We start from the raw sequence: 144,179 nt of genomic DNA on the forward strand, positions 1-144,179 counted from the left end.
TAGTGCTTTTTTAGATATGAGGAGATGCAAGAATTGGAAATCCTATATCTTTTTCATTTGTTTGCAATAGAGAACTTCAGGAGTTTTTGATCCCCGTTCTCCATCTAGGACACAACACATTTTAAACTGGCACATGATATTCTAAGGCATAGTTAAATAATTAGTACTTAATGACTCAGTAATATTGCTCAAGACATGATCACAGAAAAATCTTTAATAATTCCATTTGATAGTGGAAAACATATGTCAAATCAAAATAATATAGGCAGTGAGGAACATACAAAAATTGAGGGTATTCCAAGAACATTTTGTTCTATTACAATCCTACACATTAATTTGTAAAGAAAAGTTATCTTTACATTATTCAGGCATTGCATTAAGAAACATGATATAGCTCTCTGTTTACCTAAATATTTTATCTCTCTCAGTAAAGTTTTATAAACATCTCCTTACAGGTCTTACCCATTTTCTTGTTAGAGTTATTTTTAAATAATATATAAGGATTTTTTGTTAACTATTGGGTATAAACAATGCTTCCCATTATATCTTCTAATGATCATCTCTGGTTGATAGCAATTGATTTTTGCACATTGATTTACATCTGACCATTACTACCTCCATACAATTTTAACTGTCTCATAAATGGAAACAACATTCACAAAAGTTGTGTCAAAGGTCATTAACACTAGTACATGTCTCCATTTTTATCAACTAGTTATTTCAGAATGTTACTAATTTCTAAATAGTTTACTTAAATTTTAGTATTGCCTTTGAGTTTTAGAGCATGTAGACTCCTCAGATTCAACATGAAGAAGAGAACAAAGATTATTTTTGATCCTTCAGAATAAATTTTGTATATGTCCCCTGAGATCTTAAACATCTTTTTTGTTGTCCTATCTATTCTGTCTTTTGTTGCAATGTATATTTCCTTATCAATATAAAATTTCAGGGCTATTGGGGCAAATAATTTTAAATTCTAAAAAATGCACTGCCATCTATATAGCTTTGATTGTCAATACCAAAATCAAGGTGGCCCTTTTTGATTCTATCCCCTGAGAGTTCTCCTCACCCCTTTCCTCAGTTCTTAGTAATGTTACTCTAATTTGATTATGAATATTATTTTAAAGAATTTATTGTATTTATAACAATTATTTAGACTTGACAAAATGCATAAGTGGCAGTAATATATATTACAAACCCTTTATATTGTGTCTATGTTAAGACTTTAGTTCTGTTTCCTCTCTTGAAATCCAGAAGGCATTGTGCTATATAATTTTCTGAGTGTTGGCATAGTTGAGAGTTTTCCTTGCACAAGAAATGTGAATGTAGAGCATACAGCCATTTACCTGCAATAAATAAGAGACTCTAGCAATAAACTGTTGATAAAAATATTCAAGTATTTGCCAATGTTCATTCAGGATTGTACAGTAGGTAGTGCATTTTAAATAATTAGGTTTAATTGAGCTAAGTATAAATATCTAATAATAGACAAAAGCACTGGAAATGTCTCTCTCAAACACTAAATGCTGTGTAAAGTCTATAAAGTTCTAGAAACATCCTTGACTAGAGATTTTTATGAGGAACAAATGAAACATTTAACTGACTCCAGTCTTTCCCTTATGTTCTTTTGAGTAAAACACCTGTGGTTTCATCTGCTAAATCTTTGCTCAGGGTGATAGGTGAACACAGACTTTCTTCTTTTTGTACTTAAACATCTTCAGAAACATAAAGGACATCTGTACCCTAAGTTAGGTCACATACAAGTGAAGAGTCTCCTGCCATGTAGCCCCACCCACCACCCAGGTACATAATGCCATACTTTGATTTCTGTCTGACTTTGTTCCTTTGGCTTTGGTATATGGTTCTGCCTCTGTGATTTAGGCCACCCTGGAACTTGTCACTGGTAAAGACTCTTTATAACTGTGATTCCCACTTCTCTCAACAATTACATCCTGCAAGAGGTCAGAATGAATATTCCAGGGGCCTTACACATGCTGCCTTAAGTCATGTGAATCCCAGATGTTACACTTTGCCAGAGTCAGCACTTCTTTGGGGAATATTCAGGGCTGTTATTTTTCACTTTCTTAGTAATGAGGCAAAGTAGGGAGGAAATATCTTTCATTTCACCTCTAGTTCTGCTTTGCTTACTTTACAGTTGCAACAAGAGAAAGCATCTTAGAAAATGTCTCTTTGATAACATGACTAGTCTCTAGGTAAAACACTCCTTATATCACTCAAAAACACAATTTGTAGAAAGGTGGAGCTTCTGTGGGAGAACTGAAGTGGGGAAGCACTTTCTTTCTCAAGGGATATGTTCTTTTGTATTTTCTCACCAGTTTCTCTTCTCCATGTTACTTGAGATGAATCTGGTGTGGGTTCCCATTTGGAAGGAGCCCTCCTCTGATGAGGGTGAAATCAAGAGGAAGGAGTTACGATATAATCTACCTAAGTGAGTTACACTCTAAGGACTGGATGAGAATTGCCAGATTAACACAAATTATAAGTAAAATTTGAATTTGAAATCAGCTATAAATACTATTTAATGATGCATGTGTCCCAAATATTGCATGATATATATTTATATTTAAAACCATTCATTTTTAATCTGAAATTAAAATTTTTTTCTGTATTTTTCTATATTTTTGTTTTCTAAAGTTTCCAACATTAGACTTGACTAAAGGGCAAGAGTGACATGTTCCTCATGGGAGATTATAATGGTAGGAAATGCTATTGAGACTTAGAACCAATTTCCAATCCTGGGGTAGAGACTGTATACTTGTATTTAAGGGTGTATACTTTTTTCTTTTTTAAAAGTTTTATTGAAGTATAGTTGATTTACAATGTTCTGATTTCTGCTGTACAAAAAAAAAATGGATTCAGTTATACATACACACATACTCATTCTCTTTCAGATTCTTTTCCCACATGGATCATCACAGAATATTGTGTAGAGTTCCCTGTGCTATACAGCCGTTCCCCATCGGTCAGTCATACTGTATACCACAGTGTGAATATGTCAATCCCAAACCCCAGTCCAGCCCTGGTCCCCTCACCTATCCCCTTTGGTAACCATACAATTGTTTTCAAAGTCTATGAGTCTGTTTCTGTTCTGCAAAAATTTAATTTTTATTTATTTATTTTTTTAGCTGTCACATGTAAGTGATATATGAAATTTGTCTATTTCTGACTTACTTTATTTAGTATGATAATTTCTAGGTCCACCCATGTTGCTACAAATGGCATAATTTCATTCTTTTTTGTGGCTCGGTAATATCCCATTGTATATATGTACCACATCTTCTTTATCCATTCATCTGCTGATCTATGCCTATTAAATCCCTATGAGCTCTGGAGAGGTGGGAAGAGGAGGAGTGGTTTACAATTAGGTTAAAGTTTGGGAGATTAGAACCCAGATGAAATCTCAGTCCTAAAGATGATACTGCTTGTGCTGAATTCACTTTAACAAATCAATCTTGTCCAATAGGCAGGATTAAGAATAAAAGTATCTATTGTCACACAATTCCCCAGAAGGTTCAGAGTATAATTTGTAATGTGTGCTAACATAATTTTGGCAGAATTTTAGAAGTGTTTTTGGTGTTAAATAGAATATACTAGAAGAAACAAGGAACAGGTTTTTCTTTCCAGGACACAAAGTTGTAGCATTCTATCTTCTCTTTTTGAATATCTTCAATCTCATGCCATTTTTATTTTTTTATGGCCACACAGGTAGCACATGGAATTTCCTGATCTAGGGATTGAATTCAATCCACACCTGTGATCTCTGCTGCACCTGCTGCAATGTCAAATCATTTAACCTGCTGTGCCAGGCTAGGGATCAAACACACACCTCTATGTAACCCGAGTTGCTGCAATTGGATTCTTAACCCACTGTGCCCCAGTGGGAATTCCCATCTCATTCTCTCTAACTAGACAATCTCTTATCTCTTGGGTCTAAGATCACCCACCACCGTAGTTATCCTTCTATTTATCACCTCCTTCTTCTACTTATGTGTCTCTCTCTCACTAGACTGAGAATTCTTTGAGGACAAAGATCATTTCTTTATATATCTCCATATCCTAAGAAACTGGAAACCAGTGAAGCTCAAGAAATTTTCGTTGAGTGAACTAAGAAGTGAAATCTGCAGTAACACCACTCGAAGTAAGGAGAGTCCAGAAAGAATTCCAAAATGCACAGTGTCAAATCTTTAAATCAATATCAGAAAATCATTAAACTATAATAAGATTTTTGAAGAATTAGGTCACAATAAAATTCAAATACTTGAGCCTCATGCTAGAAAAAGGGATGTATTTAAACTGAGGAATGTGCTTCAGCTTCAGTGTGGACATTTCACTGACTGCCATCTTGTTCACTCCTTTGGAACATAATACATTGAACACAGGTAGATACTTATCAAATAAGCTTCCTCTACTTCTTAATAAAAAAAAAAACACAATTAAACTATGCCCCACTGCATGATTTAAGTCTCATTTAAATTTGAATGATTATTTATAGCAAGTGGCAATTTAAAGTACCAATACATTTTAGAAAATCAAACTGTTTAAAAATCTTTAAAAGATTTATATAACTTAACACAAAAATTTCACTTTTAAAATTAACTCAAGGAGGAGTTCCTGTTGTGGCTCAGTGGTCTAAGAGCCTGATTAATATCCATGAGGATACAGGTTCAATCCCTGACCTTGCTCAGGGGGTAAGGATCCAGCTTTGCTGCAAGCTTTGGCATAGGTCACAGATGCAGCTCGGATTTGGCATCATTGTGGCTGTGGCATAGGCTGGCAGCTGAAGCTCTGATATGACCCCTGGAAATTTCCATGTGCCACAGGCTTGTCCCTAAAAATAAATAAAATAAAATAAAATAAACTCAAGTATGAAAACTATTTTATCTACAAAGAGATATATCAATTCATTTTATATTGCAGAAAAACACAGAAAACAATCTAGCTTACCTGCAAGCTGAAAGTGGATAAATATGTTATAAACACCTATGTTCAATTGGAAACTACTTACCTATTTAAAATATTATTTAAGGAGTTCCCGTTGTGGCGCAGTGGTTAACGAATCCGACTAAGAACCATGAGGTTGCGGGTTCGTTCAGTCCCTGCCCTTGCTCAGTGGGTTAACGATCCAGCGTTGCCAAGAGCTGTGGTGTAGGTTGCAGATGTGGCTCGGATCCTGCGTTGCTGTGGCTCTGGCGTAGGCCAGTGGCTACAGCTCCGATTCGACCCCTAGCCTGGGAACCTCCATATGCCGCAGGAGCGGCACAAGAAATGGCAAAAAGACAAAAAAATAAAATTAAATTAAAAAATATATATATTATTTAAAACAACCTGTTACACATGGAGCTATTTATAATATCACATAATTAAAACAAACATATCCAAAATGTAATGTATACAAAAGACTACCAAAAAAATTAGAGGGAGTTGAATGAAACTGTAACGTTTTAAAAAATGGTTATTCAGTAGTTTCCATCATGACTCAGCAGAAACATATCTGACTAGGAATCATGAGGTTGCAGATTCGATTCCTGGCCTTGCTCAGTGGGTTAAGGATCTGGCATTGCCATGAGCTGTGGTGTAGTTTGCAGAGGTGGCTTGGATCCTACGTTGCTGTGGCTGTGGCTAGGCCGGCAGATGTAGCTCAGATTTGACCCCTAACCTGGGAACCTCCATATCCTACAGGTGTGGCCCTAAAAAGCAAAAACAAAAACAACAGCCCCTACCCTGGGAACTTCCATATGTGGCCCTTAAATAAATAAATAAATAAATAAATAAATAAAAATGGTTATTCAATGGTCTTTATGTGCCAGTCATTTTTTAAATATTTTAAATATGTTAACTCAGTTAAGCCCTTTAACAACCCCATAAGAGAAGTAACACTATTACTGCCACTTTACAAATGAGGATGTATGTCACAAGGATGTTAAGTATCTTGCTTAAGTCATACAGCTAATCAGCTGAAGAAGTAAAACTCAAACCCAAGAAGTCTAGAGCCAGAAACAACTCTCATAGGCACAGGTATAATTATGTATCCAGGTTGGCATTTATCACTTTTCTCATTTTCTCTATGTTGTGTCATATTTCAAGGGAAACAATTATATAGAGAAATGTATTATCCATTGCTGAATAACAGTATCTAATTTTAAATGAATGAAATTCAATAAATCAGAGCTTTGAGACTTTAAGATGAACAAAGCTATTTCTTCTGAACTTGAACTTCCTTGTTCTCCCTTATGAAGCAGTCATTGGTATCCAGATATCTAAAGGCTGAGAAGTGAGGTCCAAAACTGATGTTGAATTCTTCTCTATGGCAGACAGCATTCCGGGATATCATTTAATTGCAGTACCAAGAGGGTAACTGAAAAAGGTGAGATCACACCCAAGCCTTTAGTCTCCAGGCAGAGGTGGAGATTGGCCAAGTGAAAAGGAAGCAGGTGTCTTAGTTGGATGGCAAGAGACACAATTAGTAGTTCCCTAGATTTGCACAGGAGCCTCCTGAGGCTCATGTAACCACTTCCCAGCAGGTGTGAAGCCTGATACCTGAGATAGCAAGCTGAGCTTAGGGACCTCAGGATAGCAGCTCAAACCTGGAAATGGGGTTGCTACCCCAGGGAGGAGAGGGGTATGTGGCTATGCTCCCGAAGCTCCCTGAAGAGCACTGCTCCATTTCCCTTGGCCACAGTCTTTGCAAGGTGTGCTGTAAACATGCCCCAAAAATGCATCTGTTCTACTGTCATTTCCATTCTAGAATGGTACTTCTCTGGCCGTGTTTTCCAGCAATACTAAGTTCAAAATCCTTACACTAAAACACAGTCTAGAAACACTTTATTTTAGAATCTGGGTGTTGAAAAGATTGAAATCATAAATATGAGCATTCCCCTATGTAATAATTTTCCTCTATTTTTGTTTAATGTACTTTGTCATCATCCAATCAAATTTATAACAGATGGCTAAGGTATATCACATTCTCTTTTACAAGATGAGAGGTCTTCACAATCTAATCCTAGACAAAAAATGAAATTAAAGTTTCCGATCAGGTGAGATGTCAAAACACCTAGGTTTATGGTCTCATTCATATGCTTCAGGAGCACTCCTAAATCCACCCCCTTTAACGTTAAGTGTTATTGAGTATTGTCAAGGAGAAAGGATATCTGAGCTAGGATGTTAGAAGCACAACAGTAAAAGTCAGTGTATAAGTTCAACACCTAGGCTAAGTGTTATCACAGTATCAACTTGCCAGAAGGAAATATCCTTCTTGGAAATGACTGCCATATCACGTCCCCTGATCATCATGTTCCCTTCACTTGATATTTTCTTAACAAAAATAATGTGTATACCTTGCCAAACACTTTTAATCTTATTTTCTCTTGGTAGCAGCTTGAAACTATGAAATACAGCTATGTTTTATTTGACTGAATAAATGACTTATCAAGTACTATAGGACCGGTATTGAGATATCTCTCAAAGACCACTATAATTTTTTATTAGAGTACAGTTGTTTTATAGTGCTATGTCAATTTCTGCTGTAGAGCATAGTGAATCAGTAGTACATATATATGCACTCTTTTTCTCATACCATCTTCCATAATATTCTACCCCAAGAGACTGGACATAATTCCCAGGGCTGTACAGTAATATCATAGTTTGCATCTACCAACCCCAAACTCCCTATCCATCCCACTTCCTCCTCCCTCCCCCCTGGCAACTGCAAGTCTGTTCTCTATGTCTGTGAGTCTGTTTCTGTTTTATAGAGAAGATAATTTCTTCTATATTTTAAATTCCACATATAAGTAATATCAAATGGTATTTGTCATTCTTTTTCTGAGTTCACCTAGTATGAGAATATCTACCTGCATCCATGTTGCTGCAAATGACATTATTTTGTTTGTTTTATGGCTAATCCATATTCCATTGTATATATGTACCACATCTTCATCCATTCATCTCTTTTTTCTTTTTTAAGTGGTACCTATGTTTATTTTTTATTGTTATTTCCCCAATATAATTTATTTTCTACTGTACAGCATGGTAACCCAGTTACACATACACATATACATTCTTTTTTCTCCCATTATCATGCTCCATCATAAGTGACTAGACATAGTCCTCAGTACTACACAGTAAGATCTCATTGCTAATCTATTCCAAAAGCAATAGTTTGCATCCATCAACCCCAAGCTCCCAATCCATCCCACTCCCTCCTGCACTGTCAGTGGAAATGTAAGCTGGTACAACCACTATGGAGAACAGTATGGAGATACCTTAGAAAACCATACATAAAACTACCATATGACCCAGCAACACCACTCCTGGGCATATATTCAGACAAAACTTTCCTTAAAAAAGGAACATGCACCTGCATGCTCATTGCAGCATTATTCACAATAGCCAAGACATGGAAACCACCCAAATGTCCATTGACAGACTATTGGCTTAGGAAGATGTGGTATATACACACAATGAAATACTACTCAGCCATAAAAAAGAACAAAATTATGCCATTTGCAGCAACATGGATGGAACTGGAGACTCTCATACTGAGTGAAGTAAGTCAGAAAGAGAAAGACAAATACCATATGATATCGCTTATATCTGGAATCTAATATATGGCACAAATGAACCTTTCCACAGAAAAGAAAATCATGGACTTGGAGAATAGACTTGTGGTTGCCTAGGGGGAGGGGAAGGGAGTTGGATGGATTGGAAGCTTGGGGTTAATGGGCCCATTCATCTCTTGATGGACATTTAGGTTGTTTCCATGTCTTGGCTGTTGTGAATAGTGATGCAATGAACATAGAGGTGCATGTATCTTCTTAAATGATAATTTTGTCTGGATATATTTCAAAAATTATGTTTCCTCACTCCCACCCATTAAATGGGAATACTATAATACATGGATATTATAAAGTTTCCAAGAACTTTATGTTTCATATACTGAAATAGATTTTATGGATGTTGTGTTTTATATGCCTAAACAGATTTTAGGGCTTTAAACCTTCTTTTTCAAGTGACTTATTGCTATAGAAATTAGACCTAAGCTGACATCATTTGCTCACTGTCACAACATATACAAACACAAATTCAGGTTGAGTGTCCTAAATGACATTAGTACTAAATCTTTATAACTGCTGCAACATAATCCCACTGTCTAATGAATGAACTATATGTGAACAGTGGGTATACTTGGCTACATTTTCAATGTGTGGCAATTATCGATGTGACAAAGTTAAGCTCTTTGAGAAAGTTTTAGTCTTCATCTGAGTTTATTCTATTTCACAAGTTGACTGCAGTATCCAGGAAAGGAAATACTGCTACAGATACATACAGCATTAATGCTATGCCTTTCTTAATGAAGCTTCTTAATTAATGTTTAATGTAACATGCATACATGGTCTGCACTGGGAAAGGACATCACAATTCTTGAATTCTAACCCCACAGCTGCTAATAGTCATAAACCATTTAACTTTCCTGGAATCAGTTTCCCAGTCTCTAAGCCATTTTATAGTTTTCAAATCCCATGAGCCCTTACATTGCTTCTAAAGCAAATTCTTGGTTTCAATTTTTATAAATAATTTTTAACCTCCATTTCTACCCAACCAATGCAGGATGTAGAGCACTACACACATCTCTTTCACCGAGATTATTCATGTAGATGTCAATGCACAAAAAAAATGCAAGAAATTAAAGGAGACTGTGATTAGTACCATGGGAAAGATATATAAAAAAATGCTCTGTAATTTCAAGGAAAGAGCAGCAGATTGCATCCTACAGTCAACAAATATTAATAAAGATCTACCTGCAGTTCTTATTGTGGCCCAGCTGGTTAAGGACACAATGTTGTCTCTATGAGGATGCAGGTTTGATCCCTGGCCTCATTCAGTGGGTTAAGGATCTGGCATTGCTGCAAGCTGAATCATAGGTTGCAGGTGTGGCTCAGATCCAGTGTGGCTGTGGCTGCAGCATGGGTCTGAGCTGCAGTTCCGATTCAAACTCTAGCCCAGGAACTTCCATATGCCTCAGGTGTGGCCATAGAAAATAATAATAATAATCTACTTGATGACAATGTGTTTAAACCTTGGATTTCACAGATTAAAAAATAGGCCTACGTTTAGTTTTGTTAGGCCCAAAGCCAGAATAAAAATAGAGGCCTCAATACCACATGTCTGCATATTTAGAAATTGGAATAACAGAGTATTAAATAATGTGTATTTCCTCATTCTACCTTGAGGAGCATACTTTCTCAATTGACCTGGAAGACCAGAATCATATTTAGAATTCTCAGACTTCCTTGCCCCTGACTTTCAGCCTCTACTGCTCCTCCACCTTCTCCCTTTATTTTTCCACCTCTGACCCCATTCCCCTTGGGTCACCATGTGTGCTGTAAGAACACTGCAGCCTGTGTATCCAGCTCCTTCAGTGCAAGCCAAAACTTTCCCATCAAAAAGCTGAAGAAGGTTTTAACAGATACCATTAAAATCATTCCAGGTAGGAAAAATAATTGTTAAAAGCTTCAGCAGAAGGAAGCTCCCAGGCTTGGCTGCAGTATGCTGAATTGTTCAGCTTTGCTAGAATTTCAACAAAAGAAAAATATTAATGTTAAACTTATAAAAAATGAGCCTAGATCATAATGTCAAAGGCTAAAAAGTTGGAACTTTATTTGGTAGGCAAAGAAGAGAGATTTGAAGGTTACTGAGCAGGGGTGACATAATCAAAGCTGTACTTTAGGAAGATTAATTTGGCAGCCAAATGCAGAATGAGTAGATGAGAAACAAGACGGGAGGTGGGGAGAAGAGTTATAGCAGTAGTTTAGGTAAGCAGTAATAAGACTGTTAACTAGGGCTGGGGTAATGTACAGGAAGAGAGGGCAGTGGGAGGCAGTAGGGAGAAGGAATTGACAGCCCCTGATGAATCATTGGTAATGGGGAAAGAAGAGAGATAAATCAAAGAGCTCTCAGAGGTCTTGAGCTTTGGTGACTAAGAATGAATATTAGAAATCATCAGCTAGAAATCAGGAGGAGGGGCTAAAGTGTAAGGTGAAAATGATGAGTGGCATTGGTGTATGTTGTGTTAGCGACTTTAGCAAATCTCCTCCCAGGTGAAAATGCCATTGTGAACTTGGAAATGAAGCACTGGAGTTTGAAGACTTATCAGGAAATCACACAAAGAGGTAAAACGTGTATCCGACTTGTTTTAAAGGCAGACTTTAATGCAATCTATTGTCCACAGGTCTTGAAAATTTTCTCTGGTTCGTAAATTAGTTCCTTGGTTTGTCCAGTTGATAAAAATATGTGTCTTCTAAAAACATGGTTATTTATAGAGTTTGGGCCAGTTCATTTACTTCAGCAAGATCTATTTTATAATCTATAGCAGAGTGGTCTGCTTTGTTAGGATTTGTTGATAACAGTTCCAGTCTCTTCCCAGAATAAATCATTTCCCAGCATCACAGTGTTTAGTTCTGTGAATGTTGACTTCGTCCAGATTTAGACTTTTTTGCATTTATTTAACTTCATGATTACAAACGGTGAGTCTGTCTCCAGGGTGACATATTCCTCAAATCCCCTATGATGTGCCAGATGCTCTTTTTGGATCTCAGGTGACAGACCTATTGTTTGGTTATAAAAAGCATTTGTCTTTTGTTCTCACACATATTAGACACTATTATATATAAAACACCGACATGCACGCACACACACTCACACAGCTCATGATCTCAAGCAACAATAAAGATGAGTTAACAGAGCTGATGCTTTCCTTCCTTCTGCCAATAGTATTCTCTGCTTCATTCTCTTCACTTGTCCCTGATGCATCTCGGCATTGCAGTCTTTGGTGAAAATCTTAAAATACCTGCCACTAGTACCAGGATTGGGAAAGAAGCATTCCTACGGCAAGAAAATGTCAGTCTTTGGACAAACAGAAGCAGGAACCAGTGTCGAACATCTTTTCTGGGAGAAACATATCCGGTTATTACAGTTGACTCCCTATGCTTACCTCTAGTTTAGATAAAATGTAGACACGAAAGGCTTCCCCTCTAGCAGTGCTACCACTTTCAGACTTGATAACTAGTTCTACATCTAAATAAATATCTAAATATTTTCTGAGTCTCCTTTTTAACACATACCTTCAACTCAGACAGTATGGAGGAATGTACAGCTAATATAGTGAGCATTCCTCAAAATATTATAGGGTGAATATAGACTTTATAAAGGAAAAAATATTAATTTAAAATTCTGTGATGGCTTTCAAATAACAAAAATGTAAAGCCGCTAGAGGAAACCATATGACACTAATAAAAGAGCATTTTGCAAAACAAAGCATACAAGAGGGATAAATATAACCAAAAACATAATAATATCAAAAACAGGCTAACTAATAGCTTTTAGGCCAGCTAACTGCCTCTGGTCTCCCATAACCAATCAAGGTCTAGAAAGGATCCACAGTGGACACAGGGCCTTTTCATTGTTACTGGAAGAAATGTTCTGTGGTTTCCAACAATCTGACAGCTCATCAGAACATTGGCCTACTTCTGTACCTACTTCTGTACCTTAAAATTCTGCCTTGTTTACTTCTTTACCTTTTCAGTCAGTTACCAGCCAGTCTTTGTTCTCCTTACCCATTTTCAATTATTACCTCTCTAACTTCCCTAAATTTTCAAGATTCCCTTGGCCTTGAGTCTTAAACATTCATACATGTAACCATAAGAATGATTTTTTTTTAAGAGGCAAGCAATTGTCAAAGGAACAAGCATGGGTGTTACCAAAGGATATGTAACTTTCTTTGAAAAGTAAATGAGCCTTAGAACAAAATATCTAGATAGCTAGGAAGAAAAAAAAATCAGCAAGAAGTCACCTTAAACAATGTATGAGACTCCATTTGTTTTAAGTCTGGATTATGAAAGGAACTAATAAGTCCTACTGTTGATTCTGGAGAGCAGGGAACACAAACATATTCGAAATTTAAAAAATGTTTAACATTTCTCTTCTCTACTCACCATATGTTACATATAATATATTGTATATTCATCTTATATCACTGTGTGTGTGTGTATATATATATATACATATATATAGTATATAGTATATATCACATTCATTTTCTCAAGTTTTTTCACTAACTTAAAGTAAGTATTAGTGTTTGTTTCCTAATTTTCTGAACAGAGGCAAAACAATTAAAACCATATCAGCAGGTATTTAATTGAAATTTATGAAATTAAAAGTTTCCTTAGACTGTTAAATATTTTTTAAAATACCATAAGGACTCATCACTACCCTTAAAGAATTTAGTCTTCTAATATTCTACTACTAGGTTTGGAAACATCCCTTAAAATATTAGGGAGGAAAAATGGATTAAAATGTTGAATTCAGACAAGCTGCTAGAACCATAAGTGAGAGGGGCCAAGGTTTTTCACGAGAACTTATTAAGCAAAAAAAGAAAAGTAGAGCTAGGCAATAGACACTGTTTACTGAAAGAAAGAAAACAAGTTGGTGAGAAAAGCTTTGGTCACATGTCTGACCCACAGGGAAGGGGTGGACACAACCATGAAATTAAGCTATTTGAATGGTTGACACATAAACCAGAAAAGTATGTTGGGACAACAGTGAAGATGATTAAGTGGACAAGTTAAGAAATTATCCTACAGAGAAATGGACAGAGGTCAGCAAATTCAATGTGGAAAAATCACATGTAGACTAAGTGGGACAACTCAGGACCTCCAGGAAATCCTGTGTGTGGTGGAAATAAGTCATCAACTTCTTGAAAGGATGATTCTGCAGGGAGATTCTCATAAATGCCTTAAAAACCTTGAAAAGAAAGTAATAAACAGAAATATCCTCAAGCATTATAAATTAAAAATAAATTAAAAGTATCACAGGTTTAGCTTCATTGAGCATAGATATACCAGAGGCTTCAGGCATAGCACAGCAAGGTTTCTTATTAATTTAAATGGGATAAAATGAGAAATAAAATTCACATCAGAAGTCTCATGAAATAAAAATGTATATTCTGAGCAAAATCAATACAAGTTTACAGTCAGAGCTCAGAGCCTCCTTTACCTGGTCTCAACAGGGTGCCATCTTAATGCTATCTGCTCAGCATCCTATTGTGCTCGAGTTTTGAAAGTCTGATCTTTAACTATGAATTTCCTCCTCCTGATTGCGTTAAGGCAGCATGTAATGCTTTTTGAAGTCATTTTTGCTGAGTGAATATTTTAAAGCTAGGTCTGTGTTATATAGAATGTACAGGAGATTTTTACCAGTTTATAGAAATGCTTTAGCAACCACATCCCATCTATAAGCACTATTAATATCAATAGAAAGACAGTGAGCCTGAAGACCCAAATGTATCTGCAAAAATTGCTGGAGCAGAATAGACAATAAAGAGGTAAGTGAAATGTATGAAAAAGCAGCATGGAGCCAACAAGGTTGAAAAAATATTAGAATGCTTTGCTTTTGAAATTATGTGTCAGTGACCTGTAGGATACATCAATTTTAAAAGCCAATATCAAAGTATGTAGGTTAAAACCAGTATTTTGGAGAAAAAAAACGTGTATTACTTGATATACATTTTAATTATTTATTTTTTATTTTTTTATGTATTCGTGTTTTTTATTCATAATATAGTGAAAAGATGAAATACACAATTGGTGGGATATGTCATAGAGAAATATTAAGGTTTAAGAATATTTTTACCAAGATACTATGAGTTCACATCATAGTTGTTAATAGGTTAAATAAATATTATAAATTTATTCACAATAGCCAAGAAATTGAAACAAATGTCCAGCAACAGATGAATGAATAAAGAAGATGTGGTATATACACACAATGGACTACTACTCAAATAAAAAAAAAAAAAAAGAAATAATGCCATTTGCAGTAATGTGTATCGACCTAGAGATCACCATACTGAGTAACTTAGAAAGATGATGACAAATGATATCACTTATATGTGGAATCTGAAATATGACACAAATGAACTTATTTTTGAAGCAGAAACAGATTCACAGACATAGAGAACAGACTCGTGGTTGCCAAGGATATGGGAGGTGTGGGAGAAATGGATTGGGTGTTTGGGATTAGCAGATGCAAACTCTTATAATGGATAACCTAATAGTTATTAGAATAGATAAACAACAAGGTCTTACTGTATAACTTGGGGAACTATATCTAATATCCTGTGATAAACAATAATTGAAAAATATTAGGAGTTCCTGTCATGGCTCAGTGGTTAACGAATCCGACTAGGAACCGTGAGGTTGCGGGTTCAATCCCTGGCCTTGTTCAGTGGGTTAAGGATCTGGCATTGCCGTGAGCTGTGGTGTAGGTTGCAGATGCAGCTTGGATCTGGCATTGCTGTGGCTCTGGCATAGGCCAGTGGCTACAGCTCCTATTAGACCCCCAGCCTGGGAATCTCCATATGCCACAGGAGCGGCCCTACAAAAGGCAAAAAAGACAAAAAAAAAATTAAAAAGAATATATATATATGTATATATATATATATACACACATATATGTGTGTGTGTGTGTAACTGAACCATTTTGCTGTACAGAAGAAATTAACACTACGCTATAAATCAACTATAATTCAATAAAATCAATTTTAAAAATTATAGATGTAAAAAGATTAACAATGTATAAACAGATGGAGTAAAAAGATAAAGTAGCTTTAAGAACACTATAAATTTGCTGAGGGAAAAACCATGTATAATAGTTTATTTAATTTTCATCAGTGATGACTGATCTTGCCATAAAATCAGTATAAAAATATTAAAGAAAAAGATCAATACATAACAAAGTTTTAAATAAAGGAATGAAAATAAGATGTAAATGATAAACTCTATGAAAAAATACAATTTAGATTATAAAGCATTAATTTTCTTAAAAGGTCTTAAAATACAGAAAACACAGAAAAGAGAAACAAAGATAAAATATTTTAAAACTCAATTTCCAAAAGAAAGAAAAAATTAACCTACTAAAATATGAAAAATTTCTTTATACTTTTTTGTAACTAAAATTGCAGATCGAAAATCAAAGCTAAACTTTTGATTTGAAATTAGCAAAGATTTAAATATATAATAATACCCAGGTATATGAAAGAATAGAGATTGTGAAATTTATATACTTTTAGTAGAAGCATAAATTGGTGCACACATTTCACAATTTTGTCAGTCTCTATTGATTTTTAAGTATTTACAGCCTTTAGTCTTATAATTCGATTTATAGCATTTCAACCAGAATGTGATTTAGGAGAGGAAACAATTTCACCTAATCTACATATATAGCATTTAGAATGGTATTTTTTAAGTTTAATTTTTCAATTTTGTATTTTCTGATGGCAAAATAATTATTGAATTTCCTTTTTATCTCCTTGGCTATATAAAGTAAAAGATAAACCAAGGATAAACTTCAGGAGGTCTCACCATGGCACAGTGGGTTTAAAATCTGACTATAGCAGCTCAGGTTGCTGTGAAGGTTTGATCCCCAGCCAAGTGCAGTGGGTTGAAGTATCCAGCATTGCTGCAGCTGCAGTGTAGGTCACAGCTGTGGCTCGAATTCAACTTCCATATGCCATTAAGTGTAGCCATTAAAAAACAAAAGGGAGAATTTCTGCATTGTTGGCAGCCTTAAGGCTTCTGATATCCTTGGGCCAGCTGAAAATATGAGCCAAAAAAACCTTACTTACATTAATGTAGCTACAAATAAAACTTCATTATGAACCAGAATACCTGGTAGAGTGAAACATGGCTCTACTTTGACCATGAGGTGATCTTCTAGCAAGTCCTGATCAAAGAATTTATTTCAATTAAGTATATGTAAAATTAAAAAAAAAAAAGCCCAAAATCTGGCTAAAGTGTTTAATAAGAGGGCTATGCCTTTATAAGACCAGTCTGTAAAGATTGGGAGACATCACTGCTTTGCCTAATGTGCAGATACCAACATACAGAGCCAAAAAAAAAATGAAGAATCAGGGAGATATTCCAAACAAAGGACTAAGATAAATCTCTAGAATCTGAATCTAATGAAAAGGAATTGTATAATTTACCTGACAGAAAATTTGAAATAACTTTCATAAAGATGCTCACTCAAGTCAAGAGAATAATTCATGAACAAAGTGAGAATTTTGATAGAGATAGGAAATATAAAAAAGACCAAGCTGAAATCATGATAGCGAAGAATGCAATAATTGAATTGAAAAATTCATTAGACAGAACTTGATGGAACATTGTGAATCAAATATATTTTAATAATAAAATATAAAATAAAAAAATAAAAATTCATTAGAAAAGTTCAACAGCAGACTAAACCAGGAAGAAGAGAGAATAGGTAAACTTAAGAACAAGTACTGTAAAAAAGTCAAAGGAGTAAAAATTTTAAGAGAAGGAAAAAGAGAAAAGAAAGTTTAAGGAAATTAGACATCATTAAACACAAATGGATGCGTTATGGGAACCTCAGAAGGAGAAAAATGTCCAAATCTGAGTAAGAAAATGGACATCTAGTTCCAAGAAGCCTAACGGACTTAAAATATCATAAATTATTACTAATTTTTTTGTCTTTTTGTCTTTTTCTAGGGATGCACCCACAGCACATGGAGGTTCCCATGCTAGGGGTTTAATTGGAGCTGTAGCTGCTGGCCCATACCAGAGCCACTTCAACGTGGGATCCGAGCCATGTCTACAACCTAAAATACCATAAATTAAAACAAACAAACAAACAAAAAACAAGGCAGCTTGTACTCATGGTCAAAATCAAAGTGAAAGAGAAAATGCTGAAACTTGTCACATACAAGAGAAGCCCCCACTAGGCAACTAGAAGATATTTCAGTATAATCCTTTCAGCCCAGAAAAGAGTGGGATGATAATGTGCACAGTTCTAAAAGAAAAAAAAGTCAATGAATAATACTATCTTTGCAAAACTGCTCTTTAAAAAATGAGCCTTTCCCAGGAAAACAAAACCTGAGGGAATTCATCAACACTAGACCAATCTTAGACCAATCTTAAAAGAAATCCTAAAGGAAGTTCTGCATGTTGAAATAAAAGGGGACTAAAAAGTAGCATAATAGCATAAGAAAGTAAAACATTCAAAAGTACAGTTAAACATATGGAAAAACAGGTAATACTGCATCGTTACTATAATAGTGGTAGTTAAATCACTTTTTTTTTTTTTTAATGACTGTACCTGTGGCATATGGAAGTTCCCAGGCTTGGGGTCAAATCAGAGGTGCAGCTTCAGCAGTAGGCCTATGCCACGGCAATGGCAACACCATATCTGAGCCACATCTGTGACCTACTCTGCATCTTGCAGCAATACCAGATCATTAACCCACAGAGCCAGGCCAGGTATCAAACCCTCATCCTCACAGATACTACATAGGCTTCTTACCTCATCAAGCCACAGTGGGAACACCTATTAAATCACTTTTAATTCTAGTATAAAAGTTAAACAACTAAGCTATTAAAAATAACTAACAAAAATATATGTTAAAAGCTACAGAATACAAATAGCTATAAATTGTAACAACGAGAAAGTAAATCAGGGTGAAGAGAAGTTAAAGTGTAGGGTTTTGTATGCAATTGAAATTAAGTTGTTATCAGTTTAAAATAGATCTTTAACTGTAAGATACTTATGTTAAGTTCAAAGGTAATCACATACACACAAAAAATACTTATAGAAGTTACACAAAAGAAAAATGGAAAAGAATCCATAGGTATCAATTTTTTAAAGGAAATCAACAAAACACAAAAGAATGCAGTGAAACATGAAAATATAAACCAAGGAACTACAAAACTAATAGAAAGCAAAAAAAAAAAAAGGGGGGGGTGAGTTAATATGACTATCAATAACTAAATCTAACTATATTTAACTCCTCAAAGCATGTAGAGTAGCTTAATGGATTAAAAAAATAACAGCCAACTATATGCTGTCTTCAAGAAACTTTCTTTAGTCTTAAGGACTCAATATTCTGAAAGCAAAGAGATGGAAAAACATATCACATGCAAATAATAACCAAAAGGGAAAAGGAATAGTTTTACTTACTTCAGAAAAAAAAAAATAGACTTTAAGAAACACTATCTCAAGAGACAAAGAATGGCATTATATAATGATGAAAGGGTAAATCTACCAGAAAGATATAACAATTATAAATACATATGCACCCAACATCAAAGCAGCCAACTCTGCAAGGAAAGTGTGGACAGAACTGAAGGAGAAATAGATAGCAATACAATAAGAGTAGAAAACTTTAATACCTCACTTTCACTTTCAATAGCAGATGGACTATCCAAACCATAGATCAATAAGAGAACACAATCTTAAAACAACACAAAAGACCAACTAAACCTAATAGACTTGTATAGAATATACCACACAACAACGGCATAACACACATTCTTCTTAAGGGGATATGAAATTTTCTCCAAGAGAGATCACAAGTTAGGCCACACACACACACACACACACACACACACACACACACACACACACACACAAATCCTCAACAAAATTAAAAAGATTGAAATCATATCAATATCTTTATTGAACACAATGGAGAGAAGCTAGAAATCAATATCAGAAGGAAAATTGGATTCACAAATATATAGAAATTAACATACTTTTGAACAATTTTGCATCAAATAAGTCAAAATAAATTATAAAATACCTCAAAATAAATAAAAATAAAAACACACAATACCAAAATTTATGGAACATAGTAAAAGCACTACTAAGAAGGGAGTTTATTACAATAAGTGCTTGTTTAGAAAATAAGGAAGATCTCAAACAACTAGACTTTACATCTCAAGGAGTTAGTAAACACAAACAAAATAAGTCCAAAGTTAGAATAGGGAAGTAATTAACAAAGATTAAACAGAAAAAAGCAAAACAGAAAATTTTAAATAAAAATAGAAAATTCAGGAGATCTTACTGTGGCTCAGTTGGTTAAGAACCCAACTTGTATCCATGAAGATGCAGGTTTGATTCCTGGCCTCACTCACTGGGTTAAGGATCCAGCACTGCCACAAGCTGCTGACTAGGTTGCAGATGTCAATGTGGCTGGAACCCAACATTACTGTGACTGTGGTGTAGGCCAGCAGCTATAGCTCCAATTCAACCTCTAACCTGGGAACTTCCAAATGCCACAGGTGTGGCCATAAAAGAAAAAGTGATAATAAAAAATTCAATAAAACTGAGTCATTTTTTGAAATATAAACAAAATTGCCAAACTTTACCTAAAGTTGTTAAGGAAAAAAAGATTCAAATAAAATCATAAATAGAAGAAGTGACATTACAATGGATGCTGTATAAATAAAGATCGTAAGAGACTAATATAAACAATTATTTGCCAACAAACTGTAAAATCTAAAAGAAATGGACAAATCCTAAGAAGCATAAAACTAATGCTAAACCATGAAGAAAAAGAAGTCTAAACAGACCTACAGCTACTATGGGGATGAGTGAGGAATCAACCCTCTCACACTTACCACCAAAAAGGATAAGTACAGAAGCAAATGGCTTCACTAGTGGATTATACCAAACATTTAAAGAAATTAAAGCCAATCTTTCTCAGAGTTCCTGTTGTGGCTCAACATCAATGAACCTAACCAGTATCCATGAAGATAAGGATTCAATTTCTGGTCTCGCTCAGTGAGTGAAGGATCTAGCATTGCTGTGAGCCATGATGTAGGTCACAGGCATGACTCAGATCCTGTACTGCTGTGGCTGTGGTGTAGGCCAGCACGTGCAGCTCCAATTTGACCCCCTAATCTGGGAATTCACATATTCCACAAGTGTGTCCCTAAAAAGAATTTTTAAAAAGCCAGTCATTCTCAAAATCTCCAAAAAAATTACATGGGGGGGACATCTTCAAATTCATTTTATGCAGTCAGTGTTACTCTAATTTCAAAATTAGACAGAACAAAAAAAAAAAATAAAAGAAAGAAAGAAAGAAAGAAAGAAAACTATCAGCTAATTTCTTTGATGAATGTAGATGCAAAAAACTTCAACAAAATACTAGCAACCAAATGCAACAGTTAAAAAGATCATATATCATGACCAAGTGGGATTTATCCCTGATGATTCAACATATGAAAGGAAATTAATGTGATATTCAATATTAACAGAATAAAGAATTAAAATCACTTTATCTCAATAGAAGTAGAAAAAGTATTTGACAAAAATCAACACCTAATCATAAAAGAGATATAGAAGAAATGCATCTCAACATAATAAAGTCTGTGTATGAAAATTCAACAATTAGCATTGGTTGAGTGGAGAAAAACTGAATGCTTGATCTAGATCAAGGCAAAGATACCCACCCTTACCACTTGTCTTCAACACATTACTGGAAGTCGCATCAGAGAAATTAGGCAAGGGAAGGAAATAAAATGCATTCAAGCTGGATAGGATAAAGTAAAACTGCCCCTTTGGCAGATGTCATGATCATATATATAGAAAACGCTAAAGAACCCATTAAAAAACTGTTAGAATAAATAAAAAGTTTAGAATAGATGCAAGATACAAAATTAACATACAAAAATTGTATTTTTTTCTATTAGCAATGAACTAACTTAAAATGAAATTTAAAAAACAAACTCATTTACAACAGTATCAGAAAGAATTAAATCCTTAGGAATAAATTTAAGGAAAAGAAAGACTTGTGTTCTGAAAAACATAAAACATTGTTGAAATAAGTTTAAAAAGACACAAACAAATAAAAAGATATTCCATAGGCCTGGACTGAAATGGAATTAATTAATTATATTATTAATTAAAATATTAATGAATATATTAATTAATTAATGATATTGTTAACATTTTTATAATTCTGGGGGTACCTATATATTCAGTGAAATCCCTATCAAATATTTATGGAATTTTTTTATGAGAATAGAAAAAAACATATCATATGCAACCACAAAAGACCACAAACTGACAAATCCATCCTAAAAAAAGACGAACAAAAGTTCAAGGCATCCACTCTTAGGGATTTCAAACTATGTAATACAAAGCTATAGTAATCAAAACAATCTGATGCTGGCATAAAAACACACATGCAGACCAATGGATCAAAATAGAGAGCTAAGAAATAAACTCAGACATATGGTCAACTGCTCTTCAACACAGGTGTCAAGAAAGCACAAATGAGACACCTTAATCTCTTCAAGAACTGGATATCCATATGCAAAAGAATGAATTTGTACCTTTATCCTACACCAAACACAAAAATCAGCTCAAAATAGATTAAAGACTTAAATAAAAGACCTGGACGTATAAAATGCCGAAAAAACATTGAAGAAAAAACTTCATGAAATTGGTTTAACAATAATTTCTTGGACATGACACCAAAATGGAGAAATCTTAATGACATTTTGCTAAGTGAAATAAGCCTGTCACAGGAAAATAAATACTGCATGATTCCACTTGTATGTGATATCTAATAGAGCCAAAATCATACAATCAAAGAATGGAATAATGGTTGCTAGGGGCTGGAAAGAGGGTGAAATAGGGAGTTACTAATCAAGGAGCATAAAGTATCACTTAAGCAAGAACTATAATGCATTGTACCTATAGTCAGCAATAATATATAGAATACAAGATTTTATTAATATTGGAATGATCGCATATTGAGTTTTCCTAAACCACAGTAAAATAAAATTTTAGAAATAAATAAAGAAAAAATGGTCCCAGATGCCGGTATGGCTCTTTCAGCATCAACACTAGAGAGGGGCTTACAACACCCTATATATTGTTATATTAAATTTTCTATTGCTATATAAAATATTACTACAAACTCTGTGACTTAAAACAGTATCTGTTAATTATCTCACAATTCAAAGTTCAGGTAAACTCAGCTGGGTTCTCTGCGTAGGGCTAAAATCAACATGTTGATTGGGCTAGACTCTTACCTGAAATCTCAGTGGGAGAATTCACCTTCAGAATCATCCAGATGCAGATTGTTGGCAGAACTTTTCTCACAGCTGTCATTCTCAGGTCCTTTTCCTTTCTGACTGCCAACCAAAGTCCACCCTCATGTCCTAGGGGCTGCCTGAATTCCTTGATTAATGACCCTCTTCATCTTCAAGCTAATAACGTAATATCAAATCCCACACATGCTTTGAATCTCTGACTTCCCCCTTTGTTACCAGACAGAGAAGATTTTCTGCTTTTAAGGGCTCCCGTGATTAGATTAGGCCTTTCTGGATAATCTCCCTTTTAAAGGTCAAGGGAGCCATTGTGATAGCTTGAATTATGTTCCCCCAAAATGATACATTGAAGTCCTAGTCCCTAGTACCTCACGATGTGACCTTATTTGAAGATAAGGACTTTAAAAGGTACTCAAGTTTAAAATGAGGTTGAGGGGGCCCTAATGTAATGTAAAATGGGGGAACTTAGACACAGAGACAGATACTCACAGAGGGAAGATAATGCGAAGAGGTGCAAGAACTCCACATGAAGAGAGAAGCCGAAACTGTACTGAGGGAGTTACAAACCAAGGAATACCAATGCTTGCCAATCACCATCACCAGGAGCTAGGAGGAGGCAGGGAAGGATCCTGGCCAGAGTTTCAGAAAGAGTATCTTCCTGCTGACATCTGTTTGTTAATTTCTTTGTTTTGTTTTAGGGGTTGCACTCCAGTATGTGGAAGTTCAAAGGCTAAGAGCTACAGCTGCCGGTCTACACTACAGCCACAGCAATTCCAGATCCAAGCCACATCAGCAACCTACACCATAGCTCTCCACAACGTGGGATCATTAACCCACTGAGTAAGGCCAGGGATCAAACCCCTGTGATCTAGCTTCCAGAACTGTGATGCAATAAATTTCTGTTGTTCAAACAAAATAAAAACAGAACCAAAAACAAAACAAAACAATAACAACCAAAAATCCGAAGTTGGGATCACAGTAGACTTGGGAAAAGAGAGGTAATAAGATCAAAATAAAGACTCAAAAGACAGTGATAGCTAGGAATAACAAGGAGCAAATGGAATTCTAAAACTTTCTTAAATAGTTTTTAAAAATATTACTTTAAAAATTTTAGAAATAAAAGGTGACCTGAATATATAGATTGCAACATGACCTCATGTCTCAGAAAAAGCCGATCTGGGATCATCAATACTGGCAAAATTTCTGAGCTTGAAAAAAGATAGAGGAAAATTTATTAACATTTAGCTTCAAAAAGAGCGAAAACATGAATAGTTATATGACCATTTGAGAAAGTAGAAGAGTCATTGCTTTACAAAGAAACCGGCTCAGGTATGGTTACAAATGGATTTTATTGAATTTAAAATAAACAGCTAAAACCTATGTCTATTAATACATCCTAAATAGAAAAAAAAAGAAAAATTTCAAGCTCATTATAAGAAACAAAATCCGGGGAGTTCCCTCTGTGGCTCAGTGGTTAACAAACTCGACTAGGATCCACAAAGAAGCAAGTTCGATCCCTGGCCTCACTCAGTGGGTTAAGGATCTGGTGTTGCCATTAGCAGTGGTGTAGGTCAAAGACATGGCTCATATCCTGCATCGCTGTGGCTGTGATTAGGCCAGCATCTGCAGCTCCAATTTAACAATTTCACTCCTAACCTGGGAACTTCCATATTCCACAAGTGTGGCCCTAAAAAGAGAGAAACAAAAATCCAATTCTAAAAGCTGTTAAATATATCACCCAAAAAGAAAACACCTGACTTATCGCACAATTATAAATTAAAATATCAATAAATTCAATGCAAGTTTAAAGAATAATACACCACAATCAACATAGCAACCCAGAATTATGGAAAGTTATACTAGAAAATCTACTAAGAAAATTTTTGACCCCTTAGCTACTCAATGGAGAAAAGTAAACAGAGAAAAAAAGGCACACAAATTTCTGGTTTTAGAATGAAAGGAAAGTAAGCAGGATCAAATAAAGTTTATCTATAGAAATTTATAAGGAAAACATTGTAACCTGAAAGAAATAAAAAGAAATCATATTAAAATTGGGATTATCAATGCCACCAACCACTATTTTAAAAGCAGTTTTAGAAAGTACAATAAAATTTGAAAAATAAAATATTGATATGCTTATTAAAAGGAAAGGAACCTAACATTCACTGTTTACAATCACCTCAGAAAAATTAAAAAGCCAACAAACTCATAAAAGCATAAATAGCTTCACAAATAATTCAAGAACTCAAGAAAAATTGGAACAGAAGATATCTTCAAAAATTTAAGAGAAAAAATATTTTCTGAATTAAAGGAAAAATGTAATATGCACATCAAAGGAATAGCATTTCTTGGAAATGTAAATAGTTAACAGTCAGCTTTGGGACAGCTTGGCAGTGTTATTGGATTTAATATATTAAATAAGGAAGTCACCTATAGGACAAAAAAATAAAAATGAAACAATAATCAAGTAGACAAGGATATAGAAGAATTTATAACGTAAAAGGTAACATTACATATGTGTGTGTGACTATTATATAATTCTGTATTCTAAAAGCAGAGTAATGTATGATCATTTCAGAAAGTATAAAAAAATAATCTTTTAAAAAATGACTTTCAAATTTTGAAAAAGAGCTATATCCTCTAGTTTTCAAAATATGAACATCCGAAAAAATTAAGCATATCCCTTTATTTCAAAAAACAGACCTACAAATGCTCCAAGTTGTATTCTCCATAGCTTCAGGAAGCTCAGTAAAACTATTTTTTTTTTTTTGGACGACAGGTATATTTCTGGTGGTCTTTGGTTGTTGGATTTTAACACCTGCCTCAGAGAAGTTGTTAAAAAGATTTATGTATCCTTAATATGGAATATTCTGCAATTTTAATAACATGGACAGATCTCCAAGACATATTTTTATATGAAAAGGCAAGTTGCAGAGCTATCTGGAAAGTATGTTCCAATTCATATTTTAAAAATAATTACATATGTAAAAGAATTCATGCAAGTAAATGCATTGGAAATATATTCAAATTTGAATATCAAATTATCCAGGGGGGAGAGAAGAGTAGGAACATTTAAATAAAACTAAGATATTTTATTCCATATACTTCCAAAGTTTTTAGGTCTTTCAATAACAGTGTTTTCATTTTATTCTGTGTTTAAAAATCAAAATACATTTTTGAAAGGATTATTTGACAATCCTAAGACATCTCCAGCACCAACTACTTTAGTAATTAACAATTAGCTCGTTAATGCAACTTTTCTTGGTTCATTTTTTTTTCAAAAGCAGAGTAGGCAATAGTTTGTAGGTTCAGAAGGAAGGGGGAGACACCAAAAGTATTTACCCCATCTACTAACGGATGACTATAAGAATATCTGCCTTCAGTCTAAACTTACGATTCTATTAGGATGTATAATGCACTAAGGTATATAGCACTTTAAGTAATTGTTAATTATATATATATTGTTTATTTGTTTGTTTGTTTTCTTTTTTGGCCACCCAGTGGCCTATGAAGTTCCTGGGCCAGGGATCATCATGGCAACCTAGCTGTACCTACAGCAACACCCTTAACACGTAGTGCCAGCCCAAGGATTGGACTTGCATCCCAGCATTACAACAATACCAATCCTGTTGTGACACAACTGTAACTCTTAATTATATTTAAAGCTGTCTCTCTTTTTGGTCTTTTTAGGGCCACACCCATGGCACATGGAAGTTCCCAAGCTAAGGGTTGAACTGGAGCACTAGCTTCCAACCTATGCCACAGCCACAGCAATGTGGGATACAAGCCTTGTCTGCAACTTATATCACAGCTCAGGGCAATGCCTTAACCCATTGAGGAAGGCCAGGGATCAAACCTGTGTCCTCAAGGATACAAGTAGGGTTCCTTACCGCTGCGGCACAATGGAAACTTCCAAGAATGGTTTTTATTTCCTTTCTCAGGAAAAGGAAGACACTGGGAAAAATTGACCTAGATAATGAGAAGATCTAAAGAAAAGGAGAAATGGAGGGAGCAATGCAAATCCCCAAATACTGGAAGATTAGTTCAGGTACTTGACACAAATACCTAGCAGGAGAATTGTAAAGTAACACAAGGGGCAGGTCTTCATTAAAATATCAAAAGAAGGAATGTGAAAACAGTTAAAGGAGAGAAGAAGTGTTGAACTCACTATTTTTAATATTGTAAAATATAAGAATAAGAATCTGGAAGTCAAGAAAGGAAGACATAAGGAAGAATGGTGATACAATACTGATGTAATAGATTTCAATAGGACCCTAATGTCCACAGCCACTTAATATATTCTTAATTTCTGATGAATATTTTCCAAACAATTTAGACTCTAAATCTGACAAACAACTAAAGAGTGGAGATTTAAAATATTCCAGGAACTACTGACTCAAGTACTTAGTATCTATAACAAAGTAATGTTATGAAAGTATGAGGTTAAATATAAATCAAACACAAACTATGTGCAAGTTTTCTTTTAATATATCCAGAGAAAGCCTGTCCAGCCAAACCATCTAAACCAAAAATCATGAGTCATAATGCAATGTTAAAGGTCTTATAAATGGTTCTAAGTATTGCCCTACTGACATGTTTTCATTTTCCTAGGGAAGTAGGATATTCTTTTTTTAAAGGAGCAGATTTTATCAACTGATGGCAGGTAAGGTGGGGGTGGGTGGTGGCTTGCATTTAATAAAGATAGAGAATTCTCAGTAATCTAACACACCCTTGCTTCTTAAAATAATATATTTGGGGAAATATTAACATATTCTGCTAGGCAAGGAAGGTGAACAGGAAATTTAAGAACCAAATAAGTAACTTAACGAGATAACCTTTAAGGTCCCTTTCAACTCAGACTGTCTATGATTCCAAACCAAACCAGGCTGCAGTCAAAATGCAGACACTGAATTAAAATCATCTGCTACTATCAAACAATCCTTACAAGCTGAATTTTAGGTGTGTATTCCCCTTTATTCAATTTAATCAAGAATGAGATTGTGTTTTGAACAGAAAATTAATAAAACCTATTGAAAAACAAATGATTTTATTCAGGAGAGATAATTCACCAGTGGGAAATAAAAGAGCTCTTTAATATGGCATCATTCCTGAATTTGCAGCCATCCAGAGGAGTACCTCCATCTCATATCACTCATTTGCTTTTACTTGCTAATTTATATCATGATCAACTTTCCCAGCAAATAATTATTATTTGAAATTCAATGGCTTCTGGTGACAAGTCACTGGCTTTACAAAAGAAATTAATACTTTTACTTGTGTCTATTATCTCTGGCTTTATTTTTATAACTTTTTATTTTAATACCATTCAAACTGACGGAAATTATATTGTATCCAATGTACAAGTCCACTATAGCTTTCACTCAGATTCAACCTCTCTACAGTTTACCCCAATTCTTGCTTTATCATGCTTTCTACATAGAGACATAAACACACATGCACACACACACTTTTCTCTCCCTACATCATTTAAGAGTTCATTAGAAGTATCTATACCTTTTATCCCCAAATATGTCAGCAAGTGTTTTGCAAAAGAAAGACACTCTCTTACATAACCATAGTATAATTATCAAAATTGGGAAATGCTGTTTTACCTAAAGTTGGTATTCAAATTTGTCAATGACCCAATTCAAATCAGGCACTGTGTTTAGCTGACATATCCTCTTGGATATTTATTTTGCTTTTTAGGGCCACATGTGTGGCATATGGAACTTCCTAGGCTAGGGGTCAAATTGGAGCGGCAGCTGCCAGCCTACACCATAGGCACAGCAATGTGGGATCCGAGCCGCATCTGCAACCTAAACCACAGCTCAGGGCAACACCGGATCCCTAGCCTACTGAGTAAGGCCAGGGATCCAACCAACATCCTCAAACCACAACTCAGGGCAACACCGGATCCCTAGCCTACTGAGTAAGGCCAGGGATCCAACCAACATCCTCATGGATACCAATCCTTTCCGACGCACCACAACAGGAACTCCCCTTTGGTCTCTAAATTAGAACAAGTCTTCAACTTTTGTCTTTGTTGACTTCGGTTTTTCAAAGAAAATAGGCCATCGATTCTACAGAATGTCTCTCAATTTGTTTTTGTCTGATGTCTTCTCAAGTTTATGTTCAGACCATACATTCCTAAAAGAAATAACACAGTACACCATATTAGGAGTCACATAATGTTATTTTTTTTCCAACATTAGTGCTATTAACTTTGATTGTCTGATTGAGGTAGTGTCCATAAGACTTTTCTACTGTAATATTACTATTTTTCCTTTTGTAATCAATAACTAATTTGAATGTGAGCTATGCCTTGATACAATGGAAATATTCTGTTTCTTCTCAAATTTTCACCCACCTATAATAACATTCATTGATTTTTTTAAATGATTTTTATTTTTCCATTATAGCTGGTTTACAGTGTTCTGTCAATTTCCTGCTGTACAACAAGGTGACCCAGTCACACATAAATGTATACATTCTTTTTTCTCACATTATCATGCTCCATCATAAGTGACTATATTGTAGGATATCATTGCTTATCCATTCCAAAGGCAATAGTTTGCATCTATCAGCCCCAATTCCCAGTCCCTCCCACTCCCTCCCCCTCCCCCTTGGTAACCACAAGTCTGTTCTCCATGTCCATGAAAAATCATTGATTTGTTTCAATTCTGTCATTTTTGTAACTATTAGTTGTCTTCTTATGGTAAAGAATATATTTCCCTTTACACCTATTCATTCACTTATTCACTTATTTACTATTTCAATGTGAGCTCATACACTCATATGTTCATCATGACTGTAATTACTGATTCTATAATTTATTAACATATTTTTCCATTAATAATTTAATTCATTATCATTAATAATAGCCTATTGATACATTGGTATCATTAGTGATTTTCATGCTGGATTTCCTATATTTGGTTAGTGAGAGCATTTGGAATTGACCCCAGTGCTCCTTTGTAATGTCAGTCTTTCTTTCTTGTGCAAGAAAATGGACCAGGATTAGTTTGAATTTTCTCCATTCTAGCCCTGGAACAGTTTATTCATCAAGAAGCTTTGAAACTTTTATTAGTAAAGGACATTTAGAAACTGAAATCTGGGCATTAGATGAGCTTAGCTAGTGGTATATAATTACTTCTAGGATATTCCAGCAGACAGTGAGGATATATATGCTAAGTCATACATATATACCTATGTCTGTAATTTTCCTCCATGTATATCTATATACAGATATAAATAGAGGCATATATAATATATGCATGTATCGATTATAGTAAGCTTATAGTAATAAATCCAAATCCAATCCAAAACCAAAGGTTCCATTCTTGTCTTCACTTTCTCACTTTTGTAACTCCCCTCTCACTGAGAAATTTGACTTCCGTCATTTTCAAAATAATTGCTTATTTTCCCAAGCCTAGGAAACATTCCATGTAAATGTCCTATCCTCATAAGGTATAGAACATGTTCATTACCCCCAAAGTTCCTTAGTATTCTTCCCATATAATCCTTCCCTCCCACTAGTCAACATAAATTGGTTTTTGTCTGCTATGGAAATTCATATAAATGGAATCATGCATTATGTACTTCTTTGGGTCTAGCATTTTTTGCTCATCATAATATCTATGAGATTCCTACATGTTACTGTATTTAATCAGTACTTTAATTTTATTCCTGGATAGTATTTCTCTCTATGTAAGTATACTACAATTTCTTTTACCCATTATCCTCTTGATAAACATTTTAGATATTTCAGATTTTTACTGTGGTGATACGGTTTCTATGAACACTCTTGAACAGTCTTTTTCTAGTCATTTATTGTCATTTCTATTAGATAAATACAGTCATTTCTGCTATTATATGACATAAAAATCACCATGCTATGAAAAATGCACAGTGAAAAAAGAATGGGCTTATTGGGAAAATGAGATTAAGGACCCAACACTGAACATGAGTGTCAGTAAAACATAACAACAACAAAACCTCATGAAACAGTTATACTGTTTTATATACAGTTAATGATTGGGTATAACAAAAATATAGTAAGTATGGCTCTTTACCAAGAAAAAGATAAAAGAGGCTGGTAGAAGAGTGCATTCAAAAGGTTTCAGCTTCATGGAGTTCCTGTCATGGTTCACTGGTTAATGAATCCGACTAAGAACCATGAGGTTGCAGGTTCGATCCCTGCCCTTGCTCAGTGGGTTAAGGATCGGGCATTGCCGTGAGCTGTGGTGTAGATCGCAGAGGCAGCTCGGATCTTGTGTTGCTGTGGCTCTGGTGTAGGCTGGCAGCTACAGCTCCGATTAGACCCCTAGCCTGGGAACTCCATGGGCCGCGGGAGGCGGGAGTGGCCCTAGAAAAGGCAAAAAGACAATAAAAAAAAAAAAAAGTTTCAGCTTCAGAGTTATTTTGAGGATTATCTGAAATAAAAGAACTATAATACCAGATGTGGATGGGTATGCTCATAACACAAGGATAAAATGTGAAGTAACTGGTAGATGGTTGAGACACATGCATAGTTCATTTCAGCCAAACTTAGTTTTCTTCACTCAGTGTTCCTTGTGGATAAAATTATAAATAAACAAGTAAAATATGTGTATTATCCTCAAATTATCCCCTAATATATCAGTTTTCTTGTGTCAAATTAACAATTTTAAAAGGAGCATTACAGCAGAACTGCACTTGCTGAGTCCTAAGGTATGTATATATTTCACTTTATAAGAAAATTGCCAATTTTTTCCCCACATATTTTGGACTGTTTTAGACTCCCCCTAAAACATTATCTCATTGATTTTTGCTCTTATTTTATTCTTTGTATTACATTTAAGTTAATTTGCTCTACTCATTCTAGGTCTTAAGTTGGAAATTTTAAACTTAATTGAATGTCATCAATTTCCTTTTAAGTACTGCTTTAGTAACTCCTTACATACTGTGATATATTGCATTTTCTTTACCATTCAGTTTGAAATACTTTGTAATTTTCCTTTTAACGTTTTGATTCATGTGTTATTTATGTGTGCTATAAAACAGTTCTAAATATCTTATAATTGATTTATGTTTTGTATTTGGTCACATATCATATGTGTAAGATTTCAAAATTTTGAAAGACATTGAGACTCTTTTTAGAGTCCCAAATGCGATCTATCTTGATAAAAGTTCCATTTATAGTGAATAAGTGTATTATAAATATTTGTGTTGTTAGGCATTGTAAACATAATTAAAGTCAGAGTGGTTGAAGGTTTACTAACATCTATACCATTACTAAATTTTTATCTGTTTTTTCTGACAATTACTCTCTGTTTGTCCTATTGGATAATGTTGTTTTTTTTTTTCCAAGTGGTTTTATTCTGAAAGTACACGTTTGTTTATTTATTTATTTTTTTTGTCTTTTTGTCTTTTTGCCATTTCTTGGGCTGCTCCCTGGGCATATGGAGGTTCCCAGGCTAGGGGTCTAATCAGAGCAGTAGCTGCCAGCCTACGCCAGAGCCATAACAACGCAGGATCCGAGCCGCGTCTGTGACCTACACCAGAGCTCACGGCAAGGCCCACTGAGCAAGGCCAGGGATCGAACCCGCAAGCTCATGGTTCCTAGTCGGATTCATTAACCACTGCGCCACGACGGGAACTCCGGATAATGTATTTTGATCCATCTTCAAGTTCACTAATCCTCTCTTCTGCTGTCTCCAAATTACAAGCAAGGTTATCCTATGAATTTTTCATTATCAGGTCGATACTTCTAAGTTATAGGTTTTCCATTTGGTTCTCCTTTATAAGTTTCATTTCTCTGCTGAAATTCCTCGTAGATTTTATCATTATGAATATATTTTCTTCTAAGTCCTTGAACATATCTCTGATAGCTGTTTTAAAATTCTTTTCTGCTAATTTCATAATTTTGGTAATTTATGATCAATTTCTATTCATTGCTTTTTTTTTCTTGACTTTAAATGGAATTTCCTCATTTCTTTCCATGTCTAGTGGACATTGCAATAATATAAAACTGCTGTCTTTTTTCTACCAGTTGGTTAAATTGAATGTACTCAAACTTCAAACTCTCTCCTCTTCAGTGGAGCAGCTGAAATCTGCCCATTTCTTTCAGCTTTCCAGTTACTTTTTGCAAGAAAGTTGAAAGTCGTTCCTTGAGGATTTCAGTGGATTAGGTAGAAGTTATAGATGTATTTTGGAGCTTTCCTTTCTATTAGTCTCTCACTACCAGCATTTCCATTTTACTTTTCAGCTGCATGGAAACTCCAAACTTCTTTTAAAGGCCCTTAAGAGCCAAGTTTTGCTTTTATTTCTAACTTCCATCAGATGAAAGTTTATGTAATTTCATATTTTACCTATATAATTTCTTTAAGCTTAAATTCCCCTCCGATTTCTACCTGTTTCAGTCATTCTTAGTGCCTTAAAATACTTGTTCTTAATTTGTTCAAATTTATAATTGTTGTCTGCAACAGCCTTCGTCAGATACAAGTTAGTCTACTGTTATTGGTAACAAACCTTATCAGTGATTAAGTTTTAACTTATTTAATTTAGGCAGTAAATATATACTATGCTCCCCCTAGGTTTCAGATATCTTTCCATACACTAAGAATACAAAGAATGTAAAACTATAACCTAGATCTTTGCAGGTGGGAATTCATAGTATAGAACAATTATTCTGAAACAGTCTGATAAGATAAATTAAGGGAGTAATATTACAGCACCAAAAAAGGAGAACTTACAAATATATCTCTATCTCTTATCTTTCTTCAAGTTCAGTAACATATTCCCAGTTGAGATAATTATAATTCATGAAATCTATGTGTTTTATTTATGTGATAATGACTAGAGAGTCTCCTAGCATTGACTTGATCAGAATAGTCCCAAAAATGTTTACTGTGAGGAGTTGTTATGATTGAATGTTTGTTGGTTGGTTGGTTGATTGAATAACTAGTGTGTTAGTGGTCTAGGTGGAAATCATCAAGTAACTTATTTTAGAACACACCACTATTTATAAAAGCCAAAAAAAATGTAGAAACTACATAAACAACTAACAAATTTAGACCCGATAAAAATTCTTAAAAGAGAATTTAGGAGACTCTATCCACAACCTAGAGATTGGAAACATCTTTCCAAACCAAGAAATAAAATATAGATATTATAAAAATGTTTTTATGCAAATATATTAACCTCTCAGACATACAACAATTTAGAAAAATTGCAATGCAAATGACAGATAAAAGACTAACTAACTGGAATGCAAAAGAGAAATTTTGTGAAATGGTTGCAAAGAGCTTAACTTAAAACATGCAAATAAAAACGATATGAGTAGATAATTCACAGAAGAGCAAATTTAAAGTTGCTGAAAAACGTATGAAAACATGATCAGTGTTTATAAATGTCAGGGAAATATGAACTAAGTGAAAAAGATAGATGGTGAAAGTAATCAGAATGCAAAAGGTACTCTCATACATTGTTGCAGCAAATTGGGGAAGTAGTTGTACAGCATCTGCTAAAATTCATTCCAACAATCCAATTCCTGGCATTTGGCTCATTTAACTAAAAGCATCAGTAGGTAAGGATAGATACACAAAGGGGTTCATTACAGTATGGATTTATAAAAAGAAAGATAATTTCGAGGTTCTCTTTTACTTATAAACTCGGAACATCCCTTAATGCCATCAGAATCAGTGGTTTAGTCGTGACAGTCTAGATTCAAAATCTTACTCAGTTGATGTGCTACATAAAGTAAACCCAATACACAAAGCCAATGACATTAGATAACTCATCGCATAGACTGAAGACATGTAGGGGAGGAAGAGAAAGGCATTAATATTCTACAACTTGGAGAGGGCTGTGAGGAGCTCTATGTGAGTGAAATTCAGTACTCTATTTAGTCACAACCTGAACTGTCCTACACTGGTGTCCTCTGTATCTGTTTTGTCCTTAGTATATCTTAAACTCCTCTTAGACTGATACTGAGTTCCTCCCTAAACTCAGGACTTATCACAATGCTTGCTGCTATGTGTGATACTAGTAAACGTGGGGTATTTGTTGAGCAAAGGAACTTTATGTTATTGTCTGAGATGCTCAGCTTAAAATATATTTGATGCTCTTTAAAACTATCTGAGTAACAATTGTAATCAAATTTGGGTTGAGCTCCTCAAATGTACTTAGCTATCTGAATACAGACAACTTCCTACAATTTTACATTATAAACAGGAAAGCATGTCACAAATCTTTGTGAAACTATAAAAGGATACTACCTAATGGAGTTCTGTAATAACAGTATTTTTTTATTTAAAAATTTTTAAATCTTTCAAATTGTCTAATTTTTTGTGGTTTCCTTATTATTAGGTCAATGAAGTATAGCAATATTTAAAACATGCAGTGCCTTAAAAAAGCTTCAAAAAAAAAAGCATTAAATAAAAAGACTTTAGCCAAACATACTGACAAGATTATAGTAGCTCTCATAATCTAACTTGCATTTACTCTGTAATTACCTAGGAAAAGGTGCAGAAGTATAACTCACTGATGTCGCAGAACAGCAAACAAAAAGATAGGTGATAAAACCGTGAAGTAGGAGGTAAAATTAGTCACTGGTGCTCTTGCTCTTTTTGATGCCACCAACTATCCAAAGCAAAGGCTTCAAAAGCCATTCACAGCTTCATTCTTTGTATGCCATTTCCAGTAATACCTTTCCCTCACCTGCTCTGTGAAACAATTGTTCTCTTCCTAATGGGATACAAAATGCATGTGAATTCGTTGCAAATCTTAGACAGCCTTAGCACACACAAAAGTTTGAGATTTGAGTAGCATCGCTGCAACATTCTGCAGTGCAAGACAAAAATTTGGGAGAAAAGAGAAAACTTAAACTTAATTAACTGGTGATCTTATACCTTAGAATAATTAAGTTCCAATTAAACCATTGCCCATAAAGTTTCTTATTCTTTCATGATGATATTATCACATATTAAATTCCAGTTAATTACTAATTCTGGAAAATATAGAGGGCTCAATGAATATTATTGTGCTGGCTGTCATGTTTAAATGACACTGTGTTAAAAAAAATGTAATGAAAAAACCCAATTCAATATAGTTTTCAATATTTCAAACATTCTGAAATGTCACACAAGACAATAATTTTGACTCAGGATCTGTTGCTTCGTTTGTAAATGAGGGAATACTATCCACCCCTTAGGATTATTATAAATAGCGAATAAAATTGTGCATTTAAAATATCGAACTCAGCATTTAAACCACAGTTAACAATCATCAGGTTTTGATTTCCTTTATATAATTTGGGTGGTCTATTTGAATATCATATTGAATATAGTAATAAAAAAGAAAATGATAAAAATAGTGTTACAAATATAAATCTGCACAAGTCTGGCATAAAAATACTTATAAAAATAACTTCCTTATTTGAAGTACCTCATGTAGGTATTCACACAAGATTCACACAAATCGATATTGCTCCCCACGCGTGATCCATTTTCTGCTCAGACCCCAAGTAGTAGACACCTTTCCAAATAAATGTGAGGAATAAGTCCACATTCTTATTTCACAAGCATAGAAAGGGCAGGGGCAGAAAATAAAAGCAACTGGCTAGAAAACCAGGCATTTAACTTATAGCATTATTTTTTTAATTAAATATCCATTCCCAGCTCTCTCCTTCTCCATCAGAATATCTAATAATGGGAGGGAAAGGAAGGAAAGATGTAAGGAACTTACAGCTTTTTGTTTTGTTTGTTAAGAATCTCTAGGGTTTCAACAAAAGAATCTAGATTTGTTTGATAACATGAACTAATAAACTATACTTTGGGGAAATTTTATGGTATTCTTAAGCTCTATTATTTTTCTTTATATGGACTTATAAAAAGTATAATGAAAGCTGTGAATGCGCCTGCCTCTTAAGAGGAAAAGAATTTCATATAGATCCAGTGACCCTCTAAAGCTAAGAATTATGGGATAAAGTGGATGGTGGAGGAAAAGAAGAGGTTATTGCATTAAAACTTAGGGGTGGAAGATGAAATATGAGGCAAAATTGGACTTAAGTGGGCACTTCTGCCTCTTTTAAAGAAAAAAAAAAAAAAAAAAAAGGCGCCACCATAGCCATGTACATGAAGGAAAGCATCAGGATAGAGAGTCCATCAAATTGATGCTGAAACAGGATAACTCCAAACATCGAGCAAAAATTTGTAAAATCCGTATTTGGAATGTGCAAGTATGGTAAATAAATATTACCAAAGTTCTTTGAGTCTTAAGCATTCAAATTACTCCAAGTGGCTGGTCCTAACAGACAAGACCAAGGACACAGAAGTTAATGCTAACATGGAAAAAAAATCCAAGAAACATTTTAATGTGGAACTGGAAACAAAACAAAACAACACAGGCTTTTAGTCTGCATAAGAAAGAAAGAAAAATTAATTATAAACATCTCCTCAATATGAAAGAGGAAGATCTTAAAAAGTTTCTAGCAAATGAGGACTAGTAAACAAACAAAAAATACAATAGCTATGAACGTATATTTATATTCTTTTTTGTGTGCGGCTTTTTGTCTTTTTGTCTTTCTAGGGCCACACCCACAGCGTATGGAGGTTCCCAGGCTAGGGGTCCAATCGGAGCTGGAGCCACAGGCCTACACCACAGCCACAGCAACACAGGATCCGAGATGTGTCTAGAGCCTATACCACAGCTCATGGCAATGCCAGATCCTTAATCCACTGAGGGGGGCCAGGGATCAAACCCATGTCCTCATGGATGCTAGTCGGGTTTGTTAACTGCTGAGCCACTATGGGAACTCCTTTTGTGTGTGTGTATGTATTCTTTATTAAGTATTTTTAATTTCCTCATGACTCAGTAGGTTAAGGATCCAGCATTGTCACTGCTATGGCTCTGGTCACTGCTATGGTATGGGTTCAGTCCCTGGCCCAGGAACTTTCACATGCTGCAGGTGCTGCCAAAAAAAGTAAAATGTTTTTTCATAAAATAAAAAGTACACATATAGTATTATCCTCTTGGCCCTAAATTCCCCATAATGTTGTAAATTCCTTGATTCTTGATCCCCACCACCAGTAGTAGAAGTAGAGGCTAAGGAAAGAATTGACTATTGGAGTTCCCATTGTTGCTCAGCAGTACTGAACCTGACTAGTATCCATGAAGATGCAGAATCGATCCCTGGACTTGCTCAGTGCCTTAAGGATCCAGTGTTGGAGAGAGCTGTGGTGTGTGCCAGCAGTTGCAGCTCTGAAATTCTACCCCTAGCCTGGGAACTTCTATATGCTGCAGATGCAGTCCTAAAAAGCAAAAAAAGAAAAAGAAAAGAAAGAACTGCTGACTATTAATAATTAACTGTTTGGTCTTGTGAATATCTCCTGGGTATATACCACAAGATTCTGGAGCTTAAAATGGGGAAAGTCACTTACACATTTGTTGCACCCTAGTTAAGCAGAAAAGGAATGAAAGGCCATGGAGGGTGGGGTTTACAAGCTCTCAAGTGGCCAAGAGTCATCCAGAACCAATGTGAATGCCACACTGCAGAACTGCAGGCAGGTAGGTATATTTCCAATGCTCTTTGGCAGAGGGATCTTGTCTTGCTCCACAGTCACTGAATCCAGAACATGCTCCCTTAGAACCATCACCCCTGCTACAGGTGAAACCCAACACCTCTTCAACCTTAGCTTTTTTTTTTTTTTCTTTTTTTTTTATTTTATTTTTTTTATTTTCCCACTGTACAGCAAGGGGGTCAGGTTATCCTTACATGTATACATTACAATTACAGTTTTTCCCCCACCCTTTCTTCTGTTACAACATGAGTATCTAGACATAGTTCTCAATGCTATTCAGCAGGATCTCCTTGTAAATCTATTCTAAGTTGTGTCTGATAAGCCCAAGCTCCCGATCCCTCCCACTCCCTCCCCGCCCCATCAGGCAGCCACAAGTCTCTTCTCCAAGTCCATGATTTTCTTTTCTGAGGAGATGTTCATTTGTGCTGGATATTAGATTCCAGTTATAAGTGATATCATATGGTGTTTGTCTTTGTCTTTCTGGCTCATTTCACTCAGTATGAGATTCTCTAGTTCCATCCATATTGCTGCAAATGGCATTATGTCATTCTATTTTATGGCCGAGTAGTATTCCATTGTGTATATATACCACATCTTCCGAATCCAATCATCTGTCGATGGACATTTGGATTGTTTCCATGTCCTGGATATTGTGAATAGTGCTGCAATGAACATGCGGGTGCATGTGTCTCTTTTAAGTATTTTTGCTCTAATTTCTATTGCTTTGGGAGACTGACCTGAGAAAATATTCATGATGTTGATGTCAGAGAGTGTTTTGCCTATGTTGTCTTCAAGGAGTTTGATGGTGTCCTGTCGTATATTTAAGTCTTTCAGCCATTTGGAGTTTATTTTTGTGCATGGTGTGAGGGTGTGTTCTAATTTCATTGCTTTGCATGCAGCTGTCCAGGTTTCCTAGCAATGCTTGCTGAATAGACTTTCTTTTTCCCATTTTATATTCTTGCCTCCCTTGTCAAAGATTAACTGACCATAGGTGTCAGGGTTTATTCCGGATTCTCTATTCTGTTCCATTGGTCTGTCTGTTTTGATACCAGTACCACACTGTTTTGATGACTGTGGCTTTGTAGTATTTCTTGAAGTCTGGGAGAGTTATGCCTCCTGCTTGGTTTTTGTTTCTCAGGATTGCTTTGGCAATTCTGGGTCTTTTGTGGTTCCACATAAATGTTTGGATTGTTTGTTCTAGTTCTGTGAAAAATATCATGGGTAATTTGATAGGGATTGCATTGAATTTGTAGATTGCCTTGGGTAGTACGGCCATTTTTACAATATTGATTTTCCCAATCCAGGAACATGGAATATCTTTCCATTTCTTTACATCTTCTTTGATTTCTTTGATTAAAGTTTTATAGTTCTCAGCATATAGGTCCTTTACCTCTTTGGTCAGGTGTATTCCGAGGTATTTGATTTTGTGAGGTGCAATTTTAAAAGGTATCGTATTTTTGTATTCCTTTTCTAATATTTCCTTGCTGGTATACAGAAATGTGACTGACTTCGGAATGTTAATCTTCTAGCCTGCTACTTTGATGAATTGATTAATCAGTTCAAGTAGTTTTGGGGTTGAGTCCTTAGGGTTTTCTATGTATAGTGTCATGTAATCTGCAGACAGTGACATTTTTATCTCTTCTCTGCCTATATGGATGCCTTTTATTTCTTTTGTTTGTCTAATTGCTGTGGCTAGGACTTCCAAAACTATGTTGAAGTGCAGTGGTGAGAGTGGGCATCCCCATCTTGTTCCAGATTTGAGTGAGAAGGCTTTCAGTTTTTCCCCATTGAGTATTCTATTTGCTGTGGGTTTATCATAAATGGCTTTGATTATATTCAGGAATGTTCCCTCTATACCCACTTTGGCGAGGGTCTTGATCATGAATGGATGTTGGACTTTGTCAAATGCCTTTTCTGAGTCTACTGAGATGATCATATGATTTTTGACTTTTGTTAATGTGGTGTATGATGCTGATTGATTTGCGTATGTTGAACCATCCTTGTGAACCTGGGATGAACCCTACCTGGTCATGGTGTATAATTTTTTTGGTATGTTGTTGGATTCAGTTGGCTAAGATTTTGTTGAGAATTTTTGCATCTATATTCATCAATGATATTGGGTGATAGTTTTCTTTTTTGGTGGTATCTCTGTCTGGTTTTGGAATGAGGGTGATGGTGGCATCATAAAATGTCTTTGGGGGTATTCCTTCTTCTTCAACCTTTTGAAAGAGTTTAAGGAGGATGGGCACCAGTTCCTCTTTATATGTTTGATAAAATTCACCTGTGAAGCCATCTGGTCCTGGACTTTTATTTGTAGGGAGTGTTTTTATGACATCTTCAATTTCACTTCTAGTGATCAGTCTGTTCAGTTGGTCTGTTTCTTTTTGATTCAGTTTTGGCAGGGTGTAAGATTCTAGAAAATTGTCCATTTCTTCCAGATTGTCAAACTTGTTGCCATACAGTTGTTCATAGTATTCTCTTATGGTTTTGTGTATTTCTGCTCTATCCGTTGTGATTTCTCCTTTTTCATTTATAATTTTGGTTATTTGGGTTCTTTCTCTTCTCTTTTTAGTGAGTCTGGCCAGGGGTTTGTCAATTTTGTTTACCTTTTCAAAGAACCAGCTCTTGGTTTTATTAATTTTCTCTATTGTTTTTTGAGTCTCTATTTTATTGATTTCTTCTTTGATCTTTATAATTTCCTTCCTTCTGCTGACTTTAGGACTTTTTTGTTCTTTTTCTAATTCGTTTAGGTGGAGGGTTAAGTTGTCAATTTGGGATCTTTCTTCTTTTTTGAGAAAGGCCTGTATTGCTATAAATTTCCCTCTGAGCACTGCTTTCGCAGCATCCCATAGATTTTGAGAGTTGTGTCTTCATTATCATTTGTTTCAAGGTAGTTTTTAATTTCCTTCTTGATTTCCTCATTGACCCATTGGTTTTTTAGTAGCATGTTGTTTAGTCTCCATGTAGTAGGTTTTTTCTCTTTCCTTTCCCATGGTTGATTTCTAATTTCATGGCAATGTGGTCAGAGAAGATAATTGAGATAATTTCTATGCTCCTAAATTTGTTGAGGTTAGCTTTGTGTCCCAGTATTGGTCGATTCTTGAGAATGTTCCATGTGCATTTGAGAAGAATGTGTATTCTGATTTTTTTGGATGTAGTGTCCTGAAGATATCAATTAAGTCTAACTTTTCTATTGTTTTCTTTAGGATCTCTGTTGCTATATTGGTTTTCTGTCCACTGATGTGAGGGGGGTATTAAAGTCTCCTACTATGACTGTATTACTATCAGTTTCTCCCTTTATGTCTGTTAATATTTGTTGTATGTATCTGGGTGCTCCTGTATATGGGACATATATGTTGACGATAGTAACATCCTCTCCTTGGATGGATCCCTTAATCATTAAATACTGTCCTTTGTCTTTATGTCTTGTTTTAAAGTCTATTTTGTCTGATATAAGTGTTGCAACTCCTGCTTTTCTGTCATGTCTATTGGCGTGAAATTTTTTTCCCACCTTTTCACTTTCAATCTATATGTATCCTTTGTCCTAAGGTGAGTTTCTTGTAGGCAGCATATTGAAGGTTTTTGCCTTTTTATCCACTCAGCCACTCTGTGTCTTTTGATTGGGGCATTCAGTGCATTGACATTTAAGGTGGTAATTGACAGATGATTATTGTCATTTTGAACCTCGTGTTCAAGTTGATTCTATGGTTCTCCATTCTTCCTTTCTCTTTTTTTTTTTTTTTTTTTTTTTTTTTGGTTGGATGGTCTCCGGTTATTACCTGCTTGAGTGTTTTTTTTGTTTTTGTTTTTTTTTCATTTTTTCCAAATGCAAGTTTTGGTTTTGGCTTGTGGTTGCCCTGTTGTTTAAGTATGCTAACCCCCTCCTCTAATTGTGTGTTTTAGCCTGATGGTCCTGTAGGTTCAAACACTTCATTGCTATATTAAAATTAAGAAGAGAAACATACAGACAAACAAACAAAAAGGGTTATTTATTTCCTAACATCCCTTGCCCACATTTTATGATTTTGATGACTCTTTTTTTTCTTTTTAATTTTATTTTGTTTGAAGCATGTTCATGATTAAATCTGTATGCTGGCTTATTTGAGTGACTGCTCTCTGATTGCGTTTTCCTCAGTCCTAGTTCTTCGTCTTCTTCTTTTTTTTTTTTTTTCTTTTTTCTTCCCTTTCTTTCCTTCCTTTCTTTTTGGTTTAGAGAAGCCCTTTCAGTATTTCTTTTAGCCTCGGTTTTGTATTGCTGTATTTTTTTAGCTTTTGTTTGTTGGAAAAAACTTTTATTTCTCCTTCTATTTTAAATGATATTCTTGCTGGATAGAGTATTCTAGGTTGCATATTTTTTCCTTTTAGCACTTTAAATATTTCTTGCCATTCCCTCCTGGCCTGTAGTGCTTCTGTAGAGAAATCAGCTGATATTCCTATGGGGGTTCCCTTGTAGGTAACATTCTGTTTTTCTCTTGCTGCCTTTAGGATCCTCTCTTTATCACTAACTTTTGCCATTTTTATTATTATGTGTCTTGGTGTGGGTATATTTGGGTTCAATTTGTTTGGGGCCCTCTGTGCATCATTTATCTTGAACTCAGTATCCTTTAGATTTGGGAAGTTTCCAGCGATAATTTCTTCAAATATATTTTCCATCCCCTTATCTTTTTCTACTGCTTCTGGAATTCCTATTATGTGTAGATTGGTCTGCTTTATATTATCCCATAGGTCTTTTATATTGCTTTCCTGTTTTTTGATTTGGTTTTCTGTCTGCTGACCTGATTGGGTGATTTACATTATTCTATCTTCCATATCACTGATTCATTCTTCTGCATTATTCATTCTGGTTTTTACTGCCCTTAGTTTTGTTTGTATCTCTGCAAATGAATGTTCTAGTTTTTCTTGGCTCTTCCTTATATTTTCTAGTTCCTTTCTGAGGGTATCTGCATTACTGTTCATATCTTCTCTTAATTCCTACAGTATTTTCACTATTTCTCTTTTGAACTCCAGGTCTGTCAGACTTCAGAGATCTGTTTCATTGTTGACTGTTTTAGGTGAGCTCTCCTGTTGGTTTGACTGGGGGTGGTTTCTTAGCTTCTTCATCTTGCTTGTTGTTTTCTTTTTCCTGGTGGAGTTGTACTCTCCATGACCGGGCAGTATTTGCCTTGTCACTGCCATGGAATGTTTCCTGAGGGCTGGTGTTGTTGGTCAATCTTTTTTGAGGCAGTGTGGCTTTTCTGGAGTGTTGATGGGGCTAACAGGGTCTCTTTGAAGCAAAGGAGGACTTCCTGAGGGCAGATAGGACTGGGAGGTCTACATCACGATGGTAGCAGATTTCACTTGGTCAAGCAGAGCTTGCTCTGGTGTTTTTAAGCTGTGGGGTTCTTGCAGGAGGTTGGTGGTGTTGGGCAGCTGTTACTTAGGAGTGCAGCACGCCCTGGGTGCTGGAGGAGCTATCTGGGTCACTGAGAACCTAAGAGGCTCTTCCCCAGGGCAGCCCAACTCAGAAGGACTGTCCGAGAATTAGGCAGATCTTTTCACGACCCGGCCAGGCTTGTTGTAGCTTTTCTGGGCTGCAGGGGGTCCTGCAGAGAGCTGGCAGGCCTGTGCAGCTGTTCCGCAAGAGTGCAGCACCCCCGAGAGCTGGGGCGGCTAGCTGGGCTGCTGCGAAACAAGCAGGCTCTTCCCCAGGGCAGGCCAACTCGGAAAGACTGTCTGAGAATTAGGCAGATCTTTTCACGGCCAGCCAGGCTTGTTGTAGCTTTTCTGGGCTGCAGGGGGTCCTACCAGGAGCTGGCAGTCCTGTGCCATTGTTCTGCAGGAGTGTGGCTCCTTCCAAGAGCTGGAGCAGCTAGCTGGGCTGCTGCAAAGCCAGGAGGCTCCTCCCCAGGGCAGCTGGACTCCGAAAGACTGTCCGAGAATTAGGCAGGTCTTTTCACAGCCTGGCGAAGTTTGTTCTAGCTTTTCTGGGCTGCAGGCCTTTTCTCAGGGGCTGGTGGTGTTTGATGCTGCTCTGTGGGGGTGTAGTCCCTCCAAAGGGCAAGCAGGCCTGTGCAGGGACAGCCCCCAGGGTGGTAGGCTTCAGGCAATTGTTGAGGCCAGCCCTCCGAGGTGGCAGGCAGCCCCAGGTCTGGCGAGTGTGTAGGGGATGGCCAGGGTGGGGGGAGGGGATGCACTGGGAAGCACAGCTTTCTGATAGCTAGTGGCCGGTAAGCTTGCTGTGGCATGGGGAGTATTCTATGGGGACCCACTCCTTCTTCTCTCCCCTTCCCAACATGGGCGCAGACCAAGCTCTTCTCCCAGGTTCCCTCTGATGTGGATTTCCACTTCCCTGCCCTTAGAGTATTGTTCCCTCCCCCTGCGACAGCTTTACTTTCTAGTCTCCCAAGCAGTCTCTGCCCCGTCACACTTGACAGACCAGTTTCTAGACCTCCCAAGCAGTCTCCGCTCCACCCTGCCGCCCCACTGCCCCAGCCCTTTCCCTGGGACTAACCTCCGGAGCTGAAGTCTCGGTGCCCAGACCCCACCCAGGCATCTCAATTTTTGGTGACTGTGCCCTGTAGTTCAGATGATCCATTCAGTTCTCGATCTGCTTTTCAGAACTCCGACTTACTGCTACACTCTTTTCTGCATCTGGAGATTCCTCCGGTTCATTTGATCTTTCCCTCGAGTAGGTGACTTTCCAGGGTGCAGGATCCCTTTCTCCACCGCAGTTCCCTTTTGGGAGCGCCTGTCCAGCTCGGATTCACCTTCTCTCACTCTCCTCTTTTCTCTTGTTTTACCTAATAACGTCACGGAATTTTTGCCGTTATTGGAGTTTAGGTTCTTCTGCCAGCGATTGGTTGCTGTTCTGTGTGTCATTTATCCTGTAGATGTGGTTATTTTTTGTGTGTTTGTGGGAGAGGACGAGCGTGTCCCCCTACTCTTCGACATCTTGTCTCTCTCCCTTTTTTTTTATTTTTTATTTTTTATTGTTATTTCCCCCAACACACTTTTTTTTTTTCCCACTTTGCCACATGGGGACCCAGTTACACATACATGTACACATAATTTTTTCTCCCATTGTCATGCTCAGTTGTAAGTATCTAGACAAAGTTCTCAGTGCTACACAGCAGGATCTCATTGCTAATCCCTTCCAAAAAGCAATGGTTTGCATCCGTTAACCCCAAGCTCCCAATCCCTCCCTCTCCCTCCCCCAACCCAGGCAACCACAAGTCTATTCTCCAAGTCCATGATTTTCTTTTCTGTGGAAAGGTTCATTTGTGCTGTATATTAGATACCAGATATGAGTGATATCATACGGTATTTGTCTTTCCCTTTCTGACTTACTTCACTCAGTGTGAGAGTCTCTAGTTCCATCCATATTGCTGCAAATGGCATTGTTTCATTCTTTCAGCCATAAAAAAGAACATCCCTCTTTCTAAGAGCTCCTTGTTTTTGTTTTGTTCTATTTATTTATTTATTTTTTGTCATACCTGTGGTATGCTGAAGTCTGGGGCCAGAGATCAAACACGTGTCACAGCTTTGACAACATGAGTTCCTTTACCTACTGTGCCACCAGGGAACTCTTCTAAAAGCTCCTCGTGTTCTGTTTCTGCAATTCCACTCTAGCTACACTCTTGAAAATCACAACCAGACCTTCATGAAGTCCTGTGGTCTTCTGAGCCCACATCTCCCTTGACTTCTCTGAAGCATGTGGCATTGTAAATCATCTTCTGAAAGCTCTTCCTGTGTTCCTTTTCTATAACTCTTCCTATTTTTCTCCACTTGATCTCTCATTTTTTTAATGCTTTATTACTTCATTTCTGGTATAGGCTCTTAAAATTATCTTCAAGCCTCTCTTTTCTCTTTATTATCTTCCTCACTGAGGCCACCCACTCACTCTTCCACATTCACTTGTTTATCTACTCCCTCGTTTATTCAACATGTGTATATTGATTAACTACTAGACAGCAGGCACTCAGCTAGAAATTGGTGAGCAAAAAAGTGAATAAGACTCAGGCCCTGCCCTCAAAGAACTCAGGACCTTTTCAGAAAGAGCCCGCAGCAGAGACACCTGCAATAAGTACAGAAGAAAGTGCATAGATATAGCCATGAACAGCTTTGGAGTCATCTAAGAGATGGATGAGAGTAATGTAGACCAAGACAAGGGCAAACTCCCTGGATCCCTGGAAGAAATGACAATATCACTTTCTTTTTTTTTTTTTTTATCTGCACTAGCATATGTGGAAGTCCCTTGTCCAGGGATTGAACCCATACCTCAGCAGTGACCTCAGCCACAATGGTGACAACACAGGATCCTTAACCACTAGGCCACCAGGGAACTCCAATAATATCACCTTCATAAAGGATATCTTTTTCTGTCTCCATCTCTGCCAATGTGTAACTTAGACCCACCTCTCTTCCTCCTCCCTGGATATCCACCCCTCAATGCCTTTGAAAATATGTTTAATACCAAACTTTTCATTCTTATACCTACACTAATTTCCCATCTTTGTTTTCTAACACCTGGTGATAGCATCAGTGCTTGTTTATCCAAACCAGGTCCAAACCTCTGAGTCATAGTGGACTTGTCCCTCAGTCTCCTTCTTGACATCTGATTTTTAACCAAATTCTGTTGATTGATTTTTTGAAGAACAAGTGTAGTACCAGGTGGTAGTTGACAGCATGGGCTGGGTTCAAATTAGGTAAAAAAAAAGAACTGTGTGGCTGTAGCAGCCTTTTAAAATCATTTTACTGAAGTATAGTTGATTGACAAGGTTGTAATAATTTCTGCTGTACAACAAAGTGATTTAGTTGTACACATACACACATCCATTCTCCTTCAGATTCTTTTTCCCACATAGATTATCACAGAATATTGGGTAGCACGGATTTCTCTGTGCTATACAGCATACAGATGGCCAAAAACTCATGAAAAGATGTTCAACATCACTAATCATTAGAGAAATACAAATCAAAATTACTATGAGGTATCACCTTACATCAGCAGATATTTGTGTGTCTCTATTTCCTCCTCTTTAAAATGGGGGTAATGGCTCCTACATCACAGGGTTGTAAAAAATAAACAAGACTATTTCCTGCAACATATCAGGCATTGATCACACATCATATATCTTTACTCATAATTTCTGTGTTGTCTATTTTTACTTTTTCATTCCCACTCTCTTAATCTCGGCTCTAATTTAAACCATTCACATCTGTACAGCCATTTTAATGATTGAACTGAACTCTGCATGAGCTCACAAAGTCACTTGATACTTTGTTCTCACTGTCTCTTCATACTTACTCTGTAGATTAATTCTAGCTTTACACCTTGATACATTTCAGTCAGGTTAAATAACTTTTCAGGTACAGTGATTCACAAGAACATTACATTCTGGTACTAATAACTCCAGTTCCAATGGAATAATTAAAATTCCAAGCTCTTATTTAATCTGGAGTGTCTCCCACCATGAGCTTGATAGTTCTTCAGATCTGTAACCCTACTGGGTGGGTGGGGTTGACGTTTGGTGGACTTCATTGTTGTGTGGTTGGCCAGGTCTTCCCTCAACCCAGAAGTTGCTATTGCTGCCCCTTCTAGGGTTAGGACCAAGAGAAGAAAGAATTAGGGGCTAGGACAGGATGATCTGTGTTTGGGTCCTCTGCATGAAAGTGGGCATTTTAACAGATGTTTTCTCTATGAGGGTTTTTCAGCTTTTCTGCAGTAAGTCTGATATAAGTGGCTGCCTTGGGACTCTCCTTCAGTTCTTGGACTTCAGGTAGCACCACTGCTTTGATGGGTCACTTTCTCCCTCCCATCTGGACCTCAGGTGCTCTCAAGTCCTCAGGCCAACATCCTCCCACAGGACCTACATCCTTTCTCCACATCACTACTCTGGGTTCTCTTCCAAAATATATCTGAATCAATCTCTTCTCTCTCCCTCCTTCTCTGTCTCTCTCTTTCTCTATTTCTCTGTATCTCTCTCTGTACCTCTCTCTGGTTCTTGCTCTATCTCTGTATTTATCTCTCTCACTCTCTGTTTCTCTCTTTCTCTCTCTCTCCCTGTACCTCTCTTTCTCTGTCTCTCTGTATCTCTCTCCATTTCCCTCCTCATCCCTCCCCTCTCTCTCAGAATTCTGCCATCTTATGTTGATAGCCACCACCTCTCATCCCTAGAGTTTGCAGATATGTGTAAAAACATTCCCTTGTATTCTTCAAACCCCAGATGATAAATATCAAGCTCTTCAAAATGTCCCCTTGAAACTCTTCATGCTGGGTTTAAGGTGAACAGAAGCATCTCAGAAGGAAGAAGACTTACTCCAGGGTTCCAACAGTGCCTCCTAAGGAATCTTCTGTGTTAGTTGCACTGCCCTCCTCACCTGTCCCTGGCCTGTTTCATCCATTACTGGGAGAGGCGATGAGCCTCCCAGGGCAGCTTGGGGAGCTTCCTTGGCAAGGGCTCTAAACAAGTCATACAGACACTTGATATCATTGTTCTCAGTCTTAGGACCTTATGCCAAAAGTGAAACAAAAAGAGCTCCATTTTAACACCCTGGTACCCTTCATTAGTCTATTCTCCATGAAACTCTTCTCTGTCCCCAATTCTGTTCCCCATTAACCAGGTGTATCTACCTAAAGCACTGCTTCAAAAAGCCCCCATTCTGGCTTAAAATCTCCTGCCAAGTCCCACTGCCCACTGAGGACTTCTGTGATTCCTATTTGGGCTACAGACTTCATGCTTGGCTCATCTGTAATGCTTAAAAATAGGATCCTTCCCCAAGTGGCTCTTGAATCATTATGACTACATTTTAATAACTAAAAGAGAACAATCTACTAATAATTAATTAGAGTAAATGAAAGGGACTCTCCCTTCATAGATGTAAGCAAACTGCTCATATTTAGGGAAGACGTACTAAAGTACTTCAAACTGTAAGAGTGGCAATAAAAAAAGGTGGAAATATTTTCGTCAAACTGTGACCAGACATGATTAAGAACATCTCTGCAGATGAGACACACAAGTAATGAACAGCACTCAGCCCTGAATAAATTAATAGACATGTATGTATTCTTAGTCATTAGAAGAAAAGATCTATTGTAGCTTATCTGTAGATTAGAAAACTGGAATAATAAATAATTTAAACTAACTGCTTTCTTAATTTAAAAAACACTATCATCTTTTTCAATACCAAAAAAAGTTTTTAGACACTAATTATATTATACTTACTGAAAAGCACCATGAAAATAATTGCTGGTTTTTTTTGTTTGTTTGTTTGTTTGTTTTTTTTGTTGTTGTTTTGGTTTTTAGTGTCATATCTGAGGCATATAGAAATTTCCAGGCTAGGAGTCTGGAAATGGAGCTGCAGCTGCTAGCCGATGCCACAGCCACAGCAATGACAGATCTGAGCTGTGTCTATGTCCTACACCACAACTTACAGCAATGCAGGATACTTAACCCACTGAGCAAGGCCAGGGATTGGACCTGCATCGTCATGGATAATAGTTCAATTTGTTACTGCTGAGCCACAATGTGAAGTCCCAAATGACACATTTTGAATATTGTCCACACAGAGAATATTTTAGAAATAAAAAATAATATATTACAGTATTCAGGAAAACCAAAGAATTGAGAAACATTTTGATCAATGGGTAGATTTCAAATTAGACAAAAAGGTAAGCATTTTTCAAGCCTCTGTAATTCAGTCTGTAGCTTTTTAAATTATCTAATTGGAGAACACTAGAAAAGGGGGAAATTCAGGGAAAATAGAAAACAAAAAGTATCCTAAGTGCTTGGTACTAATAAAACCTAAAAATGCAAAATCTGAAGTTAGCTAGAAACAGATGAATTGTGATTCTTATTTTTGATGAGTCATAATGTTCAAGAGGAAGGGTGTCTGAATATAGAATGAGGTTGTTCTAATTTCTTGATATTGTCCTAGAGGTCTTTTAATATATTACTTATATCTTTTCTTCCACTTGAAGAAAGAAATGATCTGACCTCTAAGAGGCACATTTTCAATAAATTCCATAAAACAGCAGGAGAGAATGCAGATTGAAAATGCAGTTCCAGCATCTTGCACTTTAAAAAGCTTTTAAAGCCTGTCTCATGCATTTATCTTTTAACAAAGATGAATGCACAAGACACCTCGTATTCTACCCTACTTGGTAAGGCAGTGATAATGTTAAATCAATGACACAATGATCAAAAATGAGAACAGGATCAATATTCTGATCAATTGAATTGCTTTAGATATTAAAAAGTAATTATTTCAGTACAAGTCTGCATTGGCAAAAGTAAGAGTATGTCTGCCTTGTCTAATAATTTCCACTTTAAATATTGACAAACTCAGCTCACAAATAAAATAACAAATTTTGAACAATTATATTGAGCACAGAGTTAGCTGAAAATGTGCCTGGTACAGATAAAAATACAATTATATTCTTTCACACATAACTCTGAAAGGAGAGGTTCACCCCCCCACAATTGAATTTAATGATGAATTTCTAATGTATTATTACATTTTAAAATAAAAAGCATGTGTTTGAGTAGAAAAAAGAAAGTAGACTGAGGTCATACCCTCAGTGCCAGACATAAATCAGAGCTGCTAGGAGACCATCACAATGCATCGATTTATAGCTGCAGGTGAGGGTCATAGTAGGTAGAATTAGAATTGGTCCCTGACCTTCAGGAACTTCCATTCTGGTTAGAAAGCCAAACCTAAACATATGAAACAGAATGAGAAGACTTATGAGGCTTATGAGAAAAATAATGTAATGAAAGCTAACAATTATTGGCAGCTTCCAATGAGCAGATACAGTTGTAAGCACTTTGTATGTTGCAGTGAGTTTTTGGTGTGCTGCCCAGAACTGCATCAGTGGCTTGGTGCACCCAGTACCTAGCTGCCATATGTATGGGCTGGAAGCTGCTCAAAGCTCACTATGCTCCAAAAAAAGTGCCCTCTTTAGAAACAAAGCCAATTTGCCTTGGAGTTTATACACTGACCTCACTGGAGCAAGCTGCAGCCAATGACTGACTGACACAGAAAGGCCATCCTTTGCCCAAAACAGGGCCAACTCTGTGGTGTAATTTGTAGTTTGTGTCTCCCAGTGGAATGAGTCTGGTACTAGTTTCCTGCTGAAATCACATCTTTGTTTACTTTTCTCCTTCCTCCTCCCCAATTCCTTCTTCCTTTGAGATCTCTCTCTCACTCTATTTCTCAATAAATCATTTGCACAGTACACTTTACTTTAAGCTCTGCTCAGACCTAAGACATGTAAGGTCTAAGCTTCATTACATATTCATAGCAAACTTACAGAAAATTACTACTAGTGTACTCATTTCACTGATGAGAAAACTGAGGCACAGAGAGGTTAAGACCATGGACAAGGAAGCCCAGCTCATGTTAACCTTGGTTTTGATACCAGGCACTGCCAGCTGGAGAGGTCATGCTCTAAACCTCTACATTCCATGCTGTTTGCCAAATGAAGGCATCACTATGGCTGGTAGAACAATGCAGGATTTAAGATAAGGAGACTGATTTTAATGCAAGTGCTTTAACTTCCTTGACTTGTGATTTTGAGTTAGTCACTTGATTTTACAATACGTATTTGTACAATAGGATCAGTAATATGGAGCTATTGGGAGGATGAAATGAGGTCAAACAGGTGAAGTACCTGGCCTAGAGCAGACCTTCAACAGGGTTAATAAAATTTTGAATTTGAGAATACTGACATTGCTTTGAAAGCATGCAGCACTTTATAACTTACAAAAATGTTTTATTTAATATTTCTTTAGTTGTCACCATAGGGTTGTGATAAAAATATTATTGGGTATATTTTATTGATTATAAAAAATATTGAGGTTTGGGAAATCCTCAAGGTTAGTTAATAGAACTAGGACTCAGATTAAAGATATCTGAATACAATTCCAGTATTTTTATCTTTATACCACAGCTATTTAATAAAGTATAATTTGAGGATACTTTAGTGATTACCAGCAAATCTTACTTTATTCCTCTCCGGCCTTCTGAAGGAAATACCAACATTTTGAAGATGGTGAGTGCCATTATTTTCACAGGAATTAAAAAAGGGAAGAAAATATGTGAGGTCAGGGAGAGAGAATCAGGAGACAATTTATGAAGGACAGAGCATTTGAACTCAATTTTTGTTTCTTCCACAAGCAAATGTTTGTTGAGTACCTATTGTATGTCAAGTGCTTTTCTTTGGAAAGACAAAGATAGATGGTGGTACAGAAACAACACAAGCAGAAGCAAAGTCATAAAGGAAAGAACATCTTTGAGAAATAGAAGCAATATGTCTCAGGAATCTGAGGAAGAATCACAGAACATAAAGCTGGAAAGTTCATTTGGGGTAGATAACTGGGGACAGTGAAAGTCCAGGTTAGGATTTGGAGGCTGGCAGAGAGCTGTTGTAACCCATTGAGAGCTATTGAACACTGTGGGTAATTGTAACATAATTTGAGCTATACTTTAGGATCTATATCAGTGAGCAGATGGATTTGAGAAAATAGAAGATGGAAAGGAGGAGACATATTGAAATTCTAGCAAGGGATTAAAGGAAGGAGATGCGAAATTTTCAAAGGTCAAAGTAACAGGATTTGTTGATTGACCAGCTGCAAGGGGATGAGAAGGAGCAGGAAGTCCAAAATAACTTTGCAAGCATTTCATTCTCATAACATATTGATTAAGAAACAGTCTAATCCAAGAACTTGCCTTCTTTCAAATCCTAGCACCTCCAGTTTATTGCTAATTAAATGAACCTGTGTAGGTTCCTTTTCCTGCTTCTGTGACTGCATGTTTTATGGGGTGAGTAATTGTGCCTACCGCCTCAGATTGTTGTAAACAGTAAATGAATCCTAAGAGATGCACCAGCTGCAAAGGGGTGCTCAGAAAACACTCCATTATTGTGACACACTTTGACACAAAGAAAAACACAGGAAGACATGATTTACAAGAGGATGCAAATATGGCATGAGAGGCTGATACTGTCAGAACAGTTTGGTTTGGTTTGCATCTTTGCCCTTTAGTTTTGAAATTTCTTCCTTCTCAACCCTTTATTTGATTTTTATGATTTCCCCAGAAGGAATAAATCAGTCTTTTTAAATCTCCAAATTAAAATGCCATATAAGTAAATCACTGTCAATAAGATCAATTAAGTCATCCATTAATGTGCTAGTCCAACAGACACATATACCCACAACCGCAGAAACTCACATGTTAAGCTTTTCGTCACATACAGCCTCATTTCCTCAAGGCGAAAAGCACTGTGAGTTAACTAAGGTGGCTGCAAGTTGGAAAAATGGAAAGTATGACATTTTAATGTTATTAACAAAAAAGTTGGAGTAATTGATACAATCCAAGGGAATCAGGAATATCTGAACAATATACTATGTAAAGTTATTTACATTTTTATTACATTTTTTTTTCTGACCAGCAATTGTTCTTTCCTAGTCATATAATGCGATTAGTAGGTCATTAGTCTTCTGCACTGTACTGATTTTCATTATCTGTAGCTGATTCTCAGTAACACCTTAAGACGCCTGGCCATCTTTTCTGAAACTCTTGATTAGATAGCATAGGATGAGTCTCTCCCCACTCATCCCCATTTATAAATTCTATGAGCTGACCTATTGCTGATCCTTCCTTTTATTGATAGACTTTCATTTTTAGGGCAGTTTTAGGTTGATAGCAAAATTCAGCAGCAGCAGAACAGAGATTTCCTATATACCCTCTGCCCTCACACGTGCATATTCTCCCCTATTATCTACACAGCCTCCCCAGCAGTACACTTGTAACAACTGATGAACTTACACTGATACATGTTTATCCCCCGAAGTTCATAGGATACATTAGAATTCACTCTTGATGCTGTACATTTTATGGTTTGGGCAGATTAATAATGACATGTATCTGCTATTATAGTATCGTACAGAGTAGTTTCATTACTCTAAAAATCCTCTCTGTTCCTGATCCTTCATTTTTTCTGTTTTCATTTTAATCAGACAGATGTCTCAGGCAAAGTCCTCAACCCATAGAAATAACATTTTACAAATAATATACTTAAGATAAGGATAAAGAGTGATCAAATAAAACATGTATCCTATTTTTTTGAGCAGTGTACATGATAAGCAATATATATTCTGCATATTTTCTCTTATTTAATATAAGTGTGTTTAGTTAGTCTTGTTCGTTTTTATTGAGGTATACTTGATTTACAATGTTGTATTACTTCTAAGTATACAAAAAAGTGCTTCAGTTATATATATTCTTTTCAATTTTATTTCCCTTATAGGTTAATACAAATATTGAGTATAGTTTCCTGTGCTATACAGTAGGTCCTGGTTTGTTATGTAGTTTATGCATAATAATATGAATATGTTAATCCTAAAATCCTCATATATCTCTCCTTCTTTCCCCTTCAGTAACCATAAATTTGTTTTCTATGTCTGTAGATCTATTTCTGTTTTGTAAATATGTTCATTTGCACCATTTTTTTTTAGATTCCACATATAAGCAATATCATATTTGTCTTTCTCTAACTTCACTTAGTATGATAATCTATATGTCCATCCATGTTGCTGCAAATGGCATTATTTTATTCTTTGTTATGGCTGAGTAATATTCCATTATATCCATATATACCACATCTTCTTGATTTATTCCTCTGTCAATGGACATTTATGTTGCTTCCATGTCTTGGCTATTGTAAATAATACTGCAGTGAACATGGGGATAGGGGTGCATATATCTTTTAGAATTATGGTTTTCTCCCCATATATGCCCAGGAATTGGATTGCAGGATCACATGGTGACTTTATTTAGTGAGCCTCATGTATGTACTTTTATAACAAAATATTTTCAATATGGTAGGAGAATTTTGCTTAGGCAGCAAACCCCTGAGGCTTCATGTTTTCTACAAAATGCCAAGGAAAATTTCAAGGAAATATTCAGTACTAATTAAAAAGGGAAACTGTTAGAAGGAAGATTGATTACTCAAGGGAGATAAAGGAAAAGACAATACAAACCTATAATACATAATATTGTAAAATCTTATCTGATACTTACCATAGTGGTGATAGTCACTTTCACTCCCAATGCTGTGACAAGCAAAAATGTCTCCAGACATCACCAAATGTTCCCTAAAAGGTAGAATTGCCCTTGGTTTAGGACCACAGAAGATAAATAATATTAACTTGTCCAAAATCCCTCCTAGTTTGACATGGCATCACTTAAATAATTATACTCTTTTAATTCCTCCACATCCTCTTTCTTTAATATTCTAGAAAAGAGATGCTAAGGACACTATAGATAAGCAACGTCCTAAAATGGCAATTCTTTATTTATTTATTTATTTTTCCTTTTTATAGCCTGCAGCATATGTAAGTTCCCAGGCCAGGGGTAAAATTGACGTTACAGTTGCCAGCCTATTCCACAGCTACAGCAACACCAGATCTGAGCTGCATCTGCAACCTACACCATGGCCTGTGGTAATGCTGGATTCTTAACCAACTGAATGAGGCCAGGGGTTGAACCTGCATCGTCAAGGAGACTATGTTGGGTTCTGAACCCACGGAGCCACATTGGGAACTCTGAAATTCTTAAATCTAGTCCAAAGATAGCATTCCTGAAGATGAACTTCCTGAAATAGTATTGCAAAAATGTAAATATCCTATACACATGAATCTGGGATAAAATCCATTGCTTTTATCAATCTTTCAAAGGGTTCAAAAAAGGTTGACTCACAAATGGATTGATGATTAGCACAGAGGAGTTTCTTGGCTGGGTATGATTACTGTGGGCAGTTATGTGCAGTCTTTGCTTTTGAGGAAAAATGCTTCAAGAAGTTCAGAGGGAAAAGAGAATACACATATTGTGAACTTACAACCTGGGTGGCCTCATAGGAAGGAGAAGACAGACTCTAGAAACAGGAGCAATGTTAGCTTTTGAAATAGTACAAAAGCAGCTTTTCAAGAACTTCCCCTCAAATATCGAGTACCACAGAAAATCTTCTTTAAGAGTTCCCTGGTGGCTCAGCAGGTCAAGGCTCCAGCTTTGTCACTGCTATGGCTCTGGTTACTGCTGCTGTGGAGATTTATTCCTAGCCCAGACACTTCCACATGCCAAGGGCTCAGCCAAAAAAAAAAAAAAAAAAAAAGAGAAAGAAAAGCTTCTTTCTTTAATGACTCTCAATTTCCAATTAAAAGGAAAAATTGGGAGGTCAATGCAAGACTTTCTCCTCCCAAAAAGACTTTCACCCTCATTAGAAAACACAAGAATATTTGATTCCATAAAATAAGAACAAATCTAATTTGGAATGAATTTGCCAGGAAAAAGTCATACTTTCCTGCCTAATGCACATGCTTTTTTTTCTGGCCTGATTGTTACATATTTAAGGATTTAAGATAATTGATCACAAGCTTTAGATAGCCTTGAAAAATATTATGAATAATTCATCTTAAAATAAAACCTTCCTTTGAAGAATCCATCATTCTTCCTTTTATAAATCTGTCTTTGGGAAAAATACACTTTCCTTTAGAAGAAACTATGGAAAGAAATGATCACAATTAGAGAGTGAGGGAGAAGATTAGAAATAGGACAGGACGATGAAGAGAAAAGCTAGTGATCGATCGTGGAAAATAAGACCAATCTCATAGAGCACCTGTGAATTAGCTGTCCAGTTGCAACAAATGACACATTGATAGGGTTACTTTACAAAGAAATGAAAGGTACTTCCAAAATATACTTTATATGAGAATGCAAAAATAAATAAAATTGATTTATACATGAAATTAAGTACATTCACTAATACATTATTACAAAGTGCCAATTCGAAAAGCCAAGTGGAATAGCAGAAACTTTCACGTCCTTTTTCAGGAATTAATCCAGTTATCTGGCATGTACCTTTGCTACACACTGCATTGCCTTAAACGATGTAACAGCCTGTTCCCTGCACCATCTCCCTCAATGAGACTTGCAAAAAAATCCCCATAATATCACTGAAGGTCATTGTCAAGTAGCAGAGATTCTAACTTTTTTAGATCTGTAAGCCAAGATACCTCAGGAATATTAACCAACTCAGCCCTTCAACAACAATTATCCTTATTAAATAAAATCTGTATCAGCTGAATCTTTAGCACAAAAGAAATTAGAATGGCTATGGCAAATCTGCAGTGTAAATCCATAGCAGTAACTGATTTTTGCAAGAGAATATTAATCAAGAAAAGTTTTAACTTTATCAACTCCACTAATGAAAAGACATTTTCTGTTACATATCACACAAAGCCTGATGGGGTGAAGGAGTGCAAGCCTTAAGCCTCTAGATTTTAGCTGATGTATTACTTCTTCAAATTCACAATGCTTTTGAAGTGCCTCAGATCTTAAATCAAGGAACTTGCACTACAAAGAAGAGAGCTGCAGTGAAATTAACTTTTTCCTATCCTTGTAGATGGTATTACTTTTCTTGTCTTAGTACCTTAACATGAAAGATGTGTGGTACTGAGGGAGACATACATTTTATAAAAAGACCTAAATGGCTAATTTAGCAAGCAAACAAATTGTGGCTCAAAGCTTCTGCTCCTTTAACCCATCATCAGCAATTCTAATCAAGGTAGTCTGTTCCTAAGATACATTGCAGTTACAACTTTTTTCTTGCAGTTGCGTTATTTTCTTTTGTGTTGACGTCTGAAAGACAGCCAAACATGTTTATTGTCAAAATTCAGTTTCAAAACAAATCAAATTTCAGATAACACATCCTCTCTTCTTCTACTATTTCTCTCTCTTTTTTTATTAAGGTACAGTTAATTTACAATATTGTATTAGTTTCTGGTGTACGGCAAAGTGATTCAAATATATGTACATTATTTTTCATACTTGTTTCCATTATGATTGACTACAAGATATTGAATATAGTTCCCTGTGCCATTCAGCAGGACATTGTTGTTTATCTATTTTATATATAGGAGATTGTATCTGCTATATCTGCTAATCTCAAACTCCTAAATTATCTTTTCCCTGTCCCTTTCCCCTTTGTTAACTGTAAGTTTGTTTTCTACATCTTTTGAGTCTGGCATGTTTCTCTTGTTAGTATCACCAGGCCTTCATCTGTGAAATGGGAAATCTAAAACTATCATAGGCTTAGTGTGTTTATAAATAAGACAGTGTATATAATATATAAATCAGTCAGTAGGCAGTGCCTGACATATAGCAAGTGCACAATGCACTTTAGTTTTCAATTATTGTTTTCTTGTTGTGCAGAATTTTTGAGGGGAAAAATGATTATGTTCATAATTTCCCACTGCAATCACAGTTTTTATTTACATGTTTTGAAAAATAAGCTAATCAGTGGGAAAAAGAAATAAGTTTTATCTACATGTGTTTACTGAGATAATGTTTTGTCTGTGCTAAAGTTCATAGAAGGATAATTCATGAAGTGTTAAGGTTCTTCCTGTTGCTTCTAACGCCCTGGAGAGTACAACAGGTGAGATGTTAAGGACTACTCCTCTCTGCTAGGACCAAACTCTCTCAATGCATCTTTATTTCCATTATTCCCAACCACAGGTTAGGAGAGGATTTGGAAAGTCGTTGGTAAATGCAAGTTCTGCTATTTGAAGGAGCCCTCTGGAAAGCTTCCAGGAGTGAGATCAGATTGTCATAGTACTGCAAGTAATGAAGTAAATGGATGAAAATGAAAAGGTGGTCAGCCAGGGGATTCAAAAACAGAGGGAAATAGCAGAGTACATGGGGGAGCCCAGGATACAAGTGTTCAACACATATTTAACTGACACTTTCAAATGTGCCAACTACCGTTCCAGGCACAAGATATCTATTAGTTAAGAAGGGGTGGTCAGATGTAAGCAACGCTTACCTTGAGAAACTCCAAACTAATTGTCATGTAAAAAAAAAAATGCATGTATTTGTAATTAAGTGTTAAAGTACAATGGGCAGATAACAAAGGGTCCTTGTCAAATATACTTAAGAGGTGTGAAATATACAAAGAAGCAAGTCACATTTCCTGGGAAAGTGGAAAAGAATGAAATTTGGGCAAAATGTCAAAGGTTAGCTATTGCTTTGTTTAGTAAACAAAGAAGGAAGGAAGATTTGGGTGAGAAGGTGTGAGATGGGGGTGATGTTTCTGGACATGGGGTATGTAAGAGAGACTGAAAATCAAGTTAGAAAGCTGGGGTTGGGGGGGTGGCAATTCTTGAGGCCTTCTAGCTCATGCCAAGGTATCAGACCTTCATCTGGTGAGCAATAAATGAGGAATGACTGTAGATCTTTTAGCAAAGAAGTGACATGTAGTAACTTGATTTAGGAAAGAATTAGGCAGCTATGGGGAGCAGTGAAAAGGATATCACTTGAGACAAGAGACCACCTAGAATCTGATCAAAGTTGTCCAACAGAGGAAGATGCTGGCCTGAGGAAAACTGAGAAGACACAACCGGGAGCTACATAGGATGGAGAAAAAGAAGAAAAAGTGGGTTCAGTGGAGATTCAGAGTTTGGCCCAAACTATCAATGAGAGCAAAGCAAGATCAGCCAGTTGAGCATATTGACATTTGAATGACACACATTGAAAATGATTCACCAAGGCTTTTCCCAAATCTGAATAACTTCTCTTTTATGAATAGCTTAAAAGCCCAAACCAGAACTATATCCAGTCTCCTAGGGTGGACCATTATGGAAAAGAATATAAAAAAGAATATATATATTGGAATTCTCATTGTGGCTCAGTGGCTTAGTGAGTTAAGAGCCCAGTATAGTGTTCATGAGGATGTAGTTTTGATCCCTGGCCTCACACATTGGGTTAAGGATCTGGCATTGCCTCAACCTGCAGTGTAGTTCACAGATGCATCTCGAATTCTGCATTTCTGTGGCTGTGACATAGGACAGCAACTGCAGCTCCAGTTCAACCCTTAGCCTGGAGAATATCCATATGCCGCAGATGTGGACATAAAAAGAAAAAAATAAAAGAATGCATACGTGTGTATAACTGAGTCACTTTGCTCTACAGCAGAAACTGTCACAACATTGTAAATGAACTATACATTAAAAAAATATTTAAAAATCAGGACTTCCCATTATGGCTTCAGAAGTAACAAACCCAACTAATACCCAAGAGGATGCTGGTTTGATCCGTGGCCTCTTTCAGTTGGTTAAGGATCCAGCATTGCTGTCAACTGTGGTGTAGGTTGGCAGCTATAGCTCTGATTCAAATCAGGTCTGGGAATTTCCCTGTGCTGTGGGTATGGTCCTAAAAAGACAAAAAAAAAAAAAAAAAAAAAATCAAAAATCGAAAAAGCACAGACTACCTACTCCATTTTGTTTTTGATTCTTTCTTAGCAAGTCCTAACCCCATGCTGTTAGGTAAAGCTAAGAGAGCTATTTATTTACGGGCACTTCCCATATCTCATCATGTGCCAAGTACTGCACAGATTTTTATAAATATTAATGACTGGGCCACAAGGTTCCTAGACATTTGATCAAACAGTGTTCTGGGTGTTTCTGGATGAAATTAACATATGATTTGGTAGATTGAGTAAAGCAGATTTCCCTCCTTAATATGGGTGGCCCTCCTCCAATCCACTGAAGACTGTAAGAGGGGACCTCTTCCTGCCTGATTGCTGGAGCTGGGACACTGGTCTTCTGCAGTCAGACTGGAACCAGCATCTCTGGTTCTCAGGCCTTTGAACTCAGATGAAACTACACCATTGGCTCTTCTACAGACCTTGAGACTTCTCAGGATCCATAATTATATGAGACAATTCCCTTTAATAAATCTCTTGGTTTTGTTTCTCTGGAGAACCATTAACTGATATAATTCATCTATTTACTCCACATAAAAGTACGCTAAGGAAAATCCAGTCATCCTGATTTTAAGATGAAGAAAGTGAAGCATGAGAAGGATTAAGTAACATGTCTGGGAACACACAAGGCTGGAGTCTAAATTCAAACACAGTCCCCCCCAGCCCAGACCTCCAGAGCCTCTGCTCTTAACCACTGCACAGAACTCAAGGATGGACATTCAAAAACAGGGCAGGGGTGGGAGGGTAGGGGGGCAAATGGAAGAATTAACTTTGGAAGACAAATCTCACAGTTATTTAAAGTTGTGACGAGAGCCACAAAAGTGTCTCTAGGGTGATGTAAGACCATGTAAGAGTTGGACCTTGCCTCTTCTGTGGTTCAGGGAATGCCTCTTGAGAACGTCCTGATTTAGCAAGAACTGAAATGTTCATAAGACACTAGGCAAAGGCAACAGCAGGAGTTCCCGTCGTGGCGCAGTGGTTAACGAATCCGACTAGGAACCATGAGGTTGCGGGTTCGATCCCTGCCCTTGCTCAGTGGGTTAACGATCCGGCGTTGCCGTGAGCTGTGGTGTAGGTTGCAGACGCGGCTCGGATCCTGCGTTGCTGTGGCTCTGGCGTAGGCCGGTGGCTACAGCTCCGATTCGACCCCTAGCCTGGGAATCTCCATGTGCCGCGGGAGCGGCCCAAGAAATAGCAACAACAACAACAACAAAAGACAAAAAGACAAAAGACAAAGGCAACAGCAGATCTGAAGTCTCCATCAGTGTGGCTGATGTGAGGCAGGAAAAGATGGGTTGTAAGAGAAGTCTAGATATGTAGCCAAGAGGCAGATGATTCTTGATAAGAAGTCTTGATTTCTTGCTAATATCAATGAGAGGTTATTAAGGGGACATTAGGGGCTATGGATTTTACTAGAACTATTGGCATTTGACAAAGCTCTCAGCTCCAGTGAGACCTGGGTCAAAGTAAGGTAAGTGGGAAAAAAAAAAAAAAAAAAAAAAGGACATATTAGGGGACACTGCTGTAGTTTCAGTGATTTTAAATACAATAAAAAGTGAAAGACTAGAGCAATAATCACATGCTTGAATGTCTTCCAATATCAAAATTCCATTAAAAATTCCTAAATGGTTACTCTACATTTCAATGTATCTCCCTAAAAAAAAGAAAGTTTGTGTGCTGGCACTAGCCCACAGAGCACACTTTGAGGAGATTAGAATGGCAGCAGTAGAAATGAGAGAAGTAGATGAATTTAAGACCTATTTACATAGTCTAATGGATAGCACTTGATGAATAATTGGACTGGAGGGTTTGTATTAAGACAAAAAGAGCAAGAATGACAATTGAACTTTCAGCATGAGTTGTTAAATGAATCATAGAATTTTCTACTTAAAGAGGAAATTGGTGTGGAGGAAGTACACATAGACCAGAAAATAGGGAAGGTTTTGAGAAAAGAGAATGTACTCAGGTCAGAGATGTTGATTTTTCAATGACTGAAGATTTTGAGTAGGTGGTAGGACCATGGCTTTGGAGCTTCAAATATTACATAACAAAAAACTTTAATAATAACAAATAATAAATATTAGTAGTAATAAACATATAAATAATAACACATTAATAAAAAAAACCTTGTTCGCATAAATGCCTAAGAAATTTAGACATTTAATTTTCACCATTGTATAGGTACCATTTTTAGTCCACTTAACAGATAAAAAAGTGAAACAGTGGTTTGAACTGCACAGGCCCACTTATAAAGGGACTTTCTTCAGTAGTAAGTATGGTAGAACTACACAATCCACAGTCAATTGAAATTGCAGACAGGCATAGATTTGATGACCAACTGTAAGTTATACTTGGGCTTTCAACTGCGTGGAAGGTCAGTGCCCCTCACCCCCATGTTGCTCAAGCGTCAACTGTAATTTATTCAGAGTCTCACAGCTGAAAAGTGAAGGCCTTGGAGGATAAAAAAAGCAATCGGATACCAGACCAAGGGAAGGAAGCCAGGCAGAGAAAGACAAATATCATATGATATCACTTACACGTGGCATCTAAAAAATAAATAAATGATACAAAGGAACATATATACAAAATGGAAATAGACCCACAGACATAGAAAACAAACTTACGGTTACCAAAGAGGAAAGGCAGGAGAGGGATAAATTTGGAGGTTGGAATTAACATACACACACTACTATCTCTTAAGTAGATAAACTATATGACCTCTTCTACAGCACAGGGAACTATACTCAATATTTTGTAATAACCTATAAGGGAAAAGAATCTGAAAAAGAATAGAAATATATGTACATATAACAGAATCACTGTGTTATACACCTGAAACAAATGCGACATTGTAAATCAACTAAATGTTAATAAAAGAAATATTTTTTAATTTATGTCAAAAATTAGTTAATCAAAAAAGAGGAATCTGAGCCCTACAACTATTTTATAGCCAGAATAAACATCCAGATAAAAAATATGCTTTTAAGGTATACAATTGTGTCCTGACAGAGGTTTGCTTTAGCTTATGGGCAAATTTCATGAGCTGTAAATTTTGTTGTTCGGCTATCGGGTTTCCAAAGGAACAAAGGCTGGTCAGGATCAGTAAGCCAGAGGCATTATACTTACAACTTACTACTCCTTTTCTTTTTCTTTTCCTTTTTTTTTTTTTTTTTTTTTTTTTTTTTTTTTTTTTTTTTCCTGCTTTCTTAGGGCTGCAACCACAGCATGTGGAGGTTTCCAGGCTAGGGGTTAAATCGGAGCTATAGCTGCCAGTCTACTACACAGCCACAGCAAAGTGGGATCCGAGCCACATCTGCTGCCTAAACCACAGCTCACAGCAACACCAGATCTTTAACCCATTGAGCAAGACCAGGGATCGACCCCAGATCGTCATGGATCCTAGTCGGGTGTGTTAACTGCTGAGTCACAGTGGGAACTCCTACTAGTCCTTTTCATGGAACAGGTGATCATAAACTTCAAAAATGAAATTCTGAAGAAAGGAAATCAGAGATTAAAGAAGAGATTTCCTCTTCATCACTTGGCTTCAGTTTCCTCTTCATGTACTATCTTGCAAACAGGTAAGTAACAATGCAGCATTGTTGATGAAAAGTATTATTAAAGCTAGATCGAACTTAACCTGGTCATTTCAATATACAACACTGGTCATTCCCTCTTTAATTGGTAAGAATTGGTGGCAATCATCAGTGGATACTGAGAGCGGTAGCAGATTAGGGTGTAGGCTCTCAGAATCAATGCTCAGGCAATAACAGATGGACCCGGGTAAGCAGAGAACCGATGTGAAAGGCCCCAGGTAGGCTATGAGTCCAAACCAAAGGGCAAAAGTATGCGACTTTGACTCTGGGTCTAGACCAACATGGGTATGTGTCCAGAAGATCAACCTGAAATCTGTCCAAGGGACAGGAGGCCAGATGGGTGCACGTAACCTGGAGCTGACATGAAGTCACGATGAGATATAACAATCCAACAACAATCCAAAAACAGCATCTGAAATATTCAAATGACAGACAGTCATCCTAAAGACAAAAACAAAAAGTAAGGATGGAGTATGTCAGGGAGTGATTTCTAATCACTTTAAAAAAGCGGTGGTTACCAACACAGGCTTTGTATCCTAAGAGACTGTGTTGACTACTATTTAACTTTGGACAATTTGAAGTTCCCTAAACTTCACTTTTTGCTTCTCACAGTTGGCCGACAACCAATAAAAGAAAGTATTTTGCAAAATATGTGGAACGTTTTAATAGCAAAGAAATGGGCTGATGAACATCTTGATGTTGATAATATTCAGACAGGGCGAGGCAGGCCTACTGTTTGTGAATATGATCACAGATAATATATAGATATTAAAATGTCTTTTTTTCTTCAGTCTCTTTATCTGGGATTTTATTTTTATCTTTGGTTAATAAAAAAAATTAAACATTTTTCTGACTACTCCATATCTTTTTTTAGTTTTTTTAAATTTTACTGAAATAGAGTTGATCTACAATGTTGTGATAATTTCTGCTACACAACAAAGTGATTTAGTTATACATGTATACACATCCTTCCTTTTTCAGATTCTTTTCCCATACAGGCCATCACAGAATACCGGGTAGAGTCCTCTGTGCTGTACAGCAGAAACCCACTGGCCATCCATTCCATATACCGCAGTGTGCATATGGCAATCCCACACCCCCAGTTCATCCCTTCCTACCTCCCACCTTTCCCCTTTGATAACCATAATAAGTTTGTTTTCAAAGTCTGTGAGTCTGTTTCTGTTCTACAAATAAATTCATTTGCATCCTTTTACCGATTCCACATATAAGTGATATCATATGATGTGTGCCTTTCACTGTATGACTAATTTCAGTTAGTAGGATTATCTCTAGTTCTATGTTGTTACAAGCAGAATTAAAAATTAAATTAATGTGAGAAAAAGAATATGTGTGTGTCTGCGTGTGTGTGTGTGAGACCGGGTCACTTTGCTGTGCAGTAGAAATTGACAGAACACTGTAAATTGACTATAAAGGAAAAAAGTAAAATCTTAGAAAAAATGATATTAAACTTTGGTAAATGAGAGTGCCTTTTTCAGATTGGTCCAGCTGTGCCTACAAAATCACTGAATCAAGCCTGACCAGAGCAGAGTATGCCAGAATTTTCCACCCTACCCTTGGATAAGGCACAGCATAATTGACATTGAACTAGCTCAGGTCTGGCAGCCCACATACTTTGGATAAGCCCTGTTCTCCATGTCTCTACCCTTACCCCAAAGCTGTAGTCTTCCCCTAAATCCTTCATGTTAGGCTAGAAAATATGCCTGGGGATATTCCCTATTTTCTGTTTGGTATTCCAGTTGACCCCAAGTTCTCAGCCCTCGTTTGTTCTGGATCACCATTAATCACATACCCACCATGACCGCAAGATAAGCTGGGGGTATGGCAAGAATTAGCTTCTATGGAAATAAAGTGTAGGACTGAAACAAAAAATATGAGAAAGCAAGGCAAGTTGTAGGCCAGGCTGAATTTTACAACTGACCCAGAGATCCAGTGTCACAGTACAGCTCCAGGGATGAAAGGTGGGGGAAATTATTTCAGAGCATTGAGGACACACAACAGGACTAGGAGCCAGCAGGGCTGGCTCAGCAAGCTGTCTGGGTATGAAAAAGAACCCTGAAAGGGGATGGAGAACCTCGACTGTTCATTGCTTTCAAAAATAATTTGGGGAAATTTTAGCCAATTTGTGGAAACAATCTGACACTTTTAAGGTAATTTAGGGTATGAGAGAGAGAAACTAATTGTGAATATTTCTTTACACTATACATGGAGCTTCAGATTTACTATCCTGTTAAATTCTATGTGGAGACAATAAAATGTCAGTAAAAACCCGGACATTTCTGAATACACTTTTGAAGTAATAAAACTGGATAAAGACAAGATCAAGGGTGATACCTGCTAGCTCCAAACTTCTTATACACACGCACACAAATACAATCACATATTTATACACACATTTACAGTAGTATCTGTCTCTCTCTCACATATACAGTTACACACGTATATACAGACACACACACACTTTCTAGATGTCTATGATGATTAAAATCAAGTGTGAGGTTATTAGATCGTGTCTCTGGCTTTCCTTCAACTGTCAGCTTCAGAGATAAATAAATTATCTTACTATAAATTCTATCAGAATAACCTGTTTTCCTAAGTTACTAGAATTGTGATTGAAAAAATTATGATAGACATAATACAGCACTGTTTAGCAAAGCAATTGACAAAGACTCTCTTTGAATGAAAATTAAAGAGGGATATAGTTATAAAAGTTCTGGGAAAGAAAAAAAGCAAATAAATTGGTAACTGGTTTACCACCATATTCAGAGGATAATCACAAAAGACATTATTTAGCTTCAAAATCTAACAGAACTAAACTAAAGTACAAGCAGTGATATCTATTAGTCTTATAGCTGTGGACAACGTACTTCATTTCTCAGAACCTTTATTTCCTTAGCTCTATAATTGATACAAAATAACAATAACTTTCTTTATATATGGTGGTTCCAAAGCTTAAACTAAAATTCATTAAAAGTTCTTAGCATAGTGATCTGTCTTTCTTGGCTCAATTAAAAAAAAATCTTTTGAGTTTTCTTCTCAAAGATAAAATTTACCACCTTGATGTCCTACTAATGGAGATGGTATAGATGAGTCAACTATCAGATGGGAGATTGTATAAAATAGCATTAAGATCCTTTAGCCTATGAGTCTGCAATCCTATCCTCAAATTATTAGACAGCTGGGGTTAGAGGGATCATTCAGTAGATGTCAGGAGTCATGTCACTAGAACTGAAGAGACTAGGAATGCCATACAACAGAACAGTTAGAAAATCAACTGCTGTTCAAATAGCAAATACCTCTACTCAAACCGGCTCAGTGAATAAGAAAATATAATTGTTTTAACCATAAAAGTACCTAAATAGTTTATATTAGGGTTAATCAAATCAGGGCTTTGGGGATATCCAGAAATTTTATTTCATCTTCCATCAGCAGTGTTGGTTTCATCCTAAAGTGAGTATTCCTCATGGTCCCAAAAAGGCTTCCAGCAACAACTGAAGAAGTATGTTTTTATAAAATTTTCCCTCTCAACTGTCCTTCCCTTACATACCACTGGCCATTTAAGGACACAAGCTGAAACTCACTTTTAGAAGGTTAACAGTCACCAGGGGATTTCCAGGCACTAACTAGCTTACACCAGTTAAGACGCATTCTTGGATTAGTAAATGGAATCAAACTTGCAGGAAGTACATGTCTATGAAAAATAGAGGTTAAGACCTGAAGTAAACAGATGTTTTTAGAAAGGAATACGAAATTAGTGACTTAGGGAGTTCTCACTGTGTCTTAGCAGAAAGGAGCCCAACTAGTATCCATGAGGACGCAGGTTAGATTTCCCTGGCCCTCCTCTCTGGGTTAAGGATTCAGCATTGCCATGAATTCTGGTATGGGTTGCAGAGGCAGCTCTGATCTGGTGTTGCCGTGGCTATGGTGTAGGCCAGCAGCTGTAGCTCCTATTTGACCCTAGCCTGGGAACTTCCATATGCCATAAGTGAGGCCCTTAAAAGCAAAAAAAAAAAAAAAAAGAAAGAAAGAAAGAAAGAAAGAAAAAAATAAATAAATTAGTGACTTATAGCTAGGCAACAGGGCTCATTGCAGGTAATAAATTCAGAAATAAGAGGTTGAGTAAGAGAGAATCGATGTGTATCCTAAGACTACGTAACCTATAGAGTAAGAACCAAGTAAAGAAAGAATTTGGTCCAGTTTAGAAGGATACAGGATATAGAAGCAGATGGACAGTATCAGATGTTTATACAACTTTTCAACCCTGAAGCTCTTCACATAGTAATAAAACGATTATGCAAAAAGGTAAGAGAAATAATGCAACTTAAATGTGACCAGTACACATTAGGCACTCATTATTTTTTCAGTACATATTGAATAATCAAAAGAGGAGACATTTTTTTTCTGAGTAGTCATTCTGTAACCATGTGCAGTGTCCTGTATACATTATTCCATCAATAGAAATTTTTGACTGACTGAATAAATAAATGCGTGAACCAATGTTTTAGTGAGAGAACTGTTATACAGAGGAAACACTACAAATCATACCTCATTCAAGTTTCACCTTTCTGTCAGATTGGTCTAGAGACATCGTGAAAGAAAAACTAGAACATGAACTTGGCTGTGGAGTAGCCAAGCAAAAGTTGTAGGAAGTATGATTCAGTTTGATAGAAACACAACTTTGAAACCCAGGTAGAAACTTAGAGAAATCTGTGGTTATTTGGGGATCTAGACCATAACTAGACTATAATATTTTATAATGCCCTCACAAAAGGGAGACTTTCAGATCAGTTTGTGTGATTGTTAAACCAAAGAACAAAAATAAATCCAGTCAGGAGTTCCCATCATGGTTCAGAGGTAAGGAACCCAACTAATATCACTAAGGACGTGGATTCGATCCCTGGCCTCACTCAGTGGGTTAAGGATCTGACATTGCTGTGAGCTATGGTGTAGGTCACTGATGTGGCTCGGATCTAGTGCTGCTGTGGCTGTGGTGTAGGCCAGTAGCTACAGCTCCAGTTCAACCCCTGGCCTGGGAGTTTCCATATGGCATGGGTGTGGCCCTAAAAAAAGACTATCCAGTCGAAAGAAAATTTCATTTAAATACAAAAGTATTTTTTTCTCTTACAAAAGTCCTTTCTCTCCTTGCAAAGTCAACAAAATTTTGTAGTGGGGGCTGAACAGTTCTCAGTAGCTGGCTCTTCCTTTTCTTGATTTGGACTTGAATCTGCCCTATAACACACTTGTTTTATCCAGTTTGGTAAAAAAGCAGACTGTCAAATGAAGGCTGGCTCTGTTCCACTGGCTCTTGGGCTCTCTTGCGTCTTCTTGCCAAATTCTGTCTGCTCTCTGTCAATGTCCACTGACAGTTGGATAAAGTGCTGGACCTGCCGAACCCAGCACGCTGTGAGACAGCTCCCAGAGCAGATCTGACAGATTTTCTTCCCCTTCAGTCATAAGGTTTGTACTACATTTTGTACAGAGGGACATAAATTAGCTAATATTTCCAAAGCATTTTGAAGATGAAAGTACCATAAACATAATCAGTTTTACTATTCATCTCTGTTACTGTAAGGATCAAGATAAGTACGGAAACACATTAAGCTTAACTCACAGAAGCATTAGGTTGCGGAGGTGGCCAGGATGTCTGATCAGGCCAAAACATCACATTTGCCTTCACATTTGACCACATTTGATAAAATGGGCAAATCAATATTCTGGAAAAAATAGGCTTTTATAACAGTCATAATTTATCTGAGCCATAGATAGAAATCTAACAAAGACTCTGCATATGTTGACAATGTTATGGATAGTCACTTGAGAATTTCACAACACAATCTCAATTCTAAATTCAAAATTGTTTTACTAGAATAGACACTGGCCTTTCTGTATATATCTTTTTTTTTCTTTTTCACAGATGAGACTTCTATGAACGTTCCCAAGGACAGGCCCAATTTCTAAGGATTTCTTAAGGAAGGCCCAAGTTAAAAATACCAATTCTTCTTGGCCACTCAAAGGAGTGAATCTAAATATCCAGGGATAAACCTAGAGCATTTGTATTTTTGACAGGAGTTCCAAATACTTCTGTTTTCTGGTTGGGGCTGGAAATGACCATTAGCTAATACCTACATTCCTAAAAGAGCTTATTCTTTCTCACAGCAGGTAATGCTTTCACTCTTAATCAAAATGTTGGTTACAGTTACCTTGTCACTAAGCTTTACGTTATATTGGTTCAGATTTACAAGAAATCCAAATTTGCAAAATTTTTGTAAAAAAATTGTCAAAATTTCTGTTTTTCACCTCTATTTAAGTTCTAACTTTTGTAAAAAGCTTTCTCTTCTTTGTGTCTTTGGTTCTTTCTCTACTTCTATCCTCACTAACCAAAAAATGTTTGCTAACAATAGATTAAGAAATTCCACCTATAGTCTTCAGCAAAATCCCGCTCTTTGATTGCTACCATAGCCCTCAGTCTTTCTCTGACAGTGCACTAACTTCTTGCTTTTAGCTATTTTAAATTCAGACAAAAGACTTCACTTAGGCCTTTGAAGATATTCTGTCTGTTCAGTTGAATTCTGTGTTTTCACCTCGTCTACTTTGACTGTTTCATCTCATTTTCCTTTAAAGCACTATCTGTCAACGTATCTTTGTTTTATTTATTTTCATGCACCTTTTTATCCTTTCCTTTTCAAATGTGCAACAGGAGGTGCCATCATCAGAGGAGCAGTCAGGATCATTGCTAGCACATGCCAGAACAGTACAATCAACCCCAATCAAAACTGGGCTCCTGTTGCATTATAGCGTCACCTCATTTCCTGAGGAATTTAGGTGTATTCTGATAGAAGTAACAGTGCATAAGATCTAGGATGAGAAAATTTCTTTATGTTTAAACTCTTGTTAACAGGGACCTCAATCAAGAAATTAACTCCCTGACTCTGTGAAGACAATGACTACAGCTTTTCCTATTTCATGGGATGGTTGTCAGGATTAGATAAAATCATGGATCTAAGTAACTGTTGCTCATTTAAGAGAGTCTATAAATGAAAAAGTCATGATTTCAATTCAGAGAACCACTGGAAATTGATTAATGCTCCCATTTATCTCTTGATGAAGTACCAGGTGCGAAAGTATAGTGAAGGGCAGCACCTCCATGGATAAGAAGGAAAACTGTGAGGACCAAGCTGAAGTCAACACAACAGGGCACAGAGTAGAAAGAAACAGCAACATCATCTGAGCCACTGCATCCAGCTTAGACTGATATTAGCCATCCCTCAGGACTTTTCAAATAAGGGAGCCATCACCTTCCCTGTTTCAATGTTAGATTTAGTTGGATATTTTGGAAAGTAATGTATGATTCCCTTACATCTCAAGGAATCATAACCTGTAAAACACACCTGGTAATTCTGAGTACAAAGGTACTACACTAAATTCTAGGATTTAGAAAGATGAATCCAAATAATTTGACTTGAGAGGAGGGTTGGTTTTGCCAAAAGCATTTTTAAAAATCTCCAATATGTTCAAACAACTCTTAATTTATACAGAGTGAATGTAAACCTCCCTGGGGATGATTATCCTTGGGAATCCTATAAAACTGGGGCCCTGGACATAATATCCTTTATGAGAGAAACATGGGTCTCAGATAAAGCTATTCTATTGTTGACCATTGCTAAACATCTACCCAATTTTTTACCCTGTGCTTTGTAGAGAAATTTTTGCCTTACCAGGAAAATATTTGAGAACAATGTAAAGCCTTTGTCAGCAGTATTGATCTACAGTTAGGCTTTGATTCTACAGACAGGAATCACGAAGGGCCAAACTATGTGATCTCAGCACAGATCTCAGGCTATGAAGGTTCCTTCAAAGTTTGAACCATAATACCACTGTGAGAATCAGAGCAAGTAGGAATAGGCTCTCAACATCAAATTCCAATCAAAAGCCTAGAAAGAGACTTGTGTCCTAGCCTTCCTTCTTTTTAATTTATTTCAAAATAATTTGATACAACTTTCAAATGATCTGAATGAATACCTTTCTGCCACAGGAAATGAGAAGACAAGCACCTACTTCTGTGCTGATGACATGGATTTCTCATTAGGTTTGAAGAGCTGCCTTAATAAGCCACTAGCCTGCTGGCTAAATACTGTCAGTTTAATATCTCCTGTGCCAAAACCAAAATTATTTTAGACAGACACTCCCAATGTGCAGATAAAAAATGTGAGTGAAATCCATCCAACAGGATTATTAATTTAGCTATCTGGACTAGTGGTAGGAGTAATACAACTTGTAGATAGCAATCAAGAAGCTCATAGACATTAATTTATGACATCTCTGTTGAAAAAATAGATTCCAAGTGCCAGATTCTGCACTTGGAAGAATCTGAGGCTGCTTAATGATGAAGATTCAGTTCCTACCAAACTTATATTCTAATGTGGAATGTGAGGATCATATACATTCTCTAGAGTCCAACTATGGAATAGAGACTAAGGGATGAAAAATTTCAACCACCTGAAAACTTGCTTTGATACAATGGGTAACAACATATTATATTCCTTTCATAATGTACAAGTTCAACAAGTATCCTTAGCAAACAGGAGTTTCATCCTTTATTTTAGTAATTTTCTTTGTATATGCTTCTTATTCCAAGGATCCTCAAATCTTTTTATGTTGTTTTAAGTATTTTGAAGAATAGATACCATATTTTTGTCTCTGCTTAGCAATCTCACCTGCATAATAAGATCCTTAACCTCTTGCACGGTTTACATTCCATTCAGTAATTTTATTACCTTAAGTACTAATGAGTATGTGTTGCTTTTTTAAGGGACAGACCCTCATCTCTTACATTTCTATTCCTACATGGTATTTGTTTCTTTTCCCTGGAAAGGGGCTAGTTATGCTGGAAATATACAGTATCAAGAGTTTCTTAGCAGCTGCTAGAACTCTCCTGTAACAAAAACAAAACAAAACAAACAAAAACATGAAAAACTAGTGGCAGTTAGATGTTTTCAATAAATAAGGTCCTTTTTTCCAAATTGATGAGAATGTCTCGGGGATGATACATTTTTATTTCAATAATCTCTCTGCTCTAAATAAAAGCCATTTTGGCAGCAAATTCTTTGACATGAAACAATCCATACCCTTGGATATTTTTTTTCTTCATTTCTAGGGTTATTTGCCTAAAGAAAGATTCTGTAATCCTTAATATTTTATCAGTTTTTACCACTACTTCCAAACTCTATGTTCCATCCTCTGGAATGCCCTTCTCCCAATTATTTTCCACCTAGGAAACTCCTATTCATCTTTCAGTACCCCACTCAATTTTTCCATTTCCTTTGAAGTTTGGCTCGGCTAGCCTCATGAAAATGTTTATCTCCTCTTTCTCAGTGATAACTTCCATCATGTCTTCATTGTAGCTTTTACTATGCATTAGTCATATATTAGTCTCCCCATCTAGAATATGAGTAAGTTCTACAAAGAAATTACTTTTTGTTCATTTTTCTCCTCTTTAGAACCCAACACTGAAGTATTTGGGACATAGCAGTCATTAAATGAAAACAGAGGAGAGATGGCTGAAGCAACAAATACATGAAATGGATGAGCAGATTAAAGCGATTAAGAAAAACTCACTTGCGTGAATGGTACAGATACATACCTAAAAGAAACATGGTTGGAGTTCCCGTCATGGCGCAACGGAAACAAATCCGACTAGGAACCATGAGGTTGTGGGTTCGATCCCTGGCCTCATTCAGTGGGTTAATGATCCCGTGTTGCCATGAGCTGTGGTGTAGGTTGCAGATACAGCTTGGATCTGGAGTTGCTGTGCCTGTAGTGTAGGCCGGCAGCAACAGCTCCAATTAGACCCCTAGCCTGGGAAACTCCATATGCCATGGGTTCAGTCTGGCCCTCAAAAATACAAACAAAAAAAAAAAAAAAAAAGAAAGAAAGAAAGAAAGAAACATGGTAAAAAGAATTTCTCTGATGTGAAACTAAAGTTTAGTGCCATAACATTATCCACTGTCACTTACAGTTGCAGACATTAAGTGCACATTGTCACCTGAGGCCATTCACCTAAGAAAATTGTGAAGGTAGTAAAATTTAACTTGTTTCATGTGTCAAATTTTTATTTTTTCTTAAAGAGAAGATCATTGACAAAATTCATTAATTCTTATTTCTTCAACACCAAAAAAACTGTTAGTTTATCTTTGAATTTCAGTCCTTATATATAATAGAAGTACACCAATATTTGTTGAGTGCATTATTAATTATTACACACTCTGTGATTCTCTCTCCTTCTGCTATCAAAACTGTGTTGCTGAATATCTGCTTTCAAATTACTAGATTTATAGATTAAGAAATTAGATGAGAAATATGATCAGAATTGTGCGTGAAAAAAAAATCACCAAATGCTAAATTATGTGCTCTTCAATATAACAAAGTTGGAGCTTTATGCAGAATTTTTCTTGAGTAATATGCTAGCAGTCCATATTACTTATATTTTAGTCATTGCTGCTTCTCTTTGTGATTATTGATATCAGTTAAATTTTGACTTCCATATTACAAAAGCATGACTGTTTAAAAATATCTATTGATACTGAGTACCTAAATGAGGAGAAGGTATTTTTTTTCATATAGAATCACTTGATTTTTACACAAAAGTGAAAATGATGGTTAGCACAATAATTAAACACGTTAACACCTTAAATCTAGATTTGGGGAAAAACTATTATTTGCCCTGAATGAATTTACTAAATATTTATATCTTTGAGCACTTGTAAATTAGATGAAAAAAAAAAAGTCCATGTGATGCTATTGATGAAAATTTCACAAATTTCACTACAAAAATGAGAGATATTACACAATGAGATATTATCCCTGGAACTATGGTATCGGTGGTGCATTTTTTTTTCTCAAAAAAACTTTGCCTAAGCAGCATAATACTGTTATTTGAATGTAAATAGTAGGTGCTATATGGGATTACCTATGGAATTGGACACCATCTGATTCAAGAGTATTTAATCAGTGAAATTTATGGAGCAGCAGTATAACACCCCTACGGTGCCAAATGTATCTGGTGTTATTCCTTACGTGGTCCTGTTGCAAGCAGGTTGATTACTGAAGTGAGAGGTATGCCACGTGTTATGTGTTACTTTCTCAGCAGCTGAAGAACACTCTAAATGTTATAACAGAGATGAAACACTAGGTCTCCTGAGTGAATCACATGTCTCTCATTTCCCTAACACTTATAATACATGTCACAAGTGGATTTCAACTATATCTCACGCTTTAAATATGCTTCACAATTTTGTTTATACATTTAAGCCATAGGTGTTATAAAACAAATCAAAGGAACTGTGCTTATTAAGATTACAGAGACAATGCCTAGGTAAAGGAAAATCTACATGAGCAAATGAAAGAACTCGTGTCTATTCCATTCTAGGTCTAAAGTTGGTGCTGAAGAATGAAGTGTTTGTGGGTAGATTTTCTGTATTTAAACATTTTGCATTCACCTTTATTCCTGTGTATTTTTGCTATGCTTAAGGATTTTAGTACTTGGAAGTGAGACTTTGTGGGCTTAAAATTCTTTGCCAACTTCTTAGAATATAAAATTCAGAGCAGAGAAATTGACACAAGAATCAACAATAAGAGGTATTTCCTAATTAAATGAGTTTAGATGTACCAAAGACAGTGGATTTCTCCTATAGTATATCCTCATAAAATTTCAGTTAGGTGCATTTTGCTATATGTAATTTACACATAAGGAAACTGAGACTTCGAGTGGTTGAGTAACTTGCTTGAAATTACACTAGGTTATGAAAGAATCTGAATCAATTCCACTTTTCCCTCTGCCTTAAAGCTATGCTTAACCCTGTGCTATGCCTCAAAATAATGTAACAAAGGCATGCGAAAGAGCATTTCATTCTAGGGTTGCTTAATATTGATTTAAAGAGGAAGATAACCTTCCCCAATCCTTTCATAATTGTAAATGTTTGTTCATTCCATATTTATTGACAAAAAAATACTGGGGGGAAAAAAGACACTGAAAAGAATGACAGTGAAAAGTTAATTTTGGGCCTATCACTGTCTTGAAAAATACTTTGTCTAGCTTTCAGTTCTTTTGAAAGCTTTAGAAATGATCAAATGACACTCCACAACCAAATCGGCAGTACCTTTCCTGGATGATCTCGTTAGCACACTCTTGAAGGGCATCCTGACCTATGTTGCTCCATGTGTCCAAAAAGCATCAATTTTCTCCCTTGATTTTCTCTGATTATTGACAATTTTCTCTGCTAGGAACTGTTTGGATGATGAGACAAAAGTCAATGTGATTGGCCAGGTTAACAAAGTGAGAACATCCCAGTCAATCAACATACACCTAGTTAGTATTGTTCTCTCTCCTAAACTCATGAAAAGATATCCAGAGATACATGAAAGAATTTTCCTATAAGGTAGAAAACTTTTCCTTGCTGGGTCTTACCAACATCAAGCCTGGTAGTATTTGATTATAAGAATCTAAAAGTCTTCTTTCCCTGCCTCCATTACTAGTCCTTCTCTAAAGTTTTTCCTATCCTTTCCCACTTAGAAGCATAATTATTTCATATTTTAAATCCCTATCGGTTATAAATTGCTTATTCACAGAAAAATGAGCAATCATAAAAGTCTTGGAAAGATAATTTCAAGGGCATAGGCTTCACATTTATTTTAGGATATGATTACGTATTTGTCAATAAAATAGAATGCTGTATTTATAATTTAAGATAACTAGTAAGAAATACTGTCATTTGACAACAGCAGAGAGAGTTCATTTCATTATAAATATTCGAACTTTGGCAAGGACCTTGGTCTTAAAATAGTGTTGAGTTTGGAAAATGGCCAAGAATGTGTTTTAAAATAGGAATATAAAACCTGAAAACAGATAATAACACTTAATGTAGATTGATGCTTGACTACACAGTCAAACTAGTAAACTGTGTCTCCGAAATAAAATACCATTATTCATAAAATGGCTGCATAAGTCAGCTCAGAAAAGTGACAGATAGATGGCACTCTATAAATTCTTTTAAAACAGTGAATTTCTATTGGCAATTAATGCCAAGTTTATTCTGCCTACAAAAGACAACATTAAAAATGGCATACTCTTGGGTGCCACCAATGTCATCTATTTTTCTTCAGAAATGAAATGGCAAATCAGCTTCTAATACTCAACAAAAATACCTGCACATTTTGCTTAGTTTTACTTATTTATATATCACCTAAAGGGATCCTGGAAATTTTATAAAACTGAAAAACAAGGACATATTACTGCAGTTAAGAGGTCTTCTTAAAAACTGTTATCTAGAAAATATTCTTCAAATAACTCTCTGATTTCCAAATTGTACCTAAAAATTTTATATAAAACTTCTTTCTTTCAACTACCAAGTCCTATATATTAGATTGAATGTTGAATCGAGAATTAGAATGTCTGCATTTTTATCATGTTTGCTTTTTATAATCTTTTTATTGATTAATTCATCTTTCATTGTATTATTTTTAAAAGGCATAATAATATTTGTGAAAATTATTTTAAATACTAGTTATGATATCTACAATTTTTTTTTTTTTTTGTCTTTTTTTTGTCTTTTGTCGTTGTTGTTTGTTGTTGTTGCTATCTCTTGGGCCGCTTCCGCGGCATATGGAGATTCCCAGGCTAGGGGTTGAATCGGAGCTGTAGCCACCAGCCTACACCAGAGCCACAGCAACTCGGGATCCGAGCCGCGTCTGCAACCTACACCACAGCTCACGGCAACGCCGGATCGTTAACCCACTGAGCAAGGGGCAGGTACCGAACCCGCAACCTCATGGTTCCTAGTCAGATTCGTTAACCACTGCGCCACGACGGGAACTCCTACAATTTTTTATCTTTGCAAATAAAGTTTATATTTTGTTTCATGATATCAATTATTCTAGAAGCAATATTTCAGACATAGAAAATTTGATTTTAGAGACATATTTTGACAAGTTGTCTCAAGAAATAATTCTTGAAAAATAAACATTAGTTCGAATGCTGATATTAACACATGAACTAAAACCTGTTTGAAAATTTATCAAAGAATAGTGACAACTAACAGTTTATTGAATTAACTGGAAGGATCTTATATATGTCATTGGGACTGATGTTAGGTCCTGTTAGGTTCTTTTAACAGCTTCATCAACGATCAGGAAGAAAGAAGGGACGACATGTTAATTAAATCCTTGGATTCATTTAATCCCAGAATCAATCTATAAAAAGTGTCAGCCCAAAGTACTTACTTCAAATATGCTCAGATATAGACTTGAAAACAAACCAAAAAAGGACTGCTACGGAATTTGTATTTCAAAAACAAAGTTGATAGAATAATGCTTAACATTATATTGCAAAGATATCACGTCTTCAAATATCAAGAAAATTGGACAAAGATGGCTTTTTGCTTAAATTTCATCAATATTCTTAATTTTTTATTTGCCCGTAGAGATGAAAGCAAAACTTTTATAAGATGTTCAGAGCAAGAGCAGGCAAAAGATTAAATTCAGGCTCAGACCATGAAATTAATTTGTCCTCAACCATCTGCTTTTCTTTGCAACTAAGCACTTTGAATGCTCACTGCAGAGTCAGCTTTGCTTCACTCTTCTAAGAACAATCCTGCCAAGAGTTGTAGCTGGTGGACACGGAAGGAGCTCTGGCGATACTCTTGAAAGAGATCCACAGCCCAGAGCCCTGATGTTACCCTGGGTTTGGCCTTGCAGCTCGCTTGGTAGAACTGAGTTTCTGTCATCTTCCTGAGTCTAACTTAAAGCTCTTTCCCACTTTTCCTTCTTATATTGGCTTTAGTCCCATCTTTATAATATTGCCAGTTTCTCAATCCCAATGGCATGAGTTTTTTTCTTCTTCTTACCAGCCATTCATCTTCCTCTCATCTTGAGAACTGGAAATTTCAGTTTCTGAATACCATATTCTGCTCTATGCTGACAAATACCTCTGACACTATTGATCTGGCTGCCCATCTGCTTCCCTGAGTGTCAATATACTTAGCTGCTCTAGCACTGTCTGTGTTATATCCCCTTGCTTCTGAAAATACTCTATTATTCAGTCTTTCTAATAGCAACAGCTTGCTACTACCAATGATGAGTAATAAATCCATAGCTGTAATTAATAAATAAAAATTCAAAGAAATAAAATGCCTCTCTAATTTTAATACAAATATAGCAGTGTGAAGTTTATTTCACAATTATCATGAATAGTACATACGAATTTAAAGTAGAATGTCCCCCTTTAAAGAAAAATAATTCTAAATGAATGTAGCATATTTACTTGCTGTTAGACAAATCTCATTTGTTAATTTCATTAAGGGAATAAATTCATTGTTTTTATTGTTTTAATCTAAACTAATCTTCTAATATTTTATATTTTTCTGTTTCAGGCAATTTTCTATCATATCCAGGTTTTTTTTAAATAATGATTGGAATTTTGCACTCTGTAAATGCTAAGTATCAGTGCTATTTTTAAAACAATAATTTAATAGTAATAATTCTGCTTACTGAAAACTAAAGCAGAAGAAACATTACATTGCTCACAAGTTCATGCTCCCCATAATAATACCTGCCACTCTATTCTGATACTTCAGCCATGCACATCTACCTGAAAAGATCACTTCTGGCCTTTGACTTGAAGTACATAAGATGCCTTTCATTCCCTATTGAGCTTTATTCTTGGCACACTTTGCCTTTTGCTCAAATGCTTTATGAGGCTGATCCTTTTTCTTCCCCAGACATACAGCCCCATTTACTCCTATATCTGAGGAATCTCTGCTCTGCCTTCAAAAGTTCTTGATTTTGTATGCAGTGTTATGCTAGTAAATAATTACAACCAAATCTCTGAGTGAGTAAACGTCCTGATTTACAGCATTTGCCAATTTTAATGTAGAAATGTTCACCAGGGACAAATTCAAGCTACCAAAGAGGCTTCACTGGATGTAGGACTGGCACATGTATTAGTTATTTATTTCTGCATAACAAATTATCCCAGAATTTAACAGCTTAAAAAATACACATTGATTGTCTCAGAGAATGTTGGTCAAGAATCCCAGGCATGGTTCAGCTGAAACTTCATTGGAGACCAATGCCTTGACTGAGTATGGAGGCATTTCTAGATTCATTCACAAGACAGATGAAAGAATTCGATCTTCTTAACAACATCATTTTCTGCTTCTTCCCAACTTGAGTCCTCTTCACTGGATCCCTTGCTTACTGAGTTAAAGACAGGTTAGGAAGGGGAGTTTTATGGCAGGTGTTATATCTTCTGAATGGAGCTGTCCAGCACTTCTTCATTGCACCTGAGACTCGGTAAGGTGGCAATGAAATTCAAACAGTAATATAGAGTCTCACCCCCATCAAAAAAAAAAAAAAAGAAAGAAAAAAAAAAGAAAAAAAAGAAAACTTTTTTTTTTACCTGATGACACCTAAAACTTAAGATATGTTTATTTCCCTTCATTCAATTATCTTAAATTCATTTTTGTAACAGTAATGAATCTACCCAACTCAGATCAACATTGTTAACTTTAACTTGGCTTTTGCTCCATGAGACAGTCATCACATCTTTTTCTTTTTAAATATTATTTGACCTCTTATAACTCTGCTCTCCGGGTTTCTGTAACCCAACACTTTTTATGGTGCACGCTGCGTCTCACTATCATCCCTTTTCTGTCTCTGTCAGGGCTTCCTCTTCCTTGCCTGCCTTTTAAAAGCTGATTTCCTACGGATTTCTTTTTTTGGCCCTATAATCACCTTAATCTACAAAACTTCATAAGTTTTATGCATACCCCATAAGCTGATTGCTCTTAAAGTTTTAATTAGCTTAGCTTCCTCTTCTAAGTATAGGCCTTCTCATGAATGTTTATAGTATCTTTATGCATAGCTGCTTAAAATGGAAAATGACACAAATATTGATCAACTAATAAATGAATAAAAAATAGTAATATAAATGTATAATGTAATACTACTTATCAGTAAATAAATAAATACAAACAAAAATCAAGCCTAAAGAAAACTATCAATAACAAGAAACATCCCCGGATCTCAAAAGCCCCCATGCTAAGTAAAAGCAATGAGACACAATAAGTTGTACACTGTATGATTCTACTGACATGGCATTCTAGAAAGACAAAGTTTAGAGACAGAAATAGTCCTTATCAGATGTAGGAGATTTGTGAAAGTGATGTACTATAAAAGAACTTACATATAGGGCGATGGATATATTTTTTAAATTGATTTCAGTAAAGGTCATATGACTACATATTTATTCATTAAGACTTACAGAATTATACTTCACCAAAAGAGTTGCTTATATTTCATATACATTATATTTTAATAGCACTGATATTAAAAAACCAAAATATCCAATGAATTCAGATTTGTTATCTTCTTCCTTAATCTTTTCCTATTCTTATATTTTAAATGTGAATTTATATGACTAATTCTGTTAAATAAGGAAAAATCTAAGGTTGCTTTTATTCTTCTCCCTTTCTAACATTCCACATCTGGCCCATCACCAAGTCCAGCCAATTTATAGAGCTAAAATATGTCCTCAAATTCCTCTCCTCCTTATAGCAAGTGACCAGGTGTAGACCCTCATCTTCTCTGGCTTAACTAAAGGCAAATTCACTGAAGTCACCTCTTGAATAGTGAGACTCCCTATTCCATCTTTTGCCACCACAATTTGTTTTTATAGTGCCAAAACTTGGCACAATTCACCATCCTTCTTTTTCCTGACAAACTTTTTTCATATCTATATATATATTAATATGAATGCCCATGCAATATTTCTGAACAAATTATTGACATTTACTTATGACAAATAATAAACCTGTAGTTCTCTTGCTCTTGTGTCCCAGTTTATACCTCTTGGAAATACAGCGAAAGCATATAGGGCATCTGTTTTGTAGGAAGAACTTATAACATAAATATGGGCATTTCCGACAGAGGGGGGCGTGGGGAGAGAGAGCACTGCTGCCTCTCCTTCTGAGAAAGCTTCTATAGAAAAGTAAGGGAAAGGTCCTGGCTTCTAACCCTTTGGAATGTAAAGAAATTCTCCAGAGGAGAAGTAAAACCCAGGGAAGTGGGGGGCAGGGGGGCGGCCACAGTTCCACATCCCATTCCCTTTTAAACTATAACCACATACCTCCGGGGAGGTCAATCTCTCTGGATAGTTTTTCACTACCCATTCAGTCATAATTTAACTTCTAGATTTGTCTTTCAGTTCAGATGCCAAGTAAAATTTTTTCAGAAAACCCTGGCCGTACAGAAACATAAGAACAGAAGGAACATGCACATACTTCCTCTCTTGCTCTCTAACTCCCAGAGTGGGATTAATAAACTGTTCTGACTCCTCACAGTTCTCTCTGAAAAATCCCTACACTTCCTTGCCTGAATCCTTACCTGCATATTCTTTGAGATCCCTGTTTCTCCTTTAGCCCTTTCAAGCAGATGTTCTTTTGCTCATTTCAGTAAGGAGATTGAGTAAGCATCCTTCTCTCTCTCAGGCATCTTCCAGATCATTCCTCCCTTTCCAGCCTGCAAAATTCTGCTCTTTGATTGAAGTAAAGCCATTTTATCCATTTTACCAGTTTCCTCCTTCAATTCTGCCAACTTCTGACCTAGCAACTATTCCTCTTCATTCACTCAAATCTCAGCCTTTCTTTCCGTAGTCACTTCTATTGCCATTCTCTGAGTAACAACCAAGTCCCCTTTTTAGGCAACAGAGAAACAAGATGAAAGAATCCAGATGTAATATCAGTCTCAAATCAGCTCATCACCAATGTTTCCACTACGGCTCCAGCCACATTCCTTATTTTCCTGGAATTCTGAAACAGCTTCCATTCTGATTTTCCACTCCCACCCCTTCCAATCATTCTCTTACACAGAAGCTAAAAATTCATTTGTCACACTGCTGAAACTCTTCTGCTCCTTTTACTTAAAACTTAGTACAGACTTATCACCAAGAACTAACCCTGTATGCCTGGTCCTCCATCAACCTTCCACCTCAGAGCATGACACCTGCTCTCTAGCTCCAGATCACTGTGCCACAGACTATAAGGTCTTTCAATTCCTAGAGTACAAAACCTCCTTCCCTCTGCTCCTCTTTGGGCTCAACTGTTCTCTCTGAATACACATTTCCTTTGGCTTTTTGTCCTTCAGTTATAAGATTAGATAGTTCCCCTTCCAAAAAGCTTTTCATAAAGACATTTTCATCTCTCTCTGCTGCTCTCAATAACAGGACTCTATTTCTTTCTCTCTCTCTCTCTCTCTTTTGTTTTTTTTTGGTTTTTTTGTTTTTTGTTTTTTGTCTTTTTGCCATTTTTTGGGCCTCTCCCATGGCCTATGGAGGTTCCCAGGCTAGGGGTCTAATCAGAGCTGTAGCCACCAGCCTATCCCAGAGCCACAACAATGTGGGATCCGAGCCACGTCTGCGACCTACACCACAGCTCAAGGCAATGCCGGATCTTTAACCCACTGAGCAAGGCCAGGGATCGAACCCGCAGCCTCATGGTTCCTAGTCAGATTCGTTAACCACTGAGCCACGACAGGAACTCCACAGGACTCTTTCCTTGCATTTATCACTGAATAAAATTCCATTTATATAGGTTTGTTTGTTTCTTATTTATCTCCTCATCAAAATGCAAGCCCCATGAAGGTAAATCTCAAACTATGCCATGATCAGGTTTTAGCTGCATATTAATTGGAATATGCTGGGCTTCAACAAATATCTGTGGAATGAAAAAATTGTCTCTCTCCTTTCTCAAATTCAGCCCCATTCAGCCAATAGAGGAATTTTTTTAATGGTTCCCAAAGTTCAATAATTGTTTATCTTTGCCACATCTCAAAGGTAGAGCTAATTCCCACTTATTCCAAAAATTCTTAACGATACTGTGGAGCAAATGGCTATACCATTTTTGCCAGACCTATCATCAATATCTCCCCAAAGGTATAGAGGCAAGAAATTACCAAGAAATTCTGAACCATCACCTCTTACTTCTATCCCCACACTCTCCTACTGACTGAGAATCAGGAATTCTAAGCAAAATTTTGACTTTGTTACTTCCTTGTTGAAAACCCATAAACAGTCCCTTAAACTGGCACACAGTTGTTAACCATTAGATCTATGTTTAAGTCATCAACTTCATCTCAGCAATGCTTATCTCATCCTGTACTCCATAGCATTACAGGATTCTTTTCAGATGTATGTGACTGTATACATAAAACACATTTAAATTTCTTCAGTAGTTTAATATTTTTGAGTAGTCAAATTTAACAATCATTTGCTCTCCAGGTAATTTGATTGTTTCCCAAATAGTCATATTAATAGTGCTTTATTCATTGACCCAAGATCACTTATAAGCCACCCTAAAACAACCAATTTCTCAGTTACCATCCTTACCCCACCTCATTTCACTTCACAGCAAGATTATGGTATTCCTTAGGGGTATGAGCATGAGAAGGAGGGGGCACTTTGAAAAACTCCCCTAGTGATTCTTTATTGTTCTGCCTTACTTAAAAACCACTAAACTTTAATGTATACATGTATTGGACTCATATATCATAACAAAGTAGAAAAAACAAAAAAATGATTTTGCATCAGGATTTGAATGTAGTTATTACTTTTTATCTGTCCAGGTAAACTTACCTGCCAAATTAGTTTAAGTAGCTGCCCCTCTGTATTGTATCATCTGCCAAGATTGATTAATTAATTATTTTTTATTGTTATTTCCCTAATACAATTTTTTTCTACTGTACAGCATGGTGACCCAGTTACACATACATGTATACATAATTTTTTCTCCCATTATCATGCTCCATCATAAGTGACTAGACATAGTTCTCAGTGATACACAGCAGGATCTCATGGCTAATCCATTCCAAAAGCAATATTTTGCATCTATTAACCCCAAGCTCCCAATTCATGCAGCATCATGGATGCCAAGATTAATTTATTAATTACACAAACACTTGTAGAATATCTTTAATGTGATAACTATTAACTAAGAGCTGGTGATACAAATGATGAGTAAAAAGAACACTGTCCCTATACTCAGTAAGTTTAAATTCTAGTAGGGGAGTCATATGTTTTTGTTTGTTTGTTTTTGTCTTTTCTAGGGCCGAACCCGCAGCATATTGAGGTTCCCAGGCTAGGGGTCAAATCAGAGCTGTTGCCACCAGCCTAGGCCAGCGCCACAGCAATGCAAGATCCAAGCTGCATCTGTGACCTACACCACAGCTCACAGCAGCACAGGATCTTTAACCCACTGAGCAAGGCCAGGTATTGAACCCACAACCTCATGGTTCCTAGTCACATTCATTTCTCTGCACCATGAGGGGAACTCTGAGGAGTCATATGTTAACCAAATAATCAGGGTCATGATGTATGGTTATGAATTGAGATAGATGTACTGAGGGAAATTATCACGGTTCTGTGATGAAATATATCACATATATCTGATTTATACTGGAAATCAAGTAAAGCTCCCTGAGAAATAATTGGCTGTGATATTAAGGATGAATGAGTTAACACACAAAGAGGAAGGAGGAAGGAAGAGTTCTGGCAGAGAAACACAATGTATGAAAAACCCTGTGATGAAAACAAGCAGGGAGATGGCAAGGACTCAAGGTCAATGTAGTTAAAAGTATGGTCCAAGATGGGAGATCAGAAACTACAAGGGTAGCAAAGGACCAACTACTAGAGCCTTCCCAGCCATTTTAAGCATTTTAGGCTTTATTTTTTTCTAAGATCAATGATATTAAAATATTTTAAGTTTGGGGAGGATCTCCACAGTTGATATTTTAAAAATACTAGTTAACATTAGAAAGAATATATCACAGGAGAAAATTCAACTGTTATTCATCAATTCTGTATTCTAGGCTATAATGGATAATTGTACATCAACTAGTCAAGGCTAAAGAACATCCAGAAAGCTAGTAAAGCATTATTTCTGAAGGTGTGTGTGAGGATATTTCTAGATGAGCTTAGCATTTGAGTTAGTAGACTGAGTAAAAAAGATCATTCTCACCCATGTGGGTGGGTGTCATACAATCCATTGAGGAGCCAAATAGAACACAGAGACAGAATTAGGACACACTTTCCCTCCCTTTGCTTGAGCTGTGACATAGCTCTTCTTGTGCCCTTGGACATTGGTGCTCCTGATTCTTGAACCTTTGGATTCAGTCTGGAACAGCCATCATTAGCCTCCACTTTTCTGGACTTCAGACTTGGACTGAGACTTATATCATCAACTTCCCTTGTTCTCCAGCTTGCAGATAGCAAGTCCTAGGACTTTTCAACCTTCATAATCATATGAGAAAATTACAATTAAAAAAAATTACTATGTATACAATTGGTTATGTTTCTCTGAAGAACTCTAACTAAAATATATGCAAATTACAAGGGTAATTTGGACTAACATATTGTTATTGGAGATAAAAGAAACTGGATTGGGATAATGAACTATTTAGAAAAGAAAATAGACTGAGTTTGATAAGAAAGGATTTAGAGATTGCCCCAAGATTTATTTTTTAAAAATAAATTAAAGAATAGTATTCTAAACTGGGCAACAGTTTGATAATAAAGAGCTTGATTTTATAGCTGTTGACTTTGAGATATTTGAGATAGTCAAGTTAAGCCAGCAGTCAGGCACTAAAGTCTGAAACTAAGAAGAGAACTGAGGTGGAGATATATATTTCAAGATGTGATGCATGAAAGTGCTGAGGAAAAGAATATGGCATAAGAAAAGCAGAAATAGTAGACTTAAGAAATTCCATCTTGGGAATTCCCATCATGGCGCAGTGGTTAATGAATCCGACTAGGAACCATCAGGTTGAGGGTTCGATCCCTGCCCTTGCTCAGTGGGTTAAGGATCCGGCATTTCTGTGAGCTGTGGTGTAGGTCTCAGACACGGCTCGGATCCCACGTTGCTGTGGCTCTGACGTAGGCTGGTGGCTACAGCTCTGATTTGACCCCTAGCCTGGGAACCTCCCATATGCCACGGGAGCAGCCCAAGAAATGGCAAAAAGACAAAAATAAATAAATAAATAAATAAAAATAAAAAGAAATTCCATCTTAAAGAAGGCAGAAGAAGTTGGGCCTGACAAGAAAAAGAAGAAAGCACATAGGCAGGAGAAATGCAGAATAATATGATGTTAAAAAAGGCAAAGGAGGAAGAAGTTTTAAGAAAGATATAGTCAACATCATTAAATGATGCTGGAAAGTCACATTAGAAGATAACTGAAAGTTGCCCACTGAACATAGAGACATGGAGATATTCAGTGATTTGGTGTAAGTTTCTTTAGAGAGTAATAGTGTAGAAGTTAGAGGGAAGTGACTTAGGAGTAGAAGATAAACACGTGCAGATGGTAACATAGATATTTCCTTAGAACGTGTGATTGCAGAGAAGAAACAACAGGCTATAGCTTTAAGAGTTATGTAGTAAAGGCAGATTTTTTGGTTTTGTTTGTTTAAATAAATAAGATATATGATAAAACATATTGATAGTTATTTTTGAAATACTTGAGATTGTCCAAGTATATACATATGTTTTTATGTATATACCTATACATACATACATATTACATATAAATACACACATACATACATACACAGAAATGTGACTCAGGGAGGAGAAAAGAGGAAGGGAGGTGAGGAGAAAACAGGAGGAGAGAGAGGAAAGGAGAGGAGAAGGGAAGAGAGGGGAGCAGAGGGGAAGGGAAGGGTTGAGTGAATATTGATACTGGAAAGTTCCTGAGAAGATAGGACGACAAAAGGGAACCAAAGCACACTGGAGAGTCTGGCCTAAGATAATTATTGAGGGAGCTTCTCTATTACAAAAGAAGTGAAGAATGAGAGACTGGAGAATATGAAGGTAGATTGATACATTTGGCAGCAGGGCATTTAGAGTTGACTTCTAGAAGTTTTGTAAAGTGAGAAGAGATACATGTTGAGAAATCAAGAGGAAATGTAGGAATTACGAGCCTTGACAACAGAGAAGACTTGAAATAGACTGTTGTTGACATTAGAAGAACCCAAAGAAACTTTGATGAGTAGTGAATTTCCAGGCAGGATTAAAAGCCAAACTGAGGTTATTGATCATGAATTTATACTGATACTAACTTTCTCAATAGTTCCCTTCTTTCTCCAGGGCTCAGATACTTAGGTAGGTATGAAAAAAAATTACAGTAGGGTTTAATCTGGTTTGGAGTTTTGCAGGGGATGCAAAAAAAATGACAGAGTTAAGAAGCTCAGGGTACTAGCAAGATTATTGCTGATAATTAGATTAAGAAGAAAGATGAAATTCAAGTTAAGAAAGTGAGAAAGGGAGATTGGGAAAAATTAAAATGTCAGTGATTGTGGAGACCCTAAAGTGGTGGAAGTATGGTGATTGCAGAAGTACTGATGTGTACACTGGAAAGAGAAGAGGTAATAGTAAGTTGGGTCATTTAATTAGTGATTTTGGAAGAGAAGCAATTTCAGGTGATAACAAGGTGAAGGGTGAGACTGTGGGATGGCATGCTTGAAGTAAATTGAATGTGCATGTCATTGGAGATAAGGAGGTGAAGAAAATAAGCAGTCTTGTATTGGATAGCTTGTCTATGTGAATGATGGAATCAGTCAGAATAATTGTAGGACTTAGGTTGAGAGGAGGACAAGGAATGAAAAAAGCTCATTAAAGTATCTGCTTACTAAGAGTGACTGAGTTTGGTGAATGACAATCTGAGGCAAGGGAAAAGGTTAAATGGTGTGAACATAAGAATAACAGAACTTTCTAGGAAATCATAGGTAAATGTATTGACATCGAAAAAGGAGACAAAAACCCTAATCCTGTGGCTGAATCTGGGTTTCAAATTTAGGAAGAATAAATAACCACCACTAGAAATAGCTGTAGAGGAAAAAGTATCATGGGAGAGCTTTTTCCTGTTAAGATAAAGAAGCAGAGAGAAGATGAGGGCATAAAGAGCAATGCCTATGAAGCAGTATTTCCAGTGGAAGAATGGGAAAATTTTTTTAAAAAAGGAAAAGATAGAATCAAAGGCAAAGAATTCCAAAGCATTCTGGAGATGCTAGTGAGAAGGGTAGCTTAGTACTTTGATCAGTGACTGATGAAATTTGTGATAAAAAGAATGACGATTTCACTTTCAAAAGACTTTGGGATAGGCACCAATCCTGAACCTAATGACCGGAATGACTAAGCCTTATCATCACCTGGTGATTTTAGTACCAGTAGCTTCTGGTGGCAAATCCAAAAATGACAGAAATTCTAAGTTGGAAGTTAAAGACTTTCTGGCAGCTGCAAACCATACCCACTAAATGCAGCTGTAGATTTCATCTAAGAGAGCTGTACTGGAATGGCACAATGTGATAGCTGTGATCTGAAGCTGTCAAGGTTAGGAAGGCTCAAATAAGATGAAAAAAAATTGATTCTTTCAAAAAAAGAAGAAGCAATTAGTATGTAAAAAACTGCTCAAGTATTGCCTTCTTAAAAGAAATACAGCAAAAAATGAAAAGATGTGGGTACGTACAGCTTTAATTTTCAAAGAAATTTAAATTTGCATTATTTTTAAAGCTTGTATATGCTATATAGCACAAAAAACTATATTCAATATCTTGTAGTAAACCATAATGGAAAAGAATACATGCAGATAGATGATAGATAGATAGATAGATAGATAGATAGATAGATAGATAGATAGGCAGACAGGCAGACAGATTCTGTATACCTGAAACTAACACAACATTGTAAATCAACTATACTTCCATTTTTAATAAAATTGGTGCAAAGCTATGTACAAGAAAAATGCTGCCTTTCTTAATAAAAAAAAAACAAACACACAAAAAAACTAGTGTATGATTTAAGCAGCACATTTTTTCTGTTGTAGTTTTGTCAGTGCAATCTCATCTGCTACCTATTGACACAGTATGAGTAAAAAAAACCTGACTGTCATAGCTTTGGAAGAATTTTGGTTGACTTTCAAAAAAATAGAACCTTGCTTTAAAATGATTTAAATAGCCAGGACATGGAAACAACCCAAATGTCCATCAACAGATGATTGGATTCGGAAGATGTGGTATATATACACAATGGAATACTACTCAGGCATAAAAAGGAACGCCATAATGCCATCTGCAGCAACATGGATGGAACTAGAGAATCTCATACTGAGTGAAATGAGCCAGAAAGACAAAGACAAATACCATATGATATCACTTAAAACTGGAATCTAATATATGGCACAAATGAACATCTCCTCAGAAAAGAAAATCATGGACTTGGAGAAAAGACTTGTGGCTGCCTGATGGGAGGGAGAGGGAGGGGGAGGGAGGGAGAAGGAGGGAGAGGGAGGGGGAGAGGGAGGGGGAGGGGGAGGGGGAGGGGGAGGGAGGGGGAGGGATCAGGAACTTGGGCTTATCAGACACAATTTAGAATAGATTTACAAGGAGATCCTGCTGAGTAGCATTGAGAACTTTGTCTAGATACTCATGTTGCAACAGAACAAAGAGTGGGGGAAAACAATGTAATTGTAATGTATACATGTAAGGATAACTTGATCCCCTTGCTGTACAGTGGGAAAATAAAAAAAAAAAAAGACAAGTGGCCACTTACTGAATGGAGAAGATATTTACAAACGGTATATGTAATAAGGGGTTAATATCCAAAGTATGAAAATTGCCATAGCACTCAACATCAAAACAACCTAATTAAAAAATGATAGACTACCTGAATAGACATTTTTCCAAAGTAGACGGGAAGATGGTCAGTAGACATGGGAAAAGATGCTCAAGATCACTAATCATCAAGGAAGTGCAAATCAAGACCACAATGATATAGTACCTCACACCTGTAAGAATGGTCAAAAAGACAACAAATGACAAGTGGTGAGGAAGTGGAGAAAGGGAACACTTATGTACTGTCATTGGGAATGTAAATTAGTGCAGCCACTATAGAAAACAATATGAAAGTTGCTCAAAATAGTTAAAAATAGAACAACAATATGATCCAACAATCCTACTTCTAAGTATTTTTCCAGACCATATGTAAATTGGAAAAGATATATGCACTTTTATACTTATAGCAGCATTATTTTAATTAGCCAAGTTATGGAAGTGACTTATGTGTCCATCAACAGATGAAAGCATAAGGAAGATATAATATATACATATGTATGTATATTTATACACAAGGGAATATTACTCAACCATAAAAAGAATGAAATCTTTTAATTTTGTGACAACATGGATAGCCCTAGAGGTATTATGCTGAGTGAAATAAGTCAGACAGTGAAAGACAAATATTCTCTGATTTAATTTACTTGTGAAGTCTGTAAAAATCAAACAAATGAACAGACACAACAAGCAAAAACAGAGAACAGTCATGTTGTTGCCAGAGGGGATGGGCTTAGGGAAGAGAGGAGAGGTGGATTAAGAGGTACAAACTTCCATTTACAAAATGACTGAGTTATGGGAAGGAAATGTATAGCATGCATAATATAGTCAATAGTAATGTAATTTCTTTGTGTGGTGACAGATGGTAACTAGATGTATCTTGGTAATCATTTCGTAATGTATGGAAATATCAAATCAGTATGTTGAACACCAGAAACTAACGTAGTGCTGTAGGTCAATTATACCTCTAAAATAAACAAACAACAAAACAAAACAAGCAAATTAATAGAACAGCAGATCAGATTGTTACTGGAGACAGGGTGGATTGGATGAAGGTGGTCAAAAACACAATCTGCCAGTTATAAGATAAATAAGTACTGTTAGTGAACACTGGTGTGTGTTATACACAAAAGTTGTCAAGAGAGTAAATTCTGAGAGTTCACGTCAGAGGGAAAACTTTTTTTCCCTCATTTTGCATCCATATGAGAGATGGATGTTTAAACTTATTGTCATAATCATTTCGTGATGTAAGTCAAATCATTATACTGTATATTTTAAAATTACGCAGTGCTGTGTGCAAATTATATACAGTAAATCTGGAAGCAAAGAAAAGAAGAAATTCTCTTTCTTCAGCCTGATAAGGGTGCAGCATCCTGTCATCTTTGTCATGTCTTATTGGTTAAGGGCAAATCATAGATGTCCACCACACCAAAGGGAAAGGCATTGTAGAAGAGCCCGCGTCATTTTGTGATCCACCCTGGAATGTGTCCACAACTGTGTACTTGAGTAAGCTGATTTTTCACTAAAGGGTAAAATACATGGACTAAAGACACTCATGCTTTATCCTGAATTCTGAATATGAACTTCTAGTATATACATTTGTTTTTTAGGGCCACACCTGTGGCATATGGAAGTTCCCATGCTAGGGGTCATATGCCAGCTTATGCCATAGCTGTGAAGGATCCGAGCCACGTCTGTGACCTACACCACAGCTCAAGGCAATGCTGGATCCCCAACCCGCTGAGTGTGACCAGGGATTGAACCCTCAACCTCATGGATCCTAGTCAGGTTTTTTACTGCTGAGCCACAGTGAGAACTCCTAGAGCGTTTTGTTTACAATAGAAATTGACATGAGAAAAGTCATGGGAGAATCAGAGCTCAGATACTTATAAATTACGATTTTCTCACTGATTTTCCAAATTACAAACGTACAGAATTAGTTGTATCCTGAGCACAATGTGCTCAGTAAATAATCAACAAATTCTGACATGTATTAAACTGATGAATAACATTTTTCTTGAATGTCAGTGGGTGTTGAGGAAGAGAGTTGGTTGAGTTCACTATCAACTGATATGTTTTAGAATTGTGTTCCCTCAAAAGGAAATATTTCTTTTGAAGTTCATTAAGGAAAGAAACAAATAATAAACTATTTAGTTATCATTTTCCATGTTATACTTTAACAATATTTTTGAGAGTGGATTTAACAGAATGAATATTTATTAAATGACTTGATTATTTATTTGTTTGTTTCTTTATGTTACTGTACTAGAAGAGGTCTGCTGACAAGATCAGCAAATCCTCCAGGCCCCTGTACACATGAAATAATCATCACAAATTACTTTTCAGAACAGAGGTCATACTTTCTGCTATAATTTACCCTGATCTGCAGGAATGAATTTTTCTCTTGTATTTCAATGTTCCTTCTTAAGTTTATTAAGCCAATGAATTTTGTTAAACTTTATTCCAATGCCTTACATTCGAACTTGGGACTTACTTTTAAACAAATCCTGACAATCGTCTTGAATAATTATACATAATTTTATGTAGGGATATTTGAGAAAGGTGGACACAATATTATAGGAATAAGATTACTAATAATTTCTTCTACTTCTATCTGAAATGATTTGAGTCATAATGATGAATACAAAAGATGATGTATTTGGGACTGAGAAAATATGCAGGTGTTAATGCACTTAAAACTCTTTGCGTTTGACGGTAGACTAGGATTTCCAAGAGAGATAGTATCTTCTGCAGTTCTTTGCTAACCTTGTATATGCAATTTCGTTATTTAGAAAGCTGCTCTGTGTTCAGATGTCTTGATTCCATTTAAATCATTTTTTTTAATCCTATTTTCCCACTGTACAGCAAGGGGATCAAGTTATCCTTACATGTATACATTACAATTACATTTTTTCCCCCACTCTTTGTTCTGTTGCAACATGAGTATCTAGACAAAGTTCTCAATGCTACTCAGCAGGATCTCCTTGTAAATCTATTCTAAGTTGTATCTGATAAACCCAAGCTCCTGATCCCTCCCCCTCCCTCCTCCCTTTCCCCCCCTCGCTCCCCCTCCCTCCTCCTCCCATCAGGCAGCCACAAGTCTCTTCTCCAAGTCCATGATTTTCTTTTCTGAGGAGATGTTCATTTGTGCTGGATATTAGATTCCAGTTATAAGTGATATCATATAGTATTTGTTTTTGTCTTTCTGGCTCATTTCACTCAGTATGAGATTCTCTAGTTCCATCCATGTTGCTGCAGATGGCATTATGGCGTTCCTTTTTATGCCTGAGTAGTATTCCATTGTGTATATATACCACTTCTTCCGAATCCAATCATCTGTTGATGGACATTTGGGTTGTTTCCATGTCCTGGCTATTGTGAATAGTGCTGCAATGAACACGCGGGTGCAAGTGTCTCTTTTAAGGAGAGTTTTGTCCAGATAGATGCCCAAGAGTGGGATTGCGGGGTCATATGGAAGTTCTATGTATAGATTTCTCAGGTATCTCCAAACTGTTCTCCATAGTGGCTGTACCAGTTGACATTCCCACCAACAGTGCAGGAGGGTTCCCTTTTCTCCACAGCCCCTCCAGCACTTGTTATTTGTGGATTTATTAATGATGGCCATTCTGACTGGTGTGAGGTGGTATCTCATGGTAGTTTTGATTTGCATTTCTCTTACAAATCAACGATGTTGAGCATTTTTTCATGTGTTTGCTGGCCATCTGTATAAGTTCTTTGGAGAAATGTCTATTCAGGTCTTTTGCCCATTTTTCCATTGATTGATTGGCTTTTTTGCTGTTGGGTTGTATAAGTTGTTTATATATTCTAGAGATTAAGCCCTTGTCGGTTGCATCATATGAAACTATTTTCTCCCATTCTGAAAGTTGTCTTTTTGGTTTCTTTTGGGTTTCCTTTGCTGTGCAAAAGCTTGTCAGTTTGATTAGGTCCCATGGGTTTATTTTTGCTCTAATTTCTATTGCTTTGGGAGACTGACCTGAGAAAATATTCATGATGTTGATGTCAGAGAGTGTTTTGCCTATGTTGTCTTCAAGGAGTTTGATGGTGTCCTGTCGTATATTTAAGTCTTTCAGCCATTTGGAGTTTATTTTTGTGCATGGTGTGAGGGTGTGTTCTAATTTCATTGCTTTGCATGCAGCTGTCCAGGTTTCCCAGCAATGCTTGCTGAATAGACTTTCTTTTTCCCATTTTATATTCTTGCCTCCCTTGTCAAAGATTAACTGACCATAGGTGTCAGGGTTTATTTCCGGGTTCTCTATTCTGTTCCATTGGTCTGTCTGTCTGTTTTGATACCAGTACCACACTGTTTTGATGACTGTGGCTTTGTAATATTTCTTGAAGTCTGGGAGAGTTATGCCTCCTGCTTGGTTTTTGTTTCTCAGGATTGCTTTGGCGATTCTGGGTCTTTTGTTGTTTCATATAAATTTTGGGGTTGTTTGTTCTAGTTCTGTGAACAATGTCATGGGTAATTTGATAGGGATTGCATTGCCTCTGTAGATTACTTTGGTTAGTATGGCCATTTTTACAATATTGATTTTCCCAATCCAGGAACATGGAATATCTTTCCATTTCTTTACATCTTCTTTGATTTCTTTGATTAAAGTTTTATAGTTCTCAGCATATAGGTCCTTTACCTCTTTGGTCAGGTGTATTCCGAGGTATTTGATTTTGTGAGGTGCAATTTTAAAACGTATCGTATTTTTGTATTCCTTTTCCAATATTTCCTTGCTGGTATACAGAAATGCAACTGACTTCGGAATGTTAATCTTCTAGCCTGCTACTTTGATGAATTGATTAATCAGTTCAAGTAGTTTTGGGGTTGAGTCCTTAGGGTTTTCTATGTATAGTGTCATGTAATCTGCAGACAGTGACATTTTTATCTCTTCTCTGCCTATATGGATGCCTTTTATTTCTTTTGTTTGTCTAATTGCTGTGGCTAGGACTTCCAAAACTATGTTGAAGTGCAGTGGTGAGAGTGGGCATCCCCATCTTGTTCCAGATTTGAGTGAGAAGGCTTTCAGTTTTTCCCCATTGAGGATTATATTTGCTGTGGGTTTATCATAAATGGCTTTGATTATATTCAGGAATGTTCCCTCTATACCCAATTTGGCGAGGGTCTTGATCATGCATGGATGGTGAACTTTGTCAAATGCCTTTTCTGATTCTATTGAGATGATCATATGATTTTTGACTTTTCTTTTGTTAATGTGGTGTATGATGCTGATTGATTTGCGTATGTTGAACCATCCTTATGAACCTGGGATGAACCCTACCTGGTCATGGTATATAATTTTTTTGATATGTTGTTGGATTCGGTTGGCTAAGATTTTGTTGAGAATTTTTGCATCTATATTCATCAATGATATTGGGCGATAGTTTTCTTTTTTGGTGGTATCTCTGTCTGGTTTTGGAATGAGGGTGATGGTGGCCTCATAGAATGTCTTTGGGAGTATTCCTTCTTCTTCAACCTTTTGAAAGAGTTTAAGGAGGATGGGCACCAATTCCTCTATATATGTTTGATAGAATTCACCTGTGAAGCCATCTGGTCCTGGACTTTTATTTGTAGGGAGTGTTTTTACGACATTTTCAATTTCACTTCTAGTGATCAGTCTGTTCAGTTGGTCTGTTTCTTCTTGATTCAGTTATCTTAATGATTAGTTCCTTCACTGTGCAAAAGCTCTCTAGTATCATTTGCTTATTTTTGCTTCTATTTCCCTTGTGTATGGAGACATAACCAGAAAAAATAATATTGCTATGGCTAATGTCAAAGAACTACTACCTATGCTTTCTTCTAGGAGTTTAATGGTGTCAGGTCTTACATGTAAGTCTTTAAACCATTTTGAGTTTATTGTGGAACATGGTGTGAAGTTTGATTCTTTTGAAGTTATCCAATTTTTCTAAATAAGAGGCTATTTTTTCCTCACTGTATATTCTTTATTTTTTATTTTTAGAGCTAAACCCGTGGCATATGGAGGCTCCCAGTCTAGGGGTCAAATCAGAACTTTGGCTGCTGGCCTACTCCACAGCTGCAGCAATGCCAGATCTTTAACCCAATGAGTGAGGCCAGGGATCAAACTCACATCCTCGTGGATACTAGTCAGGTTCATTACCACTGAGCCACAATAAGAACTCCTCACTGTATATTCTTGTCTTATTTGTCATAGATTAATTGACCACAAGTAGGTCAATTTCTTGGCTCTGTTTTTTTCCATTGATCCACTGATTTATGTGTCTGTTTTTATTGCAATATCATACTGCTTTGATTCCTGTAACTTTGCAGCATAGTTTGAAATCAGGGAGTGTTATATTTCCAGCTGTCCTCTTCTTTCTCAAGGTCAGTTTGTCTATTTGGGGTTTTGGGGTTTTCATGCTAATTTTAGAATTATTTGTTCTAGTTCTGTTCTGCTTTTGGTATTTTAATAGACATTTCACTGAATCTGGAGATTGCCTTGGGTATTATCATCATTTTAACAATACTAATTCTTTCAATCTGTGAGCATGATATATCTTTCCATTTGTTTATGTATTCTTCAATTTCTTTCATCAATGCCATAGTTTTCCAAGTACAGGTCTTTTATTTCCTTGTTTAGATTAATTTCTAGGTAATTTATGCCTTTTGATGCAAATGCAAATGGGTAGTTCCTTAATTTCTCTTTCTGATAGTTCATTGTTAGATTATATAAATGTGACAGATTCCTGTACATTAATTTTGTATCCTGTTACTTTACTTAATTCATTGGTAAGTTCTCAAAATTTTTTAGTGGCATCTTTAGTATTTCCTATATACAGTATTATGTTATCTGTAAACAGTGACAATTTTAATTCATTTCCAGTTTAGATTGTTTTATATAATTTTCTTGTGCAATTGCTATTAAGATTTCCAGTACTATGTTAAATAAAAGATGCTAGGATAAAAGGATCCTTGTCTTGTTCCTGGTCTTAGAGGAAATGATTTCATCTTTTTTATCATTGAGTACGATGTTGGCTTTAGGTTTGTCATATATGCTCTTTATTTTATTGAGATATATTCCTTCTATACCCACTTTCTGAAGAGATTTTTTTTATCATAAGTAGATGATAAATTTAATCAAAAGTATTTTTGGAATCCATGGATAAAGGCATATGATTTTTATTCTTCAGTTTGTTAATGTGATGTATCGCATTGATTGATTTGTGGATTTGAACCATCCTTCCTTCCCTGGGGCAAATTCCATTTGATCATGGTTTATGATTCTTTTAATGTATGGTTGAATTTGGTATTCTTATATGTTTAAAGATTTTTTTTTTCATCTATGTACAATGATATTGGCCTGTACTTTGTGTATGTGTGTATATTATATCTTTGCTTTTGGGATCAGGACAATTCTGGCCTGAGTAAGGAAATGAGTAAGGAAGTGTCCCATTTTCCTGGAGATTTTTGGACTAGTTTGAGAAGAATAGATATTGACTCATCTAAATTTTTGGGAGAATTCACCTGTGAAGCCATCAGTCCTGGCCCTTTGTTTGACGAGATTTTTCTTAGTTACTGATTGTTTCATTGCTGGTAATCTCTGTCTTCATATTTTCTATTTCATCATAGTTCAATCTTGGGAGATTGTACATTTCTAGGAATTTGTCCATTTTATTGGCATATGGTTGTTCATAGTAATCAATATGATCCTTTACATTTCTGTAGTGTTGGTTGTAACTTCTCCCTTTTCATTTCTGATGTTATTGTTTAGGACCTCTTTCTTTTTTTTCTTGAAGAGTTTGGCTAAAGATCTATTATTTTGTTTGTCTTGTCAAAGAACTAGCTCATAGCTTCATTGACATTTTCTTTCTTTTTTTTTTTTTTTAGTCTCTATTTCATTTATTTCTGCTCTGATCTTTATGATTTCTTTCCTTCTACTAACTTTGGGTTTTGTCTGTCCTTCTTTTTCTATTTCCTTTAAGTGTAAGATTAAGTTGTTTATTTTAGGTTTTGTTTTTTGTTTTTTTTTCATAAGGTAAGTTTGTATCACCATAAAAATCCTCCTTAGAACAGCTTTTGTTGTGTTTCATAGATTTGGCTTTGTTTTGTTTTCATTTTCACTAGTCTTCGAATACTTTGTGATTTCTTCTTTGATTTCTTCATTAATCAATTGGTTGTTTAGTAGCATATTTATTAGCCTCCATGAGTTTGTGTTGTTTGCAGTTTTCTTTCTTATAGTTGATTTCCAGTCTCATGGCATTGTGCTCAGAAAAGATGTTTGATATGATTTCAATTTTCTTAAATTTACCAATACCTATTTTATGGCCTAGGATGTGTTCTGTCCTGAAGAATATTCCTTGTTCATGTGGTCTAATCTGTCATTTAAGACGAAAGTTTCCTTACTGATTTTCTGTCTTGATGCAAGATCATTGATGTCCATTGATGTCCATTGATGCAAGTAGGGTATTAAAATTCCCTACTGTTATTGTGTTACTATCAATTCCTCCCTTTAAGCCTATTAATATTTTCATTATGTATTTAGGTGGTCCTATGTTGGATGCATATATATTTTGAGTTTTTATTCTTATTCCCAGATTTATCCCTTGATTAACATATAATGCCCTTCTTTGTCTCTCATAACAGTCTTTGTTTTAGAGTTTATATTACACCCAAAACAGAAAGAATTTATATATAATATATAATAATCAAATATATATGATTATTTTTAGCTGTTAATCTCTTAATTTCAAAAGCATTTTAAAAACCTGAATTTTTATTCTCCTCCCCTTACATTTACATCATATTTTACATATATTTGTTTTGTGTATCCCTTATTGGCTTCCTGTGGATAAAAATGATTTTACTACTTTTGTCTTTCAACCTTCCTACTAGCTTGGTACATGGTTGATTTACTACCTTTATTATATATTTGTCTTTACAAAATAGATTTTTGTTTTTGTAATTTTTGTGTTTCTATTTGCAGGCTTTTTGTTTAGAGAAGCCCCTTTATCACTTTTTATAAAGCTTGCTTGGTGGTGCTGATATCTTGTATCTTTTGCTTGTATGGAAAATTTTTTATTTCTCCTTCAAATCTGAATGACAGCCTTGCTGGATAGAATATTTTGGGTTGTAAATTTTTCCCTATTGTCACTTTAAATATATTATACCATTTCTTTCTGGCCTGAAGAATTTCTGCTTAAAAGTCAACACATAGTCTTTTGTGAGTTCTTATATATGAGACTTGTTTCTTTTCTCTTGCTGTTTTTAATATTCACTCTTTATTTACAATATTTGCCATTTTAATTAGTGTTTTTAGTGTGGACTTCTTTGGGTCCATCCTGTTTGGAATTCTCTGTGCATCCTAGACTTTGATGCCCATTTTCTTTACCAGGTTAGGAGTGTTTTCTGCTATTGAGTCATCAAGTATACTCTCTGACCCTTTCTTTCTCTCTGCTCCTTCTGGAATTCCTATAATATGAATATTAATATGCTTGATGTTGTCCCAGAGGGCTCTTAGGTTGTTTTCATTTAAAAAAAATATTTTTTCTGTCTGTTTTCAGTTAGTTCCACTACTTTGTGTTCCAACTTACTGATCCAGTCCTCTGTATCCGTTAGTCTCCTATTCATTCCTTCTAGTGTATTTTTCATTTCAGTTAGTATATTCTTCATCTCTGTTTGTTCTTTATATTTTCTAACTCTTTGTCAAAATCTTTCAACTTCTCACTATGCTCAACTTCTCACTTCTCCCAAGTTCTTTAATCCTCTTTATGATTAATACCTTGAACTCTTTCCAGGGTAGGTTCCTATCTCCACTTCACTTAGTTTTTCTCCTGGAGTTTTATCTTATTCCTTCATTGGACACATATTCCTTTTTACTTCATTTTGTTTAACTTGCTGTTTTTATTTTTATCTGGTAGGCTGACTACACTTCCCTACATTGGAGAAGTGGCCCTTTGTAGAAGATGTTTTATGTGTCACAGCAGCACACTCCCCACTGATCACCAGAGCTATATGCTCTAGGAATTCCCCTGTGAAGGCTGCATGGGAGCTTCTGTAGGGGTCGGACTGACTACTGTAGGCCTGCTTGGCTGCCAATACCTGTCTTTGCAAGAGCTGATACTGAGTGGAGAATGGTCCTGGGTTGACTGAGTGAGAGGTCTTATGTCCTGGGGCTAATACTAGCTGCTAGTGAGCAGGGCAAGGGCCTTGAGAGGTCCCACAACAGGTACTAGCCAGTTAGTGGACAGGTTCAAGCCTCAGCAAGGCTGGATGCTTGGACTAGGAGGTCTTAGGACTGGTGCTGACTAGCTGGTGGGCAGGTAAATCATTGGCACTAATAGGCTAGAAGAAACATTCCCAAATGGCACTAGACATCACTGGTATCCTCATAGTAGACCAAGTTACCCAAGAGGCTGCTGCCAGTGTCCTTGTCACCAGGTGGAGTCACAATTTTTCCTATCTCTCCAGGAGGTTCTCCAAGATCTGAAAGTGGGTCTGACTCAGGCTCTTTCAAATTACAGCCTGTGGACTGAGTCTCAGAACACATGAAATTTTATATATGCCCTTTAAGAGAAGAGTCTCTGTTTCCTACAGAGGTCCAGCTCTTCCATACACAAGCCAAATTTGCTTCAAAGCCAGGCATTCTCATGGCTCATATTTTTGGTGCAGGACCCCTAGGCTCAAGAGTCCACCTCAGGCTCAGACTCCTTGCTTCTTGGGGAGAACACCTGCAATTGAGATTAGCCTCCTGTTTGTGGATCACTTACCTGGGAGTGTGAGTCTTGACTTTACTGTGTAACCACCCTGTCTACCCATCTCATTCTGGTTCCTTTATATCTTTAGTTATGGAAAACCTTTTTTACTAGTCTTCAGGTCATTCTTATTTACAGTTGCTCTGGAAATAGTTACAATCTTGGTGTGGCCATAGAAAAATGAGACCTCAGGGTCTTCCTGCTCTAACATCTTGGCCATTCTCCCAGAAAGATACTTTCTTAGTGGCTCTGAGCAAGTAAACTATTAGAGTATCAATTGCCTATGAAGAAGGTCACAGGTAACTGAGGGCAGCCTCTAGGAGCTGGAAGCTTCATTTCTATAGCGTCAGGAGACTGAATTCTATCAAAAACTTAAATAAACCTGGAAAAGGACCCTGAAATTCCAATAAGACTGTAGCCTTGGTGTCACCATGATTAAAGCCTTGAGATACCCTTGATGGCCATGCCCCAGATTCCTGACTTACCCATGAAAACAGGGAAATAACTTAGAGGTGTTGTTTTACATCACTAAATCTGTTTTGCAGAGATTAAAAAAAAAAAAAAAAAACAGATTTGTGTTTTTGAAAATTGATTTCAAATGGTCTCTAATTATTCTGTTTGATTTGAGAAAATCAAAGCAACCTTTGAGAGTTCATCAAAGTCTTTTTTCTCAATGCCTAGCGAAAGCTGTTCATATAGCATTCTTAAGCTGTGTTTGCCTGTGCTCACCTCCTGATGACTTTGGGAGTAAATTCAGTTGTGTATATATGTACTTTTTTAATGTTTTAAGAGACTGTAAGCTGTATAAAAATCTAAGAAATCCTAAACTCCAAGATATTCAACAGCATAAGAAATAAAAAATCCAAATGAAAGACATCAGAGTCCTAAAATAAATTAGAATGGTGGAAATAATAACAAATAAAAAGGAGTTCCATTGTTTGATCCCTGACCTCGCTCAGTGGGTTAAGGATCCTGCATCAAGCTGTGTCGTAGGTTGAAGATGCAGCTAGGATGGGTTTCTGTGGCTGTAGCATAGGCTGGCCAGCTGTAGCTCCAGTTTGACTTCTAGCACAGGAACTTCCATATGACACAGGTTTTGACCTAAAAAGAAAAAAAAAGTTAACGGATAATCTGGTAAATTTTAAATATTTGAAAATTAAAAATAAAATAACTCCAAATAAAAATACAAGTTCCAAGAAGCCAAAGTACACATTACTCTTAGGAAGACACTTTCCAAGAGCTAAATAGTCTTAATATACTGTCAGTAGTATAAACAGAGACATAGCTACCATTTATAACTATTTGCTATGTGCCAGGGACATTATGCATTTCATTTCACTAAATTATTTCTATCAGAACATATAATAAAGGTGTTATTATTTGTAGTTTGAAAATGAGGAAATAAATTTTAAAGAGGTTAAGTAGTATTTTCAAGATCAGACATATAGTAAGTATCAGAATGGGAAATTTACCTAAATTTCTCTAATTCAGAAGTTGATTTTTACAATCTACTCCAAACTTCTGTCCAATAATGTAAGTTTGTATATCAAGAAAATCTCTCCTCAGATATTTAATTTCTCACACTATTAACTTGACTCTTCATTTGTTTTTTATTTGTTTCAGTAAAAAGTACATCAGTCAGAGAGTATAGGTTATGCTGCTATGAGAAATACACCCCAAATCTCTGTGGTTTATAATAGCAAAGTTTATCTTTTTTCTAGTTCTGCAGGTCTGAGGTGCTTACAGCTCTGTTCCACATCACCAGGCTGACAGAGCATCCTCCATCTGAAATACTGCTGGTTGTCATGGCAAAGGAATAAAAAGTAAAAAGAACAAAGCAAATCTGGAACTAGTTCATATAGTTTTAAACTAAAAATACATCTACTCATATTTCATTACCCAAAACAAGTCACATGATGACATCTACTGTTAACAGTATATATAAACATATCCCTCCCTTGGATGTGGCACTAATACAAAGTACTTGTATAGTCTAAGTTTTTGAATATTTATAAATATTTCTACATCTGAAAAAAGTAAAAGAGAATTATATTAATTATAAAATACAAAACAGACACAAAATCAAAAAATAGATATGAAAACCAGGAGCTAAGTTTTGAACAAATCTGTAAAATTTTTAAAAAATTGCTAGCATAATCAGACAATAAATTGAAAAAAAAATAAAACAAATTTAGAGCAAATACATTATACTTATAGCCACAGGAATCAAAAACCCCTTAAAGCTATTTTGAAAACACTCTGATAATAAATTGGAAAATATGACTGAAAATTATGATTTCTAAAAAATAAATCAAATTGAATGTGACTCAAAAATCTATCCTACGAACTGTAAAAAGAAACTGGACATTTTCAGGAGAAATACTCCTTCAAACAAAACACTCCAAGGGATGGAAACTGTGGTGAAATTGATTTTCAAAAACAATTTTAATCTATTTAAAATGATCTGATATTTTCATGTATAATGCTAGCTTAAGTCCAATAACATAACTTTTTGCCAAGGATAGAAAAAATAAAGAAAGAAAAAGGAAGGAGCAAGGGCTAGAAAGAAAGAAAAAAGGAAGCGGAAAAAGAAAATCACTGAGTAATAAAACATTAAAATGTCTAAATAGAATAACACCAAATAATGCTAAAGATCAACACAGGGATGGACAAAATGATAAATGACAAAAATATCCCAAATATGTCTATGAATCAAATATATCACAGGACGATATATCATATGGTTGACAACAGTTTTATTAATTAAAAAATAAAGAATTAACATTACTGAAAAGTCATTGGAATAAAAAAAGCTAGATATCTACTTCATTCTCAAATTCCAATGGATAAAGACATAATATATAAAATATATAAATAACGTTATTTTAAAAAGGAAAATCTGCTTATTTTTACACTTACCCATAATTTGGTGTGGGAGACTAACCACTCTAACATGAGAACAAAGCCAGAATTAACAACAGGATTAGTACATGTTACTGTAATAAAATAAAAACATGATTTAAAAAAATCATAATCAAATCAAAATGCAATTAGTAATATAAAATTATTATGAAAATTTGTAACAGTCCCTAGTACCAAGAAGGCACTCAATAAATATTTTCTGAATGAATACATTCATTTTACAAACAGCCTATATTCCCCCTCCATAAGATGCATTTAAAAATATATAGGTAATATATGAACATCATAATAGTGAAAGAATCCAAGTTTATGAAGTATAAATTTACCAAAAAGAAAGGATAAATACCCTTTCAATAAATATGTAAAATATATGTATTAACTATTTATTGGAAAAAAGTAAACTAAAACAATAGTGATAAAGTATTTCTAAGTATCAAACTGTCCAAGCTAAAAAAGACTGAAAAAAAAAAAAAGGCTGATTGTGAGGATATAGGTCACAGGCACTGTTGGATGAAATATAAATGGATAAATGTTTTCTGTAGATATATTGGATAGTATGTATCAAGATTTACATATACCTCCCCTCTTCAGAATCTAGTAATTTTTAGTGTATAATAGAATCATTGTGCAGATATTTGCCAGATTAGATGGATGATAATATATGAAGAAATGGATGGATAGATATAGATATATACACACATATATACAGACATACATAGATTTGATGTGATTAGAGCAATTTTAAAATTAAAATATGATGCTCATCAATACTATTGAGCTGAGTCTTCCATAAACAAAACCTCGGAGTGCCTGCCACATCATTTATAGTTCATGAGGTACTGAGTGGAAGATGGCATATTTAGAGCAATTTGGCTAACAGGATGCCCATGATTTATGGGATCCCAGCCATTCTCCCAGTAGAGGCAGTCCTCAACTTTTGCATATCACCAAACCTGCAATGAGCATTCTCACTCTCTGGGAATTAAAAATCGTAAGTCAAGTTCTGAACACCTAGGGATTCTGTACAATGCTGGGAAGTCAGCTTGTTTGTGAGCTTGTAGTATGAATACCCAGGTCTATTATGTACATGTTGAGGTTTCCTATGTTTCTTGTGTTCTATACATGACTTCCTCTCTCTGTCTCTGCTTTGATTGTCCCAATAAGAGCACTCTCACCAAAGCAAAGGATTTCATTTGGCTCTTAAAAACCTCTGCATCTTTCTAGAAGGTGAAACCCTTGTAGGGCATGATCTAATTCTGAACTCTGCCTCCATTTATGCTTAGTACTCAGACAGTCCCATGGACTCTGAGGCAACATCAAGAGAGTCATGACACTGCCTGATAGTGCTGGCCACTCTTATGGACATTTTTGGAATAAAATGCTTCTTCAATTCCAGTTTGTCCTGAAAATTGCCACCAGGTTTACTAGCTTAAAAGTGGGTCTGTAATTTGTACTCTCCCTTTTTTCTACAGCTGCATCTGCAGCATCTGGAAGTTCCCAGGCCAGGAGTTAAATTGGAGCTGCAGCTGCAGTTCTTCACCATAATCACGGCAACATCAGCTCCAAGCCAAATTTGCAACCTACACTGCAGCTTGAGGCAACACCTGATCCTTCCTTAACCCACAAAGCAGGGCCAGGGATAGAATCTGCATCCTCATGAAGACTATGATGTGTTCTTAACCCCCTGAACCACAGGGGAACTCCCTAATTTATACTTCTTTTACACCACATTATACTTGCTGGGTTATTTTTTTTTTTTATCTTCTAATGGAGTGATAGCACTTCATGAAACTGAGCATTGTTCATTATGCTGTCCCACTAAATGTTTAGCCCACAAATTTGATACTCAATAAATATTTGCTTTGGATTAATAAATAGATGCTAATTTGAAGAAAAGTCAGGAACAATAAGGTTCTGAGGTTTTGGGGGTTTTTTTGTTTGTTTTGGTCTTTTTGGGGTCGTACCCACTGCATATGGAAGTTCCCATGCTAGGGCTCAAATTGGAACTACAGCTGCCAGCCTACAACACAGCCACAGCAATGCCAGATCCAAGCCGCATCTGCAACTTACACCACAGCTCATAGCAATGCTGGATCCTTAACTCACTGAGCAAGGCCAGGGATTGAACCTGCATCCTCATGGATACAATGAACCTAGTCAGGTTCATTACTGCTGAGCCACGATGGGAACTCTGATTCTAAGGTTTTAAATCACAAATATCAATTGCAGTATTCTACCTCTACACATAAAAAAATCTTAAGTTTTATATACGTTATTTCTAGAATATAACATTTCTTAGTATCTTAGCTTACATATACTGTATTTTTGTCTGACTGTAGGTATACTTGAACAGGTTATTTCAGAGTGGTGTTCTTACAAGTTTTGTTCCAAATCATGCTATGAGTTTTCTCTAAGGCAGTAACATCATCTTATCCAATGTATACCTACTAACCTACTGAAATTAAGAGCATTTCACACAGTAGTTTAAATGTCTTTGTAAACTTGCGATCAACCAAAATGCTCATATATAAGATCTTTGAATGAAATTTTACACTTGGGGAGTTTTTGCTATGGCAAAAAAGGATTGGTAGCATCTCTGCAGCGCCAGGATGCTAGTTAGAACCCCTGCCAGATACAGAGGGTTAAAGGATCAGGCAATGTCCAGCTACAGAGTAGGTTGCAAAGGCAGCTCAGATCTGATCCCTGGCTGGGGAATTCCATATGCTATGGGTATGCCAAAAAAGGAGAAAAAAAAAGAGAGAGAGAAGAAAAAGAAAAGAAATTTTATCCTTGGAAATAAGGAAGCTGATACTCAGCCAGCAAAGGTCACTCATCTGGTGAACAGAAGACTGCCCTTGATTACAAACTAGGCAGTTATTGTGCCTTGTTTGAAAAAGACGTGCCTTCAGAGACAGTGAAGTCAGATGCTGTTTTGAATTTCTAAATGAGGCTCTGATTTCCAGTTGCAGCAAGTCTTGCTGACACGTCCCTGGGTTTCACAGCTATGCCTCACTGCTTGAGTTTTGCTTCACTGTGTCCTTCTGCCCACACACTTGAAGGCTCCCTCCTCCATTTGCCATCCAGCAGCTGCTTAAGCATCTAGCTGTCACCCATCTTTCACACATGCCCCACACCCAGAGGAGTCACGTCTTGCCACCCTCCAGAAGTACCTCTGTGCTGAGGAACTGAGGGCACTCAAAACCCAACAGAAAACAACAAGTTCAAGGGGAGATGCTAACAATATATAACTGGTTGGAAGTACCAGAATATTATAAATGGAAAGAATTTAGCAAAAGAAAGATAAGAAAAGTGGCAAAATGACTAGTTATCTATACCTAATATATTGATATCCAAAAAGGGGGTAATGAACCAAAGATATTAAAAAAAGTGATTAGAAGGAGAAAGGCAAATTAATATATGGAGTGAGCACTTTGCTGAATACAGAAATGTTTCCAATGCTACAAAAGAAAAAACTTTTTTTTTTCTTTTTAGGGATGTGCCTGTGGCATATGGAAATCCCCAGGCTAGGCCTCAAATCAGAGCTACAGCCTCTGGCCAATGCCATAGCCACAGCAACACAGGATTCAAGCTGTGACTGCGACCTACACCACAGCTCAGGGCAACGCCAGATCCTTAACCCACTGATCAAGGCCAAGGGATCAATCCATATCCTCATGGATCCTAGTTGGGTTCATTAACTACTGAGCCATGAAGAGAACTCCCCAAAAGAAAATATTTAAATAACATGAAATAGTAAGGTAACTTTTCTTTTTTTTTCTTTTTCCTTTTTCTTTTTTCTTTTTTTTAAATTTTTTCTTTTTGTGGCCACACCCACAGCAAATGGCAATGCCCAGGCTAGGTGTCTAATCAGAGAGATAGTTGAGGCCCACACCACAGCCATGGCAACACTGGATCCAATCCATACCTGCAACCTACACCACAGCTTGTGGCAAAACCAGATCCTTAACCTACTGAGGCCAGGGATCAAAACCGCATTCTCATGGATATTATGTGGGGTTCGTAACCCTAGAGAGGCACAATGGGAACTCTAAATAATTTTTAAAAAGATATTCCTAGTTAAATAAACTTTTATCATAAGGCTAATATGTGAAAAAGTATTTAAAAGTTTATGTTGTGTGGGAGTTCCCTTCGTGGTGCAGGGAAAAGAATCCAACAAGTATCCATAAGGATCTGGGTTCAATCCCTGGCTTCTCAGTGGGTCGGTGATCCAACATTGCCCTGAGCTGTGGTGTAGGTTGCAGACATGGCTAGGATCCCATGTTGCTGTGGCTGTGGTGTAGGCCAGCAGCTGTAGCTCCAATTCGACCTCTAGCCTGGGAACCTCCATATGCCACAGGTGCAGAAAATAAAAAAAGTAAAAATAAAATAAAATGAAAAACAAATAAATCAAATAAAAGTTTATGTTTTTGTAAACAGTTTATGCAAATCTCAAACCTAAAAGAAATTTACTGATGAGTGACCTGGATGCTGTCTTCAGATCAACTTGGAAGTCTTAATATCCCTTGTTAAAACTACCACCTCACAAAATGTTCTATGCTTTAAAGAGGAGAGGGGCTTATTTGATAATGTTTTGATATTGAAAAGTACTGGCAGAGTGAATCAGTACAGGGAAGGGCAAAGAGAATAAAATTAAAAAAAAAAAAAAATCCAGGGCTATTAGTCAAAAAGAATGAAAAAAAAAAAAAGTAAGTTCTTCAAGGCAAGGTGATTAAAAGCATGACACTGAAAGATCCAAAGGGAATAAATAAATGTTTCAAACATGGATGGAGTGTTAAAATATACATCTAGAAGGATTTGACACCTAAATTTCTAAAGGGCTTGAATGATTTTAAGCAGACCTCGGGCTAAAAATTTGTAAGAGAATTTTTCAGAAGAAATACCAAGGGGAAAGATTCAGCTATAAATAAAAAGGAATTTGTATTTGATTTTCATTAATTCACATGTGTTTAATTTTCTTAAATGGGGAATGTGACAACATCACAAAAAAAAGAATAAGAGAAAATACTAGTTTGTGTCTATGAAATAGAATATTTCCAATCATTTTGCAAACATTGCCATATAAAATTTCTTTACAACTAAGTGACATTCAACAAATATCACAGTGAAATAGCAAATAAGCAATATGAAAAAAACAACAGGACTATCTGTCTATAGTACTCTATCAGATAGACAGTAAATACTCATAATTTGAAAGCCATGGAAACAGTGTAAATCAGGGATGTTCTGACAAATGTAGAGGAGGCAGTCAGCCCATCTGCAAGGAGATTCAAAAAAGGCAAGCATAAGTACCTTCTCCAAACTATGTCTGCCCCTAGTTACAATGTTTGAAGTTCAATCAGCAGTATTTCTTTTATTTTAAATCCATGTTGGGAGTTCCCATTGTGGCAGTGTAGAAATGAATCCAACTAGTATCCATGAGGATGCAAGTTCAATCCACGGGCTTGCTCAGTGGGTTGGAGATCTGGCGTCGCCATGAGCTGAGGTGTAGATCGCAGACGTGGCTCAGGTCCCATGTTGCTGTGGCTGTGATGTAGGCCAGCAACTGTAGCTCCAACTTGACTACCCCTCGCCTGGGAACTTCCATATGCTGCGGGTCCAGCCCTAAGAAGCAAAATAAATAAATCAATCAATCCATGTTTATTTTAGTAATCATCTATTTTTTTTTTAAAGTCCTGAGAGAGAGTAACTAATGACAAAATGAAAACAAAAAATGCTGGTAAAGATCACGACCTATAGTGCTTGTTTATTTAAGCATTTGGGAAGGATGGGGTATCAGAAAGCAGAGTAAAGATGGAGTAGAAGGTGAAAAGGGGTCAAAGTTAATTACTGAATATTTCTTAAAATTACAAGGCTAGTAGTGATCTCTATTGTATGACATTTGTGGGCAAAATTGAAGAATTATAACTTGAAGGAGAAAGAAAATAAAAAGTGTTTTAAAATTTAAAAAATGAAGGAAGAAGGTAAAATATACCTGTCGAGGTGAGAACTCTAAAATCGTTTCATCATTTTTCACACAATTTTGTACCATAATGGAGACACCATTCAAATAACAGAATTTATATTCTAGTCTTTAAAGATCTTGTAACATCTCCAACATTTTACTGAGGGAAACAGATTGTGACTTACTAAGTTCATTTACCAGTTGATCGTACAGGCAAACCAGTCACTAATTTCTTCGCGTTCAGTGGGGTCATAATAGATCTCACAGTCTATTGTTATTCTAATTTTTTTTCTCCTTTAGATAAATCTATCAATGTTGATGATGTCACCAATGTTATAATTAGACTGTATCATTGAGTTGTATCTGCACTACTGACCTGGTACCCAAAAGTATGCTATGAATCAGTTAATTGGAGTGGAACACTGGGCTGATACTACGTGAAAACATTGTCTCAGAGTGGTGATGCTCTCCACTTTATTTCTAAAGATACCAGATGTTATTGGGACTAGTTTCAGGGGATTTTTTACTTTTTACTTTCAAATTTAGGAATGCATTATTTACCAAAAGATGATAACTACTTTTTTTGGTCGGGGTTGTGGGGGGGCTGCACTTGCAGCACATTGAAGTTCCCAGGCTAGGGGTGGTCAAGTCAGAGCTACTGTTGCTGGTCCACACTACAGCCACAGCAATGCAGGATCCAAATTGAATCTGCAACCTACACTGCAGCTCACAGCAACACCCAATCCTTAACCCACTGAGCGAGGCAAGGAATTGAACCTGCATCCCCGTGGATCCTAGTCAGCTCTACTACTACTGCACATGACAGGAACTCCCATGGATAATAACTACTGATTAAAATTTTCAATGATAAAATACTAGAAAACTAGAAAATAAAAGGAATATCTAACTATTTGAATTATAAGTTGCTTCATTGCCTATCATGAAATGATCATTCGAGTTCAGTTGTGACTGAAAAGTCTGCTTTTTTCCCCCACCTCTTTAAGTTGGTATCAGAAATAGTGAGACAGATGACCTAACAGGCCAAAATGGTTCCTGTCTGGGCTCTGGCAAGTACTGTTTTCTGGGGTCTTTTTTTTTTTTTTTTTTTGCTTTTTGGGGCTAAATGTGCAGCATGTGGAAGTTCCCAGGGTAGGGGTTGAATTGGAGCTGCAGCTGCCGACCTATGCCACGGCCAGAGCAATGCAGGATCCAAGCCACATCTGCAACCCACAGCTCACAGCAATGCCAGATACTTAACCTACTGACCAAAGCCAAAGATTGAACCCACATCCTCACAGACACTAGTTGCATTCATAACCTCTAAGCCACAACAGGAACTTCTTTTAAAATTAAAGTATAGTTCATTTACAATGCTGTGCCAATTTCTGCTATATAGCACAGTGACCCAGTCATATATGTATACATATACATTTTTTTTCTCATATTATCATGTTCCATCATGTTCTACCACAAGAGGTTGGATATAGTTCCCTGTGGTACAGTAGGACCTCATGGCTTATCCATTCTAAATGTGAGAGTTTGTATCTACCAACCCCAAACTCCCAGTCCATCCCACTCCCTCCCCTTCCTACTTGGCAACCACAAGTCTGTTTCCATGTCTGTTAGTCTGTTTATCTTCTGCAGATAGGTTCATTTGTGCCACATTTTAGATGCCACATATAAGTGATATCATTTGGCATTTGTCTTTCTTTCTGACTTACTTGACTTAGTAAGAGAATCTCTAGTTGCCTCCATATGGCTGCAAATGGCATTATTTTGTTCTTTTTTATGGCTGAATAGTGCCTATTTTGTGTATGTACCACATCCTTTTAACTATAGGAAGTCTTCTTGATGCGGAAGCTACTTAATTGGTTGCTTTGAGAAAGGACTCAGAGCCCATTGTAGCTGTTCAGTACTGAAACAATGATATAGAATGTATTCATTTTTTAGCAAACTGGACAAAGAGTGACATGCTAAAAATCACAAAATAGCTAGCCTAGGCCTAAGTCTAAGTGCAAATTATATCCAACATTATTGAAATGTATTTATTTGTAACATACCCATGCTTTCAATTTTTCAGAAACTTCCACAAGCGAAGATTATGCCATGCCTGCTTCAACCCACTTCTTCCAATATTTGAATAATTAACTCCTTAAAACCAAACTAAGAGGTTTTGGTTAAATAAAAAAAGCAACAAAATAGATTACATAGATGTCAGATGTATAATCAAAAAGAAAAAAAAAAAAACAATGAAAATTGTTGTTGGAAACTCTTGACCTCCAAACTAATTTACCACATTGAAAACCAGTGGTGATATTTTCTGCTGTCCTGAAAAACGAGAGTCTTGGATGACACTTTGAGTCTGTGTTCAGTTTCCTAGAATTTCCCAGTATTTCACCACATATAGAGAATCCAGTAGTTCCCTTCATTCTCACCTCAGAACTAATCTTTCCTCAAAACTGATCTCTCCTCTTGGATCTCTGTTGGTAGTTTAGATTGCTGCCTCAATTCTCAACTTTCAGAAGCTCTGGGTCTTAAAGTGGGAAATGTAAATCAGCATTTAGCTTTTACTTCCTCTAATTCTAATCTTGTTATTATCAGAGTCCTGATAATCCCCCCCCACCCCCACCCTATTCTCCACCATGACTCGGCATTTCTTTTACCAAAATTCTGTTTCATGTTCATTTGTTTAACAGTTACTCACTGAGTACTACTATATGGCAAAAAAGTCTTCTAGATACTTCAAAAACAGACATCAAGATAATAAAGTCCCTATCCAAGGAGCTTTTGGCCACACCTGCAGCATATGGAAGTTCCCAGGCCAGGGACTGAATCCAAGCCTCAGCTCTGACCTACTCCACAGCTGCAACAACACCAGATCTCTAACCAACTGTGCCAGGCTGGGGATTGAACCTGTGCCTCCGTGGCAACCTGAACTGCCACCGTCGGATTCTTAAGCCACTGCACCATGGCAGGAAACTCCTCTTTGTCTTTCTTAACCTGGACATTATAAAGAATATAGGCCACACGAACCACATGTGGGATCTGTAGGGCACCTGTACTTATTAATTGTATACATATTTGGATTTCCATGACCCCCGTTGGGTCTTATAATTCATTAGAATGACTCACAGGACCATTTTCTTATACCACTTCTGTCCCACTATGTACTTTATATAAGAACTCTTATTTGTATTCAACTTAAAATATATATATTCTTTTAATGTTTCTTTCCCTGATCCTGGACAAAATTAATCATTCTGTGGTACTTTTAAACCTAGTAATGAGGCCTTCTATTGGGCATTTTGTTGAAATTTTAGTTTGTGTATATCCCTTAATAAAATCTTACCTCCTTGGGGGAGAAAAGGAAAAGAATAGTATAGACCAATGAGTTTATAGAATGTGTTTTAATTTTGGTTTCCCCGGTGTTCTCTCATGATCAGATTCAGTTTTCACCCTTTGGCAAAAATAACACAAGAGTGATATTGTCTTCTTACTGCAACATTTCAGGAAGCACATTAGGTCAATCTTTCCCATAAATGGTGATATTAACTTTGATTACTAGATTAAGTTGGTGTAACAGGCATCTCCACTGTAGAGTTACTCATGTTCCCTTTGCAATCATTAGGTGCCTTATGAGGAGATCTTCCGAGACTCTGCAGAAGTCCTGTTGCTCACTATATTTATATACACTAGTTTTACCATACAAGGATATGTACCTGGAACAATGATTACTATCAAATTTGCCAAATGGTGATTTTTTTGATCCCTTCTATATTTATTAGATGATAGCAGTCATTATAATTGTGAATACACTAATATTTAATCGATGTACAAACTGATGGTAAGAGAAACCACTGACAAACATTAGAGGAAAATGTTGTTTCATCTATCACATACATCTTTTTTCATTTTTTAAAGTTTTATTGAAGTATAGTTGATTAACAAGGTAGTGATAATTTCTCCTATACAACAAAGTGATTCAGTGATTCACACACATCCAATTTCTTTCACATTCTTTTCCCACATAGATTATCACAGAATATTGGGAAAATCTCTCTGTGCTATATAGCAGGTCCCCACTGGCCAATCATCCCATATACCTCAGTGTGCATATGTCAGTCCTAAACTCCCATCCCCCCACCTGTCCTCTTTGGTAACCATAAGTTTTTCAAAGCCTGTGAATTTTCTGTTCTGCAAACAAGTTCTTTTGTATCCTTTTTTTTTTTTATTCCACCTATAAGTGATATCTTTTTATATTTGTCTTTCACTGTCTTGCTAACTTCACATTGTATGATAATTTCTAGGTCTATCCATGTTGCTACAAATGACATTATTTTGTTCCTTTTTATGGCTAAGTAGTGTTACATTTTATATATGTGCCACATGTTCCTTATCCTTTCCTGTGTTGATGGACATTTAGGTTGCTTCCATGAATTGGCTATAAATAGTGCTGCAATGAACATTGAGGAGCATGTATCTTTTTGAATTATGGTTCTCTCTACATAGATGTCCAGGAGTGGGATTGCTGCATCATATGGTAGTTCTATTTTTAGTTTTTTGAGGAACCTCCATATTGTTTTCCATAGTGATGGTACCAATTTACATTCCCATCAACAGTGTAAGAATATCTTTTTACTTGGTGTTCATCATTAAGACAATATCTAATTGAAACATAATTTTAAAACTGCATTCAAACTCCAGCACAAAGAATAACGAATCCTGACAAAGCTGATCATCTCTAATAGGAACCAGGAGACAAAACCACCAAGAATACAATTAGTCAGATAATACTGCCTTGAGTGCACATGAGAAGAGAAGGCTATCTAGATATATTCACTAACATGTCTTATGCTTTGATTATTCATTCTTTTTAAAGTCAACTTCCTCTGAAGAAATCTCTAGGCCTATTCTCATTGTGAAGCTCAAAAAAAAAAAAAAAAAAAACTGAGGATATCATTTGATAGTTTTACAATTAGATTGGTTATCACCACAATAGTTAAAAAGCAAACTCAAGAGTTCCTGTCATGGCACAGTGGAAACAAATCTGACAAAGAACCATGAGATTGAGGGTTTGATCCCTGGCCTCGCTCAGTGGGTTAAGGATCTGGCATTGCCATGAGCTGTGGTGTAGGTCGCAAATGCAGCTCAGATCTAGCGGTGCTGTGGCTCTGGTGTAGGCCGGCAGCAACTGCCCCGATTGGACCCCTAGCCTGGGAACCTCCATATGCCGCAGGTGGGGTCCTGAAAAGACAAAAAAAAAAAAAAAAAAAAAAAAATTAACTCTTCCTCACTAAGAAAATATGTAGAGAAATTTCTTCAAAGGTGATTTTCTAAATGTTTGGGGGTTTGGGTTTTTTTTTTAAATTGTAATTTGTACTTTTATTCTTCAAGGCCACTGTATTTTGGCTTTTACAATACCACTTTACTTCTAATTCCCAAAACAAGTTTTCTGAACAACACAATAGAGTGCCCAATGAGTTGTAAGAAATTGTGAGAAGTGTACTATACATGTAAGATTCTCCAGAGAAAGAGAATCAATAAGATATATATTGATTGGGGATAGAGAGACTGATGTATTTTAGGAATTCACTCTATCCATATATTTGGGGAGATTGATTGATTATAAGAATTGACTCACTCACTCAGCAACAGAAGCCACGTCCACAATCTGCCCTCTGCAAGCTGGAGAACCAGGAAATATAACTCAGCACAATCTGAAGGCCCCAGAATCAAAAGTGTCAATATCTGAGGATAGGAACAGATGGAAGTCCCAGCTTAAGCAAAGAGAAAACCAACTTGCTATTCCTCCACCTTTTTATTCTATTCAGTCTCTCAGCTGATTGCATGATACTTGTCCATGCTGGGAAGATGAATCTCCTTACTCAGTCTTCTGAATCACATGCTCATGGATTCCAAAACCACGCTTACAAGCACACCCAGAAATAATGTTTTATCAGCCATCTGGGCACCCCTAAGTCCAGTCAAGTAAGTTGGCACATACCTTAACCATCACATTTACTATTTTATGATAATGGGAAATGTATTGACTTTTTGGTTGTAGAACTAAATTTTTCTGCCAGGGACTGATTGAAAAATTACTAAAAGATCTGAATTTCATATTAATTGTTGATAAATAAACGTAGAGGTTTCAAATGCTTATGTTAAAACAACCTTATTTTTCCTACTAGATGCATTTTGCTGCCTATATAGATTAGAGATGATTTGGATAAGTAGATCCAGTAAAGCTCTAGTAGTCTAATAGTCAGGAGACCTAGCATCTAGTTTCAGCTCAATACTAATTAGTTATGTGACCTTGGGTGGGTTAATAACCATCACAAAAGAAAATAGGTGGATTATATGATCTCTTGAGGTTTCTTTCAGATCTGAAATTCTTTTATTCCAAAGAAAAACTGTTGTGATTCTGATTATATTTCTAATTAGCACATTGTATTCAAATGATATTGTCCTACTTTATGTATATATCAAATCATTTGCTCCTTATCTGTATATTTAGCTTAACTTTCTATATATATGTTTTAATAGATTGGGTGTATGTAACTTTATCCTAGTATAAAATATCATTAACTCTGCATGAGTTATGATCCAAAATAAAATATCACTAATTAAAATTATCAACATCCAAATCATGAGATTTTACTATACTCTTCTTTTTCTTAATGTTAGTAAACATTTGTGTTATTTAACTAAATCTTTCCCTCTTTCTTTTCTCATCAGACTACCTCTGATTATAATGTTGTTTCCATGAAAGTTTGTTTTCATACAGGGATTTCACAAACATTCTAATCTTCCAGATAATCCCCATAGTATCATAAAATGCATTCTGGCGAATATTTTATTCTCATGTTTGATTGGTATGAACCAACCTCTTCAGGTTCTGCTATCTATAGAAGAGCAGCAAAAACCAAGTTTCTGTACCACTGGTTCAACAAAACTATTGCTTGGGCCCTGATAAATTCATCCAGAAATCTTGGTGATATCTGATCATTGAAGTTTGAAAATAGAGAGTCAGTAGACCTTGCTCCAGCAATAACCCTACTTGACAATAAGTTTCTTTTAGATTTTGTAATTTCCTACTTCCACCTTGAGCATTTCTGAATCTTCGAGCCAACTATTAGAACTATTCAGGTAAAAATGAGCTCTCGTAATTTTGGACCTAATTCTTAGGGATTTACTTGATAAGAAAAATAGCATTTAATAAAAGTCATCAGTCAGAAAACTCAAACTTTACCATTTAAACATTAAGACAATGTGAGAAAGATACACTCAGAATGGCAAACACCCAATTCCAGGCCAAGGAATTAAAGTGAATGATGAAATGACTCCAGCTTAAATTATTAAGTTATATCCAATATCCAGGCTTATCTAATAACATACATGCTTAACAGAACCAGACAGCTCATCTCTGTGCACACAGCCTGAAGAAGTATTTCACCTCAAATGATGGATTTTTTTCCATGTAGAGAAGATCTATGGTTTTCAGTTAGCCTTGTCGAAGGAAATAGACATCCTCATTCTAGACCAAATTTTTCCTGCCATTCTCCTTTCATTGCTTGCTTTAAAGTTCACTCTATATTCTGCATGTGTGCATCCAAGTAATAGCAGTCACAATCAGAAGCAGGGTCTTTGTCATATTTTACCAAAGACAGTAAGGATGTGTTAATAATTCAAGTCATGACAAACATGCCTCTACAGTCACCTTGTTGACTTGGTATGGCTCTTATCTAGGTGTAACCGTATTTGTTCCTTCTGGTTTTTTTTTTTTTGTCTTTTTTGTTGTTGTTGTTGCTATTTCTTGGGCCGTTCCCGCGGCATATGGAGGTTCCCAGGCTAGGGGTCGAATCGGAGCTGCAGCCACCGGCCTACGGCAATGTGGGCAATGCGGGATCCGAGCCGCGTCTGCAACCTACACCACAGCTCACGGCAACGCCGGATCGTTAACCCACTGAGCAAGGGCAGGGACCGAACCCACAACCTCATGGTTCCTAGTCGGATTCCTTAACCACTGCGCCACGACGGGAACTCCCCTTCTGGTTTTTATTATCTCTTGGGTTACCTTCCATCTCCCATGTGGTTGCTCTGCTTATATTTTAAGAATAGCACACATATATGGACATACTCCAAATATATACTCATGTACTTAGATAGATAGATAGATAGATAGGTAGATAATTAAATAGGTAGACAGGCAGATATCCTCTCATTCATTTTGTCTCTTTTTGTCCTTTCTCTTAAGTGCTTTTGAGTCCCTTAAGACAGGTTAAGGCTACTATCAAATGATTAGCACCATCCCTACCTAAATCCTAGGGTTGCTTGTCCCAAACCATAACAGCTTGCTCTTCTAAAAGGTATAAAGTTCTTGGAGTTCCTATTGTGGCTCACTGGGTTAAGGACTGGACCTTGTCACTGTGAGGATGCAAGTTCAATCCCTGGCTTTGATCAGTGGGTTAAGGATCCAGCATTACTGCAAGCTGTGGTGTAGGTCACAGATGCAGCTCAATCCAGTGTTGCTGTGGCTGTAGCTGTGGCATAGGCTGTAGCTGTAGCTCTGATTTAACCTCTAGCCATGGAACTTTGGCAGGTATGTCCATAAAAAGAAAAAGGTAAAAAAAAAAAATTAAAAAAGTAAAATACAGAAAGTTCTAGGAGTTCCTAGTGGTGCAGCATGTTAAGGATCTGCCATTGTCACTGCTGTGCCTCTGGTTACTGCCATGATGCGGGTTTGATCCCTAGCCCCAGAACTTCCACATGCCATAGGTGAATCCACTCAACCCCTGCAAAAAAAAAAGATATAAAATTCTATAACTTGCTCACATAGAAGTTAACCTGGTTGAAACTTGGACTTGAATTTTTTTTTTTTCCAAATCATTTTTCCCTGGTCCCTATACTCTACTTTTTGCTGCCACCTATACCAAGCCCAGGATAGATATTTACTGAGCATCTCTGCATGCTAGGTACTATGCAATCTCATCTTGGTTAATATTACTAACAAGCATACCAGGCAGTGAAAATTATCCATATTTTACATGCAAAGGCAGTGAAGATGAAAGAAGAACAGTAGCTGTCCAATGTATCACGGCTGATCCATGGCAGATTCTGATTTGCCTGACTCAAATGTCCATGCTCTTCCAGTGTAACTGACTATCTCACAATGAGAAAGCTGCTTGCGTGCTTTAAGTCTGTCTGTGGGCTCTCACAAAAAATAGATCAGATCCAGCAGTATCTCAAGATTTCATTTTGTCAGTTTCAGATTTTATTATTTTTCAACACAGTGCACATTATAACCAAATAATAACTATATAAGGGGTGTGTGTGTGTGTGTGTGTGTGTGTGTGCATGAGTGTGTGCATGCACGTATGTGTTGCGTGTGTGTGTGAAAAAAACAAGCCTTGAATTTTTTAGGATGCCCTTTTTAATGATTACTTTTGGAAACACTGTCATCAAAGAGGCTTGATTGAGGGTAGAGGCATATATTACATTCCAGTCAAATTAGCACAGTACACATGTAACTTTGTGTTTTGGCATGGCTCTGGGAATCTCCTTTTGACTTGGGGATTGCCATTTACCCCTGTCTAGAAGGAAAGAATGATGGCTGAGGTGGCTGTGGATAGACAATGACCTCATTAATCATTGTGATGGAGATATGGGTTGTTCCTTACAATGACTCATTATAGAGTGCATCAAATAATAAACTCTGACAACTAGCTAGTAGTGAGTGAAGACTGACAGATGGTCAATAAATTCAGAACTGGCATATTTTTGTAAATTGATTGTAGGTTTGAAGGCTTGCAGTGCCTTTCACTACAACTTTAAATCACTAGAGTTGTCTTCCAGATTAAGCAATTAAAATTTAAACATGGAAAGACCTAATATTTGAGAATTTCCTGCTTTCCTATGCCAGTAAAATTTACCCAATTATTTTTACTAGAATAAAATCACTTTTAGAATTTCTGCAAAGGAAAAAATTACATTGGCTAACCTGCAGATACCTCTCTCTGCAAATGCCATGAAAGGTCTATGTAAAATAAAAATACAGGCACAGAACCCAAGAAGCATTTTTTTCCTGCTGGGAATGATTGTTTCCAATCTAAATATGCAAAGTTAAAAAAGATGCAGTGCTTGAATAATGTGTGATCCTTTACCAAATGCATTAGCTAAGTCTAGATATTCTGCCATGTAAGGTGTAATTACTACAGGTGATATAGTTGCCTCTTCCCATAACTTTCAAAATTGCATGAGTCTTATTCTGGTGGTTTTAGGAGATTTATGAAAAGCATACCAATTTCAAATCTCAAGGCAGTGCATTCAACGAAGGCCAGTGTCTGTTGTGTTTGGACAGCTATAACAGTATTCTCCTATGACAGCACTTCTGCACAAAGCATAGATTGTAAAAGAACTCTGTCCCCAAGAATGGTGAGACAATACTAATTCAGTTCATTTTATCGGTAAACAAGCTTATTTTAATGGCAACACCACAAATAAGCACTCAGAACATACCTTTCTTCCCCATGGAATTATATACTGAATGTCTTCTATTTGACCCTCCAGACATACACTGCCCCCTGTTGGTTAGGGGTTGAATTGTATCCCCCAAAGTTGTTCTAATCTCTAGTATCTGTGAATGTGGTCTATTTGGAAACTGGGTCTTGGGAGATACCATCAAGTTTAAATGAGGTCATGCTGAATGAGGATGGGCCCTAAACCAATATGACTTGTGTCTTTATAAGAAGAGGACACAAACATATGACAGAAGAACATCATGTGGTGATAGAGGCAGAGATCACAGCCCTTGCAAATCACTCAAATCTAGGAAGAGGCAAGGTAGGATTCTCCCCTCTAGGCTTTGGAGAGCATGGTCCTGCTGAAACCTTAGTTTTTGACTTGTACAAAACTGTATGATATTACTTGTTTGTTGTTCTAAGTCATCCAGTTTGCAGACTTTTGCATCCCCAAGAAACAGATGTCCCTTCCATTCTGCTTTGTGTCCAGGAAGATGACCCTTCCAGGCTGCAAGAATAGGCTTCCCCTCAGTACTGATGCAGTTAGACCAAAATAAATCTCTAGCAGGAAATTCAAAGGCTGCGAGATAATAAGGACAGGTATTTATTCCCAGTTCCCTCCTGCTAGTTATGTTGAGTCAGCTGTTTCTCCCCCAAAGGCCACAGTTACCCCTCTCCATACGCCTGTGCTCTCTGAGTTTGGAACTGTCAGTTCCCTTTGCCCTTCAGGCTTCTGAGTAGTTGTGGTTGCCAACTTTTACCATCTACACTAAATATCTATTGCTACATAAGAAATTGTGATGAACTTAGTGGCGTAAAACAACATGACTTATCATTACAGTGTTTCTCTGGGTCAGGAATCATGAATGGCTTAACTGGAACCCCTGCTCCAGGATCTCCCAGAGGCTGTGATCAAGACTGCAGCTCATCTGAAGCCTCAACTGGGAAAAGATCTTCTTCACATCCATTTGTATGGTTGTTGGCTGGTTTTGGTTCCTTTTAAGCTGTTGATCTGAGGGCCTTGGTTCCTTGTTGGCTGGTGACCAGAGGCTGTCCTCAGTTCCTTGACCTGTGAATCTCCCCAGCATGACTACTTGCTTCCTTAAAACTGGCAAAGGAGAGTGTTTGCTAGCAACACAGGAATCTGAATTTAATTTAATCATAGAAGTGGCATACCCTCAAAGTCAGGATATAAACAATTCAATCAAGAGGTGGAGATGGCATAAGGCAATGTTTATCACACAATCGGGATCATTTGGGATCATCTTAGAAGCTGCCGACCACACCTCTCCTTTTATTTTTAATTTTTTTAATTAAAAAAATATGTTTGGCCATATCCATGGCATATGGAAGTTCCTGGGCCAGGGATCAAACCCACACCACAGCAGTGAGCTGAGCCACAGCAGTGACAATGCTGGATCCTTAACCAGCTGAGCTACCAGGGAACTCATTTTATTCCTTAAATGCTTCTCACAACTTAGGAATGTTTCCCTCTGGGTGTGCCATCTGTTTCCGTACTTGATGCTGACTGATACAAAGGGTGATAAAGGGAATTTAATCACTCTTCTTTCTATTCACTGTGATGGATTATTGTTCATTATGAATAATGTGCTGGTTTCCACAATTCACCAAAACTAAAGAAAGCTATGTAGGTTTGTCCATACCAAGTGCTGGACATTCTCAACATATGAGCAATATGGCCTATAAATTCAACATTTACTCTAAGGTATGGAACAAAACTTTTTTTTTTCCTGAACTGATTTAAATATATGCCACATTAGACCAAAGAAGAACTAGTTCATGAGAAATTGTGTAGGATATCAAGGACCAGGGTAGATTCAACCAGTGTGTGAATAGGACAACTGGGAATATAATAATTGAATGAACATTAAGCATGATCATGGAGAGGACAGAGTCAGAATTAGAACAACACCTAATGTCATGTCCATGTGATAAAGACTGTAAACAAGTATATGGGTCAGGAAAGGAGGAGATAAGAATTTCTGAAGAAGACTTGGAATGGGCAAGCCTGGGAAGTATCCAGGATATGATTGTAGGTGCAACAGGTAGAGAAAGTCACTTGCATTTGGAACAAGGGTAGCTAGGTTGACAACACTTGCACAGACACATAAGCTGTGTCTTGAAGAAGTCATATTAGTGATCCTCTTTTTGTTTTGTTTATTTGGTTGGTTGGGGTTTTTTTCTTTTTTGACTGCTCCGTGGCATGTGGAGTTCCTGGGCCAGGGATCAGATCTGCACTACAGCTGCAGCAATGCCAGATCCTTTAATACACTGTGCCAGGCCTGGGATGGAACCTGTGTCCTGGCACTGCGGAGACACTACCGATCTCACTGTTCCACAGCAAGAACTCCTAGTGATTTTCTTTTTAAGAAAACAAGAAAAAAAAATAGTTACATTTTCCTTTATTTTCCTCTCTCTCTTCATTTCTTAAGTAATAAAATATTACAAATATAATTTCAAGGAAATAATACCAAACCAGAAGCAGAATCAGGGATTATAGACCCTTCCTTCTTCAAACACAAACAGCAATTTACCACGTGATATAGAACAATTCATTTAATCATTTTTTGCTTTCATTTCCCCATCTAAAAAATGGGATAATAACAGCTACCTTCTCTACATTGCACGAATGCTGTGAAGGTTGGAAGATAAGACAATGAATGTAAAAGTGCTTTGAAAAGTAAAGCATCAAATAAATATTATTAAAAATATTTTTCAAAACTTAATCATGTGGCTGCTATTTCTGACAGTTATAAGTCTCAGTGAAGTATCTTACCAGGCAGCTCTAAATTTTGTTATTAAAATTTCAAAAGCCCAAAATTTCTTTCCTTTGCTTATGATTAGGCTATTTTGGTGACTATTGAACTAAAACATATGATATATAAAAATATATCAATTTAATGGCGCCAGAGAATTTTTCCCTAAGATCTAATTCAGTAATTCATGTCAGCTCAATACAGTGAAAAATGAGGCTAATGTTTTCTAATACTTCCTGACATAGTTTCCTTCTCTGTAATTAGATACCTCCCTAAGAAATGTTATCTTGGAGTGAGAAAGAGATGATATAGGAAACATTCTTGAAGATGATAAAAAGGGAAAATAGAAACATTTTCCAAGGGTAGAGGACAAAAAAAGAAATGGTAATCCTCATTTCCTGTCTCCTAGCCCATGTGAGTAGAAAGGAGATGCAGTAAAAAGATACTTAATAGTTTAGAAAGAAAGTTCCCTAAGGAGGTGAGCTCCTGGAAAGGGTCATGAGCTCTCCTGGGAGGCATCTACCTAGAATGTCTCCCACCGACATGAACTTGACCACTGCACAGACATCGTGGTAGGACATACAGAGAGAAAGGAAGATCTGAGATTGGAATCACTGAAGCCACCAAGGCTTAGAAGTAGCCAGGAGGTAAAAGCTAGCCTGTCCACCATGGGACACTGGTAAAGATAATGACAAATCTATGTCACAGGCTGAGATAAAAAGTGAAAGCCAAGGGAAAACATAGAACTTGGTTGAGGCTAGGAGGATTCACAGAAACATGGAAAGCCTAGGAGAGGCTAACTCAGCCCCGGAGGTACCCTCAGTGTCACCAACTATCCCATCTCTGCTGAAAATGATGGCCCAATGAATAGATGGAACAAAATGCTTGTCACAGAGATCAAGAAGGACTCAAAAAGGCCATATAAGGGCTTAGATTCACGCTCTCCACCCATACACTGAGAAAGGCCACACTCTCCCCCTCCAGCCCATGTGGCAACTTGGGAATTAGCAGATAAAGGAAAAAAAAACACCTCTGATTCAAGGTAGAGCTCTGTATTGTCTCAATATGGATCTGAAAGAAGAGGGGCTTAAGCTAGATGACACTCAGGTACATTTACTTAGTAAGTTTACATTTTATGGGACACTCTATGGATAGTGGCTATGAAAAAATCCAACTCAGCTGCAGATAAATTTTTGGCACACCTGGGTATAGTGTACAAATACCAACTTTCCCACAATTCCAAGCCTGCTTTGACATACACATTTTAAAAGAAATATCACATTTCAGACCCACAAAGAATTTAACCGTTCAACAGGAGCACACAGAATTTGCATAAACAGCTGCCTTACTGGGGAATGACAGATTCTGAAACGAATTTATACGTGTACCATGATACATTACAGGTGACGAGTGCTCAGTGGCACAGGGCAAGTGTTCTTAGGCAATGGTCCCCTCTTCTCTGGAATGAGATGTGGACCCTGTAAACCAAAGAGCAGGAGAAGCGCAGCCCACAATTATACATATTTCTGGTTCACAGGCTTTGTGTACAATAAGGCATTCATAAGTTAGGTAAAACACTTCATTTTTCTTTTTTGGCTGCCCCAAGGCATATGGACTTCCCAGGCGAGGGATCAGATTCGAGCCATAGTTGCAACCTAAGGCACAGTACAGCAATGCCGGATCCTTTACCCACTGTGCCAGGCCAGAGATGGAAACTGTCCCTGCACTCCCAAAGCACTGCCACAGATTTCACTGTGCCATGGTGGGATCTCCTAGAAATTTTAAACGTAAATCCCAAGTACATGTTAGAACAACATTAATAGTGAATAATTTAGGACTTGGCTTAACTCCTTATTTTCACTCCATTCAAGATTTCTTCTTTTTTTGTGTGCGTGTGTGTGTCTTTTTAGGGCCGCACCCACAGCATATGGAAGTTCCCAGGCTAGGGGTCGGATTGCAGCTGTAATCTCCAGCCTACACCATAGCCACAGAAACACGGGATCAAAGCCACATCTGTGACCTACACCACAGCTCAGGGCAACGACAGATCCTTTCCACTGAACCACGACAGGAACTCCCGAGATTTCTTCTTCATGAGATTGTAAGTATCAGAAACGTTTGTAATACTAAGTAGATTTTTGAAAATCTGAGGCAAAGGAGACCATTGAACATGGGAAACAAATGTCAATTCTGGTATCAATAAAATCATATTAGTAAAAATGTTATTCATGTACTTGCAATTTAAAGCATTTTATCTTCAGAAGCCCATGAGAAAGAGAATGTTAATATTATTCCTTTTTTTTTTTTCAGAAAAAAAATGTGTTTAAATTCCTAGAAAATATTATCTTAAAGCCCACTTATGGTACGTATTTCCTCAGAAAATACAAAAAACACAGCAAGGGAGTTCCAGTCATGGCTCAGTGGAAAGGAATCTGACTAGTACCCATGAGGACATGGGTTTGATCCCTGGCCTTGCTCAGTGGATTGGGGATCCGGCGTTGCCGTGAGCCGTGATGTGGGTTGCAGGCACGGCTGGGATCCTGCGTTGTTGTGGCTCTGTCTGGTATAGGCTGGCGGCTACAGCTCCAATTAGACCCCTAGCCTGTGAACCTCCATATGCCATGAGTGCTGCCCTAAAAACCATAAAAAAAAAAAAAACATAAAAAGCCATACACAAAATAATGCTTCAACTTTCTCATTGATGAGTGATTTCTGTGCATGAGGTCAAAAAATTATTTTGCTTGACTTTTTTCTTCAATGAACAATTTCAACGATTTCAAGTATAGCGACGGCGACATACATCACTAAAGACACCAGTTTATTCAACTAAAAGCATGAATCCTAGGGATATCTTATTTATACATGAAATATTTCTGCAGTAGTAACCATCTGTACCTTCCCTCAAGAAGGTTCATATCTTCCCAAGGTCCAGCTATAATTATTAGATGTTCAGAAGTGGACTAGCAGAAATGAATATTAGATATGGTGGAGAACATGCAGCTGAATTGGGTAGAAAAAAGTTGATTCAAAAATAAGTGCCCCAAAGGAGTCTTTCCACAGAAAGAAGCTCATAGACTTGGAGAACAGACTTGTGTTGCCAACGGGGAGGGGAGGGAGTGGGATGGACTAGGAGTCTGGGGTTAATAGATGCAAACTATTGCATTTGGAGTGGATAAGCAATGAGATCCTGCTGTATAGCTCAGGGAGCTACATCTAGTCACTTGTGAAGGAACATGAGGGAGGAGAATGTGAGAAAAAGAATATATATATATATATATATATATATATATATATATATGTGTGAGTGGGTCACTTTGCTGTACAGTAGAAACTGACAGAACAGAACACTATGAACCAAGTCTAATGGAAAAAAATAAAAATCATTAAATAAAAAATTATTTTAAAAAAATTAAAAATAGGAGTTCCTGTCGTGGCGCAGTGGTTAATGAATCCAACTAGGAACCCTGAGGTTGCAGTTTCCATCCCTGGCCTTGTTCAGTGGGTTAACGATCCGGCATTGCCATGAGCTGTGGTGTAGGTTACAGATGCGGCTCCGATCCTGCGTTGCTGTGGCTCTGGCGTAGGCCGGTGGCTACAGCTCCGATTCGACCTCTAGCCTGGGAACCTCCATATGCCACGGGAGCGGCCCAAGAAATAGCAAAAAGCCAAAAAAAAAAAAAAAAAATTAAAAATAAAATAAATGCCCATGCTTATTTTATAGAGTTGCTAAAGCACGTGGCTACTTATGGTTTCTGCCTTGCATTCCAAGTTGCATCAGAAGTAGCCAGAATAAATAAATAAATTTTTAGTAACTTTGAGATAATCTATTTCCTAGCTGGATACTTTAAATATTTTAATTTTTCCATAAAATTCATGTATGGTAAGTCACATTCATACCCCAAAATTTATAGTCCCCGAGCAGCAATAACTCCTGCTTCTGCCACAACCTTGACAACGCCTTCCTTATTTATTTATTTATTTTTCTGTCATGAAACTTAACACTGCTGGCTCTGGCAGGAAGGTAATACCCCCGGTATTTTTTTCCTCCACACTTAGAATTCACAAATGAGGTTGACTACAGATTGGTATGGATGTGGCTTATCACAGGATACTGCCGGCTGACTAGCAAGAAATCTTAAATTTGATGAAATATCAGCAGTGTGATTAAACATGGAAGAGAAATGACAACATACTTGCTGATCCTCTTGAAAATCATATTCAGCTATGCAACAGTTTTAGAAACAGGCAAGATATCTCTGGAAGGTAATTTTATCATAGTTTGTTTAATTCAGAAAACCTTTTTTTCTGATGCAGAGTTGTCTCCCATCTTGGTCATTTCCTAATATTTAGGGTTGTTGACTCCATAAAAGCAGGGATGACTTTTATAGACTAAAAAAGGAAGGATGGGGTAGATTATATTTTTGCTTTTATATTATTATCAATATTAATTACTTAGTAATTGATATATTCTATAAATATCCACATTTCTAAAATGATTCTTTTTCAATTGTAACTTCACTAGCTGGGACATTTTTAACAATATAGAAGTATGGTAAGAATGCCTCTGTATCAGAAATTTTGCTTTGTGCTATTATTGTTGTCCTATCCATTCAGACATACCCAGAGTAGTAGATAATTAGTTAGAATCATGTATTTATTTCTCATAGTAAATTTACCTCATGCCCCTAAGGAAATTACTTTAAAAAAAAAATTCCTTGTTCTCTCCATTTATTAAACAAACATGAAAGTAACCATCATTTTCAATAGCATGTGGTGTGTATTTTTATTGGCTTATGTAAAGGAATTTTGAGATCTCAGAAAATTCTAGGGAAGTATCATGTATGATGATCAGTTTATCACTCCAAAGTTATTATATGTTCATCTTTTTTTGTGTGTTTCAATAACTACAATAAAATTCTAAAGCAACAGTCCTCAGACTTCATCAGAATCACATGGAAGGTTTGTTAAAGCACAGAATTGGGGGCCTCACCCTTAGTGTCTGATTCAGTAAGGCTGAGGTGGCATCTAAAGAACATTCATTTCTAACAGATTTCCAGGTGATACTACTCGTCTACTCGTCAAGTCACCATACTTTAAGAACTATTGATCTAAAAAAATAGCTTTGTTTGGAGTTCTCGTGGTGGCACAGTGGTTAACGAATCTGACTAGGAACCATGAAGTTGCAGGTTTGATCCCTGGCCTTGCTCAGTGGGTTAAGGATCCGGCATTGCCGTGAGCTGTGGTGAAGGGTACAGACACGGCTCAGATCCCATGTTGCTATGGCTCTGGCGTAGGCAGGTGGCTACAGCTCCAATTAGACCCCTACTCTGGGAACCTCCATGTGCTGCAAGAGCGGCCCAAGAAATGGCAAAAAGACAAAAAAAAAAAAAAAAAAAAAAAAAAAAAAAAAAAGAAAGCTTTGTTCTGGGAACATACATAAAATGGTAACTATAAAGCATATAAAGGTGACTATAGGATAAGATAAACCTTTTGTAAAGTATTTATCTCTCTCTCTTTCTCTGTTCTGGGTCAATTTTGGGAAGTTTGGCTAAAAAGTGTTTGGACCATTGCTAAATGTCACCCAGCCTGGGTTACTTGGGTGAATTACACAATTAACAGGAGAGATGTCTGGCAAGATGGCTGCATTAGATCATTGCACCATAAACTGTGTTTTCCCCAGCACACAATAGCTAGCCATCCAGCTAACTCAATAAAAACAATATTAACACTGTAACATTACCTGACAATCACATTGCTATTAGCATCAGCCTCAGTGAAAGGTATTCCCAAGTTGGAAGTCAGCCAAACTCCTTTGGACAATCTCAATTTACAGCACATAGTAATTTGGAAATGGCCATATAGTAACAAATATGGCTACACAAAATACTGCACAAGCCCTTGCTCAGCCTTACTGGGTGACAGAGAGAACAGAGCATCTAAAGATTGCCTTAATAGTAGCCTATATATATATATGAAACATATTACCATTATCTTTGGCTCTATTGCCACAGAAAAATAAACATTCTTTCTGAAATTGAATAAGAAAACATTTTATCATTCTAGTCACTTTTAATACACAAATCCTTGCCTGTACTCAGTAAGATGTAAGTGGTAGAAAGAAGGGAGAGGATTACAAGCAGAGTTTCATCTATTGTATAACTGGTCACGTTTTCTTCCATTTTTCTTGTATTTGATGAAATGAAAGAACTAACGCTGACAATATTAAAGCAGAAATATTTAAAACCTGATAGAATCTGAAGTGAGGTCTGTTTCCATTTTTCCCTCTGCTGTGTATGTCGGTTAGGAGACTATAGTGGACTTCTCCTAATAAGAACTATCTTTTCTATTCTCTTGCCTTTTAGCATTATCCTCCAAGTACAGCCACCTGCTCAGACAATCAACATGACTTTCTCTGACTTCTTGGTAAATGAAGCTCACTCCACTAACCCAAGGGTACTGTCAATCTAAAATATCGATATGAAAGCTTGAATTGCACATTTTATGATCAGCCAACTGTACTTAGGCAGTGGCCGTATTTAGAAGAGAGCCATTTTCTTATCTTTTACAATCATATTCTGCTGTGCCCTCTCACCAATACTAGAAACCTATCATTTTGCATATTAAATGCAACATTACTAAAAGTACAGCAGAATAAACTGGTAGCTCTATTTCCACCCAGAGTAATTTCAGAGTTGTTATTTCGTTTGGAGGGAGATCTCAAGAAAATAGCATTAAGGATTTTTAAAGTGTCTTCATAGAAATGTGGCTGAAGAATATGAAAATAACAAGTGTATATCCCAGGCCATTAGTCCTATGCTATTTCTGGCTAATGTTTCTCTTTTTTAAGGCATTTCTTAATATATGTATATCCTAGATTGTCTACTTTTTCAGGGTGAGAGGATAAGAAGACTATCATCTGACTCCTTTCAGCCTTTTGTAAAAAATGTGTTAGTTCTCTCTGTATATTCTTCTACAATTTACCTATAATTTGTGAAGGAGAGTTTGACAGATAGTTCCCCAAACATAGACCATCCTGCCTTATTAAGATTGGATAGACATTAAGTCAGACAGTGGCATTTTAATTTGGGTTTTCTTCTTTACCTAAATCAATTTTTAATTATCCAACCTGCCATAACAAGTGAGGCCTAAGAAGAAGCTAAAATCATTGGCAAAATGGACACGGGTATGGCTAGTATGGTATTTTCTACCATCTTAAATAGGAAATGGTTCTACTCTGACTGTATTGGTTGAAAATACCAACTCAAAATTACCTCAAGCAAGGCTACTTTCCCCACTGTAACTCAGTAACTATTTCTTGCCTGTCACAATACTGACCTTAGATAGTTTCCCTTTAGGAGAAATGAAAGCACAGGAGGAAAGAAAATTTTTTTTCAATAATGTCATAAGTATAAGACGTATGAAATATTCAATGAAATTAGGTCGTCACAATGCAGTTCTGATATAACAAAATAAATACTAAATTTAAAAGCAGAAGACCAAGCTAGGTTTGTGACTGGGATAACTAGCATTCATTCTTTGCTATTTATGGGGTCTGTTGTTAACTTATGTGAGCATCAATCCTCATATCATAAAAAGGAAAGGGTGAGTATTGCTCTTTCATAGCATTGTCTTGGGTGTCAAAAAAAATGATGTATTTTAAAATACTTCTGAAGTTCCCTGGTGGCCTAGTAGGTAAAGATCCAGCATTGTCACTGCTATGGCTCAGATTTGATCCCATCCCTGGCCTGGGAAATTTTGCATCGCATGAGTGCGGCCAAAACAAATTAAAAAAAAATTAAAATAATAAATAAATAACTTTTGACCTATAAAATCTCTATTAAATATTAGGTCTCCCCCACACCTCAGTTTCCCCCGGTTTTCTAAGACAATCTTCAAATTAAGTTCATGGCTTCAATGAGCCCTCATGTCCTGCTATGTCCATACCATATTTCCACTTCTTTTTTTGTAATTCTATCCACACATCTCCACTCTAGAGTCATCCATGGGTTCTCCAAGTTCCATATGTCAAAATCAGAATCTATTCTTCTCCCTCTTAAAACCAGCCAATTTTCTTACATCCCGCTTCTTAGCAACCAGAACTTGGTGAGACCTAGGACCAACTTTCTCTTTATTCCATCATCTTTATTCACCTGGTCACCAGCCTTGATAACTCTATGTCATTAATACTGCCTAGTGCCATATTTTTGTATTAATCACAACTGACCCTGAGGTTTAAGCCTTCAACTCTATTCTCCTGAATTGAGGGAAGTTTTACTAACAGATCTCCTTATTTCAGTCTCCATATTCTACCTCCTCCCTCAAGTGTGCTGCCAAAAAAAAAAAAAAATGGAGTTCCCTGGTGGCTCAGTATGTTAAAGATCAGGCATTGTCACTGCAGTGTCTTAGGTCACTGCTATGACTCGAGTTCAATCCCTGGCCCAGGAACCTCCACATGCCTGCAGGCTGGGCAAAAAAAAAAAAAAAAAAGACTGCTGCCCAAATGCTCCCATTAAATAGACAATCTGATTAGGTTATTTCTTGTTTAAACTCCTTCTTAAATTTATAATCCTCTAGTAAGCAAACTGTGCACTCCTCCATGCAGACTTCCAAGATCTGGCTTCCTTCTAGATCTGTCTCCCCTCCAGCTCCTCCATCATTCACACACTAAATCCCAGTCACGGAGAAACTGGAAGTTCTCTAAACGTGCCTCAAGTTCCACTAAGCCTCTCCTTTTCACAGGCTGCTGCTACTTCCCCAAAAGACTTTCTTCTTTGCCTCTCATTCTGAAAGAAATAGGACATCCATGCTCCTCCAGGAAGCTCTGCCTCAGACTGAGCTTTGAACCCCCACTCTGTGCTGCCAGGTCATCTTTGTCATTCTTATCACACTAATGGTTTATAATTATTGCTTTTTCCTTTGTCTCTCTGAATTAAAATGTAAGTATTAATTTTTCTTTTAATATATATATTACTGGTGTCATGGTTGCCTATAACACTATAGATGTTCAATACATGATTGTTAAAGAAGCACATATTTCCTAATCATTTGTCTCTCTTGTTCTTTGATCTGTTGAAAAGTCACTAAAATATTTTAAATAACTAAGTTAATGATGTCTATATTATAGCAGAAATACTACCTACTTGCCTGTATCTATCCCGAAACTAAATTTTGCCATAAAGATCTTATATACGTATAAGATCTATATACGTATATAGATTCAATCCTAGGAAAATAAGTTGACTTTCTTATCCAATTCTATCATAGGAATTCCGTTATAGGACCACTCTCTGATTTCCAGAACACGGAAATAAAAATTACCAAGTAACCTTGTCTCATTCCAAGCAGCACTAAGTGTTAAGAGGGTCTTTCTTTGAAAAAAAGATGACTCGATGCATTAAAAATCGAAACTGACATTGAAGATTTCTTTGGTGCTTAAGAACATTTATCTTCTATCCATTAATCCTGCAAGTCTCAATGATAAATTTAAAATGTGATAAGGCCTCTCATTTAAAAAGATGCGTTTTGTACTAAATATGCCTATGTTATTGCATATATCTTCAGAATTTCTATACAAAAAAAAAAAACCCTACATTTTTCTTTTGTTTCCTTTGATTGGTACTGTAAATAGTGGTAATCTCTAATTTTTTTTTTTTTTGGAAAAATGGGACATGCTATTATAAGGAAGATGCTGTTCAAAAGTAACTCCCTATTTCATAAAATGATACTGAAAAGAAATAGAGTAATGAAAAGGAAGCTAGAGAATATGGAAAATTCTCGTTCAATGTCACAAACATATCAGCCATTACAGAAACAGGAAAGCAGAGTGCAATTAAAGTGGTCTACGAATTATGTTTTAATTGACATAAACAACTTGAGGTCAAGGCTCAAATTTACTGATTGTTTTCTATAAATAGATTTCCCTATGTTCCTTCCTCCTTTTCATCCTGTGACCACAACTACCTTACACTAACTATATTCTTCTACCAAATTCTGACCACTCCAATGAAAACAAATATATTTATGCTAAAAATCCTTTAATCTTTAAATACTCTTTAAAAACCCTTTGGAAAAGAGAGAGTTCACTTTACTTCCTTCTCCCCTTAGAAAAATAGAAGTGTTTGAAATAATTTTACTATTATCATATATTCAAGGCTTTGTGTTCATGTAGAAAGATAAACTCCATGATAAATTTTACTTTGTAGCAATAAAAGATAACATAGAATATGCTGAAGTCTTGTCAATGATATCTTTTAGGGGAAGTACAATAAACTGGGTTTTAGTAAAATTCTTTCCAAAGATCCTTTGGCACTCCTGCCACTAAACCTTCCATTAAATTCCCTGTTAGTTAAGCAATAAGCCAACTGCTAGGTAGAAAATTGTTCATGAGCTAAAATAAAAACCTAAAAGATTTTCTGATTAATAGTCAGAATTCCCTTTGTAGTAGGTCGTTAGTACTACTATTGCCAGTTAAGGATAAAAATATAGGTAATGAGCCTAACCTAAAAATACTCAAAAACCTCAGTCTCCTACTTCTTAAAGATAAAATTATCCCAATAAGTCCTGTGAAACAAAACAGAATTGACACAGTTGAAAAAGAAGTTACAGCATATACATTTAAATATGTAATTTTTTTCTATAAGATTTGTAAATCAGTCCATCAATAAAAACAAAAATGAAAATATTCACAAAATAAACCTCACCTATAAACATTTTTGTTTTTACATTGGCAATTATTTACATATACATGAATTTGCTATTTTCATATGTTTAATTATTAGGGTTCATGTACAAAACTTACATTAATGGAGATTTTAAATAACTGTGTTTGATAAGGCAGGTCTTTGAAGTTTCTGTGATATATATTTTCATATATATTTTTTCAAATATATATTTGATTTTCTAGGACTAAAATAATAAAATGCTTGCAACATGACCTTAGGGAGATCTTGCAACACATCTCTATGACGGCCAGGGGAGAGGCAGTATAATTCAGAAAGTTAAAAAAAAAAAAAAGAGAGAGTGAGTAGCCTTAGCCTTAATGGTTTAGATCTCTTTGAAGTTAAAGACTAAATCTATTCATTGCTTTTAAACTACAGCAATTTGCAGAGAGAGAAAAAGCATAACACACAACATAAACAGATGATCTAATTTCAATAACACTGGCTTTATAAGCCCCTAAGCATCCGCATATTTTTTGGACTGGAATTAAGGGCATGGCATTACACAGAAATCTAAATCTCTCATAAGATAGCCATTTACCAGAGACTAATTAAATTGCAAGAGAAGTAGAACTTTCCTTGTTTACAGAATCGCTCTAATCTAAGATCATTTTCTTAGATTTAAAAAAATTTTATTTTATGAATCAAAGAGAGAAAAAACAAATATATTTGGAGTTAATCTAAAATTTTTGTTGAAAAGAAATCATTATCTTCTAATAACAATAAACACTTATCACAGGTGCTCCTTCCTTTTTATCATGGCATATTCAGAATCTTCTTAAAGGAGTTCCTATTGCGGTTCAGTGGAAACAAATCCAACTAGTATCCATGAGCCCCCTAGTCTGGGAATTTCCATATGCTAGGGGTGTGGCTCTAAAAAGGAAAAATATAAATAAATAACTTCTTAAAATTTCCATGAAATACCCACGCACATTTGCACACGTATATTCCATCTCCGAGGAAAACAGCCCTTAGCCATCACCTCTAAAATGGCCACATACACCCACTCACCCTTGTATTTCTTTCCTTGTGGGGAGCTGAGAAAATGCAGGGACTCAAAACAAGGACCTTGCCTGATGGCAAAAAAACCTGAAGGCAGGTTCCTAACCAAGCAAGGGAGCTCACCTGAACGGTACAAGCTGAAGGTGGGCTTCTGGTCGGAATAAAAGCTCACCTGAAGGTGCATGCCAAAGGTGGGCCTCTGGTCAGGATGAAAGCCTGCCTGCACAGTACTAGCCGAGGGCAGGCCTCAGGTTACACAGCTCTCATTTTGATGTTTATGGGGAAGAATTGGGCCTTTCCTGGGAAAACAATTTCCATGTTTGCACTGGAGAACATGGATTGTTTCTCGGGTGACCTAGTCTTTCCTGTTGTTTTATTTGTTATTCAGTTTTCCTCAGTCTTTCCTGATTATTTACTTATTATTCTTATTTTCCATTCCTATTTTCCTGTGGTGATTTGTGATTTAACAAAATTACAACAATAATATAATAAGAATTTCATCCTGAAGGACTTTCCCCTATTTTAATCCAACTTAGTTAAAACATAGTGTTTATCTATTAACTAGTTATATAGTAAACTTTAGAGTTAGAATCTTAACGACGTTCATAAAAGTTAGACATATATTATCCAAAGAACCTAGCTGTGAGTTTTGTCTTTGATTTTAAAAGCTTTTAAGTGATAGCTAGTTCAGTTAAGTTGGTTTATATTTACTTACACTATCTCCCTGCCATAATGCTTTGAAGGTAAGCACGAGTCTACAAACAAGGTTTGTGAATGCCAAATTCTTGTGTCTATGGCCTCTTCAAAGTACTCACTAAGTTTAAGATAGAGATCTTAAAACAGGATGCATAGCTGCTATACCATGTAATAGTTAACCAATGTACTTTTGATACTGTGATGTAATCTGTAGTAAAAAACTGTCTATATAATCAACCACTGTTGCAATAAAGTTTGAGCAGTCCAGCGCCCTGAAAGAAGGGACAAAGAGGCTGTCTCCGATGCAAAAGCTGACATCCGTCCATCTTCTTTGGAAAGAGTGTACACTCCCTGGCCACCGGAGCTGGCCTCTGGCAACATTTCCTTTTTCTCATTATTTTAAATTTTGTCTTATTTTCATTTGTTTATTTATCCATCTCTTATCCCCCAAGAGTGCACACACTATAAACATGGGAAAGGGTCTAACTTGATAAATTCTGTGCCCTAGCACCCCTAATATGTGCCTGGCAGGGTGACAACACAGTGAGTTATTTACATTTCTTTCCACACATTCACTCATTAATTAGCATTTGTCTTTTGTTATAATACCATGATGATTCTCTGTATAAATATGTCTTCGTGTCTGAATGTAAATTCAAAATTCAGAACATATGAACCAAAGCCCTTGTGTTCTTTGCATTCGTCGTGTTTTTCCTTCATGAAGTTTCCTCCATGGTGCCTGGAATGAAATTCATTGGCTGCAATGGGTTCTCATTTGAGCCCCAGGTCCCTCCTAGCAGCCGGTGGCCAGGCTGACCACTGTGGAGAGGTGGCCAGACATGGAAAAGTGGCTTGTAAACTTCCCCTATAATCAGGACCAAGAAATGGCCCAGGCTCTGTCTCCAGGCTCCTTTACAGTGTCTCTTTCTTCCCTCCTGTTCTTTAGACCCCAAGAGAGACACAGAGGGAAAAACAAAACAAAACAAACAAACAAACAAACAAACAAAAACAGAGAAAGCAGAGGAAAGGGGAAGGAGAAAATGAGACAAAGGGTGTGGTAGATTTCCTAAACCATCAATTGCCAAGGTTACTTTTGGCCAGAAAAAAAAGAAAAGGGGCCAGACTGTGCCTGCTTGAAGCTTTTGTACTTCTGCCCAGACTGTGGGGAAAATGATGGGATTAAATAAAAACCGCTGGTGATAACAAAAAGGAAATCTTCCCAATAGTTTTCCTTGCCTGAAGGATGAACTGCTTGAGGCGCTGACCTCCCTGCCTGTCTCAATGAGGTCAAGAAACTGCCTGTCACTCCTACAATTATGATTAATGATACTCCCGCTGGTAACATATTTCTAACCACCGTCTCTGGTGCGCAGCAAGACTCAGTTGCCTGGTGGTGTGTTGAGTCATTGCTCTGGCAGAAGATCTATTTGTTAGAGCTACAGGCTTTGCTTTCAACAAGCCATCCTCTTGATTCTTTGCTGCGACATCCTATCATGAAAGAACAGAAAGCTCAGTACAAAGAATGACTGCTAAGAAGGATAAAACATTAAATTAATTTAAAAAAGCTTTTGTACTGAACGGCAAAATGCAGCATAATGAATAATTAAACAATTAATAATATAATCCTCTTAAAAGCACAGAACCACTATGCGAGAAGATTAAGTGTTTAACAGTTTCCAGTATAATGCAAATGGTAAGGATGAGCCTTTTTTTTTTTCTCTCACATTTTAGGGTAATAGAATTGAAAACACATTTTCGGATTTTAATTAAATACTATTAAATTTTCAGTAATAAGCCAGCAACGACAGTGCTGTAATATGGAAGGATTATCAAATACAAAGGTAAGTACACAATAGCAAGAAGCTAACATTTCTTGCTTCTTTTTACATAAAAGGAGGTTACGTGAAAGGGTGCAGTCTATTTCTGAGCTGCTGTGGTGCACATCAGCAAACATCAAGTTGAACGCTAATCTGTGGTAATGACTGTAAGATCGGGATTTAGATTGATGTATTTCAGTGACAGTCCAATCATGGAAAAAGAACTGGAGAAGCAACGTAGAATAGTTGCAATCTTATAAAGCAAAGTCATTGATTCACCCAAATTCCATTTCACTATTACATTCTCAAATCTACAATGAATATTCTCCAGCATAGTATCTCTGTTCCTTCACATCTATTTTTACTATTTTTCAAGTATCACAAGTACGGGTTATCTTAACTCAGTTTCCCCAGAAGAAGCACATAATAGAAAGATTCATGTGCAAGTGATTCATTCGAGAAGTTCTTCCAGGAGGAAATAGTGAGGCAGTGGAGAAATCAAAAAAGGTGGTTTTTAAATGAACCTCCAGCTCAGCCTGAATCTGCAGAGAGCTCTGAAACATAAATTACAGAGTTTTCCCTGGCATCTGCCTGAGTAATTCCTGCAGCCCCAGGTTGAATGCCCTGAAGAAGGAACAGAGCATACAGAAGTGACCCTGGGCAGTACAGGGGAGTCCAGGGGTCTAAGTGGAACACCACAGACTCTCTACATAGTAGTAGTAAAGAAGCATCCTTGTTTATTATTATCCATGACCTAGATTAATGTGGTATAAGTAACCACATTCTAAGTTTCAGATGCTGGTTAGGTCAAGCCTTGGTTCCTACCTTCCACTGACCCCGCTCCCCGTGGCTGACTCCTACATGAAGATGTATCCCCTGGATCCATTCAGACCTCAAGCAAACATGATTTGTGAAACTGGTGGTATTTTGCCTGCCATTGCAGAAGTTGACCCCAAGTGCCTGGGACCCTGTTATGAGAACTGAGATGTGTTCCTAAAACTCAATGGTAACCACACTCCATAACATTTCCCCTTTGGTCAGGATTCCAGTGTGTTGATCTTTGTCCCACCAAGAAGAGAGTTTCACAGCTGTCATTTCTCCTCTGAACTTTGACTCTCAACTCCAGATTTATGATCTTACCGTTTCCCATTTGGTTACTTTTCAGGAAATTCCAGTGACTATGGTCCCATAGAAGTTTTCACAGATGCAACATGCAAAAAAACCATTGCTGCTGTCCATGGGCACGTCCTCCAGCTTGATAAGTCCCTATTTCAGATTCCCTCTTCTTGTATCTGTATCTGGAGCTATAGGATAGTCTTTTGCAGATGCTACACTCTCCTTGTCTTCTATCTGGTGGCAGTCACCTGGGCCATAAAAGCTATAATGCTACTTATGGTTCTAAAGAAACCCAATTTAAAAAAAAAAAAAAAAAAGAATGTATGGTTAAAGTCATGTAGCAAGCACTTGTATGGAGAGAGGGAGGTCTGTGAAAAAATTTTTTTCATAAAATACTCCAGTATGAAAGGATATTTTAGAAGCTTGTAAAAAAGGCTTGCCCTATAGAGCAAAAAGCTTCACTCTAGGGAATAATTCTTTAGACTACGCTACACTTAGGCAACAAAGTTGATCTGGAAATGAAGACCAATACTCATAACAGGCAAAGCTTAACCACAGGACGTAATGATTATTATAATTATGACATCTTGAGGATATGGATGCACAAAAAATAGCTAAGAATCAGGTGAAAGACTGAGTCAAGTAAACTAACCACAGTTCATTTAAAAAGTTTTTTAAAAAACATCATTCAGAGTTCCTGTTGTGGTTCAGCAGAAACAAATCTTTCTAACATCCAGGAAGGCGCAGGTTCAATCTCTGGCCTTGTTCAGTGGGTTAAGGGTCAGGCATTGCTGTGAGCTGTGGTGTAGATCACAGACGTGGCTTGTATCTGGCTCTGCCATTGCTGCAGTGTAGGCCAGCGGCTACAACTCTGATTTGACCCCTAGCCTGGAAACCTCTATATGCCATCAGAACAGCCCTAAGAAGAGAAAAAATATATATATTTTGGTTAAGCAGCAGTACTTAGCTTATCATTATAAGGAAGAGGGGTTCTGGCTATGGTAAAATGGGTTAAGAATCTGATTGTTGAGGCTTGGGTGGTTGCAGAGGCACGGGTTCAATCCCCAGCAGGGTACAATGGGTTAAAGGATCTGGTGACACCACAGTTGCAGCATAGGTCACAGCTGGGGCTTGGATTCAATCCCTGGCCTAGGAACTTCCATACGCCATGGACACAACCATTAAAAAAAAAAAAAAAAAAAAAAAAAAAACAAAGAGAGGAGACAATTAAATATATTATTCATGTAAATACTTTTCAATGTATATAATTTTGGAATAGTTCGGGAATATTTTGTTTTGAATTTATTTTAAAAATCTTGTCCTAAAGTATGGTTCACAAGCCATCTCTGCTATGTGGAGTACAGAATCCAAGACCACAAGATTAAGGCAAAATTGAGGCCACTATTAAACAGGTGTTTGAAGTCTAGAAAATGTTGGGCAAGATGGAAAAAAAAAATGATCATTGAGAGCAAAAAAAGCAAAGAGAGAACCATATGCTTGAGAAAACCAATTTGATAGGAATTCATAGTATCTATGGAATAATCAGGCAACAAACCCAGTGGGAATTGAAGAGACAGAAGTAAACCCAGAAGGTTCACCGATGATTAACATCTTTACAGATGGAGCTGTCTTCACTGTTCATTCTCCTTTAGGACACATCCCTTGGTTTTGAAGTTATAGTTCTCTGAGACCAACTTCCATGAGGCATAGTAGAGAGTTCTAGACTTTAAATCAGAAAGATCTGCATCCTAATTGTAAACTGCAAGAACCTGGGAGAAATAATTATATTATTTGAAGTATAATGGGAAACATCATATCCCACTCTTAGAAATATTGTGAATATATATAAAAAAAATAATGGATGGCACCTCATGGCACACTTCCTCTTGAGAGTTGTTCCTTCTCTGTCACTCACCCCTACACTAACATCTGGAGTCCTCTGAGCAGAAAGTATCTGAGATTCTTGTAGTGGTAGTAGGAGAAAACAGTCACATGATGGGAGGTGGAGGATGTAAAGCCAAGTCTACCTGCCATTCTTCCTAATTTAGCAAGTACTCCAACCAGCTCCAGCACCAACACTAGTGTCTCCCACCCACTCTTGGGAACACATGGCACAGAGAGGTCAAATGAAACACGAGTTCCTCTAAGGTCAGGTGAAGCAAAACCCATGACATGAAAGTTGGAAAAGAAGAAAAGGGAGCAATATAGAAAGCAACCAAGACAATCAAGATGGCAATTTTTTAAAAAAGAAATACATATACATATATATTTATATATATATACATACAAACACACCTAGGAAGCTACCACCTATTAAGTACCAGAGCCTGTGTTGGGTATTTTAGATCTCACTTGATCCTCACAACTCTTGCAAAGTAAGTATTAATATGATCATTTATAGATAAGGACATTGAACTTCATAGAGGTAAAATGGCTTGTCCAAATTACATAGTGAACAAGTAACAGTTAGAGATCTGTTTAAATCTATATCCTAGATCTCATCTGTGATTTCATTGTGATCTTGGACAGGTTGTTAGGGCTGAAATGATGTAAGAATTTTTTTTTTAATTTTAAAGAAAAGTTAGTTCTTTTTTTTTAAAATGGGTGATAGCAGATTTAAATCTTTATGATATTTAGATTCCAGTGGATACATTTAGAAGATAGATAGAATACATGTTAAAATTGACATGATTTACAATGTACTGGAAGTCACATTGTTTACAATTGTTTAACCCTATGAAATTTTTAGACATCAACTTAAAAATTCTCAAGGAGGTACATAATTTTTCAAAGGAGTGTGTTTTCAAATTTTGAATTTTGAAAAACCACTTCTTAAGAGCAGGAAGAGGTTTTTGTTTGTCTGTTTGGGTTGTTTTCACTTGTTCATTTGTTTGTTTTTTGCTTTATAGGGCCTCACTTGCAGCATACCAAGTTCCCAGGCTAGGGGTTAAATCACAGCTAGCTGCTGGCCAAAGACACAACCACAACCACAACAAGGCAGGATCTGAGCCAAATCTACAACCTACACCACAGCTCACTGGCAACAATGTATCCTTAACATACTGAGGAAGGCCAAGGATCGAACCTGCATTCTCAAGAACACTAGATACTAGTCAGCTTCATAACCTGCTGAGCCACAGTGGGAACTCCAAGAGCAGTAGTTTTTAACATGAAATGGGCATCAGTGGTTTAAAATAGTGGGTACAGACACAAACTTAGGAGTCAGTCTTGCTAATTGAGTGGCATTGGTCAAATAAATGACTTAAATTCAACCCAGTCTATTTATCTGAAGTGAGAATACTAGCAACACCCTATCTCAGTGATTGTCAAACATTAGCATATACTAAAATGGCCTGGAGGTCTACTAAAAACACAGTGGTCACCCCCCACTCCCAGAGTTTCTGATTCAGGAGGTTCGAGGTGAGGCCCCCAAAATTCCATTTCTAGCAAGTTTCTGGGTAAATGCTGGTGCTGCTGGCTAGGGACCACACTTTGAAAAGTTTTGGCCTATAGGATAAGGTCATTGTGAGAATTTTAGACATTACTACATAAAGTGTTTGAAACCCCACAGGCACATATTAAGTGCAGATATATATTAATTAGCCAGTATCATCAGTTAGGATAGATTCACTGTAACAGAAAATTCTTGGTTAAACAGAAAGGAGTTGATATGTGTTATTTAACAAGAGGTGTCAAAGTAAATCATCCATGGAGGGCACCACGGTTTAATAATGTCATCAGATTCCTGTCTTCTTGCACAATTATCTTTGTTCCATGGCTTTCATCATCGTGGACACATAACAGGTGCTTCTCTTCCAGGAATCTTATCAATAGATTCTATTTGCTATACACTTTAGTCACAATCACCAGTATACTTCTCAGATGTGCATTTGCATCTGGGAAATCTCTCCACTCTTTCTTGTCCACCTAAGACAGCACTGACCTATTCTGCTTCATTGTCTTGTTTCCTGGTCTCCTTTCTTACACATAGTAGAATAAATTACTGGTTTATTATAAAGGATACTAAAGGAAATGAATTAACAACCTGGTAGAGTTATAGAGGGCAAAGTCTGGAAAGGTCTTGAGCATAGGAGTTTCTGGCTCATGAGTTTGGGATGAACCAAGCTCCCAGCTCGTGGCTGCATTCTTGTTCACCAACCTGGAGGCTTACATGTAAGGACTTTGATATAGCCGTTTCACTAAAGGGATCCTACTACCAGTGGCCACAGATTTATTCTATAATTTTAATTAAGGATGTATAAATCCCTCCAAGTTTAACTAAATAATGATCCATAATGAACACAACAGTGAATCAGTTGTTTGTTGGGAGAATATGGATGAAAACTATCCTAGATGCATATGATGAGTATTTAAGCATCAAAGACATTTTCTGGATTTAGAAAATGTATTTATCATGGAGGGTACTTTCTTAGAGTTAGAAATGTACTAGTAAGAAAAAAAAATTGGGTGGAAGGAGTAAAAACAAGCCCTCCTAAAACCAAGTTCCCCAGCTGAGTTTATGATTAACTTTATCCAAAACTTTATTCTCTTTCTTGACCCACTGCTGTTCCCCTCAGGATTAAGGAATAGCAAAAAAAAGGGGGGATTGAAACCAAGTGGGACCCTGCAGTACCCTAACAAGTACAAAAGCCTGTCTGTGTCCCATTTCCTTGCATGTAAAGAAGACTTTAGTCTCCTAGGCCATCCTTGAATTCCAAAACGCAGACTAAAGCAGTTACTAATTAGAGAAGTGATGGAATGCAGAAACAAAGAAAAAAGTAGTTATGCAAAATAGCTTGAACATAAGTTCAGCAATAAAACAGAATCCTA

The sequence above is a fragment of the Sus scrofa genome, chromosome 11 (genome assembly GCF_054392235.1).
Source record: "Sus scrofa isolate SSC_HxYL_T2T_F1_AM1 chromosome 11, Sscrofa_HxYL_maternal_Yorkshire_Landrace_v2.0, whole genome shotgun sequence".
Taxonomy (NCBI): Eukaryota; Metazoa; Chordata; class Mammalia; order Artiodactyla; family Suidae; genus Sus; species Sus scrofa.